Source organism: Lynx rufus, unplaced genomic scaffold (assembly GCF_022079265.1).
Source record: "Lynx rufus isolate CCGP_SWC_20201006 ecotype Redwood Valley unplaced genomic scaffold, mLynRuf1.p SCAF_8, whole genome shotgun sequence".
In the NCBI taxonomy this organism is placed as follows: domain Eukaryota; kingdom Metazoa; phylum Chordata; class Mammalia; order Carnivora; family Felidae; genus Lynx; species Lynx rufus.
In genome coordinates, this window is record NW_025814896.1 from 119,534,555 (window position 1) to 119,675,683 (window position 141,129).

At 51.8% G+C, this 141,129-nt stretch overlaps 3 protein-coding genes across 3 annotated transcripts; all 3 read right to left on the reverse strand.

The window, feature by feature from the left end:
- Positions 1 to 22,072: 22,072 nt before the first annotated feature.
- Positions 22,073 to 30,762, reverse strand: CENPA (centromere protein A). Its single transcript, XM_047069717.1, has 4 exons — positions 30,517 to 30,762; positions 25,104 to 25,213; positions 24,506 to 24,583; positions 22,073 to 24,188 (listed from the first exon to the last, which is right to left on the reverse strand). The coding sequence occupies exons 1-4, from the start codon at positions 30,608 to 30,610 to the stop codon at positions 24,054 to 24,056; spliced, it is 417 nt and encodes a 138-aa protein (XP_046925673.1). The 5' UTR covers positions 30,611 to 30,762; the 3' UTR covers positions 22,073 to 24,053.
- A 4,073-nt stretch (positions 30,763 to 34,835) lies between these two features.
- SLC35F6 (solute carrier family 35 member F6) lies at positions 34,836 to 49,099 on the reverse strand. Its single transcript, XM_047069368.1, has 6 exons — positions 48,926 to 49,099; positions 40,300 to 40,372; positions 39,371 to 39,542; positions 38,900 to 39,112; positions 37,980 to 38,090; positions 34,836 to 36,418 (listed from the first exon to the last, which is right to left on the reverse strand). Exons 1-6 carry the CDS (start codon positions 49,000 to 49,002, stop codon positions 35,949 to 35,951), a joined length of 1,116 nt encoding a protein of 371 aa, XP_046925324.1. The 5' UTR covers positions 49,003 to 49,099; the 3' UTR covers positions 34,836 to 35,948.
- Positions 49,100 to 75,737: 26,638 nt separating this feature from the next.
- KCNK3 (potassium two pore domain channel subfamily K member 3) lies at positions 75,738 to 110,935 on the reverse strand. The gene is made up of 2 exons (XM_047067705.1): positions 110,653 to 110,935; positions 75,738 to 76,672 (listed from the first exon to the last, which is right to left on the reverse strand). Exons 1-2 carry the CDS (start codon positions 110,933 to 110,935, stop codon positions 75,738 to 75,740), a joined length of 1,218 nt encoding a protein of 405 aa, XP_046923661.1.
- Positions 110,936 to 141,129: the final 30,194 nt, after the last annotated feature.

Here is a 141,129-nt window from a genome sequence, read left to right on the forward strand (position 1 = left end):
ACAGTGTTTCTTCCTTCTTTTTTATTTTTATTTTTGATTCTTTGTTAGAGTTTCCATCTTTCTGCTTGAAGTCCCCATCTATTCATGCATGTTGTCTACTTTTTCCATCAGAGTCTTAACATAATAATCATTGTTATTTTAAATTCCCTATCTCATCATTCCAAGTCTATGTCATAGCTGACGGTGGTTCTGATGCTTGCTTTGTCTCCTCAGATGGTATTCTTTTGTGCTTTTTTTAAAATCAAGTTTTATTTATTTAAGTAATCTCAACATCGAATGGGGCTCAAACTCATGACCCTAAAATCAAGAGTTGCATGCTCCACCAACTGAGCCAGCCAGGCGCCTCTCTTTTGTGCTTTTTTCTTTAATGTTTATTTATTTATTTTGAGAGAGAGAGAGAGAGAGAGAGAGAACGCATACATGAGCAGAGGAGGGACAGAGAGAGAGAGGGAGAGAGAGAATCCCAAGCTGGTTCCTCAAGACTCGAACACACACACACTGTGAGATCATGACCTGAGTCGAAATCAAGAGTCAGATGCTTAACCAATGGAGCCACCCAAGTGCCCCTCTTTCATGCTTTTTTTAACATGCCTTGTAAGTTTTTGTTGAAAGTTAGACATGACAAACTGGGTAAGAGAAACTGAGGTAAGTAGGTTTTTAGTGTAATGCTTTGTGTTATTCTAGGCAGGAGCTGGGCTGTGTTTAAGAATTGCTGTGGCTCTGAGTGCCACAGGCTTGTTTCCTCTAATTTCCTTGTTTTTTCTTCCTCTGTAATTTTTGGGTTTCCCTAAGAACTCCTTCTTAGATAGACTCTGTGATATGCAGCTTTCCCAGTTAATCCACTGTTAGTATCCTGAAGCCTGTTGATGTAGTATAAAGATGTTGGAAAGAGAAGTGTTCCATAATCTTATGATTAAATCTCATTGTTTTTAGCAGGCCTGAGTCCCTGGGCTCTGACCTTCAGAAGCATTTCTCAGCCTTTTTTCTCCCTTCTCTTACATGAGACAGGGAGGCTAGACATGGTCATAGCTGGCTAATTGTTCTTCCTTCAGGTAAGAGAAGGTTCTGGTAAGGTTTCCCTTGGAGGTCCCTATTAGGGAGAACCTTCTGGGTTTATTTCAAAATGGTTACCATGCCAGAAACATTAAGGGGATCTTCTCTACTCTTTATCATGAGAAACTGGTGGGGTTCTTGGAGGTAAAACCCATGAAAGTGTGAGGGCCCCTCTACGACTGGGCTCTGTTACAGGCTGAATGTTTGTGTTTCCCCCAAATGCATATATTGAAATCGTAATGCCCAATATGATGGTATTAGGAAGTATGGCCTTTGGGAGATGATTAGGTCATAAGGTCAGAGCTTTCATGAATGAGATTAATGTCTTATAAAAGGGGCCCAGGAGAGCTGGAAGAGGGTCCTTACCAGACCATGTGCCCTGTTGACACACTGATCTTGGACTTTCAACTTCCAGAACTGTGAGAAATAGAAGTGTTTAGATTTAATCAAATTAAGATGAAGTCATTAGGGTGGGCCTTAATCCAATACGACTGCTGTTCTCATAAGAAGGGAGAAATTTAGGGGTACCTGGGTGACTCAGTCGGTTAAGTGTCTGACTTTGGCTCAGATCATGATCACATGGTTTGTGAGTTCGAACCCCTCATCAGGCTTTCTGCTGTCAGTGCAGAGCATGCTTCAGATCCTCTGTTTCCTTCTCTGCCCTCCCCAGCTAGTGCTCATGATCTTTCTCTCTCTCCCTCAAAAGTAAATAAACATTTAAAAAAAAAACAGAAGGGAGAAATTTAGACACAGATACACAGGGAAAATGCCATGTAACAATGGAGGCTGAGTGATGTCTACAAGCCAAGGACCACCAAGGATTGCCAGGAACCACAAGTAGCTGGAAGAGGCAAGGAAGGATTCTTTCCTAGCCCCTTTGGAGAGAGCATAGCCCTGTAGACAACTTGATCCTGGACTGCTAGTTTCCCAAGCTGGGAAAATATACATTTCCATTGTTCTATAATACCCATTTAGGGTTGTGGTACTCAACCCTAGGAAATTAATAGAGTTTCCTTTCTTTTTTATTTATTTATTTTTTTTAAATTTTTTTTTTCAGCGTTTATTTATTTTTGGGACAGAGAGAGACAGAGCATGAACGGGGGAGGGGCAGAGAGAGAGGGAGACACAGAATCTGAAACAGGCTCCAGGCTCTGAGCCATGAGCCCAGAGCCCGACACAGGGCTCGAACTCACGGACCGCGAGATCGTGACCTGGCTGAAGTCGGACCGCGAGATCGTGACCTGGCTGAAGTCGGACGCTTAACCGACTGCGCCACCCAGGCGCCCCAATAGAGTTTCCTTTCTATGGAAGGCCAGGCTTGGACTTTTCTGGGCTCACCCAATTCTATCATGTCTGTGCCTTTCATCTTCGATCATTCTGTAACTCTCTAGAATAAAATGTAATGTAAAGAATTGATGGTAGTTGTAAATGATTCCTATTTACAGACATGTACATACATTTTCTCCAGTAAAGATGCAATCAATTTCATCCAGTGAAAGAGAACAGTCTTGCCTCTATTATTAGCAAATTCATATCAGCAGCCTGTCTATAGATGTCTCTGTTATTTGGATTCTCCTTGTTAATAATTGTTATAGCTTGCTGATAAGCTCAGTAATTCTCTCAGTAATAAGGGAGTTAAAAAAAATTTGAACATATCTTCATTTTATATTTGTTTGTGTCATGATTTTACCTCTTTTTTTAATCATATTTTCATTACTTAGATTATTTTTGTTTTTAAATTTTATTTATTTTAAATATTTTGTTTTAATATTTATTTACTTAAATTAATTAATTAACTAATTAGTTTTAAAGACCCAATGTGGGCCTTAAACTTACAACCCCAAGATCAAGAGTCTCATGCTTTACCAACTGAGCCAGTCAGGCATCCCTGATTTTACCTTTCTGAAAAAGAGATCAGTAAGTACAGAGTGTGAAGGGGGACTGTTTTGAAATGTCTACTGAGGGATATTTCTACATATTTCCTTGGTTCTTTCTCCATTCAGTCAGCTAGGGGACTCAACATTCACTGCTTCAGGAAAAGCAGAAAGCATAAAAAAGGAGTTAATTCCTGCCTTTAGTGTTTCCAAAGCCTAGCCCTCAGGCTAGGAAGGAACTGAGGCATCATCAATAGATTTTGAAGAATATAGGAGTATGAGTAAGTCTTTTTTTTTTAATTTTTTTAAAGTTTATTTATTTTTGAGAGAGAGAGAGAGAGCAGAAGAGGGGCAGAGAGAGAGGGAGACACAGAATCCGAAGCAGGCTCCAGGCTCTGAGCTGTCAGCACAGAGCCTGACGTGGGGCTCCAGCTCACAAACTGTGAGATTATGACCTGAGCTGAAGTCAGATGCTTAACTGACTGAGCCACCCAGGAGCCCCAGAAGTCTGAATAAGTCTTATTCATGCTCTGGAGGTTGGATTAATATTTCCAGACTTGGGCTGAGTAGAGCGACAGAGAAGGTGACAAGGGCTGAGCACAGCCTCTGTGGACACCAAAGAGAGGGTGCCTATTCCCTGTACCCCGCGCCACTGGGGGGGATGGGAGATTGTCCAAATGACACGGAGAATCTAGAGCAGAGGGTGTTTGCTGTTACTCTGTGTAAGCCTCCAGAATTTAAACACACTCCACAGGAGAGGAGCCATAAATTCTCTGAGATTAATTTACTATTGCTTCTCTCACCCCCACCGAATGGGCACTTGTGATAAGAATCAAGTTCAGCTAGGAAACTAAAGTTTGTAGATTTAGATTGAGCCCCCTCACCATAGTATCCCACTTCTTCTATTCAGGCATCATCATTTATTTTACCCGTTTCCTAATCTGCTGCACATGTGTCAATCTTTTTGGTCTCTCAGCATCCAAATTCCCTTCCAGCGTGAGGAGAAACAGAGCCAGACTACCTCTATAGAAACCAAAAGTCCCAAACTGGTTCCCAGGCTCCCTTGCCAGTGGGGCACAAGCATGGGATCCAGATTCTGCCCATCAGGCACATCCACCCCATGGTTGAACTAGGAACTGGTGGCATAAAAGCAGAGAGGCCCTGGAGGAACTCTTCAGCAAGACGGCGCGTTGCTTGGGCAGCCCACAGCAGTGGCTGGTGGTAATGACTAGAACTTGGCACCGCTCTGGTTGGAAACGTAGTGGTAAGCCCACTGTGCCAGTTCTGCCCATGACCCAGGTACCCACTGATGCCGTTTGAAGCGTTGGGATTCGGAGCCAATGGCCAAGAAAGAATTCTTGAGCAGCCTTCAGTGCAAAAAGGTGGTTTACCAAAGCATGGGAACAGGACCCATGGGCGGAAAGAGCTGCACTTGGGTTGTGAATGGTGACTGATTATATAGCTTCAAGATGGGAGGGGGTTAGGGAGTTAGGGAGAGCATAAGTTTCTAAGGAATTTTGGAAGCAAGGTATCCAGGACCTTGAGGGGGTTAGTTATTGTTAGGAAAAGGTCACTTATCACTGTCTGGTAAAACCGTAGCCATGAGACCCTTCAGCTGTATATGTATATCTAAGCATATGGGCCATATGCTTAGAGTATGGTTGCCAATGTATATCTTGGGGGGGTAGAGATAAAGAAAGTTTCCAAAGGGATTTTTATATGTTAAAGTAGACTTACAGGATCCTGAGGGGTCAGGGGAATGTTAAGCTAGGATTCCTTTTTGTTTGTCCTTAGCAAAGTGTCATCATCGAGGCAGCTGAGCCCCTAGAGGAAGGTCACTCTGGCTGTCTCAAGGATGTGTCAACGGGCTGTAGGCAGTAAGGAAATTTCATTTTTCATTTGCCTTTGCTTTCCCACATCATCGACCACTCCTGGCTACATACCTAGAGCTATGTGATATCCTTTTAATAAATCCCTTTTCCACCCAGATCAGCCAGAAATGGTTTCTTTTGCTTGCAATTAGGAACTCTACCTATAGACTAGACTATTTTTGGACTAGGTTGTTGCATTTTTTTACTATTATAAACAGCCCAGAACAAACATTTGTGAACAGCTATCTGGGTATCCTTGTCTAATTGTTTCCATTTTTTAAAAAATGTTTATTTATTTTTGAGAGAGAGAGAGAGAGAGAGAGAGAGAGAGAGAGAGAGAGAGCATGAGCAGGGGAAGGGCAGAGAGAGAGGGAGACACAGAATCTGAAGCAGGCTCCAGGCTCTGAGCTGTCAGCACAGAGCCCAATGCGGGGCTCCAACCCGCAAACTGTGAGATCATGACCTGAGCCGAAGTTGGATGCTTAATTGACTGAGCCACCCAGGCGCCCCTCTTGTCTAATTTCATTAAGGAAAACCAAATGGCAGGATTGTTGGGGATTCATACTTCTAAGAGGTTTTTTTTTAGCTTTATTATTTTTTTTAAGAATGGCTTTCCAGCCCTTTTCCCCCCTAAGTTTATTTATTCATCGAGAGAGAGAGAGAGAGAGAGAGAGAGAGCGAGAGAGAGAGACCCAAGCAGACTCTGCACTGACAGCACGGAGCCTTACTTGGGAAATTCTCTCTCCCTCTCTGCCCCTTCCTCGTGCATGCTCTTTCCCTCTCTCTCTCTCAAAATAAACTTAAAAAAAAAAAAAAAAGAATAAAGCTTTTTTTTTTTTTTGAAGAGTTTTGATATAGAAAATATTAAGGGGGTGCTTGGGTGGCTCAGTGAGTTAAGCACTCAACTCTTGATTTCAGCTCAGGTCATGATCTTGCAGTTTGTGAGTTCAAGCCCGGCATCAGGCTCTGCTCTGACAGTGCAGAGTCTGCTTGGGATTCTCTCTCTCTCCCTCTCTCTGCCCCTGGCCCCTCTCAAAATAAATAAACGTAAACAAAATAATCAAGGTGTTTTCTGTCACATGCTCTCCCCTTGCTGATGACTCCTGAGGAGCCATGTCTGCCCTTCCTGCACTGGGGGAAGTCTCCAAGGCTGAGGCATAGAGTGTAGAAGCGGGGAGCGGGGGTGCGGCTGGGGTATATCTTGGTCTCCAGTAAAGACAGAGGCCACTGCTTCCTGAGTGAGGTGCCAGGAAGTATGCTTTATACATATTACTCGGTTTAAGTTTAATCCTTTCAACAACTCGATTAAATTTTCAGATGAGAGAATTGAAGCTCAGAGAAGTTAAGTTACCAACTTACTGGTCATACAGCAAGTGGGTGGGGCAGGTAGGTTTCAGGCTGAGGTCTGCCTGACTTTGAATCCTGTGCCTCCCTGGAGAAGTCAGTTCAGGAAGGGGTTTAAATTCTATAACACTGTCAGAGTGTTTGGATTTGGGAGAAGGTTAAAGTCTGAGCAGGTGTGAGGCCAACATTTTGCCTTTTTTTTTTTTTTTTAACATTTATCTGGGGGGCCTGGGTGACTCAGTAGGTTAAGCAACTGACTTCAGCTCAGGTCATGATCTCACAGTTTGTGAGTTTGAGCCCCACATTGGGCTCTGTGCTGACAGCTCAGTGCCTGGAGCCTGCTTCGGATTCTGTGCCTCCCTCTCTCTGCCCCTACCCAGCTTGCACTCTGCCTCTCTCTAAGAATAAAAAAAAAATTTTTTTAATTAAAAAAAATAAATGATGAGTCTTAAAAAAAAAAAAAAGATGTTTACTTATTTATTTTTGACAGAGAGAGAATCCCAAGCAGACTCCACGTTCAGTGCAGAGCCCAATGTGGGACTCCATCCCACCACTGTGAGATCGTGACCTGAGCTGAAGTCAAGAGTCAGAAGCTTAACCGAGTAAGCCACCCAGGTGCCCCCAACATTTTGCTTTTTAGCTTGTGCTGGGAGATGTGGAGCTCCTGAGACACCACAGCTTCTGGGTTTTCCCTGGCCCTTTCCTGGGTTGACCTCGTTATGTATACTAGAATGATTTTAAAAAACCAGGGCATGTGCAGGAGACTCGGGGGGCCCAGGGCTGGGGGTCTCCCAGGCGTAGGCAAGGCCAGTGGGAAGGTGACCATAGATCAGCTGTAAGCAAGTGAAGTGAATAAAGAAGCCGTGGTTTGAGGAGCTACAGGGAGAAGGAATATGTGACTGGCCAGGCCTGTGGAAAGGCCCGGCTTGTACAAAAGCCCCAAATGACTGAGAATTCCAGCATCCCTGGCAGAAGTGGAGAAGTTGCAAGGTGGAGACGGCTTTGAGGGGAAGAGGAGGAGTCTAGGTTTGGAGACCTTATATTGCACGATCTCAGGAAGTTGAGCAGCCAAGGAGCTGTAACCTCAAGGATTTGGAACTAGGAGGTGCCGGGAGGCCAACGGAGCATTCAGAGGCCATCTGCAGAGAGCCCTCAGCTGAAGCCTGGGAGAGTGTAGGAGAGTGTAGGAGTGAGTGCAGAGGGACAAAGGAGGAACGTTGGGACACTTGCAGCAGGCCAGGTAGGCAGGAGACAGGAAGCTGCTGAGGGTGGGGTGTGAGAAGGGAGATGATTCATTCTCAGAAATACCAAATCAAAGCTGTGCTAATTAACAATAGGTTTACAACCTATTGGAAATGTGTACACTCCCCACCCCCCACAATGGTGTCCCAAAGCCTTAGACACTGCACTTCCTGATTCCGTTTCCCCTCTCTGGTTAGTGGGCTTATTTTCACAGGCTTTGCAATGAGCATGTGCCAAAGAACAAAGGGAAGAGGGACTGAAAGTCTCATTCCTCAGGGAATGTACATTTGTTCCGATCAGACTACTTTTTGCCTTACATGGGCATAGGCCACATCTGGGTGAGGCTGTAACCTCTGTAACACTCAGCCAATGAGGAACCAGGGGAGGGACTTGCATGCTAGGAGATAAATTGTCTGCTGTAACTGCCCAGGACAGTGCCTGTCCGTCACCTGCTCTTCCGAGAATGTTGATTAAAGCCTCTCTTCACTGTGCTCCCAGTCTCCGCATCCCTCCTTTGATTGGGTCAGTGGGCTTTTTTTCTAACATGGGGGAGGCCTCCCCTGGGCCAAGCACACACACGGCCCAACCAGTGGGGCTGTGGCGGAGCAGGGAGCCACAGTGGTTGTGAGTTCCAGCCCTGAGCTGAGTGAGCCTGTGCTGCCTCGCCTGGACCCTTCTCTCAAGGTCAGTTTCAGGGTGGCTGGCACAGCACCCGCAGTGGGAGACCCCCTAGTAGAAGGCCGTCGTGACGGTGTGAGGTGAGCAGTCGCAGTACAGGGAGAGGGTGGAGGTCCCTCGAAGGCTCAGGGGTAGGTGGGGAGACAATGGATGCAAGCACTGTCTCGGGGCCAGGGGAAAGTTGGCAGGGAGAGGAAATGGCCTTGGTGGTGTAGACAGCAGCTGAGGCGAGGGCCAGCAGGGTCGGGGAAGGTTCTTTCCAGCTTCAGGATGTGGCCCTGGCCAAGTCCACAGACCAGGAGAAATGTCCCGTGAAGAGCAAGAAACGAAAAGCAGAGGGGAGATGGAGGGGTAGGATTGGAGAAGGTGAGTCCTGCGGGGAGGGGAGAGAGGGCCGGGTTGACAACATGGGAGGGATTTGGGGGCACCCTGGGAAGGAGAAAATAGCAAACATGGCCATGCCTGGAAGATACCTCCCAGTGTGGGACTGGCTGGGGTCCCAGGGTCCTGCAGCCAGGATGGCTCTGGCCCTCCACCCCCATCAGGCACTGCAGATGGCTGCTTCCACTCTATCCAGCACTGGCTTCTCGGGATTCGGAGAGTGGGTGCTTCCGGCACTGTTCCCAGCTGCTAGATTCAAAGGCTAGATTCTCCAGGAACCGCGCCCTGCTTGGGATCTGCGTGGAACTCAATACCAACGTGCTGCCCTCACTTTGGAGATGCGCTCAAGCTCCCTGGGCTCCCAGTTACCCACCTGTAAAGTGGAGTCAATCTCACCCATCTGTCTACCTCCCAGAGTGCCACTGGGGATTGTATACAAAGGCATTTTGTAAATCATGAAGCATTATAAAACTTCAGAGACTATGACTGATGTCAAGCACAGCTCATAGGTGAAATGGTTTTTTTCCCACTGGCTTCTTTCTCAGAGAAGTTTAGCGGAAATTATTTTGAAGTACTTTGATCTCCTTGGCAGAAAAGCACTGAATAAATTCAAGATGTCATGGCAGATTAGTCTCTTTGCTGTGGAGCTGAGGGTGACCAATTTTACTCAATAGCTGGTGACAACCTTTCAGAATTGCTTAAAACCCCTGAGCCCCACCGAGTCCTAGCCTCTGAGACTGCTCTCCTCTGAGCCAGCCTTGCATAGCCATCCTGAAATAGGGTCCGGGGCTACCCTTGAAGGACTTTCAAAGGCCAGCACCCCCGTTTGTGTGGCTGTGCTCCTTGCTTGGTGATGTGGAGAACAAAGCCAAAAGGAAATGTAGATAAAATTAAATTTTCTTCCAGCCTGCAGCCCATTGACAAATACTTGAGGCCACTAGTGTATGACATTCCTCCAGACTCCCAAGTGTCTTCATGTTAATGCTTCGCTAGAGGCAAAAAAAAAAAAAAACAACCCTTAGCTTGACAACAGCCAGGCCTCCAGGATCTCGTAAGTCTTCTTTAACATATGAAAATCCTCTGGGGATTTGGAAACTTCCTTCAGTCTCTACCCACCCCTCCCCCCACTTTACAAGTATATCCTTCACAATCCCAATGCAGCTCTTTCTGCCCAGGGGTCCCATCCCTGTGCTTTAATAACATCACTTCCCCCCCCCCCCCCCCACCCAACTGAAAACATCTCAAGAATTCGTTCTTGGTCATTCACTCCCGGACCTCACATCATACCACTAGGTACCAGGGGGTCTGCTCCTGGTGGTCGTTCCTGGGACTTGGGTCTGCCGGCTGTTCCAGCCCCACTCCTGCCGCGGCCCCTCAGCCTCGCGAAACGCGTCCGTGTGGGATTGCGGTATGGCAGAATCCCAAGAATAGTAGCAGCTACCCTTTTTTGGGGGCAGACGCTTCCCCCACATCAATGTGTTCAACCCTCACAGTACCCCAGCGAGAAGGATCTCTCATCCCCGTGGCTTAAGAGGGAATGAGCTACTTGCCTGGGTCACGGAGCTGCGGCCAGAGTCGGGGTCCAAACCTGGGGCTGTCCCGTGCCAGGCTTCGGTTCCCTTCTCCTGGTCATTTACTACCTTGGATGGAAGACGGAGATCCCGACGCTCACCTCTCAGGCCTGTCAGGAGGAATGGGTGCATATCCGCTCACGTGAAAGCCCTCGGAACATAGAAAGTTCTTTATCGATGTGGTCTGCCTCTCCTTTTTATAGTCACTTTCTAATTTCAATGTCTGCACAGGTGTCGCCAGTGGGATGGTCTAATGAGGCTTATTTTCCTTCAGATTTCCCCCTGGACCTGTGGTCTGCTGCTCTTGCCACCAGAGAAGGTGCACCTGAGCTGAGGGGTGGCAGGCTTCTCTTCCTACCATGAGCTCTACAGTTCTTCCTACTCAAGGTTCTCTGCCTGCGGGTTCCGGTGGAAAAGGCCCCAGACGAGTCTGGGACTCCCTCCCAAGCACGCAGGGACCCATTCCTTCCACTCAGGACACGCTCTTCTGTGCACCCCCACTTTGCTGCCCTCAACAGCCCACGCCACATGTCTGCCATGGTGACGTTTCACCTTCTCACCCCACAGCCTCCAACCTCCGTTCTCTGTAGTGAGCCCAGGGTCCCTTCCTGTTGTCACACCTGGATTGTCTTCTTGTGGATGCCCCTAGAACAGTGAGATCCGGGCGGCAGATGAGGGCTGTTTTCATTTGCCAGGGCTGACTGACTTACAACGTACCACAGACTCGGCGGCGCCTGCCTGGCTGGCTCAGTCGGTGGAGCGTTGTGAGTTCAAGCCCCATGTTGGGTGTAGAGATTGATGAAGTTTTGGGGTGACGGTGGGGGTCCAGAGCCAAGAAAGAATTCTTGAAGACCTCTTTGGTGCAAAAAAAGGTGATTTTGTTCAAGCACGGGGACAAGACTGGTGGGCAGAAAATGGTGCCCGGGGGTTGTGAAGAGTGATTGGTTATAGACTATGGAATTGGGAGGTAAAGACAAAAGGGAGGCCTCCAGAGGGACTTTGATATGCTAAAGAGGATCCTTTAAGATACCTGAGGCCTTGCTACTTCAAGCTGAGGTTGTTTTTCCTCTTAGTAAGACATTAACATTGTGAAGGCAGGGGGTTCCTGGAGAAATGTTATATACTCTGTATTTGCCTCAAGTATTTGTCAATGGGCTGCAGGTTATTAGGAAATTTTTTTTTTTTAAAAAATTTTTTTTTTCAATGTTTATTTATTTTTGGGACAGAGAGAGACAGAGCATGAACGGGGGAGGGACAGAGAGAGAGGGAGACACAGAATCGGAAACAGGCTCCAGGCTCTGAGCCATCAGCCCAGAGCCCGACGCGGGGCTCGAACTCACGGAGCGCGAGATCGTGACCTGGCTGAAGTCGGACGCTTAACCGACTGCGCCACCCAGGCGCCCCTAGGAAATTTAACTTTACCGTGCCATTTCCTTCTTGCCTATGGAGGGGTGATGTTGGGGCTCCAGGAAATTGAGTCTATACGTTTCTGGAGATGAGGTTATTGATAAGATTGCTTTTTTCTTGTAATTTACTAAGATATTTGTAAACTGATGGAGACTCCTGTCCTGCATGACTGTGATTTCTATCAGTTACTCATTTGTTTCCTTTCCTCCCCTTTGTTTTTGGGCAGCCAGGAGTGCCTGAGGAATATCGCCCATATCCCACTTGGGCGGGGGGTGGTGGTGGTGGGGTTTTAGCCTGTACTTTGCCCTCAGCTTGCCTTATGGTCCCTCATCAGAGATGGCTTAAAATTTTTTTACTTAAAACCACAACAAAAAGTACCACAGATTGGGGGTACAACAGAAACATATTCTCTCGCAGTTTGGAGGTGGAAAGTCCAAGATCAAGGTGCCAACATGGCTGTTTCTTCTGTGGCCTCTCTCTTTGGCTTGCGGATGGCCGCCTTCTCCCTGTACCTCCGCCTGATCTTTCTTCTATACCCATCTGTGTCCATTTGTCCTCTTCTTACAAGGAGACCAATCACATTGCCTTGGGGCCCATTCTAATGACCTCATTTTATCTTAATGACCTCTAAAGACCCTGTCTCCCAGGTACCGGGGTTAGGACTTGAAAAAATGAACTGGGGGGATGACACATAATTCAGTCCATAGCAAGGGCCAAAGGGATATTTTAGAGGGATCTCCGAAGTCAGAATCTTGCACAAGTGAGGACAAGTGAGCAGGGAGGGGACTGGGAAGGTCCCCTGACTCCTGCCTTGTTCTGCAGTACCTGGTGGTTGCTACGGCTTCAGCTCTTTCTCTCCTCACAGAGGGGCAGGGGCTGGAGTGCTCCCTGGGGCCCCAGGAGGGTTGGACTCTGTTTTTGGTGGGAGTCGGCTTGGGGAACACAAGATCCCCTAGGATCTTGGCGGGGTGATTGGGGGCTGACTCATGTCATAGTCTAACGCTGTCTTTCTTTTCTGTCACTTCTCTCCCCTCCCTGTCTCCCTGGTGGGTCGTCCCCATTGCTGCAGTAGGACTGAGAATCCCTCCCTTGTCCCACCTCATGCCTGCAAAGTCCCCTTGACCTCAGGCAGGAGAAACTCTTTGCCCAAGAATTCACTTACCCTCCCTGGGCTTCTGTTTCCTTGGCTGTGGAATGGGGAGGCTGGGAGAGGCCCCAGGCCTATGTGACCCCTGGAAATCTCTTGTGGGTTCTTGCAGGACTGGCTTCTCCCCGTCGGTCTAGGTTCTGGGAGAGAGAATGAGGCGCACTGGTTACCGCTAACGGCCCCTGGGGCTGGGCACACTGGTTACCGCTAACGGCCCCTGGGGCTGGGTGTGCCGACCCATCCATCTAGCTGCTCCTTCTTCCCCAGTAAGCATTCTGGGGTTGGTGACCTTGGGTTTGGTGTGTCATAATCCTGGTCCAGCAGTTAGCATGGGGGTCACCCACGTACGGCCTGCTCATCAGCACACCAAATTACCAGGCCATCTCTTCACTGTCGTACGTATTACTAAAATGCCTGGGACACCTCTGTGTAAGTTTTACTTGGATTGTGCTTCTTTTTTCTTTTTAATTTGAGAGAGAGGGAGAGAGAGAGCCCAGGAGCGGGGGAGCGGGGCAGAGAGAGGGGAGAGAGAGAGAGAGAGAATCTTAAACGGGCTCCACACTCAGCAAGCAAGTGCATACACACACACACAGGGTGTGCCCCGTGTGCATATACTTGTACACTGAGGAAACTGAGGAAGCTTGAAAGATTGAAGAGGCTTGGAGAGACACTTGTTACATGCAGGGATGGTTTCATCTTACAGTGGATTGAATTACAGTTCTCTCTCCACAGCCTTGGCTGGCATCTCAGCACATGGCCCTTTGCCTTCTGCTCTGATGAGCCCTGCCTCCACGCAAGCTGACGGTAAGACTAGAGAGGGTGTCCACGTGGGCCTCTGGGTCTGGAGTGGTGCGGGGTCTGTCTAGAACTTAGTGAATGTACAGTGAGAGCCATCTTGTGAGTTCTCTTCAGCTCAGCTGGGGACTCTGAAAGTTTCTTGTTTCTCTGCTGGATTGAACTGCATTTGGTTCTTTCTGGATGCCTCTAGAGGCTGGGCATTTGGAACCAGTTGTACATTCTCATCAGTTTAGCCAATAAGAACAACAGCTGTTATCAGCAGGGATTCAAACATATAAACATTGAGGCCCGAGTCTTTTTTTTTTTTCTCCCATTGGAAAGATGTAATAGTACAAAATTTGGAAAGCTATTTTATTGAATGTTTAAAATGACAAAACTAACATTCTCTGTGCAAAATATTCAACAATACAGAGGTGTATAAAGGAAAGTTAACTATCCCCTCTTCCTTTCCTGATCCCAACCCCATATGGACAGCTTGGGGTGGATCTTCCTACGTTTTCTCTATACCCTTGCAAACATGCACAAACACAAATTTAAAGTTATTAAGGAGGGGTGCCTGGGTGGCTCACCTGGTTGTGTCCAACTCTTGATTTTGGCTCAGGTCATGATCCCAGGGCTGTGGGATTGAGCCCCAAGCCCCTGCTTGGGATTCTCTCTCTTTTTCCCTCTGCCCCTCTACCTCGTCTGTGCACTCTATCTCTCTCTCTAAAAAAAATAAAATAAAAAAAAAATAAACTTATTAAAGAAAATAGCAGCTTTGGGACGCCTGGGTGGCTCAGTCAGTTGGGCGTCTGACTTCGGCTCAGGTCATGTTCTCACGGTTCCTGGTTCGAGCCCCACATCGGGCTCTGTGCTGACAGCTCAGAGCCTGGAGCCTGCTTCGGATTCTGTGTCTCCCTCTCTCTGGCCCTCCCCCACTCATGCTCTGTCTCACTCTCTCAAAAATAAATAAACATTAAAAAAAAAAAGAAAACAGCTTTATTGAGATATAATCCACATGCTGTGCAATTCGCCCTTTTAAAGTGCAGAATTCTATGGTTTTTAGTACATTCACAGAGTTGTATACCCACACACGATAGTTTTATTACCTCTTAAAATAAATACCATGTTTCACATGTCTATCCATAATACTTAGTAATTTTCCTTTTTTACTTTTTATTATATCACGAAAGTCCCTCCTGACCAATAGATATAGGTTTTATTTATTACTTTTAATAGCTACATAGGTAATATGTATATGGGTATATGGGCATACCATATTTCATTGTATGGATATACGATGGTCTATTTAAACATTCAGGTAATTTCCCATTTTTCGTTACAACTAACAGAAGAATAAAGAGTGAGCAGAAATAAATGGAAGTATCTTTGGGAGCTTAATATATAGTAAAGGAGGCCTTTTCATCCTATAGAGGAAAATTCAATAGGCACTTTACTTAATAAATCATGCAGGCATATTTTGCTGGCCATCTGGAAGAAGATAAAATTAGACACCTATCTCATACCATGTATACACAAATAAATTCTTCCCAGAAGTCAAAAAATATTTGCAATGTATTTGATTTAGTAAGGGTTAGTATCTCTAATATATATGTTTCTATAAACTGATAAAGGAAAGTAGGAAAAGAATATGTAGGGTTTATAAGGAGGGAACGTAAATGGCCAATAAACCTGCGTTCAGCTTTTCTGCTGGTTAGGAAAATATGAATAACAGACAATAAAATACCACTTTTTTCATACTTGCATCTATGGCTCAGGTGTCTTCCCCTCCCGATTGGGAACCTGAGGGTTTACCACTCAGGGCCACAGAGCCACAGTCTACAGGGGACTCTTCACAAGCTGGTTTATGGCCCAGCCAGGCAGCAACGGTGGCTAATTGGACTCTTGGAGGTAGGTCATGAATGAAGGGTACCTGAGTGAGAGGAGAATACTAATGTGATGAAGATGATGACAGCTCTCGTACTACCCAAAGAACAGTAGCAAAGTAGATCTGTAAGTCCCGGCAAACTCATGGAATTGCGTGGGATGCACCTGGGGGTGGTGTGGAGACGGGTGGTGATGGAGAAACTTCATGGAGGCAGTGAGTGGGAAGTGAGTGGGGAGAGGAAGAACAGGGGCTGTGGGCTTCCCTTTGGATATCCAGTCTACTTTCTCTATGGATTGCTGTTGTTCCCAACAGGGGACAGTCAACACTATTTCTTTTTTCCACGCGATCATCTGGCACCCTCTGCTTATGGGTCTTCTGTAACGGATAACTTGCTTGACCATAGAAGCAAGTACGTATTGTTGTCCACACCCACCTCTTCAGTCCTCTCTTGGTTACTTTGGGTTCCAGACATCATAATTTTCATAATTTAGAAACAAATCTGCCTAGTTTATTTTTTAATATATATATTTCGTAATGTCATTCATTTTGAGAGAGAGAGAGAGAGAGAGAGAGAGAGAGAGCAAAAGCTGGGGAGCAGACAGAGGGAGAGAGAGAATCCTAAGCAGGTGCTACACTGCCAGTGAAGAGCCCAACTCGGGGCACAAACTGTGAGATCATGACCTGAGCCGAAATCCAGAGTCAGAGGCTTAACTGACTGAGCCACTTAGATGCCCCTGCCTAGTTTATTTTTATTCTTCTAAAGATTTTTTTTTTAATTTTTTTCAACGTTTTTTATTTATTTTTGGGACAGACAGAGACAGAGCATGAACGGGGGAGGGGCAGAGAGAGAGGGAGACACAGAATCGGAAACAGGCTCCAGGCTCCGAGCCATCAGCCCAGAGCCTGACGCGGGGCTCGAACTCACGGACCGTGAGATCGTGACCTGGCTGAAGTCGGACGCTTAACCGACTGCGCCACCCAGGCGCCCCAAGATTTTGTTTTTTAAAATTTTTTTTTTTCAACGTTTATTTATTTTTGGGACAGAGAGAGACACAGCATGAACGGGGGAGGGGCAGAGAGAGAGGGAGACACAGAATCGGAAACAGGCTCCAGGCTCTGAGCCATCAGCCCAGAGCCTGACGCAGGGCTCGAACTCACGGACCGTGAGATCGTGACCTGGCTGAAGTCGGACGCTTAACCGACTGCGCCACCCAGGCGCCCCAAGATTTTGTTTTTTAATGTAATCACTACATCCGACATTGCACTCGAACCCACAACCCTGAGATCAAGAGTTGTATGCTCTACCAACTGAGCCAGCCAGGCACCCAAAAATCTGCCTCATTTAGACCTCTTGGACTTTGGAGAAATTTCCAGAGGCTGATAGATGCCCAGACAGGTAGTCTCAAAATCTCTAACATCTGTAATATAATATGGGTTCTAGCCACAACTCATTCCTTCACCCACTCCCTCACTCATTTGTTGGCTCAGTAAGTAGTTATTCTAAGCTGAGAACCGGGCTAAGAAGTGGGGACACGGAGACAGGGATGACAGAGATTCTGTTTTCCAGGAGCTCAGAGGCCAGCAGGGCTGCTCACCAGCCAGCTCTGTGAGTGAAGAAAAGCTAAGAAAAGCTCTTTCCTCTCTCTGTGGCTCAGTTTCTAATTTTTTAAAAATGTATTTATTTATTCTGAGAGAGAGAGAGAAGAGTGCAAGTGTTCATGTGCACGAGTCAGGGAGGGGCAGAGAGAGAGAGAGAGAGAGAGAGAGAGAGAGAATCCCAAGCAGGCCCCATGCTACCAGTGCAGAGCCCAATGTGGGGCTTGATCTCAAGAAACCAGGAGATCGTGACCTGAGCCGAAATCAACAGTTGGATGCCCAACCCACTGAGCCACCCAGGTGCCTCTCAGCTTCTAATTTTTATTTATTTATTTTTGGGAAAGTGCAATGGGGGAGGGGCAGAAAGAGGGGAACAGAGGATCCCAGTGGGCTCCACACTGACAGGCTGACAGCAGTAAGCCCCATGTGGGACTCGAACTCATGAACCGTGAGATCGTGACCTGGATCGAAGTTGGATGCTCAACCAACCGACTGAGCCACCCAGGCGCCCATCAGTTTCTGATTTATAATAGAGAGGCTGTGCAGGATGGCTTCTAAGCTCCGATTATGAAGACTCTAAAATTCTGCATTTACTGAATGCAGAATGCATTTAAGGCTTCCCAGGGCACAGGTGTTACCCAACTCTTTTGGTGAAGAGAGTGGCAAATATGGTCTCTTTGTCACATAACTGTGACTGTCTCCATCTTAGGACCATGGAAAAGGGGTGGTGTTCCGCTGGCATCCGGAGCCATTATTCCACCGCTGCAGACAGCTGACAATGGGTGTTTGCCCAGTGGAACCACAGACGCACCCTATCTGCCAGCAGCAGGCAGGTTCCATTGTTAGGTCTCTTCAGGTGCCTGGCGCCTTCTGCTGGATGGAGGCTCAATTTATGCTTACAATATAAACTGGCTCATGGATACTATTTAAAAAACCTTTTTTTAAATTGTGGTATAATATGCATAACATAAAAGTTAACCATTTTTAGGTGTACATTTGGATTGTTGTGCAATTATCACCACCATCCATCTCCAGAACTCTTTCCATCTTACAAAATTTAAACTCTGTACCCATTAAGTACTAACTCCCCTTTCCCTCCCCCCCACCCCCAAGCCCTAGCCTCTGCCAATCACCATTTGACTTTTGTTCCTATGATTTTGAGTGTTCTAGTACCTCATATAAGTGGAGTCATACAGTATGTCTCATTGTGACTGGCTTATTTCATGTAGCATGGTATCCTCAAGATTCACCCACATTGTAGTGTCGGAACTTCCTTCCCCTTTAAGGCCGAATGATATAACATTGTACGTGTATATCACATTTTACTTATCCATTCGTCTGTTGATGGACACAAGTTGCTTCCACGTTGTAGCTACTATGGATAGGACTGCACTGAACATGGGTATACAAATCTTTGAGATCTTGCTTTCAATTCTTTTGGGTATTGCTGGATCATATGGTCAGTCTATTTTAAACTTTTTTTTAGGAGCCTCTATACTTACTGTTTTCCATGGCAGTTGTATCATTTTGCATTCCCACCAGAGGTGCATAAGACTTCCAATTTCTCCACGTCCAACCAACACTTGTTATTTTGTTTTTGTTTTGTTTTACTAGTAGCCATCCTAATGGACATGAGGTGGTAAATTGTGGTTTTTGTTGGTATTTCTCTAACGGTTAGTGATACAGAGCGTCTTTTCATGGGCTTATTGGCCATTAATAATATTGCTGTTGGAGAAATGTCTATTCAAGTCTTTTGCCCATTTTTGAATCAAGGTATTTTTTTTTTTGTTTGTGTTTGAGTTTTGGTTCCCTGTATGTTCTATTAGTCCATTAGCCCATTATCAGATATGATTTGCAAATATTTTCTCTTTCTGGGGGTTGCCTTCTAACCCTGTTGATAGTGCCCTTTGATGCACAAAATTCTGAATTTTCATGAAGCCCAATTTGTCTATTTTTCTTTTCTGTTGCCTGTGCCTTTGGTGTCATATGCAAGAAATCACAAATCCAATGTCATGAAGATTTTATCCTACATTTTCTTCTAAGAATTTTATAATTGTTGCTCTTACTGTTAGGTCTTTGGTCCGTTTTGATTTTTCTAGATGGTGTTAGGTGAGGGTCCACCTTCATTCATTTGCAGGGGAATATCCAGTTTTCCCGGCAACATTTGTTGAAGAGACTGTCTTTTCCCCACTGTTGGAAATCATTTGGCCATATATGGAAGGGTTTATTCTGGGCTATCTATTGTATCTTATTTCATTGGTTTGTCTGTCTTTATGCCAGTGGTCATTTGAACCACTCTCCTACTGAAGATAACTGAAAAAAAAAAAAAATGGACAAATGTATTTTTTTCTTAAAAGCATTAAACTGCTAACAAGAGAGCGATTGTTAGTCATTACTGATCCAAGATCAAAGAGAGGTTGGAAATCTAGAGATGAGCTTAACAGCAGCTTTGGCCTAACTGTTTCTCGTGGGGATGTTTGCCAGTCCTAAAAGAAGTAGCCAAGAAATGAGCCATGCTTTTGACAGCCTTGGGGGTTAGGGAGGCAAAAGGTGAAGTACAAGCTTACCAAGGTAAGCAGGATAAGCGGACTGGTTGTACCTTGGGAATAAGGTGAATGAGAAGAAATTCAGATGTGAGATAGACCTTGGCTTTGAATCATCTGGGTGCTTCAGAAAATCTCAAGCTCTGAAATGGAATTATGTTGGTTCTAAATGTTTAGTGCCTCTTGGCACCTGGTGGGAAACAAAACAAAACAAAAAACAAATGCTCTCTAGAGAAAGATCTCCTTCTAAGTTTCAGATTATTTCCTCATATAGATGTGTCAGTCATACTATCAAATGTAATCAAGCACCAAAGAGAAAAAAGCAATGAGTGAGCATCAACAGAAAACACAAATAGAAACAGATCCACAGGGACCCGTTATCAGACACAGTCTGCAAGGCACTGTGCTTACTATGCTAAAAGATATAAAAACCAAGCTCGACATTTTCAGCAGGGAACCGGGAACCATTATGAAAAGTGACATGACAGCCTGGCTGGCTCAGCTGGTAGGGCATGTGATTCTTGACCTTGGGGTTGGAGTTTGAGCCCCATGTTGGGTGTGGAGACTACTTAAAAATAAAATACAATGTGACATCACAATTTTAAAAACAGCCAAATAGAAATTCTAGAACAGAAAAATACAGTAACTGAAATTAAGATATCGGTCAGCTTTAAAAGTGGATTAGACATAACTGAAAGGAAATCAATTAATTCCAAGTTAGGGCAGAAGGAACAATGAGGTGTGCAGCACTGATAGACAAAAGGACGAAACGCAGAGGCGGGAAGGAAACTTGGAGGATGTGGTGATAAAGTCTGGCAGGCAGAAAACCTGTGACCCAGAAAGTGAAGACAGAGAATGGTGAGAGAGGCATTATTTGGAGAGTAACGGTTGAGAATTTTCCAACATTGATGAAAAGACATCATTCCCTATCCAGGAAGCCCAATGAATGCCAAGCTAGATAAATAAAAGGAAGTCCACACAGAAGACAGGTCATAATGACATCGCAGAATACCAAAAGCGCAGAAAAATCTTTTAAGGAAAGATAAGTCAGAAAAATAACACTGGCTTCAAAGGGGCAACCGTCGGACTGACGGCTGACTTCTCAACAGCAGAAACAGAACCCAGAAAACAGCGGAATCGGCTTTCTCATGCGAAGAGAGAAAATAGGTGTCGACCTACAATTCTCTACAGTCAGAACCTCAACATGAACTCAAGGGATGGGGAGATGAGGAGAGAGGAAAACTAACACAATCCTAAAAGCCAGAAGGCAGATGGACAACAGAAATTGCCCCCACAAGCCCACGAGAGCGGGATCCCCAAGCCAGCGGTGGGGAAAGTCAGGACCATCACAACCCACACAGCAGAATCTTAAGGCTCGACAACCGGGGGCACCGGGTCCCTCTGCGTCGCGGTGTGCACGGGGTGGGCTAGCAGAGAGGACTGGTTGCACTGTTCAGGAGGCAGCTCCCCTGGTGCTCCTCTCCTAGCACTGTCACTGGGTGACTCTCTCCCCCCATCCCAGCACCAGCCTGGAGACTCATTCTCAAGAGAAGAAAGAAATGAGGGTCTCTGGACCCCAGGGGAATGGGAGGCAAGGCCAGGGAGAATAAGGAAGTGTATGCAGAGCGGATTTTAAATATGGATGTTCTCACCTCTTGCAGCCAGCAGCTAGACCCAGCTAGGCCTGCCTCCTCCCCGCAGGCTGGAGGACGCTCCCGGGGGCTGCTGGTGAGCTTGAGAGAACAGGGCTGCTCAAAAAGGGCCCGGGCGACCGCCCCCCTGCCGCACGGCTGCCGGGCCGGTCTGTCTGCACACTCAGACTCCCCAGTAGCTTCCTCGTGTGCCATTCTTCATTGCAAGGGTTGTTAAACATTAAAAGGAAAACCTCGCGTGAGAGACGAGAACAAAGAGGAGGGGAAAAAAAAAATCAACTTGAAAGAATCAGAGACCATGTGGCAAAACAAAAACCAGTAACAAAAATATTGCATCTTGAACGTGGGCATTACACCCACAAAACCAGACTGGGACGTTGTGCAGATGAGGTCTCTGTAGGCTCCAAGCTTCCTTCTTGCCCTTTTGAGTTCTCTGAACCACAGAGGGGTTAGGAGGCGGCCAGTTGTATTCCCAGGCTCTCCTGCAGCTGCTTCTGGTTGCCAGTGGAAGATGCTGGTGGGGGCTGGAAGGTGGGAGGAAAAAGGGGAGGTTTTTCTTCTGCGGTTTGGCGGGGCCTGGGGCAGAAGCAGCAGAGGAGAAGGGCATCCTTGGGGTCAGTGGTGGCTCCAGCAGCACCGGATGGAGCAGGGGCTCCCCGAGTTTCTGGTCGGTAGGCAGCAGGTGCGGCTTCCACGGCGCTGGTGGGGGTGCTTCCGGCAGAGCACCCGCGGTGGGGGCTGTGGATGCCAACAGCTTCCTGACCTTTGGGTAGTATCCTCTCTTCCCGGCTGCTCTTCCAGCCCTCCTGGTATTATTTATCCAGTCCTTTCCACTAAGTTCTTCTTTGTTGGAAATATCCAGGTTGGTTTCTGGGTTTTTTTGTTTTGTTTTTTGAGGGAACACCGATTGGGATGCTACAATAAAGAAATATTTACAAAACTAGGAGTACTTAGACATTAAAAATGTGAAAGCAGAAATCGAATCGGAAGGTTCGAACGGAAAGGTTAAAGATGGTGATGGAATCACCCAGAAAAACAAACGCAGAACTCCAACAATGTTAAGTACTGTTTATAGTAAACTGTAACATTATTATATAACATTATCATGATTTAAATTACTTATTCTGGTGTTACCCTGTAAATACTACTTGGTGGGTCCTGCCTGGCGTGTGACCAGTGTTGCATGTGTGTCCTGGGTAGTACATTTTATTTATTTATTTAAAAAAAAATTTTTTTTTTGGAAAAACGGTTCCATGCCTGACCTGGGCTTGAACTCACAAACCCCAAAATCAAGAGTTGCATGCGTTGCTGACTGAGCCAGTCAGGCAACCCTGCTAAGTACAATTTAAGAGAGGAGACAGTCTTCTAATTAATAATACTCTGACAAGCATTTTAAATATATTCATTGACAGATAAGCGTTATTCAGATGTCTGCATAAATAGGAATTGATGTTGAACAGGAAGAAGTTTTTCCAAAGGGCTAAAGTTTATTCAGTGATAGAACTTGGTCCTTCCCTTCAGCAGTCTTGGAATTTGGTTGCCAGGCATATCCGTGTCAGAAGTCCACCCTCGCTAATCATTTCCATCACACGCAAAATCTTAAAAGCCTACTGGTGGCGCTTTCCATTTCTCTGCAAACTTCTTACACTGCTTTCAGTTATGACAACGGAAGGGCAACGTCTTTACCTGCTCATACATACTCTACTCCACGGGAGGCAAAAACACACCCCTCAATTCTCTTGTTTAAGGAGTGGCTACTTGCAAAACAGCGAACGAATGAAGAACTGAACATTCACACATACGACACGTAGTATCTCTATACGCTGTAACTGAAACTTTGCTTTACATTTTTGCCATTAAAGAATTAGTCTAATTTTTATTCTCTCTCCGCAAAGTAGTTATAAGAAACACTTGTAAAAACTTTGAAAAGGCGCTTTACAATCCTGGAACGACAAATTCTAAAGTATAAAAATGAAGACACGTCTTCTATGATTCACAAAGAAGGATAAAATAAAACCTGCAAAGCTAGAATTTCTCAATGTCTTTGATAGGAATTTGCTAAAAGGAACCAGAACGTCAGAACTTAAAGATTTCCTATTTTAACCTGAATTGGGTTTTTAAAAAGCTACACACTTGTGGACAGGTGAAGCTCACACGAGAACTGGCCGCCCCCGCTAATGATGACAGTAACCGAGGGACAGGGACGTAAGCGCTAGGCGTGCCCGGCTCTTCCTGCAACCGATGGAAGCGGTTGGCTTTTATTTTTTTCCCTTATGTTTTAAAGAAAAGTAAATACACATCGGGCAAAAAATTTAAACGGTACAGGAAGATCTAAAACCATAAGGAAATATCCTTTTTTCCCATAACCCAGAAAATCTGAGGTCTTCAAAATCATTCAGCAGTCATGTGAATAATTTGCAAACCGAAGTGAACCTTGGAGTCTCATTAGCTAAAAAGAACTGAGTCATTTGGAATGATGTTGATTTTCTCACAGATCACCTCTGTTACAGAGGAAAGCCACGTAGCCTTCTCCTTCTTAAAACAACCAGTTACAAAAGCAACATGTACCCCTCTCCGAAACAAGTCCAGGCATCTCCTTGCACTTCGTGGATCGGTTCTTGGCTTCAGACAGAGTCCCTGGTATCATCCCTGAAATTCAGGCATCACATTTGACACCAAACAAGACATTTTCAAAAGTTAAGAAAACCTCTTCTTAATCAAAACGAGTCATCTGGTCCTTGTGAGATAGAGGCTGAACTCTGACAGATTCATGTCGCCTGGTGATTACTAAATAGATAAAGATCTTTATTCAACGTTGTACAAAAGCGCATGAGCCATAGAATCCCAAGCGCTCAAGCTAAAACCAAGTCAAACCTTTCTTAGAGAACAAAGGGAAGGTGAGACAGCAAGGGACCAAGGATGGAAACTCCTTCAGAGCAACTCCCATCCCGGCGATGCTGGGTGCTTCCTCCCCAGAGAGCGCTCTCTCTGGCAAGCAGGAAAGGCTTACAGAGACAGGTGGCGGGAGCTCAGCCAAGCCCTTCCTGAATGCCTCGGATCCTCCTGGCCAGCTGCACATCCTTCGGGAAGAGAGTAACGCGGCCGGCATGTAAGGAGAGAAGATAGGCGTCCTCAAAGAGATGAACCAGAAATGCTTCTGCAGCCTGGGGGCAGAAAGACAAGTCCAAAGACTGCCACATGGGAGGGAGGGGGCATGTGCTGCTGTTCTCTTGGAGCCCTGCTGCACCTTGTCTCCGAGGGCTCACGGGACTGTGTGAAAGACCGTCACAGAACGAGGGGGAACCCTGCCTGGGAATCCTGCTACCAGCAAATGAGGATCTGGCCTCCAAACCCAGGCGTTCCGTGATGCTCTCTCTCAGGAGGCAAGAGTCAGCGCGTGACATTCCTCGGGCAGCCCCGTGGATTTCCAGAGTGCCTTTCTCCCATCGTCACCCAGCTGTACCTCGGCCCCCCTTCTTACCTCTTGTAGGGCCAACAGGGCCTGGGCTTGCCAGTAGAAGTCCACACCACGAGTGAATTTAACACATATCTCTCTTGCCTGTGAAGGAGTGGGGATGGTTGGGGGGGGGGGGTAAGGGAGAAGGGGAGTGTGGGGAGGAGTGAAGAGTTAAAGAAGAGAGATTCAAGCGAAGACGGACTCTCTCCATGAGTTTCCATGAATCTTCACTTCTATTACACCTTCCTGCCCCTTAATCTTAGAACCTAAGCAGTAGCCGGTGTCAACTCCTGGGAGCTTAGGAACTGGTATGTCTCCTATCGGTGGTGGGGAGAGGGGGAAGCAATCTCCCAGGGCAGGAAGAGGGATCAAAGCGGGGATGGATGAGAGGGCTCCAATTTATATAATCCAAGAACACGGTTTCAGAGGTGGTAGGGTTAGAAATTGATTCCATGAAGAACCATAAGGAGCCCTTGGCGGATTCATGCTTTCAAAAGGTGAAGAGTCCTCTGCCAGGTTGGAGGGGAGGACCCCTAGCCATTCAGACAAGAGATGATGAGGTCCCCAATACCTGGGGGATTTAAAGAAAGAAGAAGGCAGCACGGGGGTTGGTGGAGCTCACCAGGCGGCCAAAGGGGCTCTTCCTTAACAACAGGTCTGTGCTTTTCTGAAGCTTTCGGATCTCCTTCAGAACCCGACTTCTCCGGGGACCACGCTGACGGGAGGAAGCGCCTGAGCAAAAAAGTTCGGTCATAGAGTGTAGTGGTCAGTAGGTGGGGCCTCGCAGCCTGCCTGAGATAGGCAAACTGTCAAATCACTAGTCTGTAATACGCTCCACAGAAGCGGGCATTCTGGTCCATTATTTCCTGCCATTACCTTCAGCAACTAGAAATAGTAGTCAGATGCCAAACAAATATTTGTTCAATGAACGCGTGATCCTTTGAGGGTATTCTCTTAAACGCCAACTCTTACATGAAGCCTCTCCTGATTCCCAGTCCCTTCCAAAATGATAGGTTACCTCCCTCCTCTGAGCCCCCTGGTACTTTGGGCATCTCTTCTACCTTTGCCATCTAGGTTGGAAACTCAGTGATTTTGTGTTCAGGTCTATTTTTAGAGCTGGAAGGAATTGGAGAGGTTATCTAGCACAACTCTCTGTCTCGGTTACCCTGAGGCGGAGAGGTGAAGACAATTAGCTAGAGCTTATGTGTGGCCAAGGAGGGACCTCAGATTTGGCATAACTCAGTGCCAGTGCTGGGTCACTGGGCTAATGGAGCCAGAGCCTTTGGCCTGGTTCCAACCACAACAAAAAAGAAAAAAGATCTTAAAATATTCCCCAAAGTAGAGGTCAAAAAGCCAAACTCTCTGATCTGAAATTAAAAACACAAGAAAAAAAAAATCTTCTAACTCAAGGAAACTTAATTGAAATTAGACTATTTATTTATTTATTTTAATGTTTATTTATTTATGACAGACAGAGAGACAGAGAGACAGAGCGCGAGCAGGGGAGGGGCAGAGAGAGAGGGAGACACAGATTCCGAAGCAGGCTCCAGGCTTCGAGCTCCGAGCTGTCAGCACAGAGCCCGACGCGGGGCTCGAACTCATGAACCATGAGGTCATGACCTGAGCCAAAGTCGGATGCTCAACGGACTGAGCCACCCAGGCGCCCCTGAAATTAGACTATTTAGAAATGAATCAAAAGTCTACATCTCAAAACTTATGAGATGCAGCTAAATAGTACTAGAAGAAAATGTACAGTCTCCAGATTGATTCTCTATTAGAAAACAAGGATGTTAAAAGACAGCTAAGTGTTCAACTCAAGTGTTAACAACAGAATTATTAAAATAAACCAAAAGAAGACAACCAAATATTCAAGATAATAAAATAAATTAATGAAAAAAAAATAAAAAACAATACTGTTGCTAGGTCAATAAAAACAAGGACCAACAAAAATGAATGAACCTCTCATAAGCTGAACAAAGAATAAAAAAAAAAAGAAACAAAACCATGAAAATGAACATTTTGAAGGATAAAATTGTTTCAGAAATGTTATTCAAGGGGCATCTGGGTGGCTCAGTCGGTTGAGTGTCCGACTTCGGCTCAGGTCATGATCTCGCAGCTTGTGAGTTCGAGCCCCACGTCCGGCTTGTGCTGACAGGGTGGAGCCTGGAGCCTGCTTCAGATTCTGTGTCTCCTTCTCTCTCTGCCCCTCCCCACCTCGTGCTCAGTCTCTTTCTCTCAAAAAATAAACATTAAAAAAAAAAAGAAACGTTATTCAAGGTCCAGTCAAGGAGAGAGAAGCAAACCAAGTAGTTCTGTGGAAGGGATTTCATAGTGAACTAATTACAAAGTGTTAGAAGAGCTGCATGAGCAGATGGGGCCAGTGAGACAATCCAGAGACGCCTGTGCCACACAGCTGGCCCTGGAGACTTTATCTCTGGTGGTGGGGAATGTGGGTCAGAGAAACAGGGGCAGTGTCCAGGGGACTGGGGACATTTAGGAGAAAGAGGGAGGCCTCAACTTCAGGAGTCAAGCTGCTGGCATCTGCCTCTCCCGACCACTGGTCCACAATCCACGGTCATCTGGAGGCAGCCTTTAACAGACTGGCGCAGCAGTCGCAGAGAATGGAAAGATTAGCACAACTAGGTATCACCCGTGCAAGAAGGACAACACCGCGGGAGGAACCGAGCTCAACAAATAACCAATGCTGGAGGAATCTGACTGAATAGAGAAAAAAGACTTTGAGAGCCATATATGTAATAACCTCAGAGGGGTAAGAGAAGGCATGTAATCTATGACCCAGAACAAGCGGTTATGAAAACGATCATGGGAAAGATCCCATGATCTTTAAGCGGTTAAAGATCATGGGAAAGAACTGGGATTAAATATTCAGTAGTTGGGGGGCACCTGGCTGGCTCCGGCTGTAGAGCATCTCGATCTCATGGTTGTGAATTTGAGCCCCTTGTTGGGTGTGGAGCCTACTTTTTTTTTTTTTAAACATTTATTTATTGTTGAGAGACAGAGAGAGACAGAGCATGAGCAGGGGAGGGGCAGAGAGAGAGGGAGACACAGAATCCGAAGCAGGTTCCAGGCTCTGAGCTGTCAGCACAGAGCCCGACGGGGGTTCAAACCCATGAACCGCGAGATCATGACCCCAGCCGAAGTCAGATGCTTAACTGACTGAACCACCCAGGTGCCTTCGTGGAGCCTACTTTCAAAAAAAAAAAAAAAAAAAAAAAAAAAAAAAAAAAAAAATTCAACAGTTGGGTCTGGCAATGCCAACATAAGGAGTTGGGATTTTTTTTTTTTTTAATTTTTTTTTTTTCAACGTTTTTTAATTTATTTTTGGGACAGAGAGAGACAGAGCATGAACGGGGGAGGGGCAGAGAGAGAGGGAGACACAGAATCGGAAACAGGCTCCAGGCTCTGAGCCATCAGCCCAGAGCCCGACGCGGGGCTCGAACTCACGGACCGCGAGATCGTGACCTGGCTGAAGTTGGACGCTTAACCGACTGCGCCACCCAGGCGCCCCAAGGAGTTGGGATTTGATCCTAAATAACAGGGAGCTGAGGGAGTCGGAGAGGTGATCTCCTTACATTTTAAAGAGGAGTCCACCTGCAGTGTAAGGAAAGAACTGAAAAGAGACAAGAGTGGAAGTGGAGTGCAGTCAGGTTAGGGTGCTGGTGGCTGGGACTCGCTGGTGGGAGCAGAGATGACAAGTGGTGCGATTAAGGATGTGATTTGGAGGTAGAATTGCTGGAGCTTACTTGTATACGGGGACAAGAGAAAAGAACGTCTCCCAGGGTTCTGGCTTGAACAGCTGCGGGTGGGGAACGTGCCTGTGCCATTTGCCGAAATGGGGAAAACCAGGGATGCAGCGGTTGGAAGGGAGTAATCAAAAGTTCGGCTTCAGATAGGCTGCGCCAGACGTAACCACGAGCTCTCAGGCAGAAAGGCAGCTGGACACAGGGATGTGGAGTCAGAGGAGAGATCTGGGCTGGACACGTAAATGTGAGCGCCGTCTGTAGGGGTGGTATGCAGAGCCACAGGATGGGATGAGACCACATGGGGGGCCGGGGGGGGGGTGGGGAGAAAGGAACAGGACAGCAAGGAAGTCCAACATCAAGTTGTTAAAGAGGTGACACAGACAGTAAAATACACCAAGCAGGAACTGCAGGGTGTGTGGGTCACGGATGCCAAGGGGATAGAGTGTTTCCAGGAGAAAATGGCCCGCTGTGTCCAATGCTTCTCGGAGCAAGGAAAGGACACAGGCATGTCTATTGGATTTAGCAACACTAAAGTAGCTGGTGACCCTGACAAGAGGACTTCAAGTGCACTAGAAGGGAGGGAAGTAGTTGTGGGGGGGTCAGACTGGAATGGGTTCAAGGGTGTCTGGGAAGAGGGGAGACACACGTGTGTGTACTCTTACATCTGGCTATTTCTAAAAAAGGTAGCTATGAAAGGCAGTAGAGAAAAATGGGGAGTATGCGAGAGGCAGGGAAGGTAGGGGCAGGAAACACCCCTGCCCTTTTTCTTTAGACAGAGCATTTGTGGAATGCCAATGTGGGGAGTAAGAATGTAATTCTAAATGCAGGTGGAGAGGATAAGAGAAAGCCCAGGGACGGAGAGAGAAAAATATGACCAAAAGCCCAGGTAGGAGGAGTGGTTTTTACTAGGAAGGGGATACGTGGGTTCTCTGCTGTGAGAAGACAAGGGAATCCAGTCTGGAGGCTTCTTATTTCCTCAGTGAGGCAAGCATGAGACCAGGTCATCATCAGCTGAGCGTGAGTGGGGCGGGGGGGGGGGGGGGCGGCTGGAGTTGTAGGAATTTGAAGAAGAAAAACAAAGGTGTGGAATAGTCACTGGGGAGAATGGAAGAGCCGGACTGCCAGACAGGTGCAGGGGGACTGCCAGGAAGCGTGGAGATAAACCAGGCATAGCAGGATGCTTCCGTATCACAAAGCAACAGCAAACACACTTAACAGCACCCTGTTAAAATCAGGAACGGGACAAGGATGGTCAAAACGCTGCTCGTATTTCAATACTAATCTCAGGGCCTCCTTAGTACAATACACTACGAAATAAAACGTGTAAAAATGAAAAAGGAGACTCAGCCTTCTCTGCAGGTGATATAATAGCCTACTTAAACATTTCAGTTGAAGTAACTGAACGCTAGTTAGAACTAACGAGAGAAGTCAGCAAGTTGCCTGGATGCAAAGGTTATTAACGTTCAGGAAAGAAAATAACCCAGAATATATTTTTTTCACCCTGCTCTTAACTGTGTGGCAGAAGACAAGTAAAGCAGTTGTTGCCACAAAGGCACAGCCCTCGCCCCGTGGGTCTGCCACCCACCAGACCTCAGTACAGAAACAGGACCACAGACCAGTCTTCGGTCCCAGCCCATGATCTCAAGAAGAGAACAAGGCGAGAGCACTCTACTTAAGGTCCAACACAGCCCTCAATGAAGAAAAAACAAAAATACATACAATACCTGGAAGGGCACCTTCTAAAAGTACAATAGTTCTTTGAAATGGTCACAAAAAGCGGACAAGAACTTTGCAATTTAAAAAAGCACAAACACTTATTTTTTTAAACTCCTGTCTGCTGGCGCAAGCCGTGTGTGACCTTGTTCAAGTTACCCGGCCTGCCCGCGCGTCAGTTTTCTCGTCTGTAAAATGGGCACACTATAAAGTTGAGGTAATTCACGTAAAGAGTTGAACACAAGGTCTAGTTGGTGGTAGGTACTCCATAAATGCTAGTAGTAAGAATTAATATTAGGAGCCAGGCCGCCTGGGCCAGCCCTTTCTCCCCCTCGGAACTGCTTTCCCCTGTTCCTCGCTGGGCCTGGACTGGGCCGGCCCGAGCAGATGCTCGCCGGCCGCGCGGCTGTGCCCGCCCGCAGAGGAGCGCCAGCCGGAGACTCGCACCCCGGACTCCGCCCGCGAGCTCGGTGTTCTGCTCCGTGAAATGGGCACGCGGATGCGCCGTGCCCACCCCTCACCCCGGCTGCTCGGGGGCGAGGGGCCGCGGCCGGTTACCTAAGGAGGGGGCCCGCCGGGGGGGGCTGGGGGTCGGGCTCACGGTGCGCCTCTTCGGGACTTCGGGCTTGCGGCTCCGGCGGCGCGGGCCCATGGCGGGCGCGGAGGGTGGCTGCCCCGCGGCTCCTTCTCGGCCTTCGGGGTCCGGGGACAGAGGCTGGCGTCCGGGAGAAGCCCGGGAGCGTCCTGGCCGCGTGCCCCGACGGGGTGCGTGCTCGGCCGCTCCCGGCGCCTCCGCGGTTCCAAGTTCCCGCACCACCGATTCACTGGCGGCGTTTTTTAAAACCCGAATTCAGCAACTCTCAGTGGCTGCCTCTGGAACGCCCCTAGCGCAGAGCGACTGCGGAGAGGACCAATCAGAGCACAGGACGGAAGGCTAGCGGCGCGCGCGGTGATAAGAGGAGAGCGCGGGGCTGTGGCGGTTCGACGGTAGGAATCAGCCAATGGGAACTTGGAGAAATGAAAGGAGGCGGGAACTTCTCCCGCCCTCTGCTTGCTTGTAGTGGTGCTCATTTTTGAGTGCCCAATGGTCCAAAAAGGAAAGCTCTATTCTGAAGATGGAGACGGTGAGTTAGTAGAACACGTTTCTCTAGAAAAATCACTTTGCTCAGACATTTTATGTTTTGCCCTATCACCCCTGAGGTGGCTTTTAAACAAGAGGCAGATTCACACGAGAATGTGACAACCACATGTCGCCCCTGTGACCCTCCCAGGAACACCCCACGAAAATGGTTCAGAAGCCAGTTTAACTGCATGGACGTTATTGATGACTGGGGTCGCGGGGCAGCCAGGATCCGGGCTCTGGATCACACTCTCCAGCGCTGCAATGGAATCCTCCTAGAGAAACGACCCCTTTCCCTTCCCTTTACTATGGAGGATAGTACGCATTCAGGTCAAATGTACATCTGGGTAGTTAGAATAAAGGGAATTTTTATTTTACACACGTTTTCTTGCATTTCCTCAACGTTCTACAGTTAACATGTAATCAGGGGAAAATGTCATTATAAAATCAGTGATTTCATGGAACCCTTGTTCACTGGTGGGAATGTAAAATGCTGCAGCCATAGTGGAAAACAGTATGTTGACTGGCCAAAAAAACTAAATGTGCAATTACCATATGATCCAGCAATTCCACTTCGGGGTATACACTCAAAAGCAGGGACTTGAACAGGTATTGGTACACTAATGCTCACAGCAAGGTTACCCACAACAGCCCCCAATGTCCAAATAGATGAATAGATAAGCGAAATGTGGTACACACATACAATGGGATATTATACAGCCTTAAAAAGGAAATGACACGTTACAGCACGAATGAACCTTGAAGGCATTATGTTAAGCAAAGTAAAACAGACACAAAAGGAGAAATACTGTATAGTTCCACTTACATGAGTCCACTTTCACGAAATTCATAGAAAGTAGGATGGTGGTTGCCAGGGGCCAGGGGAAAGGAGGAATGGGGAGTTAGTGTTTGATGGGTATGGAGTTTCAGTTTGGGAAGATGAGGAAGTCTGGAGATGGTGTGATACTGCACAACAATGTGCACGGACTCAGTGCCATTGAACACTTAATAACGCTCAAAATGGTCAGTTTTAGGTTGTGTGTATTTTACCACAATTTTTAAAAGGAGGGACAAAAGGGGGCACCTGATTGGTTCAGTCAGGAGAGCGTGCGACTCTTGATCTTAGGATTGTGAGTTCAGGCCCCACATTGGGCATGGAGCCTACTTAATTAAAAAAAAAAAGGGTGGGGGGAGGAAAAGGAGCAAAGTAAGGAAGGGAAGAAAAGGGAAGGAGCTGTACCTGGGGATATTCAGTGGGTCCACTGGTGGTGGGGGGAATGGGGTGAACAGCCTGGTCTAGAAGACCCACTCTTTGGTGGTGCGACAGAAGATCCGAGAGCCAAGGGCTCTATAATGTGAGCCTACTCTTTGGCTCTTGTATTCATCCTCTCCACCGTTTCTCTAGTTCAGACTCTAATTATAATCAAATGTTGTTTTACTTGTCTCTACCTTTAGTGATCTTTCCAAACAGCAATTTGGATCATGTCACTGCCTTGCCTAAACTCCCCATGGTACTCTATGGTCTACAGATTGAGTTCCGATCCCTCAGCAAAGTCTAAAATGTACAGCACCATCTGGGCGCCTGCCCACCTCTCTGACCTTGACTCTGGCCACTTTTAGTGTTGCGTGCTTATTGCCAGGCATACTGGTCTCCTTACCTACAGTTCTTGAATACATCACTTGCATGTTTCTATGCTTTTTACAAGCTTCTCCTTTCTCCAGGAATACCCGCTCCCTCCAACCCCACCGGCCTGGGAGACTCCCTGCTCGTTCTGTAACACCCAGCTCAAGTGGTACTGCCTCCTCTGTATCTCAAAGGCCTCTTATGCACGTCATGCTGTGCTGGAATTCTTTCCTTCCACATTCATCTCCTGTTTTCTTTCATGGGCCCACAGTCCTTGGAGCACATCAGTTCTCAACACAGTTCAGTAAATTCTGGGATAGTAATCCTTTACTAAAGACTCTTGGACAAGTGTTCCTAATGAAGAAGGGTGATTTATGAACTTTTATAGCTAGGGGAAACTCCTTGCTGACTTTTACGTTTTGAAAGGATGTAGTTAACATAAGGCCTGAAGGGTTCTGAACCAAGGCAACTATGAAACGAGGTCAATCTGTAAAGCAGGTCAGGCAGGTGTACATATTTGGCAATGCTGAGAACCTCTCCTTTTTATAGGTAGCTAAGGTCTTGAGAGGGTGTCCAAGGTCACCCAGCCAACATAGAGGTGGGGCTGAGACACAGCTCTCTGACTTTGGATTCTGCTTCTTTCCTCTATACGAGGTGGCCCTTCGCTCCACTCCTCCTCCTGTCCTCAGCAGGGGTCAGAGCTTCTGACCTCTTTGAATGCTGTTTGCTTGTTAAGGTGGCAGAGACCTTTGGACAAAGTGAAGACAAAACAGAACCACTTGGCTTGGTCCTAAATCTCTGCCTTGTGGGCAGCTTCCTGGAGGAGAGGAGCCTGAGAGCTACTGCAGGTCCTGGATGGCAGTCCTGCAGGAAGCCCCTGCCCCCCCCCCCCCCCCGGCTCTCCCAGGACCACCCTGCGAGGGGGATGGACTGAGCAGTCCACCACAATGCAGACGCTTAAATTGAACGTCAGTTTGAACCGATGTTTACAGAAGTCTGTTATCAGTCAATTCTGATTTGGGGGTTCAGAACCTTCACACCAAACTTCCACCATTCAGGACCACCTTACTCCACTGAAAATATTCCCCACAACCCTCCAGCTTCAGTGAGAGTGGTGGTCCTTACCCTCCCACCCACATGACCAACAAGGCCTCGGGAACTCCCCCTCCAAAGCATCCTTGACAACAGGAGAGAGTGAACCTACTGTCACCGTAAAATGTTCTTGAGGCATCTTGTTGTCTTAAAATAGATGGAGATTTTACACTGGCCTCCATGATGGTGAATTTTAATAAAACCTTTCTTCCCCTCTGAGCAAGACCGATGCTCTGTGCTGGGCCTCTGCTGGGACTTCCGTGCCCCTGGCGGACCACCCTGGTGGGCAGCGCAGCCTTACAGGACACTCCACTGTGTGTTGACACTTTCAGGCACCTTCAATTTATTATCTTATGTAATTTTCATGCTCATGCTGCAAGATGGAGGCTGGTTTTCCTATTTGGGAGATGTGAAGACCCAAGCTCCAGAGGTAAAGTGATTCGCCCCGGTCAGTGGCAGGCCTGATGTTTAACCCTTGAGCTCCTTCCCTCTCATTAAAAAAAAAAAAAAAAAAAAAAGATAAAAAAAGAGCTTACACTGCTCATTTCCCTTTTGTTTTTAAAAATAAAGCCTAAAACATTCTAAGGCCCCAGTTTTTTTGGACAGGGCAGCTGGAGTCCCAGCACACTCACTCTCTGATTACACACTGTTCCCCGCAGAAGCTCGGGGGCCCCTGGGACTTGGAGCTGCTGATAGGGAGAGTCCCTCCTCACCCAAGAAACCGTAATAACCTGCTGATTCCCACACTGCCTGAAGGCTTTGCTTGTCAAATATCTCTTCCCCCAGAATCTATTTTAAGGAAGGCATTTGGTGTTTTCTTTTATGATGGAGCTGCCCAGAAAAAATGGTCTGAGGCTCCAGAAACTGCCACGGAGTGAGGAACTCAGCAGTGAAGGGCTGCTCAGCTCCCTGGGGTCCCCACTGCCAGTCCCCTCCCTTTGTGGTGGGGTTACAGGGAGGACAACAGCACATGAAGCTTCTAACCCAGCCATGGGAAAATTGCCCAGAGAAACCAGTAAGGTGGGTGGGGCTGTAGGTTTGGAATCAGGCAAACCTAGCTTTGGAAAGCTGGCTCTGTGAGGAAGTCACTTAACCCTCTCTGGGCCAGCGGTTTCCTCATCTGCATCCACCTGTCAGGCTGTTACGCAAAAGTTAAGCCTTTAACACATGCCTAGGTTACCAGAGTTACTTTAAATGGTGGAGTCCCGGTAAATTCATCGCCCTGGAGGGTAATCGGTGGAGTCAGGTTGCTGGGGGTGGGGCTGAGGTCCATGTGCTCCGGATCCCAGCCTGCTGCCAGATCAGATCACGTGGCTGCACGGCTAGAGTCCACAGCCAGAGAGCCCTTTGCCAAACAACTCACATCTCTGGGCCTCAGTTTTCTCATCTTTAAAAGGGAAGGTGAAGAGATCATAAAAGCTGCTATTAAGGGCTGCCTGGAACTCCCCTCATGATCTCTGCCAGGCAGGGAGGCCTTGAGTGTGTGAGCAAGGACAGCAGGACTGGCATGGGGAGGAGGCGCCATGGGCAGAGGGACAATTCCCAAGAAGGGGCGGCTATTACTCCTTTCCCACAGAATGGGCCCAGCTGAGTCTGGAAAGCACCGAAGCCACAGCGTCTACACCCGCTGCTTTCTACAGGAGGACGCCGAGGCCCAGAGCAACTAGGTGACGGGCTGAGGGAACTTTCGCTGAGTTTATGGGACAGCCCAGCTAAAACTTAGGTCTCCAGACAGGGTTAGGGAATACCCTACACGTTTTAGAAAATATGGTGCTTAGTTCTGGTTTGAATTTGCTCACTGACCTCTCTTCTTTGGAGAACCACGTTTAGCTTATGGTTCAGGAGGAAATCTTAGGGTTGTTAGCTCCTGCGATCCCACTTCATGATTTAGTGCTAGGGCTGCAGGGGGGGTGGTGGTGCTGGGGGGAGCCTGCCAGGAGTGGGTCACTGCACCCAGGCCTGTGCGGGATGCAGGGGGTGGTGACAGAGGAGGACTTGGGTGTCTGGTGGTCTTCTGTGGCAGCAGCTGCCCCGGGGGTCTGTGGGGAGGGGCAGGGTGAGGCCTTAGGGAAGGGGCGCTGGAGGTTCCCCAGCCCGTGTGGCCTCAGCCTCAGGGTGGACAAGGCGCATCCAGGCAGAGAACCCACAAGAGGCTCAGCTGGCATCGTTGATGGGAGTCCGAGAGCCGCCGAGCAGTCTCTCGTGCTCGCCCTCCTCTGCGGGGGGCCGGCCCCTGGACAGGCGGGCCAGCAGCGGCCGGTGCAGCCCGTTGTAGAGGGCGGTGCCCATCAAGAGGATGAGGAAGCCCAGGATCTGCAGCGGGTGGAAGGCCTCCCAGCCCAGCGCCAGGCTCAGGGCCCAGATGACGATGGTGCGCAGGCTGTCCAGCACCATGCGGGTGGTGGCGCTCAGTTCTTTGGTGACGCTGATGCCCGCGAAGTTGAAGAAGGCAATGCTGCTGATGTTGCCCAGCAGTGCCAGGGCGATGAGTGGTTGTCGGCCCACCTGGCAGAAGGCGTCCAGCGTGTCCTCCAGCGTCCCTCGCGGGTTTCCGCTGAAGGAGCCGGCGGGGATGTAGTACATGGGCACCAGCAGCAGGGAGAGGATCACGAAGCCGAAGAGGCCTGTGGGAGTGGAAGAAGTATGCGGCACTCTCTGCCCACCCCGAGATCCCCAGCTTAGCCCGCCCAGCAGGGGCTCCCCTGGTGTCCCTCCCGCCACCCCTCCCAGCTCCTCCCTCACACCTGCGCCTCCCTGCAGGGCCTGGGGCTGCCTGCTCATCTGGAATTCACAGCGGCCTGCTGAGGGGGCTCTAGCTGCCCTCTTCCGCTTTAACCGTGTTTTCTGTCTGGACCCAGAGTAAGACACGCGCTATATCGTTACCAGTATATGTGTGCACAGGCACGGATACGCTTGTGTGCGCACTTTCACAAACCAACAGGCACCCTCGCAATGTTCTCTGGCTCTTTTAAATTCTGTTATTCATTTAAAAAAGAATGGCCGCTGCCGCCACTGCACTGCTCTCCCAAGTGTGGAAAAACACCGTTCTCTAATTCAGTGCCATTGGTCTGTGACCAGGAGCTGGATCTGAACGTAAATCCATGCGCTGCTCCATTCAGAAAGTCTTGCAAGGGAGAAAAAAAATGAGTGGATCCAAACAAACTCCTTGATGATGCGGTTGACTAACTAGTCGATGATCCAGCTGATTAACGCTGTGCCAGAAGCCCTCGGCGCCCTGTGGGCCAGGCGCACACAGCTCCCTGACTGGCCCGCAGGCCACGCTTGGCCAGGACTGCTCTAATCTGCCCTGCTGGTTTCATACCTTTAAAGCTTATCCGCTTTGGGAGTTACTTTCCTGCTCAAACACCCGTCGTGCTTCCAGGTGGCCTAGATGGCTTAGTCAGTGAAGTGTCCGACTCTTGATCTCGGCTCAGAACATCTCATGGTTCGTGAGATGGAGCCCCGCATCGGGCTCTGTGCTGGAAGCACGGAGCCTCCTTGGGATTCTCTCTCTCCCTCTCTCTCTGCCCCTCCCCCACTGGCATGTGCATATGCACACTATGTCTAATAAATAAATAAAACATGAAAAAATAAAAACCTTTGGTGGTTCCTCCCTGCCCATCACGGAAAGTCTAATCAACTTCCCAGACGTTCAAGGTTCTCCGGGATGAGACCCTGACCCATTCACTTCCTGATCACTGTCCCAACATCAAACCCATACCTCACCCAACTACTCCTCACTGGTTTCCACATTCATGGCCAGCTCCCCACGCCTTCACTTTGTCTGGAGTTCCCTCCTTCCCACTCCTGTTGCAGCTCACGTGCCACCTTCCCTGTCCTAAAGACACTCAGATGTGCTTGGCAAGTGACACATCGTTTGAGCACAAGTGGCCTGAGCCCAAATGCGCTGTCTGGTCCTTTCTTGCTGGCCAACTCCTCTACAGTGGGGCATGTATCCCCTTCATCCTCCACCTCGGCCCCCCTAGCTCCTGGCTCTGTGCATGGCAGGCGTCAGAGTATCTGTCAACACACACGTGGTGAAGGGAGGGAGGAATGGGGGGATCACCCCCTCCCCGTGGACCCTGGCACCTTGCCCCGTGCTCCTGCTTGTGTGTCCCCTCCACGTGCTGCCCTCCGGGGTGTCCCGGCAGCAGCGCCCTGCTCCCAGCCCCCGTGCTCACATACCCTCAGTGCCAACTGCCCGCAGTGGGTGCACATTGTGCCTGTAGACGAACTTCTCCTCTAGCACCATCTGGATGGAGACGATGATCTGGGCCATGATGATCAACAGGTCCCCTGTGGGGGAAGTGAGCCAGGGTGAGACTGGGCTGCATGGGGCGGGGGGCAGGGATGGAGGATGGCTGTGGAGCCAGAGGCAGGGTGGCAGGCCCAGTGCAGGGTTAGACGGCTCCCACAGGGACACAACCACCCCCACAGCCCCTGCCTTTTGCAGGGCACCATATAGTTTATGACGCAATCATGACAGTCCTATGCCTGGTTTCCTAGTCCCTGAGGGGTGGGGTAGCCCCGCAGGGCAGGCACTGTCACCACTCTGGGCCGAGGCTCCAGAAGGCCCAGAGGCCTGCCTGGGACTGCGAGTGGCACAACGGGGTGATAAGCAGGTCTTTTGAGAAGCACAAGCCTTTGTGATAGACATTTCTGGTTTAGTCCGTCCTCGGAGGACCAGAGGGGTCCCATCATCATAGAAGAGGCTGCAAGGCCTCCTTTCCGGAACGTGGGGATTACTATGATGATGACCTTCAGCACTCACGCCGGGCTGGGTACTTAGTAAATGCTCAAGAGACATCCGTTCCCTTCCTCTCGCAGACCCAGTAGGTTGTGTGTTTATCATGGCACAGACCCTCTCCCTCCTGACCTCCCCTCCTTAGCCACCCCTCTCTCATGCTGCTTGTGCCTCTGTGCACTCTATCCGCCACCTCGAGAGCAGGTGCGTGCCCAAGTCGGCCTGTAGGTCCCCCATGTGCCCTCACCAAGGGCCTGGCATACAGAAGAGCTTGCAAAAGTCTGTTGACGGACTCTGTGCTTGGCTCCCAGGGAGGACAGGACAGGATGGGCAGCCCCTGGGTCCCTGGCCCTTGTCGTACCTGTGATCACTTCGCTGAGCTTATGCTGATCATCATGCTTGCTCAGAAGGTCAGCCAGGCCGACGACCACCAGCCCCGCGATGGTGGCAAGGATGCCCAGCCACTGGCTCAGCGCCAGCCTCCGCCCCAGGAAGGCCACCGAGAACAGGCCTGTGAATATAATCACTGCTCCCCGCAGCATCTGGAAGCTGGATGCACTGGTCATGTTCAAGGCTAGAAGAGGAGAGACACACAATGTTAGCTCCCAAGGGCTGAGGCTATCTTTTCACTGAGGTGTCCTCAGGGCTGAAGACACACCTTGCACATAGCATGTACTCAGTAAATCTTGTGTGTGTGTGTGCGTGCGTGCGTGTGTGTGTGTGTGTGTGTGTGTAAGTCTGGGAGTGGGGCAGGAGTGAGATGAACTGGGGTGGGGGTGGCTGTTTCACCAGTGGCCCCCCGGGCTCTTCTCAGCCTGGCCCAGCTACTCACCCACATACATGATGCTGGTACCCGTCATGTCGCAGAGGGCTGGGGGCAGGAAAAGAAGGGGATTGAAGGGCTGCTGGGGATCCATGCTGCCCTCTGGGTGCCTCGCAGCTCTGCACCGGAGCAAGTAGAAGGCAGCCAGGCAGGAGAACTCTCCCAGGAACATGCCCACTGCCTGCAGGGGACAGAACCCTAGAAGTTTAGAGCTGGAAGGAGAATCACCTTTGACAAAATTTTAACACAGCCTTTCTTCAAACAAAAGCTCATCTATAACTTGATGTGTCCAACAGACCAAAGCAGAGCTACTGTGTGTGAAAGGCTAGACACCACCTCCTAGGTCTAAGCCCTCAGCTCTAGAAACATCCTGATGGGAACCTTAAGGCTGTGTACAGCTGGTCTGAAAACCATCAGGGTAGGCCAACCTCTGGTCAAGCTCCAGATTGAGAAACAGAGGCTCAGAGAGGGTTAAGAACTTACTTAAGGTCACAGAGCAAGTCTGCTGGCAGAGCTGGGGCTGAAATACTAGCCTCCCGCTTCCCAGCCTAGCGATAAGGTGCTTTCCATTTATGGTGTCTGCTCTATCCCAGAGGAGTCCGGGCTGCCCGTGGGTGCAGAGCGGGCTTTGCTCCTGGGGTTGACGTTTTCCAAATGTGTCCTGACTTGGACATGGGAGGGCTGGCCTTACAGCGTCCGGGGCAGGACTGCTCACCAGGACTTACGCAGGCCTTCCAGAGAGGGCTGTGCCCTCTGCCTTCTTCCACGGGCACTCACACCCTGGCGTCTGTTCTGGGGAGGGAGGGAGGGAAGGAGATGGTTCTCCCGGGAGCAGGGGAAGGCACCACCCTGGGTCAGGAAGCAGCAGGGCCTGGTGGGCACACATGACCTGAGGCCTGGGTGGTCAGAGGTGGGGAGGCAGGGACGGGGCTAGATACCTGAAGGAAGGGATGCTGGAAGCTGTGTTCCTTGCTCCCTCCGCAGCCCGGGGCCACGAAGTTGTCTGCCCACCTGCAGCGGAGAGAGAGAGAAGGTCAAATCCTTGGGCGCGTGCGGGCTCTGCAAGCCTGGCTCTGGGGCCTACGGACAAGCTGGCTCCTCTCAGAGCCAAGAGGCCAGACTTAGGGGACTTGGCCCAGCGTGAGACTCCCGCTCGAAGGGGCCGGATTCCACAGCACGAAGCCTTCATCTGGGACCATGGACAGGAAGCGGGGGCCTAGAAACTTTTAGCCAAAACACAGCATTTCCTCAAACTGGGAACGTAGCCCCGCAGTACCTGTGACTTTGTCACGCGCACAAGTCACAGTTACTCTCACCAGCCCATCGGAGTCCTTGCGGATACTGTGAAGTGCCAATTACATCCATCGCTACTACAAAATTACGGCAATTAGACCTACTGCTTATCATTTTGTGTTAAGAAGCATATACACACATATCACTCTATCACAAATAGGATTTTTCAATGTTCTGATAACTTTACTTCAACATAAGTGGCTTTTTCTGTAATCCTATCCTTTATCTGCATATTTTAAAACAACATTCCAGGCTTTACCAGACTGTCAAAGGGGCCCATGGCACGAAAAGTACCAGGCGCCTGTGGTCTACGAGGGCATCTGGGCCCTGGGAAATGACTGTCTGGCAGAGAGCAGCCGGTCACCTTCATATCACCTGAAGGGTCTGGAGGGTCTTTCTAGCACTGACTGTAAAGCAGGTGGCAAGTGCGTGGCTCTAGCAGAGGGGACGCCCAGCCGGCACCCTGGCAGATGGCATAACCGAGTGTGGCGTGCTTCCCCAGCAACCCCAGACACGAGCCCAGGACCCCTCACGGCCCTGTGCCCTGGCAGCTACCGCCAATCATTCTGCACCGTCTGCCGTCCGTGCACTACAGCTCCTGCCCCTGAACTTCGTTTTTGCTGGGCTTTGTCGTGTCCCTGAGGTCTAGTCTAACCTCTTCCATTTGAAAGTCCTTTAGCTATTTGGGAGACTTTTCCACCTTCTTTTGAATCTTCTCATCTCCTGCCTAAAGAGCCACAGCTCCTCCTAACCTTTTAGTCCCCTGGCTGCTGACTTCTGGAAGCATGCAGGTGGGCCCGGGCCCGGAGCTGGGTGATCTGGCTTGGACTGAGCCTGGCAGGAGGGCACCCCCACCCCCCTCATGTTGCATATCCTGCCGTTCGTCGACATGGCTTCAACCGCGTCTGTCATATCACAAGCTGACTCAAGCCAACGCAGACCCAGGGCAATGTCCTGCGGGCCATGGACCTGCTCCTTGTGTAGCACCCCACGCATAGGTGGAGGCTGTCTGTAAACCGCAAGACCCAGGACTTTCTTTTTCTTAAATGTCCTTCCTCGCAATGTCTGTCAAGAGCAACCACACGGTAGTACCTAGCCCTGCTCTGCTGGCTCATTTCTGCAACAAGGCCAAGGTCCCAAAAGGTAAGGGGAGGCTTTTGTTTCCTGTGCCCTCCACAGTGCTACAAGTATGGGCCACTAGTTAGGGCCTGGGTTTGACAAAGATCCTGGCCAGCCCTGGCTTCTCTCTGCCCTGAGTTTGAGGAGGGGACCAGGGAGCTCTTTCCCACAGCCCGGGGCAAGGGCATAAGGCCCGGATGCTGGCAGCATGAAGGGCAGGTAGAGCTCCTGGGCAGCCATGAGGGCGAGACCACATCCATTCACTGATCTGACCACACCCCAGGGCCAGTGAACAAAACAGGGCCGTGGCAAACTTATCTCGCAGTGAATGAGCGGGAGACCCCGGCACTCCAGAGATGCCAACAGGGGCAGGTAGGAGGGCCTGTGGTTCTTGGGAATGGTGAGGGTCAGAGGAGAGCTGAAGGGTGGGAGTTCTGACAGGACTGGTTGGAAATGTAGGGAGAAATCTGGGTCAGGGGACCAGGCTGTGAGCAGTCCCAGTACCAATGTGGCAAAGAAAGCCCCCACTACAGAAACCACCGGCTCTCTGAGGTCTCACTTCTGTCCGATTCGCGGCAAGTTCGGGCTCTTGGATCCCCGGGCAGGAAGGACTACTCTCACTCTGGGAGGCCCTGGGGGTGAGGCACCCAAGTGTAACAGAGGAGATGCGAGGAGGAGTAAAGAGGTTAGGCTTTACCAAGGTGTATAGCCAACTGCCCCAGGTCAAGTCAGAGATGGAAATTCCTGGAGCTGGAGCCAGGGCTCTGCCAGGAGGAATGAGGGAGGTCCTGCCAAGTCCGTGAAGGTGAGCCAGAAGCTCAGGGCGAGGGCATGCGTGCAAACCCCTTCCCCATCATGGTACTACACCCAGCATACATGGTAGGCTCGTGAAGTGCCCCCCCCCCCCCACCCCCGCCTCGATCTAGGGGTAGAGCCATCTCCCGGGACTCCCCCGGGGTGACTGCCTATGCAGCTTATAGCAACGACAACTCACATGTCTCACCGTGTGTTCCAGAGTCACTATCACTTAAGAGAGTGGAAGCTCAGCATCCAGCAACTTCTCCACCTCTGGACCCCCAGCTCCTGGCACATTACTATACAGAAGCTCCAACATTTTGTGGTCGGATAAATGGGACTGCCAGACTCCACCTAGCAAACAGGCAGGTACTACAGTCCAGAGGCAACGTCCTCTGGGTCCTAATTGCCCACTTGGGTGAGGTGCCACCTGCTGGTGGGGCCGGCTGGGCTTGTCCCCAGGGGTGGGCAGCGAGTGCAGAGCCGGCTGTAAGGCAGATGCTGAGCTCCCCCTCCTGCCCCGAAGACCTTCTTTGCTTTCCCCAAGGGGTGGGTCTGCCTCAACAAGTTGGGGCTGGCAGTGTTCCCAGCTTGGGAAATGGAGTCCTCTTGTATCTGAAGGCTCAGAGCAGGCTTGCAGCCCAAGGGATTGGGTGTCAGGACCGGCGGCCCTGCCCAGCCTCTCTGCAGGCAGGGAAGAGTTCGGACCTGCAGGCACTTAGGGCTGGAGTCAGGCTTCCTGTCCTGGTCCTGAGACAGGCTTCAGCTCACTGTGTCGGCACAGGTGGACCCCAGACAGCACAGAACAAGAGACCAAAACCAGCTCCAGTTCATGGGGGGATGACAGCAATGGCCCCTAGGGTGGGGTTGTTGTTTGCAAAACGCTTCACTACATGTTTTTAGGAAGGAACAAGTCACTGAGCACCGACTTCGTGCCAGGCCTGTGCTGAGCACTTCACGTACTTCATTTTCCAGGCGGGGACTTGCAGGCTTGGGGTGGAGGGGTGGAGGGGTGGAGGGAGCCGGGCTCAGACTCACACAGTTAACAAAAGGCCGGGTCTAGCGCCAAACCCAACTGCTCACATGCTTTCCGAAGAGGCGGCAGGATATGTGGAAAGCTCACGACTTTTGAGCCTCATAGGTAGGACAAGTGAATAGGTTTCTCATTTATAAAATAGGGATGATGATGCCAATACTGATGAACTGTCAGAAGCAATAAATAATAGGAGATATGTAAGAGGTGGCCCATGGCGGGTAGTCAATGAAAGTCCTTTTCTGCCCCTTCTCCCTCTTTCCCCTCTACTGAGCAGGAGTCTCACCCCTCGTGTTGGGTCAACATTGCCTGCTCTGCTCCAGCCCTAAAGCTGGAGCATTCTCTGTGACCCACCCTGCTGGCTGAAGCAGGGGCGGCTGGAGGGGCCACAGGGCCAACAAGTGCCGATACAGGAGAAGAAACGCAACCATCATCTCAGGAAGCACCTTATTTGACAAAGAACCCGGGGACCAGAGAGGGCTGGCTTGAGGGACACGGGGCTCCTCGGGTGCAGAGGAAAGGCCAGCACCCAGGGGCCTCCTCCTCCAGTTCTGTGCTCCTTCCTCAGCACCTGAATTTCTCCCATCACCTTCTTATTCCAGATTCTTCCCACTCCCCTCGCTGAAGTGGAGAGAGGTCAGCTCTGCAGATGGGCCCTCTCTTCTCTCTAGATACTGTACCCTAAGGGAAAGCCATGGTCTCATGGGCAGGAGGCCTGTGGGACCCCGCAAGGGTCTGGCTCACGCTACATGAGTAGATGCCTTCTGTTGGCGGAGACTGGCTTCTTTTAGATGGGGTCTCGGCAGGCCGGTGGAGGGGGCGGTGTGGGCTCCCCGTGCTGGGGGTGAATCACTCTGGCATGGCCAAACTCAAAGCTCAGCACTCTGAGAAGCGTGCACAACCACGTGAGGGCAGGGGGTGCGGACAGACTGAGGATGTGGCTGATGGAGCTCCCTCGGACCGACCGGTTGTGCGTCCCACCCCCCTCACAATCTCTGCCACTTCCTCTGGCGCCCCCGGCTTGTCAAGCCTGGTGAGTCAGCTTCTTTCTCCTGCCTGGGATCTTTGGAAGGACCACAGAGCTTCTCCACTCTCTGGGTGTCACAGCGGTTGGTAATAAACAGTCACGAGCCCTCTCATCTAAGTATTGCAAAATCTTCCTCAGTGGATCCCTTGTTTCTGGGTGGAAGGTGGGGAAATGACGCCCATTTTACAGATGAACCTGAGGCTTGGGGAGGCCCCATGACTCACCTAATCCCATAGCTTCCAAGCCTTGCAACTCTTTCCACTCTACATACGGCCCTCCTGAGGCTGGCAAAGGAACCCTCTGAAGCAATTATCCAATGCCAGCTCGTGGGATTTAAGGGTAGGGACAGCCACCAAGGCAACAGTTAGAGCTGGCACAGAAAGGCCATATACAAGTCCTTCCCTAATAGAGGCCCGGTGGTTCCAGGCCTCCTGCCACCTTCCTGGCAGGGTTCCTGCACCAAGGGCCTGACTTTGGAGGGGAAGTCACCCCCCCCCTCCGCCCCCCACCGGCCCCTCCCGGGCCGGGTGAGCTTCCCAGTCTGCAGCGGTTTAGGTGGCGATCTGAGCCTTACTTAGTGTCTACTTGACACTGGCTCTTTCCATGCAGTCCCCCAGCGGGATTCAGGAAAAGGGGTCTCTGAAAGGGACAGGACCCCACAGGCAGGCTCTGGTTCAGGCAGACAGCCCTAAGCAGTGCTGAGCGGGGGAAACGTTTGGTCTGGAGACACATCAGCAGAAGGTCCCGGTGACGGGGGGGGGGGGGGGGGGCGAGGGCAGCCAAGAAAGGAGAAGCAGCTACTTCACCGGGAGGGGCCCTCTGCCAAGGCCCGGGGACAGGGCCACGGGGCCAACCTGATGGGCGGCTTTCCCTCCTGTGGGTATGTGCCCCCTGCTCCGGCCCCAGCCAGGGCAGGCCTGTCTCCTGCAGCCTCCCCAAACCTGCCGAGCGGGCAGTGGCCCCCTCCAGGGGAGAGCTGCCCTGTGGTCCCAGGACAGCAGGTGGCATGTGCTCAGCCACTTCCGTCTCTACTATGTTTAGTCTCCCCTGGACGCTGGGGACAGAAACGTGCTCCTTTTAACAGGCCAAGGAACTGAAAGAGGCTACTGGAGATGCAACGTGGGAACCGAGAGCAGCCCCTGGCTCCGGGGGGGGGGGGGGGGCGGGGAATAAGCAGGGTAACAGCAGGATCCCCTGGGCTGGGACGCAGGCCTGCTGCCCAGTCCCGGAGGTCGGGCACTCTGGTGGCAGGGAGGGGAGCTGCCACTTGCGGGATCACAACTCCCAAGGGTCACGCTTGGCTGCTCTTGCCTGCGGAGATACGAGAGGAGATCCCCAAGGAAGAGCGGCTTTGGGGTTCTGTAGCTGTGGAAGGACTGGGCTAAAATGCGGAGACCCAGGATGGGGCGCCTGGGTGGCTCAGTCGGTTAAGCAGCCGACTTCGGCTCAGGTCATGATCTCGCGGTCCGTGGGTTCAAGCCCCGCGTCGGGCTCTGTGCTGACAGCTCAAAGCCTTAAGCCTGTTTCAGATTCTGTGTCTCCCTCTTTCTCTGACCCTCCCCTGTTCATGCTCTCTCTCTCTCTGTCTCAAAAATAAATAAAAAAAAATGTTAAAAAAAAATGCGGAGACCCAGGTTCTGGTGCCCACTCTGACACCAGTCAGCTGGGCCACAAAAAGAAACTTCTCATGGGACCCTGACCACAGATCGTGGGGATGAGAATGGGTGATTTCTAGGTTTCTAACAACTTGAAATGCCCTGAAAAATGAATAGAGAAGTCTCTAGCCTCATCCCATATTGACGATGAAGAGCCCGGATTCTTGAGCCAGATCACTTTGGTTCAATTATCAACTCTGCCATTTGACAGCTGACTTGAACTTAGGCAAGCAATTCCACCTTTCCATACCTCAGGATCCTCATCCGGGGACAACGAGCGTATCTCCTTCACAGGCTGGTTACAAGAATTCATTAAACTAACACGTGAAAGGTGGCCGCAGGAGGACCGGGCACGGGATGCTCTCTGGACAGCAGTTGCTTAGTTAGCACTGGCTGTGGTCACATTCTAGCCAGTCTGTCCCTGTCAGAAACTGCAGGTCAGAGTGTGAGTTCAAATTGCTAATTCCCATCAGGATGTACATAGCTGCTCTCTCACATTTTCTCTCTGAGGGTGTCCTTCTCACAGTCTGGCCTTAGAACAATGTTTGGGGCCCAATTCTGGTGGTCCATCTGAGGTAGGGAGGCTCCTGAGAGACCCCACATCAGGTGACAGGATCAAAGGCTGGGTCCTCACATGGGAGTCTCTTTCCTGTCTCTGAGGCAGCCTCCAAGGGCAAGGCCTCCTGGGGCCAAGGATTCCCCTGGCCTCCTACCTGACCAGGAAGGAGCTGAGTTAGCACAGTTTACCCCAGTAGTAACTGGCAGTCTCAACTCTCCTTGGGGACAGAAGCCCTGGCAGACCCACGGCCACTCTGGAAGCACTTGGCTAAGGCCTTAGCTAGTACGACAGATGGGCAGACAGACAACTTGGCCGCTGTGTTCAGATCCTGAGAATGGGAGCTCTCATGTTGAGTCACCTTTACAGTTAAGGGCTCAGCAAAAGCAGGGACCTTCAGGAGGCCACAGGGCCCAGGAGACCAGCTCAAGGCACAGACACAGCCGGCCATAACCCAACCAGAGACAGTGGGGTTCACACAGAGCTTTACTTCCTTTGGAGAAGGGAGGACACAGTGGTTGCCAGGCTGTATATTCTAACCCCTTCACCTCTGATTCTAACCATCTCAAGCTTTCTTTTGGTTGCTTCAGCCTCCTTCCCTGAGTCCAGACAGTGCCTTACACCCTGTAGGTACCTTATGCATGTCTGATCAACTGAACAGGATGCCTCTCTTCCAAACTCTCCTCTGGAACATGTCTCATATCACTGATGGAGTGTGCTAGGAACAAACACCTCAAAAATGGATAGGAGATGACTGCCCCCCTCCCCCAGCCCTCAGGGGGCCTGGAACACAGCCCAGAGGGTGACTGGCATGCCTCCCCCTTGCTGTGGAGACTGACAGGGCCCAGCTGGAAGTGAGGTCTGGCTGGGAGAGGGCCACTGTCCACTGTTCTCCACGTGCACCTTGGAATCGGTTCAGAGAGAGGCCAGGATCTGGGTACTGGGGGCTCTGAGATGGTAAACAGAGGGGGCAGGAGAGCCCTGTCTTGAGGCGGGGGCAGAGCAAGAGACAAAGCACTGCCCAGACAAGGGGCTGCCTCCAGGGTCTCCTGTGCACTACAGAGAGGAGGCCGTGCTCAACCCCTCAGTCTCATGACAGCCCTGGGTCCTCAAGCCCTAACCTCCTCGGGACTATTACCTCTGTCCCACAAGCACCTCACCCTCATGCATCAGAGCTGAACTGCCCACCTGCCTTCCCTGTCTGGGTTAATGACACTTGTATTCTCGCAGGCAGAAACCCTGGACTGGTCATTGTCTCTCCATTCCGTGGGTCAGGGTTTATGGCTTCATTCTGTACCTGGTCTCTCCCACCTGTCCCTTCCTTTCCTACCTCCCTCATCTGTTATGTAGCAGGCTTGGAGTGGTATTCCCTGCACCAAACTACTCTTCATCTTGACCATCAGGTTCATCGTACCATTTGTAACCTGTCACTTTCTGCTCAAAAGCCCTTCTTTGATTGTGGGATTAAGATGCGGCCTGGGCATTTGGGGCTGGTTATAACACTCTTCGATGTGACCTTGCTCTTGCCTGCCTCGACGTCCAGCCACATGTAGATATCCCACCGAAATTTCAAGGCCCAGCTGTAACCTCTCCTCCGTGAGAAGCCCACGGGGCACCCCTTCTCTGTCGCCTCCACGCTCACGGGTTACTCGGGCTGCATGGGTTCTACCGCAGCCCGTGTGCACAAGTGTGGGAGTGCCCCTTCACCCCACCTCTGCCTACAGCTCTTGGAGAGCCTGCCTCCGACCCCAGCGTTGGGCTCCAACCCTCCCGTTTAAAGACGAGGAAACTGAGGCACGGAGACGGAAGGTGACTCGCCGGGATCAAACACTCAGCGATCAAATGAGCCGGGGCTTGGGTCCTCCAGCTGGCGACCCGGCCTCTGTCCATATTTCCCCGGGCCTCGCGCCCCTTAGGGGCCCCCAAATCGCTTGAACCGACCGGAGAAACTAGGCGAGCCGGTGAAGCCGGGAAAGGAGAGCCAAGGAAGGGGAGAGCGAGGAAGGTGCGCGGGGTCGCTGGCGCCCTCGCTGGCCGCGGCAGGTCCGGCTGAGCCCCCTCCCCTTCCAGCCAGGCCCGGACTCACTTGGCCGAGAGCGTGTTGATGGAGCCGGTGACGAGCATGAGCCCGGCCAGGAACAGCTGGTATTTGGTCCAGGCCATGGCGGCGAATACAGGGAGCGAGAAACTGCAGGGACCCCCGGGACCTCCGCGCCCGCTCCAGGTAGCAGCTCCCGACCCCGTCACCAGGGGGTCTCGGGAGCGAGCGCTTCCGGGCCGGGCGTCACGTGACCCGTCCAGGTCCCGCCCCGCGCCGTGGCCCCGCCCCGCCAAGGAGCGCGCCGGGCAGCCGTGCGGAGGCGGTGCGGAGCCGCCCGGGGCGCGCCGGTCCCCACGGCGTGACCGTGGCAAGTTACGGACCCAGGTCTCCCCATTTGTAAAAGCGGTGAGAATGCATTGTTGATGTCGGAGCGTTTTGTAAACCGTTTAAAGAGATTGAGCTGAGCGCTGTCAGAGACGAACCACAAAGTGGAAACGGCCTCTTGGGAGTCTCGTCTGAACAGGGAAGCGCCCGGGAGGCCTGGAACGTGTCCCTAAGATGTGTTGTTCACATCTTCCAGAAAAGTGGCGTAGTCCACTTTTGGTCCCCGGGAGACCATGTTATAGCTGAGGAAACCAAATCAAAGCAAGTCAAGTGATTTGCGTCATTACGATCATGCTAGTGAGTGATGGAGTGGGGGGTTTGCACGGGGGTTCTTCAGTCTCCTTCAGATCCCTACCTCTGACACAGCCCCTCCACCAGGGCTCCCAACGTGCATTCCCAGGATGCTGCTCTGAGGCATCCGCGGCAGAAAGACCTAGGTTTGGTTGCTGAGGATTTCCGGCTTTTAAGATCCTAGTCCTAGTTCTCAGCGCCCCCCACCCCCCATGTCCTCTGTTCTCTTCTCCGGGCCTCTAGTCTGCACCTCATGCCTGTCACATCACATGCTGGAGTGCAAAGCCTTGGGGAAACTGCTTAAGACCCAGGGGACACATTTTCCCCATTACTGCAGATCTTGTTACTGTTTGCCAGCTCCTCCTTCTTGCCCTAACACTGCATTGAACTTGTGAAAATGGCCAGGGTTGAATCAGAAAAACTCTGAAGGGACTGCACCAGACCTCTTTATTGCAGGAAGATCTGAAAGAGAAGGTGCACGAGTGGGGTCCTGGACAAAATGTAGGAGGTTACTGGGAAAAGGGCTTTCCTGGAGGAGGGAATGCCAGTGGGATGGCACGGAGGCTCGAGTGGGCGTGGAGTGTGTCTGGGTCCCACAGACCTGCCAGGAACTTTTCTGCTTCCGTCACTGGAGCCTGCTCTCTTCTGTCAGCGGGAGACGTGCAGATACAGAGGAGGGTTCTTCCCAGCTTCTTGTCCTCAGTAATGCAACTAGTTTCATGTGACTTATATATTTTATTTATTTATTTGTTTGCATGATTATTTTCGTTTTTTAAAAATGTTTATTAATTTTTGAGTGAGAGAGCACGAGCAGGGGAGGGACAGAGAGAGAGGCGGGGACAGAAGATCCAAAGCGAGGTCTGGGCTAACAGTAGTGAGCCCGATGTGGGGCTTGAGCTCATGAACCGTGAGTTCATGGAGATGATGACCTGAGCTGGAGTCAGGCGCTCAACTGACTGAGGCACCCAGGCAGCCCCATTTTACTTTATTTTGCGAGTTTGTTTATCTAAGTAATCTCTACACCCAACGTGGGTTTTGAACTCACGACCCCAAGTCAAGAGTCGCATGTTCTTCTGACTGAGCCAGCCAGGTGCCGCATCATGTGATATTAAAAGGAATCCATGCAGTTATCAAAATATATTCACCGAGACGCTGAGGCCTGTAGAGGTGCATGAAGGCAGACAGGCAGACCACACCAGCTGGATCGCCCCATCCCTATTGGAGACAGTTCCTACAGGCTATAGTGACACACTGGATGGGACTCTGGACCATTTTCCCGACAAGCCAAGGGCTCTGTCCTGAAGTAAACATTCCTAATGACCAGTGGTGTCACCAGCCCGACATGATGTCACTAACAGCACAGTCTTTGTCTGTGTCCACAGCCACATCATACAATGAATTTTAACTTATCACAGTGTTCTGACCATTCATCAAGCTGCTGTCCCTGGAGCCCAGGAGACAGGAGGATTTTGGGGGCAAATATACATGGAACCCCCTAAGTGTCAGGCCCTGAGTCAGGTGTGGGGCCCCAAAGACAAGCAAGACAAGACCCCTGCCCTCCAGGAGTTCAGGACTTTATGGAGGATAGGGGTGAGCACACGAGTAACCACATAGTAGTGTGAGTAAGAGGCAGAGGAAGTTGGGAAGGGGATGGTTTCCCTAAGAGGGGCAGGAGCGAGGGCATGACAGTGACAGTCAGTGCTGTCCTGGACCAGGTGCCCCTGTCTGTGCCCATCTGTGCTTGACCTTAGTCCTCACAGCAGCCCCATGAAGCTGGAATTCTAGGGATATTTGAGCAGGGACTTGAAGGAGAAGCAGGATTGTTCCAGGTGGAGACGGGGGCATTCCAGGCAGAGGCCACCATGTGGACACAGTGGAGGTGGCCAGCCAGCCTTCACACTGACAGCCTAGCCTGGCTAGGCAGTTTACAGGTGAAAACTAGGGTTGACATTAGTGACCATAGGTGGCAGTGAGCCCAGGACAAAGGCACTGGAGTCACAGGAGATAGATTCCGAGAAAAGTAGGGAGGAATCTGGGTGGGTATGTTTGCAAAATCCTCTGGATTCTTATTTGATGAAATTCAGGGATAGAGCTTAATCCGTATGTTGGGTACAAATTTGCCTCGTAATTTTGGAAGCCCTGGTTTCCTGGGTTAAGCAACATGTCCACAAAGCAAACCTTAAAACTTTCTGAGCCTGTAGGAAGTCAAAGGTGGGTCAGTCTTCTCTGTGTGGTGATCTTGGCCATCAGAGGAACAGCTGTCATAATTGCTCAGATTTGATTGTCTTGATTAAAGACAGCAGCTTCTGTGAAGATTGGAGTTACATGAAAGGGAGGAAATTTAGCAAATTTTTAGCAAAGGGAGGAAATTTACTAAGCGTTAGGGGTGCTCCTTCCACAGAATCCTGTGTGTGGATAGGCTGGTAGGCGGACAGACATACGACGTTCTTCATGATCCTCTAAAGGTTGCAGAACCTAGAGGAATGGAGTAACATCTGTGCAAGCTGTCCTAGACTAGGGAAGAGAGAGAGGGTGGCCTCCAGCGGGCTCTGTCCCTTAGAGTAAATTGACCATGGGTTAGTCGCTTAATCACTCAGCGCCCTACTTACCTGTCTGTAAAGTGGAAACAATAGCATTCAGAGCTTGTGTGCAAAGGGAAGGAGGACAGACGCAGAAGTGCAGTTGGAGGCCCCATGGGGAGGATCAGTGTCGCTGCTGTGAGGTCAGGGCTGGTCCAGCAGAGAGGTACACAGAAGGATCTGAGGCAGTGCATTAAAAAGCACTTCGCATGATTTGCCTAAGTGCATGACCCAGGCTTCTGGCCGGGGACATTTTGAATCAATTTGCATTACCTCCAAAGCACCTCTAATTTCCGGAGTCAAATACAAAATGTGTCACTGCAAACTCCTGCATTTGTATGCAGAGCTTACTGCCTGCCCATGTCTTGTCTGAAAGATTGAACATTGTCCTGATCAATTTAATCACATTTTGGATGAGGAGAGTTACTTTACCCAGGAAGGGACAGAGAGATACGTGGACAGGGAGTCCAGGACGGGCCTGTTTTGTTCTGAACAGGCTTTTGCTGTATGTCCTTGGGCCATTTCCCTCCTGGGTACTGTTCCCCTGCTAGAATGTGACCTCCCTGTGGGCAGGTGACAAAGACTTCTTTTGCTCAACCAGACTTTAGTCCTGAATCTTCTCCTAGGCTCATATGGGCACTTCCATATAAAATCCAGTTTTGGTAAGAGCCCTGCTAAGTTAGTGTAACCAGAACCCTGTATTCTCCATATCTCTGATCGACTTCCATATCTTACCGGATTCTTCATCCCCCACCATCTCCCAGGTGTCTGATCACCTGGGCCTGTCTTTAGCACGAATCCGGTTAGGTTGGTTTAGCCAGAATCCCCGTTTATCGCTGAGGCTTCTTCTTAGTCGTTTTCCATCCGCCGACCCCCTGCCCCCACTCCTTGGTTATAAATTCCCACTTGCCCCTGCTGTATTTGGAATGGAGCCCGATTCTACACCAAGGTCTCTTGTCCTCTAGCGCAATAGTCCTGAATAAAATCTGTTTTTATTGCTTTAACTACTCTCTGGCCCTGGTTTTTCTCTGACACAGGGTTAGGTGTTCAGGTGCCATCACTCACAACAGGGTGGGTGCTTTGGGGCAGCCATCTGAGGCTGGGAGGAAGAGGGCAGGGTCAGGTCCCAGCTGTTTCCTGGGAGAGCAACTGAGACAGTAGATCCCGTCCGACCAGACCTCACCTAGGAAGGGAATGTGAACGATCTATACTGGTGGAGAGGAGGTGGGTGTTGGGGTTCACCAGCTCTTTCCGGCTGACTTTAGTGGTTTCTATGGTGACTGGAGATGATTAGATTAGGAGTCACCTGCTCCTTCCAGCTTCAGACTCTCATGAGGTCATTCTCAAACCTCTCTGCCTTTCTTCCTTAGAGTCTTTTTTTGGAGCCCCTTCCATCTGTCCTTTAGAGCCGGTCACTAGATCCTGGAAGCTGGTGTTTGCCTTGGTCCTCTGGGAGCATGATCAAGTTGGATCCCGATAAAGCACAGACTTCCAGTTAAATTTGATTCAGATCAGCCATGAATCATTTTTCAGTGTAAGCATATCTCCAAGGTTGTGTGGGAGGGTACATGTATACTAAAAGTGATTCATTATTTATTTGAAATTCAAATTTAACTGGGCATCCCGAATTTCATCTGCTCACACTGGCACCCAGCTCAGTCCCCTCACTCACAGAGAATGAGCCATGATGGTGGCTGCACTGAATTGGTGTGTCTTAGGTAAACATCGTCCTTTGAATGTGCTGCTGAGTAAGCCCATGATGTTTTCTTTTTCTGACTCTGTTAAGTCTCTAAATTTACATCAACCTCTAGGAAATGAGCCTCACACAGGGAACCCCCCAGGCTCCTGTGTTTAACACCCTTCTGGCTAGGGGTGAGGGCATCTGTAGGGGATTTTTTTTTTTTTTTAACGTTTATTTATTTTTGAGACAGAGGGAGACAGAGCATGAGCGGGGGAGGGGCAGAGAGAGAGGGAGACACAGAATCTGAAACAGGCTCCAGGCTCTGAGCCGGCAGCACAGAGCCCGACGCGGGGCTCGAACTCACGGACCGCGAGATCGTGACCTGAGCTGAAGTCTGACCGACTGAGCCACCCAGGCGCCCCTGTAGGGGATTTTTAAGACACAGACGGGGTTGAGCACTCTCCCGCTTTTGCATACGGTTTCCCAGGTCCCGTGCAGCCCAGACCCGGAGCCCGCATAGGGAACACCTCATCTAGCCTAATGTTCTTGCTTTTCAGGTTAGGAAGCCCAGGCCCAGAATGCAGGCGACTTGCCCAGGTCAGTAGTGACTTTGTGAGCTGTGTTTATTTATTACGTATTTATTTATTTGGATTCAGTTTTTATTAATTTAGTTTAAACCAGATTGTAATAAAACAACTCACCGGCCCTGTATATGCTTAATTTACATTTAAAACAATACAACCTGTGGGGGCACCTGGGTGGCTCAGTCGGTTGAGCATCTGAATCTTGATTTCAGCTCAGGTCATGATCCCAGGATCGTGGGACCAAGCCCTGCGTCGGGCTCCTGGCTGAGTGTGGAGCCGGCTTGGGATTCTCTCTCTCTCTCTCTCTCTCTCTCTGCCCCTCTTCCCCCTCAAGTTCTCCCTCTCTGTCTCTCAAATATATATATTTATTATATTTATATATAAATATATTTATTTTATCAAAATTTATTTTTATATATTTATATATTTTTAAATATAAATATAAATAAATTATATATATATATATAATATATATATATATTATATATATATATATACACAACCTGTGAACAGGCTAACTGAAAAAAGATTTGAAACATTTGGGAAAAATTGAACATGGGCTGGACAATGAGTTATTTCTAATTTTATTGGTTATATTAGTTTCTAATTGCTGCTGTAACCAATGACCATAATCATAGTGGTTTAAAACAATACAAATTTATCGTCTTACTGTTCTGGAAGTCAGAAGTCTGAAATTTAGTCACTGGACCAAAATCAAGAACTGTGTTCCTTCTGGAGGCTCTAAGGGAGAATCTGTTTCCTTGTCATTTCTAGCTCCTAGAGCCTGCCTGCTTTCCTTAGATCCTGGCCCTACGTCACTCTGACTTGTTTCTGTAATCACATCTCCTTCTCTGACCCTGACCCTCTTGCCTGAATGATCTAGGACACCCTCCCCACCACCATCTCAAAAGCCTTAATTTATTTTTTAAAATTTTTACTTATTTATTTTTTAAAGTAAGTTCTAGGCCCAACGCAGGGCTTGAACTCATGACCCCAAGATCGAGAATCACATGCTCCACCAACTGAGCCAGCCAGGTGCCCCTCAAAAGCCTTAATTCAATCACATCTGCAAAGTCCCTTTTGTCACATGAGAGAACATATTCACAGGTTTGGGCAGTTACGACATGAGCATCTTTAGGGGTCCATTTTTCTTCCTACCACATTTATGATAGAGGTGTCTGAATTACATTTCTGAAAAAAGTTCTTAGCAATTAGAGACCGGGTAGTCCCAGGTGAAATGATTTGCTTTAAAATGCTCTTGTTAGGGACTGAGTATTTATTCCTGCACCCCCAACCTTTCCATTCATTTGCTGAAGCCTTAATCCCCAATGTGATGGTATTTGGAGATGGGGCCTTTGGGAGATAATTAGGGTGATATTAGGTTAGAGGGTAGAGGCCTCATGATGGGTTAGTGGCCTCATAAGAAGACATTTCTCCTCATGCACACACCAAGGAGAGGCTATGTGAGGACACAGGGAGAGGGTGGCCATCTGCAAGCCAGAAAGAAAGTTCTTACGACGAAACAAACTGGCCAGCTCCTTGACTTTGGACTTCCCAGCCTCCAGAACTGTGTGAAATCGATTTCTGTTGTTTAAACTCCCCAGTCTACGGTATTTTGTTATGGCAGCCGGAGAAGACTGAGACAACTCTAGAACAAGGAGAAAAGAAAAAAAAAATCCCCCAAACCAAACAGGAAACAAGAATGGCAGAAATTGCTGGTTGTTGAAGCTAAGTTTTGGAGACGTGGGGCTCTTGTACTATTTGAAAGATTTTCTGCGCGTTTGAAATTTTCCACAGTAAAACAAATATGCAAGTTTTAAAAGAAATTTTAGAAGTTTTAATTGAAGTAGAGCTGACATATACTATTGTGTTAGTTTCAGGTGTACACCATAATCATTCAGTGATTACATACGTCACAAAACGCTCACCTCGGTAACTATAGTAACCACCCGTCACCATACCAAGTTATTACAGTATTATTGACTGTATTCTTTGCGCTGTACTTTTTATCTCTGTGACTTCATTACTTTACAACTGGAAGTTCATACCTCTGAATCTTCTTCACCTATGTTTTTTTAAAACTTTAAAAAATTTTATTTATTTTGAGAGAGAGAGAGTGCTAGTGGGGAAGGGGCAGAGAGAGGGGGAGAGAGAATCCCAAGCAGGCTCCATGCTCAGTGCAGAGCCTGACTTGGGGCTTGATCCCATGACCGTGAGATCACAACCTGAGCTGATATCAAGAGTCGGACACTTGGGGCATCTGGGTGGCTCAGTTGGCTAAGCGGCCGACTTCGGCTCAGGTCACGATCTCACAATTCGTGGGTTCAAGCCCCACGTTGGGCTCTGTGCTGACAGCTCAGAGCCTGGAGCCTGCTTCGGATTCTGTTTCTCCCTCTCTCTGCCCCACCCCTGCTCTTGCTCTGTCTCTCTCTCCTTCAAAAATAAATAAACATTAAAAAAAAAAAAGGGACACGTAACCAATTGAGCCACCCAGGGGGTCCTTAATCCTCTCCCCTCTGGCAACCACCAGTTTGTTCTCTGTATTTATGAGTCTTAAACATGTAATCTTTATGAAACTAAAACACAAATAGATACGTAAGTCAATGGAAAAGAATAGAATGTCCAGAAATACACCCAAATATTTGTAGGAATCTAGTAAATAAAAGTGTGGCATTTCAAATCAGTAGGGATATCTAAAAAGTATTGGGACAGTTGGTTAGATATGTGGGAAAAAATCTGGGTTCTTAACTCTTGCCTTATACCAAAATTAATTCTAATTTGATAAAAGATTTGATTAACTAGAAAAAAATTAAACCATAAGTTTGCTAGAAGTAAACATGTGAAGCCATTTAAAAAATTGTAACGGTGTTGGCGGGGAAAGGGCCTTTCTAAGTATGATACAAAACCTTGCCTGGAGGTAAAAAAAGCATAAATAAAATGAAAGATCGATGCCTCTGAAAAATATTTGCAACTCATGTCACAAAGGGCTAATTTCCTCGGCATGTAAAGAGGTCTCAGCAATCAGTGTGATAGGCATTTCTTCAAAGACAGTCTATAGATGGCTAATAAGAACAGGAAAAGGTGCTCAGCCATGCTTAGCCATTAAGGAAATGCAAATCAAAACCACAGTGAGGGCGCCTGGGTGGCTCAGTCGGTTAAGCGGTTAAACGGCTGACTCTTGGTTTTGGCTCAGGTCGTGACCTCACAGTTGAGGGATTGAGCCCCGCGGCAGCCTCTGTGCTGGGCTCCCTGCTGGATATGGAACCTGCTGAAGATTCTCTGTCTCTCCCTCTCCATCTGCCCCTCCCCCCCCACTCTAAAAAAAAAAAAAAGAGTGGAGCAGGGAGGGGAGATAACAAGTCCTGGAGAGGACTTGGAGAAACTGGGACCCTCATACATTGCTGGTGGGAATGTAAAATGGTACATCTGTTTTGGAAAACAGTTTGACTGTTCCTCAAAATGGTGAACATAAACATAGAGTTACCTTAAGACTAAGCAGTCCACTCTGAGGTATTTTTTAGGGGCGCCTGTGTGGCTCAGTAGGTTGGGCGGCCGACTTTGGCTCAGGTCATGATCTCTCGGTCCGTGAGTTCGAGCCCCGCGTCGGGCTCTGTGCTGACAGCTCAGAGCCTGGAGCCTGTTTCAGAATCTGTGTCTCCTTCTTGCTGACCCTCCCCTGTTCATGCTCTGTCTCTCTCTGTCTCAAAAATAAATAAAACGTTAAAAAATTTTTTTTTCAAAGAGAAATTAAAAGATACATCCACCTAGGGTGCCTGGGTGACTCAGTTAGTCTGGCAATCGACTGTTGATTTCAGCTCAGGTCATGATCCCAGGGTCGGGGGATCGAACCCCATATCGGGCTTGCACGGAGCATGGAGCCTCCTTGGGATTTTCTCTCTCTCTCTCTCTCTCTCTCTTTCTTTCTCCCGCCCTCTGCCCCTCTCCCATGCTTGCTCGATCTCTCTCTCTCCATTACCTCTTTCTCTCCCTAAGCAAACATATGTCCACTCCAAAACTGTTACAATAATGTTCATTATTTATAATAGTCACAAAGTGGAAACAACCCAAATGTTCATCAACCAAAGAAAGAGGAATACCAACTGAGGTGTATCCCTGCAATGGAATATCATTCAACAATAAAAGGGAATGAGTTTCTGACATCTGCTGCAACATGGGTGAACTTTGAAAACAATATGCTAAGTGAAAGAAGTCAGCCATATGATTCTATACGTGTGAACTAAACATCCAGCATAGGCAAAACTATGTCGAGAATAGATTAGTGGTTGCTTCAGTCCGGCAGGGGTGGTGAGGACTGGAGTTGGGGGGCAGGGACTAATAATGGGTACCCTGAGTTTCTTATTGTGAGGGAGACGAAATGTTCTAAAATCCAACGGTGGTGATGATTGCACAGCCTGCGAAGAGACTAAAACCCCTGAACTGTACAACTTTATATGTAGGTGAGCTTTGTGGGATGTGAATTGTTTCTTAATTAAGATGTCAACCAAAATTTAATACAAACAAGACCAGAAACAAAAAGGAAAATGGACGTGAACATAAGCAGACAATCCATGGAAAGGGAAGTGCCTCTTAGACCCATGAAAAGAGGTTCAACTTCACTCATAAGAAGAGAAATATAAATTAAAATGATAATGAGTACCATTTTCACCTATTTGGGAGACTTTTTTAAAATATTTTTTTAAGTTTATTTTTAATTATTTTGAGAAAGATATGGAGAGTGTGTTGGGGAGGGGCAGAGAGAGGGGGAGAGAGAGAATCCCAAACAGGCTCCACGCTGTAAGGGCAGAGACAGATGCGGGGCTCGAACTCATGAATTGTGAGATCATGACCTGAGCTGAAACCAAGAGCTGGATGCTTAACCGACTGAGCCACCTAAGCACATCTGGGAGAGTTTTTAAAAAAAAATGTTTATTTTTGAGAAAGGGTGCACATGCAGGGGTGGGGCAGAGAGAGAGGGGGACAGAGGATCCGAAGCAGGCTCCTTGCTGACAACAGAGAGCCCGATGTGGGGCTCAAACTCATGAACTGTGAGATCATGACCTGGCTGAAGTCGGGCTTAACTGACTGAGCTACCCAGCCACCCCATGGTTGGGAGATTTTAAGCAAAGTGTGACAATGTGAAATTTATTGGCCAGACTGTAGGGAAACACTTTCACACCAATGATGGAAATAAAGACACAGAACCTCTGAGGAAGGCTATTTGGTGACATCTATTACATTTATATAGGCACACCTGTGCCTGCACGGGACTGCCATGCACCTCTGAAGCCATCTGCCTCTAGGCTTGTCTTACATGAGAGGTCTTCGGTACTAAGCTCCTGTTATGCTGGGTTTTCTGGTGTATGAGACCAAAATGAGTCCTAACTGATAATCCCAGCAATGCTACTTCAAGGAACTTATTCTAAAAGTTGTCCCATATGTGTGTTATAGGAGCGGAGTGGAACCACCTCAATGTCCATCAAAAGGAAAGTAGTGGGATGCCTGGGTGGCTCAGTCAGTTAAGCGTCCGACTTCGGCTCAGGTCATGATCTCACAGTTCGTGAGTTCAAGCCCCGCATCGGGCTCTGTGCTGACAGCTCAGAGCCTGGAGCCTGCTTCTGAATCTGTGTCTCGTTTTCTCTCTGCCCCTCCCCCGCCCACACTCTGTCTCTGTCTCTCTCAAAAATAAATACACATGAAAACGTTTAAAAAGTTAATTAAGAAAGTAGTTAAATGAGTGGTGGCACCTTCGTACACCCTCCCCCAGAATGCAGCGTGGCTTTACGCGGGAACGAGGATGCTCTTTATGTGCCAGTGTTCGATGACCTCCAAGATGCCTTGTTAAGTGCTCTGTGTCGGAAGTGCGACCGTTTGTGTAAAGAGTGTTAAGAAATACAACCCTGTAAAAGATACAGGACAATTTGTGGACTGATGTGTAGAAACTGATAACACGGGATGCCCCTGTGGCTGGGGGGCTGGGGTAAAAGACTCACTTGTCACGACACACCCTTTTGGTACCTTTTGGATTTTATACCATGTACCTTTACCTATTCAAAAGTGGTAAGCAGAACAAAGGACGCAGCACCAGGAAGATGGTACACCCCGGGGATGGGACCGTTCCTTCACACTCGAAACTTCCAGGGGTGTCGGCTGCTTCCACGCCCACGGCTTCCCCAGAATACCAGGGGAGTTGGGAAGCACAGTCTTGCTGCCCGAGAGACTGGCTTCTAACTTGCTGTGTGCCTTTAGGCCGGTCACTTCCCCTCTCTGAACTTCAGCCGGACTACCTGACAGCTTACGGGCCTCCCAGATCCCGGGCTCCGCACTTGCCGGAGGGCCAATGTGAGGGTCACTGCACTGCCGCTAGATGGCGCGCTGCCCCTGCCGCTGAAAGAGATGCTGTGGCTGAGGCCCACCCAGCTTTTAAAACCAATTGAGTCACCTGAGGGACTTTTTACGTCAAAAAGCAACCTCCCCGTCTTGAGCATCGTGGGGTGAGTGATTCAGAGGGGTGCCGAATGACAAAACAGAGCGGCTGAAGGCTGAGGTGGAGAATACAGTCAAGTGGCCTCAACGTGACTGTATCCTCAGTCAAGGGGGGCAGGGGGGCCTGGCTTGAGAAGGTGGCGGGACCCCAGGGCTGGCTCAAGGTTTCAGGCTCCCTGTCAGTTCAGGGATGCCTTGGCCGGGGGGCAGGGAGCCTTGAAGGGCATGCGCTGTGGAATCAGGGGTGGGCGGTCTCCTGACCTTTCCGAGCCTGTGTTTCTCATCTGTGAAATGAGTGTAATAATCACAGCTACCCTACAGGGTTGATCTGACAAAGTGCTACGTGTGGTTCTCTTTCGTAGTCTCTACCCTTGACACATCAGAAGGGTCAGTAGGTATAGCTGTCATGTGGATAAAGAGTGGAGAGGCCGCTTTTACAGAGGACACCTTCTCCTGGGGATTGACATCCCCAGCCCCGAGCCCAGATGGGGCTCCTCAGAGAAAGGAGCTTCCCGGGTTTGAGGCAGCAGTCTTTCCGCACTATTTTGCAGAAGTTGCTAATCGTTGCTGGGCTCGGAAGGCATTCCCTAGCCATCTGATGTCGACGTTTCCCAGATTTTACTTTTTATGGGGACATGAGAGGAAAGTACTGCATATCTTCGCTTAAAAGCAGTTCTGTTTAAATGTTACAAAATGTAAACGCTATGGAATAAGAAGGGAGGATGGCCTTTTTAAGAAGTTTTTGGCCAAAGCCAGCATTTGAAACTGCTGGAAATCAGTAGGGCCGTTAATGTGTACTTTTTAGCGGCTCCGGGGGAAAAATGACCTTTTCTTTGCAGCAGAGATAGGCTTTAGCAGGGAGGGGGCAGGCAGAAAACGTGTCAGGGGATGACAGTCTTCTCCTGGCTGAAAAAGTGACCGTGTGGGAGGGGCGTTGGCAGTGCTGGCTCCCTGGCCCAGCGGAGCATCCCCCTGTGCGATGTGCCTGGAGGAAGGGACATCTTTTTTGCCGCACAAAGGGGCTCTTTGCTCAGCCCATGAGGTTGTCCCTCCCAGGAGGGGCTCCTTTTCAGTTCTACCAAAGGCGCATCCCTGCTTGCTTTAGCCTTCAGAGGGTAGAGTGGAAACTGGTTTTCCTTTCCCCAATGGAGAGAGGCCCAAAGAGCAGCAGATCTCAGACTTTTTTTCACTTTGTTTCTTCAAAACAGTGCTTCCAGAATGTTCCTGTTAGAATGTGGATACCCAGGTCGACTACCTGGAGAGTCTCAAGGGGTGGGTCTGGTGAGTTGGTCCTGGCAGGCCTTGGGCTGCCTTAGCCCTGTGTGATGATGGGAATCTTGCGCGAGCAAGTGGGCAGGGGCCAGGGGCCAGGGGACGGCACGGAATGATCCCAGAAGCAGGGGCTGGGGAGAGCCAGCTGAAGGGCCACAGAGGCCCAATCTCAGGGATGCTGGCTGAGCAGATGAAGTGGACCATTCCATCCCAAAGCGAAGAGCCACCCAGGAGCCCAGGCTGGGGGGAATGAGGGGCAGGGGAACACTGTATTTTCAGTCTGCGCTCTGCTCCTTCCCACCCTGTGACCGCGGGCAAGTTATTCAACCTCCCTGAGCCTTGGCGTCACCTGTAAAAGGGGGAGAGTGATTGCTGGCATCTGGTGGGTATTCAACAGTGACAGCTGTTCTCTTCCCTGTAATAGGTCCTTTTAACTTGGCCCATGGGTCCCTGGGGGCAGGCTCGTGTCTGCCTGTGCTGTGGGCACAGGGGATGGGGGGGGCAAGCCTGTGCTCCTCAAAACTCTGCCCATACCCACCCTTCCCCTTGCCAAGGCTCCCCTGGGCCAGCATGGCTGGCCTTCTCTGACTCTTAGTCTCTCAGTTCAGAGCAGCTGAAGGTGCAGACTCCCATGACCACCTCCTTGGTTAGTGCCTCAGTTTCCTGATGAGTGAAATGAGACAGGTTGAGGTGCCTTTGGGGTTCCTTCCAACTCTGGCCAAATTTGTACAATGATTAGTTCTGTGCTATGCTGAGGCAGGGAAAGGGGAGATCCACGCGGATACTTGACGACCCTGCTGTAGATGTGACCTGGGGCCCGCACTGACTCCTGACAGCCCTTAGTGCATCCTTGGTACGACGGGGCATTGTCTGGATACAGGGGTTAGATTTTTGGCCCTGGACTGACAGGAAGGAAGGGGACAAGGACTCTCCACGGTTGTGAAAGCCAGAGATGTCTTTCGGCTCGAGCCTGGCTCTGCCTCTTCCCTTGTATGACTTTGGACACGTTATTTCGGCTTCTTACATCGAGTCTCCCGATTCGCAAACGGAGGGGCAGAGTCAGGTGCTCCCTTGTCTGGCCTTTCCGTAATGGCAGACCCGCAAGGTTGGGACGGGTTGGTCCTAACCTGAATTGTCTGTAAGTTTCCCCATGAAGGTCCATCCAGCCCTCATTGTTTCCGGGCTTGGATGTGAAAGCTTCCTCTTCCTAGGTGTTCTAGCTGTGGGATTTTGGGCAAGTCCCCCGGACTAGCTGAAGTGTGGAGACTTCATCTGCAAGGTGGGCATGACTTCAGCCGCTTCATAGGTTGAGGGGGGGCAGATGAGGGGCTAAGTGTAAAGTGGGGGGGCCGGGGATAATGGATTACAAGGCCCATCTGAACACCTCAGAGCAGGATGGAGTGAAAGCGGCTGCTGGTCACTTGTCGATGCTGGAAGTGGGAATAGTAGGACAGCAGTGTGGTCCAGGCACACAGCCGGCCCCGGCCTCTTGGGAACCCGTTCAATTGCCCACCCCGACCCCTCGCTCGAAGCTGGCCCTGAGGGAGGTGTGTTCAGGGGAACTTGGCTTTCCTGAGTGTCTTCAGCTGTTGGGGGGTGGAGGAGCCAGGTGGACTTCGGGCACCTGCTCCTCGGGTCCTCAGCTCACTCCTGCAGGCCTCTGCCCCTCCTCCCTGCCCTGGAGGCAATGGCTGCCTCTGCCGCCGCCAGGGGTCTGATTTGTGGGCTGGAAGCTCCTGTGAAACGTGAGGCCAGGGAGAGCCAGCGAGGTTCCATCACAGGGTTTTAAAAATCTTCTCCCTTCCGGACTCTGCCGCGGGCCCTCCTTGGCCTCCCTGGCAGGGGGAGTAGCTCGTTCTTGGCTCTAGAAGCAGCAGCTGGGCATCCCAGGCCCTGCCAGCTCTTGGATCGCTGCGTGCTCCCCGCCGCTCCTCTGTCTAGGCTGTGTGGAGTGGGAGCCCCCCTCCTGGGGAGCTGGTGTTTCCATCAGCCTGCACTTTGCTGCCGGGCTCGTTTTCTGGAAACTCTAAATCATACGCATTGTTGCCCTGTTCTGAAGCTTCCCCTGGCTCCCCGTTGCCTGTGGGCTAAGATACCCACTCCCGGCTGGGTGGAGGCCTCCAAGATCTTTCTTCCATTCTCCTCCCCCTCCTGTCCTTCTTCCTTCCCTCCCTCTCACGCTTGCACACCATCGTTTGATGCCTGTGAGGCCCCAGCGACATAGCCACGGAGGCGACGGATACAGAGCTGGTCTTCTCAGCTCCACTCCCTTCCCTTCCCAAGGCAGCCTTCCCATTGTTCCAGATCCTTCCGAGAACATTCCTTTGCCTGAGCCCAGCTCAAGTTCCTATCGCTGAAACCACAGCAGAGTGAAGACAGCAAATGTACCCATCACCCCAGGCCTTCCCTGGGCTCCCTTTTTAATGCCCCTCCTGGTGCTACCCTCTCTCATAACCATTGATCTGCTCTCTGTCCCTCTGGATTAGTTTGCACTTTCCAGACCTTTATATGAGTGCAGTCGTACGATGTGGGCTCTTTCTGTCTGGTGATTTGTGACCCGTCCGTGCTGCACGTAGCGCTGGCCATCGCTCTGCGTTTCTGAGTAACGAGTTGTGCTCGGCCTGGGTATCGCGGTTGGTTTATCCAGTTACCCGCTGGTGGATGTTGGGGTTGTTTCCGGTGTTTGGCTATTACAAATGCAGCCCTGAGGGGTGTGTTGATGTGGAAGGAGCACTAGTCAGGGAGGCTGCAGGCCCCAGCTCTATCCCCCCACTCGCTGCCTGCACATCCCCTCTCCTGTCTGAGTTTCAGTAATGGCTTCTGCCACATAAAGAGGACGTGTGGTTCCTAAGGTCCCACCAACGCTGATAGTTGGCTGTCTTTACGTTTCTGCATTGTTGGAGCACTCCGTGGCCCCCCGCACACTGCTGGGCTCACGGCCAGTGAGGGCCTGGTCAGGACCTGGATGCTGCGGGCGCCTCGCCGCCTGGGCCTCACCTGGAGCCCCGAGGGGGGAACGTCCTGTTGCTCGGCAGCTCCAGGGGCTTAGGCTAAGGACTTTGGAGTTTGAGAGGACCCCTGACGCGTGCACGAGTCCCCTGCACTGCTGGCCCAGGCTCTGCTCGGGTACTCCCAGGGACAGGAGTGTCTGCCTCACGTGGCCGCCCCACCCACTGCCCCGCCCTCTGATCCCACCGGCTCCTGGGGACAGGTGGACGGGGTGGGGTGGAGCTGGGTCTGTCCCTGCTCTCTCTCCCCCTGGCTCGCTGGCCTCCCTCCCTGCTCCCAGCAGCCTCAGCAGCGCCCTACTTAGACCCCAGGGAGGGGTCTGCCCATCTGTTCACTGTGACGGGCTGGAGGGGGTGGGGTGGCAGCAGGCTTGTGTCGCGTGTGTGGTGCCAAATCTGGAAGATTAATCCCAAATCGCTCAGGACTCGGGAACAATGCAATGGTTTCCCTGCAGCCTGATGTCCCCCCGCAACTTGCTGCTCCCCCCCACTCCAGTGGGTCGGGAAGCGCTGTGCTCGGGCTCACCCTGCCTTCCAGAGGCTGCCGAAGCAGCACCTGGGTCCCCTGGGAGGGGAACCTGGGAAGGTGAAAAGACAAAGCGGCACAACCAGCCACGGGCTGTGGCGGCTGGGCGTGGAAGGTGGAGCCACACAATCTTGGGCTCAGACCCTGGTTCTGCCACTTACTGGTTGGTCGGGTGACCTTAGGCAAGTGATGTGAGAGCCCTGGCCTCCTCTCCTCACCCAGGTGGTGGAGACAATTGTGCCTACTTCCCCTGGGTTGTGATGAGGCTCTGCTAACACCTAGCCCAGCTCCTGACACACGCTTAATAAATATTCTTGGTCCCACCCACCTCAGCCCCGACTGACCTAAGGGCCTGGGATATCCGGCAGTTTCCTGTGGCAGATCTCAACTCTTGGGGCCACCTGATTGCTCTAGCGACTGCCCTCCCCTCAGGGACAGGCCAGGTGGCTGAGAGAGGGGCTGGGTCTGAGCTGGGAAGCGGGCAGGAAGGGCCGCGCTCCGCTCCGGAGCTGGGGCTCAGGTGTGGAGAAGGGGGTGAAAGCTGAGCCAGGCGAGGACGCGCTTGCTATTTTCAGCAAATTCAAATCCCCGGCCCAGGTCAATGACATCCGGGAACTCAGGAACGGAGCTGATGGGACTGGAGCCCAGCCACCTGTGAGCTTTGATTAAGCAGACAATTTTAGAGCATAGATAAAAGGAAGGGGGTAAGTAGATGGAGGCAATAACAGTTCACCGAGAACATGCGGGAATAAATGTCACCGTGAATTAAGGGCCCTCTGTTTTGTCCTGTCCTCGTTGATATTTTCATCAAAGGTTTGAATAATGGCACCGAAGACTGGATTATCAAATCTGTGGGTGATATGGAGCTGGGAGAGAGTGGGTATAGATTTAATAGTGGAACCTGGCTTCAACACCTGGAACGCCATCAAAAGCCTGGAACAAACCAGATAAGATCTAGCAGTGCTAAGTGGGTGAGATTGTGCACTGACATTAAAAAGAGCAACCACCGGGCTTCACGCAGGAGAGGCCTGGCTCGCCATGTACCTAACAGGCACTGACTTTTTCTCTGATTTGCTACCAGAATGCCCAGTCAAGGACAGAGTGATGTCCTCGGTCCTCCCTGGCTTGGATCAATAAGCAGGAAAGCAGGGAGAGGAGGGAGGATCACTTTAGCTGTGAGTTGTCAGCTTGGGGGAAGAATGCTGTGGTCCCCCTCCCCCAACCTGGCCAAGTGCGGCAGTGGGCTCCAGGGAGTTACTCATACAAATTACGCTACAGGGGGAGATGGCCTCTTCTTCCCAGGTTGGGCGTCTACGGCCGAAGTGAACTGCTGCTCTACCCTCTGCCTGTTTGAACAAGGGAGAGAATTCTGGGGAGTGGTGGCAAGGCTCACTGGGGGCCGTCTCACTATCTGGCATGGTTAGGATGTGTGACTATCCCTGTGGGTCACATAGACCCTGCGAGGTGGTGCGGTCACCTTGGGATTTTTACAGCGTTCCACAAGAGTGCTGGCTGTGGGGCCAGAGGTAGCTGGGAGGGGACCCCCCACCCCCCCAGCAAGGGCTGGAGCTGTGGGGACATTGGGTTGCCCCTCTGAGGAACAGAACGGTGAAGGGACTCGTCTATGCCTTCTGAAAATCCCACACAGGGCCCTGGAGGGCCAGCACTTAGAGCCGGGTCACAGGGCAGGCTTCCCTTGTCATTCAGCCCCCTTTGGCAGCCCGACTGTGGAACCGCCAGAAATAGAGGGTGGCAGTTGGGGGAGAAGAACGTGCCTCCTCCCCTTTCGAAGTCCTTCTGGAGCCGGGAGAATATTAGCATTAAAATGGATTTGAGATTAAGGTTGTTAACTGAGCTACACTGGACTGGACTTCCTTATACCCAAGAGTGACCACAAAGCTTTGGGATTGGCCCTGGCTGTTATTTAAGAGACAGGAACAGGGGAACTCAACCTAGTGTTGCTAAGGGCCACGAAGGGAGGGAAGACAAAGCCATTTCTTCCCCGTGGCCTGCCTGGTTCACACTGTGCAATAATCCTGTTGCAGGAGCCTGGGGGCCACGGGGCTTTCAGCTGCGCCAAGAAGGCGAAAATCCTATCCCCGCAGCACCCCTTCCCGCCTTCGGTGACACGAGTTACTGCTGTCGGCGGTTCCAGGGATCGCTCAACGTCACAGTGACAAGTAAGCTCTCCGTCTCCTCCTTCTGCCATCCTCACTGTGTCCGCGATGTCTTCTCTCCTGGTCACAAGGTGCCTGCCACTGTTCCGGGCATCGCACGTAGACCTGGCGAGGTCCGGTCCAAGTAGTGGTGTTTCCTCCACCGCGATTCCTTTTAGGAGGAGAAACGCCTTTCTACCCCCACAGACTTCCCCCAAAGAGACCCTTAACCAGACTTGAGCACACTCATAACTGATCCGATCTTCGGAAAGAATGCTGGAGGTCACCGTGATTGATTTAGTCTCTAGAACTGAGGTTGGGAAAGGGTGAGCACCTGAAGAGTGTCAGTCCTCTGCCATCGAGGCAGAAGGGCGCAGGGATGATTTTCGATTAGGTGACCGGTAGCACCTGCCACGGTGGCCCACACGACAAACTCCGGGGAAGGTTGGGTGGGCTGCAAGCTCTGTGTGAGCCTATGAGTCAGATGGACTCCTAGGCTGCTTTAATAAGAGAGTAGCATCCGGAGCAAGAGAGAGAGAGCGGTCATTGTGTCTCTGTGCTGGCTGGGCCACACACGGTGTGTCAAGTCCTAGGGGAAGAAGCAAGCAGAAGCTCTTACAGAGAAGGGAGTGGGATGGGTGGGTGTCTAGCACACCGTCATGGGAAGTAGGGCTGAAAGAACAGGGCGTTGAACCGGGAGAACACTGGGAGACACCTTTCCATATGGGGAGCCATCCTGAATCCTAGAGAGATGCCCACAACAGAGGGGATCACTTCATGTGGTTCTGGAGGGCACAGCCAGACCCGGAAGCAGTTCTTATCTCAATAGAAGGAAGACATTTATGGTCACTAGAGCTGCTGCTCAGTGAACGAAGGGGCTGCCTCAGAGGGTGAGGGTCCTGTAAATGGAGGCTCTATGACCTGCTGGGAAGCCACTGAGGCAGTTCTTGCTTTGGTAGGGAAGTTGGATTAGAGGCCTTCCAGGCATGGAGGTGCAGTGGAAAGGGCCTGAGCTTAGGAGTCAGAGGGTCCTGGATGGGCTTTGCCGCCTACTAGCTGTGTGACTTTGGGTAAATCACTTAACCTCTCTGAGTCTCACCTTTCTCATCTACCAAACTGAGGGCAACAGTACCTGCCTCACAGGGTGGTTGTAAGTTCTGTAAAGTCTGTGGCACATAGTAGATACTCAAGGATGAACGGACCCTTAATTCTTTGGGGTCTCCTTTACCTTTGGAGAGAAGCTGGCAAGGACACCCGCTGTACCATACCAAAAGTGTCCTTAGAGCTTTTTCTGCCCTGGATGAGGCAGATGGAGAGGGTTTTTTTTTTTTTTTTTTTAATGTTTATTTATTTTTGAGAGAGACAGAGACAGAATGTGAGTGGGTTAGGGGCAGAGAGAGAGAGGGAGACACAGAATCCGAAGCAGGCTCCAGGCTCTGAGCCGTCAGCACAGAGCCCGACGTGGGGCTCGAACTCACGAGCTGTGAGATCATGACCTGAGCCGAAGTCGGACACTGAACCGACTGAACCACCCAGGCGCCCCCGGAGAGTTTTTACTATGGAGGTGAGGACGGAGCACAGCAAAGCCCAGGTCAGGCTCCCGGCCCCAGCAGCCCCTGTGGTCTCCCCAGTTGGACCCGTGCACGCTGGAAGGCTAGGGCCTCTCCAACCCCGAGGATAATTCCAAAGCAGGCTCAGGGATGTGGGCTTTCTTCCTGCCACTCTGATCCGGTCGTCAGACCAGAATATTCTGTAACTGGGGACGACCTGGTTACATGCTCCCTCTTTAGGGAACCAGAACTGTGGAAGAGTGTTGTTTTGGGGAGTTGGTCTGGGTCGGAGGCATGACCTTTTCCCCAGAAACCTTTGGCCCTTTCATCTGAAGGGCAGGGGTTGTTGGCTGGATATTCTGCTTCCCTCGGTCCAAAGTCTAGGGCCGTGGGCAGTATCTGCCCAGGAAGTGGGTAAAGTGTTCGTGACCCCTTGTCTCCTTGTGCTAATGGGTTCCACGAACCATGTCCACCTGGGGGCTCCCCGACCCATGGAACAGCAACTGCGTGGGACGCTCTGGGGCTGAGCAGTAGCCCCTGCCCAGCACACCTGCTGCCAAGGAGATGCCCCAGTGGTCAGCTTGGCTCTCAGATACAGAGGTCAATGTGAAACAGTCCCAGCTTTCAGGACCTTGGGTCTTTCTGAGCTTTCGTTCTGACATCTGTAAAACGAGGATGTTAATCCTCACCTAAATCGCAGAGTCTTCCAATGATAGATGAAGAACGGAGTGAGAGAGCCTCGTAAATGGAAAATGCCAGAATGTGAATTCTTGGGAGTTCACGGCCAGAGGAGATCACTGAGGTCAGTTCCATCACAGCCCCTGGCCCAAGGGCTTGGCACCACACACACAGTCCTCCCCTGCAGCTGGGAGACGAAGGGGCAGGGGGGTGTCCTGGTGTCTCTCCAGATGTACATGTGGGAAATTTCCAGCATCAGAATGACTCAACCTCAGAGATTAGCGGCTTTCATCTGGGCCCTTACTCTGGGTGCGCGAGGAGGGGAAAGGAAAGTGAGCCCATTTGGATACTAATCCTGGCGACGTCATTATCTTGCTTCACGACCTTGAGCGTCTCACTTCCTCTCTGTGAGCCAAAATCTCATCCTCTGAAAAAGAGGAGCTGGGCCAGGGATCTAGGGGAGTGTGTGGGGGTGTGGGTGTGTTTCTTTGCAATCTTCCTAGGCAGTGCCTAAGGCTGTTGTTCCAGCATCGCTGCTACCCGGGCAAGAGGAGGGGACTGTATCCACTGTTCACTGTTTGTTTGGGGGTCTCTCGGGAAATGGAGTCTTTCAGCCTTCAAACCTGAACCCAGCTCTGAGAGTCAGAGATCCCCCCCCCGCCCCCCACCCCCCCGCCACTTTATGCTTCTCAGTGGAGACGGTGAGGTGTCCATTGGGTGGGGAGGCGGGGGCATGGCCAACATGGGTAGTTGGTCTTTCCTCTGGCAGCATGTCTGTCCTACAGAAGTCCTCCCCCAGCCCTGGCTTCCTGAGATAAGTTGTGGAGATGCCGGTGGGCTTGGCGGACGGGGCCATGCTGAGCCTGCAGAAAAGACTAGTCTTTGGTGGCCGAGTCTTTAGTGGGAGGTCCTCAGGGAGGACCCTCAGCTCCACCGGAATCTGCCGTCTTTGGAGGGTGACGTTTTTAGCTTCGTAGTATCCCCTCTCACCAAGGTTCTGAATTAGAAACGTGTCCCGAACAGCTCTGTGACTTCTGCCAAACCTTCACCGAAGCCGTGGACCACCCTGGGGAAAGGGCGCCGTGAGTGGGTGAGAGCACACGCTTGTGGACCGTGGGGCCTGGGCCCAGATCCCTGCTCTGCCACTCGTCCACTGCTCGATCTTGGCAAGTGAGTTGCTCACAAGCCTTGGTTTGAGCGGACGCATGATTGGGAATAACCTATGTATTTTGCAAAGGTCACGGCCTCACGCTGTAGAAGGGCTTATAAGCCAAACTCCTCTTGCAATTTATTGAGGAGGAAGGACCAGCCTCTCTCTTTAGGAGGCAGAGATGTCGCTAGGCCCGCATATCCCAAAACGTGCTCCGTGGAACACAGGGGGTGCGGAGATGTCGTGCAGAGGTTCTGGTGCCACCAACGAGTTTGGGCCGTGCTGGGTTAAGCCCAGGTAAACGGCTGTGTTTGCCGCAGGGCTTTTCCTAACCTTTACTAAGCCAAGGGGGCTCAGAAAGCTCCATGAGCGAGTGATGTGTGAGCGTTTCCTCAGATCCATTCGCCCACGGAACCCTTTTCCCACAAGGCACACCGTGGGACACGTTTGGGGAAGAGTTGTCATTGCCTGCCTCTTTCTGGGCTCCCAGGAAGATTCTGTCTCTATCTGAAGCTTACACTGAGTAACCACATCAGCGGAGCTCTTGGCATATTTATACCCCACATCCACTCTGCGGTGCTGGTTTTCTATTTTTGTTTTGCTGTACATATATTTTTTAGTGCAGGATGCCTCAGATGCGGTGGGAAGTGAGGAGGGTGGGGACGGCGTCCTGTGGAGATAGAGAGCCCACACTAGTTCCCCAGACAATTCTGGACCTTTAGGAGCTGGGGGCCGGGGCTGGGGTGTAGCTCATCACTACCATCATTCTGATCACCCCTCGAAAGACGGGGGTGCCTGCAGCCCCTTGGGGACTCCTTTGCGTTCTGATGATTTTGCCCCGGGCGAGGAAGGAAGGAGAGAAGGTATCAGCACGTATATGTCCTACAAGAACTGCTTCGGAAAGTAAGAGCAACCTCGTAGTGCTCACTGCTGACCTCAGAAATGACATCATTTCTGTTGTTGCATTGAGCTTTGCTAAGAAAGACAGAGACAGGTGGGCCATGGGCAGGAAGCCCTGGGTTTTGATGAGGTGGTCTTAGGTATGGGTGAGCCAACAGGAACTAAAGTCCAGTTCTGCCGTGGCCACCCTCAGAGCCGTGGGCCAGTGAGGGGCGTGTCCCAGGAGGCTGCCTGCAGCTGTGAGGAACAGCCAGGGGCACTGTCACGTGAAGACTGGCTGTGTCCTGCCTCCTGGGAGAGGGTGCAGGGATCACCACTTCTCTGAACTCTGAGCCCCCAATAAATGGGTCTCTCCCTGTATATTTCAAGCGACCCAAGTGGGTAGAGATGGGGGACTTGGAGAAGATGCCCCTAGCAACCCCCTCCCCCTTTATTTCCCTGGAGCATTTCAACGTGCAGGGAGAAAACCATTAGTGGGCAGAGAAATCAATCTAGTGGGTTGTGACCAGCATTTTATAACATGAGCTAGGAGAGGAAGTATTAGAATGCCTTGGCTACGGTCGGGGTTAAGTATTATCTCATGAAAGAGACATAGGCAGGGAGGAATGCAGATAGAAATGGGGTTGTGGTGGGCAAGGTTACTGTAGGTTGTACTCGGTGACGTCTGGAAGCCTCTGGCACCAGCTGGGAGCGTGCATCTGGGGCCCAGTCCCAGGATGAGTTGCCCCTCCACACCCAGAGAGAAATAATACCCTGAAGACGGGGGCTTGTGATGTGTCCCCTTCTGGTAAAGACAGTTTTGTGTCCATCAGACCACTGAGGCCAGGATCCCCACTGGGGAAGGGAACCCCCACTCTGGCAGACAGGGAGGTGTCACCATCAGCTGGGGTGTGTCCGGCTGGACTCTGCAGGCTGTGTGAGGAGGGGGAACGGGACTCGGTGTTCCCGGTTCCGGTTCTGATCTTGGGTCTGCCACTCGCTGTTGTGTGACTCGGGGCAAGCGGCCTGCCCTCTCTGGGCTTCGGTGTACTCACGTACGAGGGGAGCACTGGACCAGGTGATTTCTCTTCTAAAGTCTTATCTTGCTCTCATAGTCATTCCAGGATGACACCGAGACAATCTGGAGACCTTGGAGGAAATTACAAAAGGGACACCAGTGTTGCCCCCAGGCTTCTTCCTAAGACCCCGGACACAAAGGGTTCAGTCAGCTTGAGGTGCATCAGCTGGGTGTGTCTGTAGACCTCGGCGGGGAAACGGTTGTTCCCTGGCACGCCAAGGGTATACGATACAGAGGCGGCTGAGCCTGAGCCTGGTCTCCATGGACAGCATTTATTAGGCGCCATTCTCATTGTGAAGACAGATAGGCAGGAGGGGCTGAAGGGAGGCCGTGGCAGCTGCAGCCTTTAGGGTCCAGGGGCTGCCCGGGGTGGGGGTGTGGGCGCGGGGGCACCCACATGTATTGCATATTCTGTGGCAGTGTGCCCAGGCATAAGGCATTGGGGAAGCAGAAAGGCTGCCTGCAGTGGGGGAGCGGGTGAGGGGGGAAGCCACTCTGGCCTTCTAGTTCCCTGGGAAAGGCCCGCTGGAGGCCGAGCAGCCTGCCATGCTCTGCTCGAGACCATTTGGCCTCCTTCCTCGCCATCTCCCTGCAACTTTGGTTGTGGCTCCCTCGGGACTGACGGGACAGGACCCCTCGAGGGCAGGGTCACACGTGGGACAGAGGCAGCCAGCACTGTCCCCCAGCCCCACACATAAACACAGAGGTCACCCCTGGGTCCTGGGCCCTCTTCTTGGCACCTGGGCGGCGAGCTCCTCCATGCTGAGACAGGACTCACACACAGGCCAGACTTCTTCTCTCTTAGGGGTTCCCAGAGGCTGGGGCGCGGCTGAGGCTGACCACCCTGTGGGACCCCCACTCCAGCATCCCTGAATACCAGGGCTGGCCTTGCTCAGCAGGGTTAGGGAGCCGCCATGGCAACGACATAGGAGGGCAGTTCTGAGTGGGGAGACGCCCCTCACCCACCTCTGATGCTGTCCTGAGACACGGTACCAGCTCCAGCTGTGGAGTCTAGGGCGTCACCTCGGTCTGCTTGCTCTGCACCTGGGTTTCTGGGTTGCAGGTGGGGTAGGTAGTGGGCACACCAGGTCCAAACTCCCTACCTGAGAGGGGCGCTCCTTGCTGCAGCCTTAATTTGTCTCTAGCTACTTGGGACACAGGCACCAACACTGGCTGTGAGCCAGGGATAAGGTCCCAATTGGATATGCCCGACAGTTCTCTAGTTCATTCTGCCCGATTCCCAAACCCCTGGAGCCCTTGGCTCCTGCTCTTTTTTCCATGAGCCTCAGCCCTGCTTCCCTGTTTGTCCCCGGCCCTGCTTCCCTGTTTGTAAGCGGGCAGTCCGGACACTGAGGGGGTCCTACTCGGCCTCAGGGGTCCATTCAGAGCCCCTGCCTCCTGGCCAAGTGGAGTCGAGGCTGAGTCCCAGTGCTGGCTCACGCAGTGCCTGGGTGCACCGGGCAGGAGCTCTGCTTTCAACAGTGGGCAGGGTGGTCAGGAGGAAAGGGCACCAAAACTCAGAAGCAGCAGCCTGGGTTCTTGTTCGCCTGTGCCTTTTGCTGTCTGTGCCACCTTGGGCAAGTCACTTCACCTGTCTGGGCCTCAGTGTCCCCTGTAAAGTGAGGATGAGAACTCCTGCCTTGCTGACCTAACCGAGTACTGTGAGAATCAGATGAATGGGTAGTCAGGGCAGGGTTTCAGAGGCTGAAACTCATTCCACAGATGTAAGAGTTGGTCATTGTCAGCAGCAGCTGGGGACGGCAGGTACGAAGTTTTCTGTTTGATTCTAAGGGCAGTGTCGGAGGCTGGAGGCCAGTTAACTCTCACCTCCCCGTGGGCTGCCCTGCAGACCAGAGGGCCACAATCTCCCCCTCCCTCCTCTGTCCCTCCTGCAGCCTGCCTGTCCTTGCTTCAGTCTGCCTGCCTTCTGGGGACTAGCTTTAGGGACTGCTGGGTTTCCACTTTCTTCATAACTGCAAAGCCATGCAAAACAACACAAAAGGTAGTGGGAGGCTGGGAGACACAGCTGGGGATGAGGAAGGGGAGTGGGGCTGAGTGGGGGTGACCTGAACAAAGACACCCTGGCTTTTGGAGCCTGGGGAAGGTGGGAGACCTGGCAGGACAGAGGTATAAATAGAGATGCAAACTTACACAGAACACGAAGTTTCCTCCGGATGGAGGAGGGGGGGTGGGGGGTGGTCTGGGTACCAGCAGGGCCTCTGAGAACGGAGGGAGCTCCTTAGATTTCCAGAGGGATGGGAGGCTCCCAGCTTCTGCCTTCCCTCCCCCACCCCCCACCCCCCACATTTCACATTTCTCGGAATTTGCAGGGCGCGGATGTCCTGAAACATCCTCAGAGCCCGGGCTCCTGCCGGCTGGTGCGAGCAGGCACAGTCGGGAGATGGGGGGCGGGGGGAGGGGCGCGGCCGGAGGAGGGTGGTGAGGGGTGTGGGGAGGGTCCCATGGGGCCTCCTCACCCACCCCGGCTGCTCCTCCCGGCAGGAGCCCCTCCCTCCCCCGGCCCCGCAACCCCAGGCGCTCCAGGCCCCGCAGGGCGTTCACACGGAGCTCCTGCGCTTCATGAGGCCGCGGAAGGTGGACAGGCTGTGCAGGCCCGTGGACACCGAGCTGATGGCGGAGCGCTGCGCCCCGCTGCACAGGCAGCGGTGCGAGGGCGTGTCGCTGTAGCGGCCGCCCCCTCCCGGCGACGAGTGGCTCTGCTCGACGCACGTGTCGGACGTGGAGAGGTCCCGCGGGATGATCATGGGGATGGAGTACTGCAGCTTCTCGCGGCTCTTGTACCAGAGGCACGAGCACATGGACTGGAAGTGCAGCACCTCGGCGTAGACGTTGCGGAAGCCGCCGCCGCCCGCCGCCGCCGTGGACGAGGCGGTGTCCGTGGTGTGCGCGCTGCCGCCCGCGCCCCCGCCGCCCCCGCCGCCGCCGCCGCCGCCGCCGCCCCCGCCCGCCTGCCCGTTGCGCGTGAGCAGCGCGCGGTGCTCGGCGTCGCGCTTCTCGTCCTCGGCGTTCATGGTCATGAAGCGCAGCACCACGAGGTTGAGGAAGGCGCCGATGACCGTGAGGCCCGTGAGGATGTACACGAAGCTGAAGGCCACGTACTGCGGCTGCGTCTGCAGCGCCTGGTCCTTCTGCAGCGCCACGTAGTCGCCGAAGCCGATGGTGGTGAGCGTGATGAAGCAGTAGTAGTAAGCCTGGAAGAAGGTCCAGTGCTCGTAGTAGGAGAAGGCGGCGGCGCCGATGCACAGCGTGCTGATGCACGAGAAGAAGCCGATGAGCACCATGTTGGCCATGGACACGTCGGCGCGCCGCATGCCCAGCCCCCTCTTGGCGCGGTGCAGCAGGTACTTCACGAAGGTGTTGATGCGCTCGCCCAGGCTCTGGAACATGACGAGCGTGAGCGGGATGCCCAGCAGCGCGTAGAACATGCAGAACACCTTGCCGCCATCCGTGCTGGGTGCCGCGTGGCCATAGCCTGGGGGAAAGCCGGGGAAGAGGAGAGAAGGCACGCGCTGTGGGGCTGGACTTCCGGAAACCCTGACCCCTTTCCCCGAGATCTCTGCCCTCCACCTCCTCAACCTTGCCGATTCGGGCCTCTCCTTCCAACCGGAGAGAAGACAGCGCACGATTATGGGCACATCCTTGACCCCCGCACGCCATGCTAGTTCCTTGCTGATGCCCCTGGTTGACACCATAGGGTAGGGAGGAAGGAGGAAACAGGGAGGATTAAGCGCCTTTTCTGAGGTCACACCGTTTGGAAGTAGAGCAACCTTGCGTTTGAACCAGAGTCTGTTTGACTTCAAAGACCTAACCGTTTTCTAAACCTAAAGAAGGAGCTGATTCATAGTGCTGTGGGAACTTCGTCCAGAGGCAGCAGGGATAGTGTGAAGGGTACTGGTAGGTCATTTGGGAGACCTGGTTTCTAGTTCAGTGTCTGTCGGCTTTGGACCTGTTCCTTGTCCTCTCTGGGCCTCAGTTTCCTTGCCTGTAAGGGGTGGAGCTTGGCTAGCCTGTGATTCAGTGTGGAGGGAGGGACGCTGAGGCATGGTGGCTCCTTGATAACTTCCTTGCTGCCAGCCGAAGCTTATGAGGGGTAGTTGGCAACTGGGGCCATCCAATGTCCCTGAGGCAGCTGGCCTACCAGTGTCAGGGAGAAAGGGGACGGTGCCTGTCTGCCAGCTGGATGCATGGTGCTCCAGGGTCTCCATTAGCCCCCAGTCTGGTGCCCCGGCGTCATCCTCTGTGCCCAAAGTAGGGTCTGTCCTCATGGGGGGGGGGGAGTGGCATTGCCCTTGTTGAAGCAGGGCCCCTGCCTGTCCTTCCGTTGTTACTATCACCAGCCAGACAACCCCAACCCCCGTCTCCTCCACACAATGCCTGGCCCTCACAGAGCCAGGCGCCGGGAGCCGGGAAGAGGCAAAGTTTCCCTCTGAGCCAACCATCAAGTGGCCTTAAGTCAGGAGTTGTGTCTGAAGACCTGGAGAGGAAAGGACCCTGGATGGGAGTTCAGAAGCCCTAGGCACAAGTTCCGGCCCTGTCACTTGTGGCTATGTGACCTTAGGCAAATTACACCCCCTCTCTGAGCTGGTTTTCCTCATTTGTAAAATGAGGCCTGCCGGTCCTGGCCCTGCTTGTTTTCACTGGGCTGTTAAGATATTTATTACTTTTATTAATAGGATTATTATAATAAAATATTGCTGGCTGGCAGGATTTCCAGTTGTTCCTCCTTTCTAAGCCTTATCAAAACGTAACCCGATGCTGCTTCCTAACCGACTGAGCCATCCAGGTGCCCCAACCCAGTGCTGCTTCTTCCGTGCAGCTGTCCTGGGTTCCGCACTGGAAGTGACCTTCTGTGTTTTGAGTGACACTGAGAATGTTCAGCTTTGGACTCCAGGGCCACTATTACCACCCCTCCTGCCCTATCCCCCAGCGCCCCATACATACAGCTAAACGCTGGCTTGGGGTGGCAGGGTGGGCCCTGGCTGGACCTTGTCATGTTTCTCTCAAGCTTTCCCCTCCACATTGCCTGCCATGCCCAGGAAGTATGCTCAGAATATGTGCATGGCCAGGTAGGATACCATGTGCTTTGGTATCTGATATGAATTCAGATCTTCATACTCTTCCAAGGACTGCCTTTTTTTTTTTTTTTAAACCTCTGTGGGCCTTGGTTTCCACATGTGTAAAATGGGGCTGATAAGTAGAACCTGCCTCCCAGGGCTTTTCGGGAGAAATAAATGAGATAATGTGTATAATGCACTTAACCTAGAGTCTGGTACGTATCAAATGTTCAATAATGGCTCGCTATGATTACTAATGAGCGAGGTGCCAGATTTCCCTCACATTTCCAGGCCGGGGGGCAGCTCAGTTCCAGTAAAGCTGGCATCTCTGTTAGCCCAAGGCCATTTGAATCTTAAAGCTCAGGGAGATCTGGGGACAGCCGCTTGGAGTGTGTGGGGCTGTGGACTGCCCTTAGAATGGGCTCCCCTTCCCCTCCCCCCCGCCCCCTCCCCCCCAACCAAGACACCTAGCTGGTTGACTGTGTCACTCTGTGCCAGGGGCCTGGATAGCTGAGCTGTTGAGCTGCCATGCCCGGCCTGTCTGCGTCCCAGCAGGGTGAGAACAGATTGTGCCCGCCAGCTCGGCCACGGCAGCCAGACCACAACTCACCTCGACAGCTGGGCAGGCCCTGAGCCAGAACTGCTTCTTATCCTGTCCTTCCCTGTCCCCCAGGCCAGCGCCGCACTGGGCGTGGGGGAGGGCATGGCACCGCGGGTGGGGCTGGGCAGGGGTTAGGTAGCGTGGGCCCGGCCCCAGCCTGACGGCACGCTGGCTGTGTGACCTTGGGCACAGGCATTCCCCTCTCTGGACCTCTTTTGCCCTGTCTGCACTCTAGGGGTTTGAGCTACAGCTATTAATACCCAGCCTGGTTGCCCGACGCACCATGTTAGCTAGACACGTAAGTACTTCAGAACCTGTGGGGTTCGTGAAGGAGCAGGGGGGACGGGACCTCACAGGGAAAAGGCCGCCTGAGAGCGTGGTCCGGGGTGGGGGGGCAACCTGTGTGGGCTCAGCGAGAAGGACCCCCTGTCACTGCCACTGCCACCTCTCCCTGTGCTCGCTCAGAGGCTCTGACTTCAGGAAAACCCAGTGTCCACCGTAGCTGCGCACAAAGTCCCCTAGCTGCAGAGAGGCCCTCCCTGGTCTCAGTACAGCCCACGTGCCAGCAGACATGTGGCCGGCCACCTTCTTCCCCTGGGCCTGTCCGCACAGGGCATCCGCCCTGCCCCTGCCGACTCAGATCTATCTTGAGTGTGCTCGTGCTTCTCCAGCTCCCGGCCGGAAGTGACAACTCCATTCCCTGCCTTCCCCCTGTTGGTGCTACGCGGTGGCACAGCCAGGCTTACCCGAAGGCTCTTCTCCAGCCAGAGCCTCATGCCCCACTCGACCCACTGTCCTGTCCAGGGTGTCCCCAGCCTGGATGTACCTCACCCTTGGGGTCAGACACCCCCCCGGGGCTCGTCGTCCCTCCCTGCCACAGGCTGAGGCTTGAGGTCTTATCCTCCGGACACATTTTGAACCTTAATCCTGAAAAACTTCCACAAGGCCATTTTTCTGATGATCTCTGTTTTATAGCTGAAAAGGGCTGGAGAGGCCTTGTGAGTTGGCCAAGGCCTCGAGGACTTTCTGACTCATCGCTCATTCCGATGCCTCAGAGCCGATTCATCACCCAGGAAGGGTGACCGGGATGGGAAACTGAGGCCCCGAGAGGGGAGCGTTCCACTAGGGGTTGCATCCTCGGGCACTGCTCCGAGACAGACGTGGCCCAGTGGCAACAGGAGTGTGACGCCGGGGGAGCCAGATGCTTCTCCAAGTACCTGGCCCAGGGTCAGCACGGCCCCGTCCCTTCATCTGTTTCCCTGTCATTGGGTGAAAGGGCAAGGGAGCTGTGAGGACCTGCTGACGTGGGTGCCCAGCTGGAAGCGGTGCCAGCTGGGGTGGAGCCACTCCCGGGGGGCCCTGGAACTTCTGGGAAGTAATTGGGAGTTTGGCAAGGCCTGTCTGCCTGCCAGCAGGCCCGCTGCCTGCCTGGTCCTTGCCCACATCAGGCGTGGGTTTTGAGAGAGGGGGCAAAAGATAATCCCAGTCTTCTCCCTGCTGTCCAGCTCTGTGACTCACTGGGCGAGGGGCTCCGTCTGTCCTTGTGTGTCACTGACACACACAGAAGCTGCGCCCCGCGCCTGATCCCCTGAGGACCCTCCCTCGTAGGACCTGGTGGACTGACCAGCCAGAACTCATCCCCCGATCATGAGACTCTAGCCGCTGCCTGTCAGAGCACTGACCGGGGCTGTCACTGCCCTCCTCTCCCAGCCACCTCTTCCTGAATCCACTAGACTTCTAGGTTCTCAGAGCCAGAAAATCCCTCAGTGATCATATGACCCAGTCCTTATGATGTAGAGATGAGGAAATAGAGGCCCAGAGAAGGAGAGTGATCTGTTCCAGGGCACACAGCCAGCGAATGGCAGAGCCAGGCCCAACGCAGTGCTCTGTCCTCTGCCCTCTGGCTCAGTGTGACCAAGGTTGACTTGTTCATTCAACAAGGGCCCAGCAGCCCCTGCTTGGGAGCAACTAGGCTAAGAGGTGGCCCTGAAACCTGGCTGGAGGCATAGAATCCACCTGAGGAAGCCAGGTGGCTGGACATAAAATTAACTATGTGGTTAGACATAAATATTAATTTTGGCTATCTGGGGCAGCAGGAAAAATGAGAGGTGGGACAGGAAGCCCTAGGCCTCAGTTTCTTTGTTTTCCTCCTGGTATCACCAAGGACCTCAGAAACTGGCCAAAGCTGTCTCCCAGGGAGATGCAGGGGGTTAGGGCCTCTCCCTGTAGCCTATTTCCTTCCAGTTAAAGCACAGATAGCCAGTCTGAATCCTTCGTGGTGGCCTTGGCCAGACCGGGCTCAGCTGCTGTTCCCCACTGATACCGTGTGCCCGTCAGTCTGAGTGCTTGACCTCCTGCCCCTGGCCTAGCTCGCTACAAAGCCAGAACTCTGGCCACAGCCTTGGATGGAGGAAAAAAGCATGGGGCTAAGGAGGTGGGAGATCCAGGGGTCTGACCTGGCCCTGGCCAGAACTAGTTCTGTGTCTCGAGTTAGTCCTTTCCCCTCCCTGGTCCTTGACTTTCCTCCTTTGTGACATGCAGGATAGGGCAAGATAAAAGGTGTCCGTCAACTCCCCCCCCCCTTTTATTATTTTTTGTATTAACCCACCCATTTGTAGATTCTAAATTTTGAAAGCCTTTATTTATGAAGCGCCACGTGTCAATCAGTCTCCTACAGAGACCGGGCACTGAATAGATCATTGTGAAAGGAATAATTAATTCTTTCCCCACCAAAATTAATTAAGAACCCACCTGCCAATCAGAACTTCTGAATTAGCAGGGGCTAACTGATTCTAGAGACTGAATTAACTTATTGTTATGCTTTTGAAATACTAAAAACAGATATTTCTACTCTCTGCAGGGGATCTCGGCAGCTTAGTGGCATAGATGACGGCAGAGTGCCTGGAGCCAGACATATTTCGACTTGGGCCAAGTAACGGAAGCTTCTAAGTGCCTCAGTCTCCGCATCTGTAAGATGGGAATAATGATTATACTTACCTCATAGAGTTGCTGTGGGGACTTTGAGGCCTTGGCAGGCTTTGGATGCTTAGGACATTGGGATCGATGAATATTAATTATGAGTGTGAATATTTTGGGAAACATCAAGATTAGATGGTCTTTAAAGTTCCTTTTAGCACCAGCAGCCCATGATTAGTGTTTCCCAAAAGTTAATTTCCTGGAACAGCAGTTCCATGGACTGTTCATAACTGTTGGATGAGGAGAGGGTTGCTTGGTTCAATTGGACTGGAGGAATGCTGAATTTCACAGGGTTTGTTGTCACTGGATTTAAGTGTAGGCTTTATCAGAGCCGTACATGTGCAAGGTCGGTCAAAGTTGGGGGAATGGCCTAAGTTTTTCCACTTATTTGTCCTTCGAGGGCTTTCCTCACCGTGCGTGTTGCTGGAAGTTTGGAAAATGCTCCGCTATAGCGTCTAGAACTTTAAGGTCTTCCTTCTAGGTCTCTGACTTTGAGATTCTCGGATGTCCGGTCCCTTCTGTAGATGAGAAACACACAGCCCTTGGCAATGCCTGGCTGCATCCCGTTTCCTGGTTCCCCGTAGCCCTAGTTATCTAATGTAAATAAGGGCACCAGTGAGGCTAATGTTTGCCCTGAGGGAAGATGGATCTGACCTGTGGCCTCAGGCGCCCAAAGGGGGTGAACTCTGGGCTAAGCTGGGCTGGTGCAGAGCTGGACATGGGGAGGGGGTCTGACCTTGGAGCTGCTGCCTGGGCCTGGTGGGGCAGCCAGAGGGAAGTGGGGGCTCGAGGGAAACACCGGCAGCCAGCGGACTAGCTGCAGGACAGGGGTGCCCCCCGAGGGAGGCCGGGCTCTCCTGCGGGGTCCGCAGGGGGGCAGTCAGGCCTGAACCCGTGGGTCCCCTCAGAGAGGCCCACTGAACACCCTGCCTCCCCAGGGGCCTGAGGCGCAGACAGGGAGCCGCCCCCTTGGTCTAGAGATGCTGTGGAGCCAGGAAGTGGGATAGGAGGCTCCGCAGGAGTCTAATTGGTGTGTTAAAGGAGATGAGGCGGAAGGAAGCTGGCAGGAGTGCCCAGGCTCTGGGGAGGAGGGAGGAGGCTGCCTGGTGGAGACAGGGAAGAGAATGCCCGCCTTCTCCTCTAGCCTTAGGGTCCAGCTCAGACAACGCCTTTTCCAGAACTTTCCTGGATCCCTCACTGGAGCTGGAGGTTCCGCTCCCCTTGCCTGGCTGCAGTGCTCACCTTTCTGCCCTCAGCTCTGCAGGGCTCTGAGCTCCCAGGGGGCCAGCAAGTCCCCTCAGTGTCCGGTGCAAGGCCTGGTAGGAGCCGCTGCTCAGAAAATGCTGTTCAGGGGCGTCTGGGTGGCTCGGTCAGTTAAGCGTCTGACTTCTGATTTCGGCTCAGGTCATGATCTCAGGGTTTCATGGGTTTGGCCCCTTATTCGGCTCTGAGTGGGCAGCGCAGAGCCTGCTTGGGATTCTCTCTCTCCCTCTCTCTGCTCCTTCCCCACTCATGCTGTCTCTCTCAAGATAAATAAATAAAACTTAAAAAAAAAAAAGAAAAGAAAATGCTGTTCAACCCAGGAAGCTGCTAAGTCTGGGGTGCAGATGAGAGGAACCTCCCCTCAGGGGGGAGGGGAGGTGGCCTTGGCAGGAAGGCCTTTAGTGACTCATACCTCCTGTCCTTCCAGTGGCCCCGGGCCCCTGCAAAATGAGGTCAGCTTCAGGGGCCCAGGAGGAATCCCCCCTACCCTGGGCCTGGCCAGGCCCTGACTGAGGCCTGGGAAACCACCGGGGCCTCATGGACCTGGGTTGGGGGGAGGGACCAGTGTGCAGAGCTGGGTCTGGAGTTTGTCCCCTCCAGGCTAGAGCTCTCAGGAAGGACAGCTGTGAAGCACAGCACCCTCCCTCCCTCCATCCTGCCCCTTTCCAAGGCCTCTTTCCCATCTCCCCAGCCCCTCTTTCGGCTCTTCTCCCCATTCTGCACTGGCAGGTGCTCTTTTTACTCCTGCTTTCCCACCAGACTTTCCACCTGTAGGACCACTGCTCTCTCCTCTCTCTCTTTTAGCTGTACCCCATCCACAGGTGCCCCATTGCTGTGATTCAGGGTCCTCTGGTATAGGACAGCCCCCACCACTCCCAGCCCCCACCCTCCCCAGGCCCACGTGGGATTAGGGGGAGCTGGGGGGGGGAGGGTGCTGGTGTCATGGAAAATCCCTGCGGCAGCCAAGGTCAGTGTTTGCAGACACAGCCTGGCCTGGAGCCAGGCCTGCCTACCCGGCCAGCTCCCTCCGGCCTATCCCAGAGGCTGGCTTTGCACAGGGGCCCTCAGAGGCACCCCAGGGCTGCTCTGGGTACCTGGGGCTGCAGCGGCAATCAGTCCGGGAGGGTGAGAGACTATGTAGTTCAACACACTCATTTTATAGATGAGTAGACTGAGGCCCAGAGAGGGACGGAGACTGGCCCTAAGACCTAGTGAGTCCCTCACAGAGTGAGGACTGGAATCCAGGGCCCCCTGTTCCAGTCAGTCCTTGCTGCAGAGGGGAACATCCCAAACTCTGTTCTGGTAGGCCAAGGAATAGGGAAGGCTGTTGTAAAACTCCATTAAATCAGGATCTAGCTTGAGGTTGGGCTAGACTTGAGGTTGGTGATGGGGCCAGAGTAAGTAGACTCTGATGATGAAACCATGGTCCTTGACCTCAAAACACATTCTATCTGAAGTGAATCAGATGAAGCATCTCAGTGGAACCACTTCAATGTACCTTACAAAGAAGAGGCTATTATTACACACATTATTAAAATGCGTGGCAATGGTGGGAATTATCTTAGGAAGAACTTAAGACAGGGGCCGAGGGAAGGCTAGAGGTGGAGAACTTTAGTTAGCGTATCAGGAGGGGCTTCATGGAGGAGGTGGTCTTTGCCCTGAGCTCTGAAGGATGGATGGGAAATGCAGGGTTCTGACCGAGGGGAGCTGCTGAAGCAAAGACACAATGCAAAGAGACACAGGGCACATAGGAGGCAGAGAAAATATACCTGTCCGAGGCTAGTGGGTATTCTCACAAAGGGAGAGGGGAGGGGGACCAACAGACTTTCAGGAAGGCAGCTTCATGATACACATCAAGAACCTTTAGAAACGTGTCTGCCCAGTGACCCTGGAGTGCCACTTCTAAGAATCTCTGCTGGGAAAATAACCAGAGATCGGAACAAAGATTTATGAACAAGGATGTTTATAGCAGCATTTTCATTGTGAAAAATTGTAAACAGTCCAAATGTTCACCAATAGGGTTTGGTTAAACATATTAAGGTGTGTTTATGTGGTGGGATATTGTGCAGCGATTAAATATACTCCTCAGCAGTCTCTTAATTACATAGAAAACCACCATAGAATGTTAAATAAAAATGGCAGGATACAACACTTTATGTATAATGGGATCCCACGCTAAATATATAAATATAAAAAAATGTATCTACACACACCTGGAAAGAAATACACGAAAAAGCTCGGAGAGCTTATCTTTGAATCATGGGGCTCATGATTAATTTTAATTTGCTTTTATGTCTTGTGTATTTTCTAAAAACTATTACTTTTATAAGTAGCTAGCAATGAATATTGTAAATCTAACAGCAACAAAAACTCTGGATTTCTTGGAGCAGGAAGTTCACCTGAGCCGCATAGATTGGTGAGGAGAGCAAGATAGGTGAAGGGTAGGGGCAGGAGTTCAAATCTCAACTTGGAGGCAATGAGGACCTGTTGATAGCTCCCGAGTAGGGGAGGGACATACCAAAGAGGTGTCTGTTTCCGGGGCGGGGGCAGGGGATGGTTGGCAGTAGGAGATGGGGGGGGGGGAGGGTGGGCAGGGCAGAAGGTTTAATTAGGAGGCCTCTGCACGGTTCCATTGTCAAGTGCTCAGGCCTAAACTGAGTTCAGTAGAACCCTAAATGAGAGTTCTACCCTTGTAGAGACATAGTGTGTGAGATGCTCTTGCATTTCTGGGTTTAAACTGTAAGCTCCATGTGGGCAGGGATTTTTGTCTCTTTTGTTACGACTATTTTCCCCACGTTCAGAAGAATGCTTGGCACATAGCTGGCACTTAATTAATCTCTGTTGAATGAGTAAATTAGGGAAGGCTCAACACTGAGCCTGAGAGGCGAACGGGGTAGAGACAGGGAGGATGAACAGAGCGTGAGGTCCGCAGCGGGCTCTGTCACACAATAGGGCAGTGACTCCGGTTGTCCTTGGAAGCACACTGACCTGGGGCTTATGGGGTCTGTTATAGGCCAGTCACTGTACCAGGTGGCTGTGGCCCAGGCCCGTGGCCTATCTGCATCCTTATGACCGATTGGACAGGACATGTGTGAACTCAGAACTTCTAACAGATTGGATTTGGTGGGGTTTTAATTAAACGAATTCACCACGGACAGTCTGGCACCGAGAAAGTAATTCTACAGCACAATTTAAAGCGGACTTGGCCACCTCAGCAGATGGCTGGAGATGCCAGTCCTCCTCTGTGGGCTTCTTGAAAGGCTGTGTCTATAACTTTGGCATCTGGCTGGCCTGAGTCCTACACGTAACACTCTCTGGCTCTTTCCGCTTTGCCCATGGAGGAGAAGCAGGCACATGTTGGCATTTCCGTGTCAGACTCCCCCCAAAGGGGTTGAACTGCCTCCAGCAAGAAGCCCTATTTTGTCATGAGGGTAACAGTGGCCCGCCCAGGTGTTCCCTGTTGGCTACACCATGCGTCCTGGAGTTGAGCCTGTGCAGAGCCTGGCTGCCTGAAAGCTCACGCTTCAGGCAGTGTTACAGGGGACAGCATGGGCCCAGAGGGGCAAGGGTGCATGGAATTAAAAAGCACCCAACCAGGAGTCAGAGGCCTGGCTCCCATCCCAGCTCTTGCCACTACCTTGCTGTAGGACAGGAGTTGGCAAACTTTCTTCTTTAAAGGGCCAGATAGTAAATATTTTAGGTCTCATAGTCTGTATGGCCTCTTGCAACTACTCAGCTCTGCCATTATATCGAGACGAAAGCCATAGACAATATGTAAATGAAGGGGTGTGGCCATGTTCCAACAAAACTTGATTTATAAAAATAGGTGGTGGGCCAAATTTGGTTTATGGGCCCTAGTTTGCGGAGTCTGCCGTAGGGCCTTTGTTAAGGCACATTGGCTTCCTGAGCCTCAGTTTTCATATCTGTCAAATGGGATGTTAGATCGGAAGGTTATTTCTTCTCTGACCATGTTATAGTTGAAGATTTAATAAATTGCTAGCTCCCCTTGTTCCGTGTACCATGCATAGGCCCGGGGGCGAGGGGTGAGTTTCGAGCAGAGTCTGGAGCTCAAACCTGCATGTAAAATTGGGATCCGCGGCTCCTTGGAGGCCCCACATGCTTTTTTTCTTCCTGATGGGTTTCTACTCTTCCATCCAAGCCCATCTCAAAAGTCACCCCCTCGGTGAAGCCTCCCTGATCCTACCCACCTGAACAAATCAGTCCTCAGAGCCCTTTATTCATCACTCAACACGCCTCAAACCTTCATCCCCTCAACCAGCAGACTTTTTGAGTCCTTAACACGTGCAAGTGCTCCAAGTTCTAAAATAGTAATATGTTCTGTGTTTTACTTGTGCAGAGCTTTGTCATTTACAAAGCAGTTTCTTTACCTCTTATCGTTTGAGCTTGCACAGCAACCCTTAGGCGTTCTTCTTCTTTTCCTTCCTATTTTACGGATGTGAAAACTAAGGCTCAGAGAAGTAAAGGGTTTTATCTCTGGCCATGGATGCTACAACCAAACTTGAAATTCGAAGGCAGTTCTCTTTCCACTGCCCCAGGCTGCCCCAGGACTCTTCCACAGGAGTGAAAGTCAGAAGACCTGGCTGGGGTCTGGTTTGAGTTGTTTCACTGTGTAATCACAGGCAAGACCTTGCCCTTTTCTTGGCCTGGAGGCCCTCCTGTGGGAAATGAAGAAGCTAGAGATGTTCTTGAGGCCCTGTGACATTCTAGGATTCTGGACCTCGAGAGGGGCCGTGCATCCTGCCCCACAAACAGTGGAGAAAGCACTGTCGGGTCCCCCAAACAATGGCACTGGGCCTCTGGTTGCACATCAGACGCACAGTCGCTGGGGCCCGCATGTCCGCAGAGCTGTTCCAGCCCGTGCTGAGCGGATGCCGTGGGTCGCCTGAGAACCCTTTGCATTTTCCTGCAAGGGGGCCGGAGCTAGGCTGGCCTGGCCGGCAGTGCTCTGAATACGGCCCACAGCTGAGGCAGACTGAAGTCTGCGACCCCACCCCCATGCAGCCTCCTAGCGCAGGAGGCCACATGGAGTCAGGGAGGAGATGACCACGTCTCCCTGTCTAGGTCTCCTGGGGCTAACATGGGCCAAGGCGTCAGGGAGTATTGTTGGTCCCCAGGCTCCCCCTACTGACTGCTGAGCCCCCAGGGGTCCCCAGTGGACCCCCATCTAGCCCTGGAGTCCAGCCTCCTGGGCCCTGGAATCTTTGCTTCTTTTTACTTTTTTAGCTTCTTCTTTGCCTTTTCTTCCTTCTCTCTCTCTTTTTCCTCCTTCTTTCCTCCCCCTCTTCCTTTAAATTCTTTTTTTTTTTTTTTTAACATTTATTCATTTTTGAGAGACAGGGACAGAGCACAAGCAGGGGAGGGGCAGAGAGAGAGGAAGACACAGAATCGGAAGTGGGCTCCAGGCTCTGAGCTGTCAGCACAGAGCCCGACGCGGGCTTGGACCCAGGAACCGTGAGATCATGACCTGAGCCAAAGTCAGACGCTTAACCGACTGAGCCACCTAGGCGCTGTGCGCCCCCTCCCCCCACCCGCCTCCTCCTTTTCTCATTTTGTTTTCCCAGTCTCCCTCTGGACTCTGAGGGTGAGTGGTAGCTTGTACTTCTAGGTCCGGTGGTAGTACAATGTAGCAGTAGTAATAATAACAGTAGTAATGACCAAGTTCACATCTATTTGAGCATTGCTGTGCCAGGCACCGTACAAAGTGCTTCATGCACATCATTTACTTTCATCTCCACAAACCCTGTATGAGAGAGGTATTATCTCCATTTCACAGGTGAGAAAACGGAGACACAGAAAGTTCCCGTTACTCACTTAAGACCACACAGCCGGTGAGTGGCCGAGTTGGGGCACAGATTCAGGCCTGTCGCCGTGCACAGTCTAGCCAACATTGGCGGATTAGATGCTGCACTCTGGAAGGCAGGTGCCTGGGGTGTTCAGCTGAGGAGACTGAGCCTAGGGGCTGGGTGCCTTGGACCAGGCCACACGGGCACGTGGCAGAGCCAGGCCTTCCCGCTCTTTTTTCCGCGTCTCGGTGGCCTCCCGGGCTTCTGGACTGGGGCCAAAGCAGGTGCCCCCTCCAGCTACCATTCCCCCTTCTTCCCATCCAGGCCCTTCTCCCAGGAGGCTGGGCCTTGCTGTGCCCCAGAAGGTGCCCTCCTGGCCTGAGCCGGATGGCAAGAGGCAGAGGGGAGCTCAGAGCCAGCCCTGGAAGAGGGGGGCGTCGTGCCTACAGAGGCCGAGTGGGCGGCAGGGGACCCAGGAAGGCTGCAGCACCTGGCTGGTCTCAGGAATATCAGTTGGAAAATCAGAGGGGCAAAGATGGCTTCGTTCCTCTTAGCCTGTCTTAATTAATTGAGCAGACATTTCTTAAGCATCCCTTGCTTTGCGCCAGCTACTCTGCTCCGTGCCAGGAGAGGACATGGAGTTGAGGGTGGCTCGGTCTTGCCCTCTGGGAAGAGAAGCAGGCGAGTGGGAGGCTGAGAGGAGACGGTCCCTGAAGTAAAGACTTGCCCCAGGATGTGTGGAGTCTATGCCAGAGGCACCTTCCTGTGACAGGGGGACCCAGACAGGGGGCTCCTGTGGGCACCTGGAAACCGGAGGGGGTTGAAAGGCACAGCAATCCTGCCAGCGCTCCTGTGGCTGGGAACGTGGCACTCATGTTCCCTAAGGCCTCCAAAGGGTGTCCCCGGATACCTGGAAGTCTTGCTCAGGGCTGGCGTGGACACCTGGCTCGTGCACGGAGCTGCCTGGCCCTTGTTGTCGCCAGAAACTGGGCCAAGGTTATTGTCTGAGGCCATACTCTCTCTGTCCCCCTTTCTCCTCCTTGTCCTCCTCCTCCTTCTACCATTTACTCTTCTGTTTAAGTAAATTTTTAGTTTTAGCACAATCCTCGATTTATAGACTTATGGTGAAGACCTTCCTCCCTTTTTCCACACTCACCGCCTCCCTGTGCCGATGCAATGCTGGCTGCTGTCCCCTATCCCCTGCCTTCTCCCTCTTGAGGAGCCTTCTGAGGAACCTTCCTCCTGCTCTGGCCCCAACAGCATCCCGTCCTCTCAGCTCTTCGCACGGCGTCCGTCTCTGCCACTCCCTTGCCTCTCCTGGCGGACCCCGCCTGCCGTATTGACCCAGCTCCTAACGCGCAGTGATGCCTCCGTGAGCAAAGCTTCATTTAGTCAAGTCTGCTTGCACGGAAAGCGGGGAGGGGGCCAGCTGGCCCGGGTGGTGCTGGACACTGGACAACGGTTTTTAAGAGGCGGTCAGGGCCCAGGCTCGGTCCCCTGGTGGAGACTTGCCTCCTGGCCTCCACTGTGTGAGGCTGAGTGTGGGGTGGCAGGTGGGATGGGGAGCGGGGGGAGTGTGTGAGGAAGGAGGGAGAGCAAGGGAGGGCATTCCCAGGCCAGAGGGAAGCCTATGCTTTCTCTGCCCTTAGTGCCCCTACCGCTAACCCAATCCAGCACCCTTACGTTAATTATCTCCAGTCCTCACCGTGACCTTCAAGGTAGGCACTGTTAGCTCCATTTTGATAAGGAAACTGAGGCTCAGGGAAGCTAAGGACTGATAAAAATTGGCAAAGCCAGGATTTGACATAGATCTTTTGGCTTTCGGAGTCCAGACACTCTTGGGTGTCCCTGGGACCATGCACTTGGTTGACAGCTCATGGAAAACGTGTGTAGTGGGCCATCATCCTAAGAGTACTGTAAATGCCTCAGGGCAGGACAGTGGGTGTTCAAACCATGTGAGGAGGGAAATGGTGTCCCTCCAAAGGCTGGTCCTTTCTGTCCCAGGGAGCAGCCCTCCGGAGGTCTCTTTGGAGACTCCTAGGATACTTCAATATGGCCCTGAGCAGGAAGTGGGGAGGCGGAAGCTGGAGGGCAAAGGGACAGGGCCCCAAGGAAGGCTGTCTTCGATGGACATGGCTGGAGTGCCTTCCCCCTTCCTGCAACAACCTTAGTTGAGGGCCTGGCCAGCCCCTTTGCCCCATGTGACCTCGGCCTAGCCTACAGTTGGTTGGACGACTGATGGACACCTGATCCAAGAGGACCCAAACTGTCCGCTGGGCTGAGCCAGTCAGGTTATCTCTTTCAGGGACTGTGATTACAGGCTGACCGGCTGGTCAGCTTTGGGGAGCTGGGCTGCAGGGTTACAAAGAGCTGGGTCCTGGCTAGGACCACTGTGAGCTAAAGTCACACGGGAGTCGGAGTTGCAGGGGCAGAGAAGCCAGGGTGGCTGGGTATAGCAGAGACAGGGGTGGCCCGAGAGAGGGAGGGAAAGGCCTGGGCTTTTGAATACTGACCTTCACACTGGCAAAGCGCTGCTGTTCCCTTTTACTTGCGCTGGCCCAAAGGGGCTGGGCCTTGACTAAGCGCCAGCGGCTACAGATGGAGGGGCTGGGCTCCCAAGCACCAGACAAGGTGTGCCCTACGAGGTGAGCAGCACAGCGGAAGGGCCCTGGCTGAGTTTCAGGAGACCCACGTGGGCACAGCACTCTACAGTGTTTAGGAACATTCCTGTTGATCCTTACAGCAGCCCTGTGTGGCCCTCTGGGCAGGGGTGGTCCACGTTCAACAGCTGGGGACAGTGAAGCCTGGGAAAGTGGGTGTTTCACCCAAGGTTAGAGCCCCAGAGCTGAACCTGAGACCCAGGTCTCCTGATTCCAGACCTGCTGCTTCTCCCACAACTCACACTGCCTCCGTGAGCCCCTCTCTTGCTAGGTAGCTGGGTGGCCTGGGCATTAGAAATACAGTGGGTAAAGTGCCTAGCACAAGGCCTGGCACACGGAGAGTCTCAGGAAGCAGGAGCTGTTATTAGTGTTATTACTTTTTTAAGCACAGCTCTGAGCTGCCACCCACCCCTCGGAAGCCTTCTTTTATTCCCCAGATGTATAAATGCAGTCTGGGGTGTCCACAACTAACCCCCTACCTGGCCTGGCCCAACACTTCTAGTACCTTCTGTTGCGAGGCTTCCCTGCATCCTTCCCACATCCCACCTCTGGGCACTTCCTCATGTTACAGCTGCCTGGAATTGCCTCCTCCATCTCTCCTGCCCTCCAAGGACGGCTCCGGGCCCCCTCTTTGGACACGCTTTCCCCCAGCTGGAAGAATGGCACCTTTTCCTGCCCTCGCCACTCTCTGCCAGGTGTTAGGCTTTTGCACGGAGGTGGGTCTCTCTCCGCTGGCCCACCTTGCCCAGCGTCCACAGCGGATTCCCGGCAGATGCAGGGAGCCAGTCTTAACGGAGGGGTTGGGTTGGGTGGGATGGTCTTGGAGTGAGTGTGGCCCCTGTGGACCCTGTCTCCACCACCTGCTTCCACACTCCCCTTTCTGGTCGTGGCTAGTGGCCCAGACAGCTCTGGGCTGGCAGGGAATTTGGGAACAGATGCCAGGAGATGTGAAGGAGGCTTTTCTTAGGCTCAGCACTCTCCCCAGGGCTCAGGAGCTCAGATGGTGCAGATTGGCATAGTGCCCAGGAGGAGAGGGACTCCAGGCAACAGGGACTTCAGCCTGGAGCCAGCTGCCGGGACCTTCTCTCCCTCTGAGCCGGCCTGCAGATGTGGTGTCCCCACCCCCACTAGTCACACAAGCATGTGCGCACAAGTGCACACACAGACACATGCACATACACACTGGCTCCAGCACCCCACATGTCCCCACAGTAGCCTCTTGGCGTGACTCTGTCCACCATCCAGGGCAGAGAATGCAAGAACCAGATGGGCGGACAGTCTGCACCTCGATACAGGAAGAGCCCCTCACAGGACCTGGCCTCTGGGCCCTGCTGTCCCTTCAAGTTGTTTAGGATTTAAAGAAGTCCCCAGATCCAGCCCCTCCCCCACAAAGACAGACTCCGCTCAGAGGCTAAGATTCCCTCACTCTCCATGGAAACACATTTCACTGCACCCTACGCCCTGTCGGAAATGCTCCTCAGGCAGAATGAGATGACCAAGGCTCGGACCCTTCCCTTTCAGCCTGTTGTCCTCATTGGAGACAGCAAGCAGCTGTCCCCATCCCTGGGGACGCTGCCCTTCTCACAGAGACATGGATGCAGACGCCCGTCCCCCAGCCTGCCTCCCACTGCCTGACTCACCCTGGGCTTGCCACCTCTCTTCTGACCTCTGATTTCCCAGCCTTTTCAATTATCTCTGCCATTCTGCCGCCTTCTAAGCCCTCCACCCTCACCGCTGTTCACAGCCCAGAATCCGGTATAATAGGAGAATGACTTCATGGCTCCTATGGCCTATAGAGGCTCCTATTTATGCATTGGTGCCCTGAACTTGCTTTTTATGGTGCCAAGAGCTCCAAGCTGGGCAGCGTCCCCAGGACCCAGGCTGTCTCCGCGGGACCCAGCTCTCTCCAGCTACTGCTTATAGTTCTGCTGTGCCCCCCCCTCCCCACCCCTCCTCAATGTGGAATCTGGGCAAGCTAGCTTTCTCTGCACTTGACTTTATTCAAATGATTAAATGCCTCTGTCACGGCTCCCTCCTCCCCAATTCAAAACAATACTAGCTGACTTTTATATGGTGCTTACCACGTGCCACATTGCTCTAAGCGAGCTAATACATGCTCCTCTTTTAATCCTCAAACAACCCTATTTGGTAGGTACTATTATTATTACCATTTAAAGATGCAGGAGCTGAGCCACAGGGAGGTTCAGTGACTTGCTCAAGGTCATACATCTAAAACATGGCAGAGTGAGGCCCTCCCCATACTGTTTCTCCTGTTCTCTCTGTGGGCCTTGCTCCCTTCCAGCTTCTCCCATTCAGAGGAGGAGAGACTCCCTTCCCAAGGCCGACCCCCTGACTGCACTCTGCCCCGGTCCTGGGCTCTTCCTCCTGGCGTTGTTTCTGGAGGCCCCCCATTTGGCGGTATTTTCAAACTGTCCTCTCCTAGTGTTTCAGTATTGGCCGCAAGTTTGTCTGTCTGTTTGTTTGTTTTTTTAAAGGGAGGGAGACAGGCCTACCATGCTCTTTCCTTGGTCTTACTTCCCCCAAGAATTGCCTCCCTTCTCACCCCTTTAGCTGCCCGCACTTCACCAAGACCACTCTTGCTGAAAACCTCGGGAATTTCCTGAGTGTCAGACCCCGTGGCACAGGGCTGTCCGTACCTATGTGGCAACTCTAGAATAAATTAGAAAAAAAAAAAAAATGGGCCCCTCTGGCTGGATGTAGCCTCTGGGAGTGCATAGTTTGCTGAGCATGTTGAACTTCAGCTTCCTAACCCATCAGCTGGATTCTTTTGGACAGTGTACAACCTGGACAACCACACACAGGGTCTTGGATGTTGGCATCCTTACTGTCCTTCATATTCTGGCCACACTCATCCCCGATGGCCAGTCTTCCTCTGCCGCCTTTGTGGACACTCCACTCTCCTGCTTCTGCTGGTCCTTTGCAGTCTCACCCGCTGCACCCTGATTGTAAGAGTGGGGCAGGACTTTGCAAGAGCTGCTCTGATGCTGGCTCCCAGAGCGGGCCGCCAAGAACTTGCCTCCAGCTCTACTCCATGCTCTACGTGGTTGAACCGGGACACCCAAGCTTGTTGCGACAACCCGAAAGCACCCTTCTGTCCCACGTTGGCTCTCTCTGTACTGCCCGATTCCTGTTAATGTGCTCATTCCTTAGCCAGACTGAACACCGTCCCTTCCTCTTTTCCCCTGCACACCTTGTCCTAGTCCTCCTAGTCCTGTCCTTTTCTTCTGTTCCTTTAGCCACCAGAGTCATCCAGGCCCTCACCCTTTGCAGTCTGGGCTTGGGCAGTGGTTCCTGACCTCCTTGGCAGCTTTCCAGCCCCTTCCCTAATCTTCGCCACCCCAACTTCCAGATTATGCCCCACTCTGCTCTCTGCGTAAAAACCTGCTTTCGGCTCAAAATGTCACTCCTCCACTCAAAAACCTTCTGTGACTCCCCATTGACTACAGGGAAGGAAGCCCAAACTTTCAACCTGCCTTTCGGTGTCCTCTACCATATGTCATACCTCTCCAGGCTTAGCTATTGCTCTGGAGCTGAGGAGAGTGTTTTGGAGCTCACCCTTGGCAGTGCTTTTCCATAGCTGAGCTCTCTGGAAGGCTGCCAGGGAGGAGGTGGGTGGGGGTGGTGGGGGTGGGGGCTCTGCCCTCTCCACCCCCATCCCAAGCAGAAGCCTTGTAATGGCCACCAGCAGCCTGACAGCTGCCCCTGCACCCCGGGCAGCCTGGATCAGAGCTCGGCCAGACTGCAAATGTGGAAGGCTGGTCTCCGGGCAGGTGGGTAAGAGATGAAGGGAACCGAGGAGCCTCTCACGGAGGAGTCACTCGCCCAGGGGGAGAGGCAGGGCTTCAAGGGAGTTTAGTGGGACAGTGGGGGGCAGCCCGGCTGCATGGAGAGTTCATCCCAGTGCCTTCCTGTATGCTCGAGCCTTGCTTCAGTTTCTCTCTTTCTGAGTGTCTGACAGTCAGGGAGGCAGGTATGGCTATCACTCTCCCAGCTGAGCAGTGAGGAAGCTGAGGCCTGGGCAGGTGAGCTGACCTGGTTGAGGTCATGGAGCGTGTGCATCAGTGGCAGGACAGAGATGTGAGAGTTTTCGGGCCGAGCGGGAGGAGGGGGGGCTCTCCCGCCGCCAGCCCACCTGCTCGCCCCAGGCTGGACCTGGGCTTTCAGAGCAGCAGGAACTTCCCTTGCCATCCAGTGAGGGGCTGGTTAACTCTGGCACCTGGTGGGGGGCCCCAGGGGAGGGACGCATTTTGCCCTGCTCCGTTCCTGGCCCAAATCGGCACGGCACCTGGGAAGGGCAGCTGGCCAGCCGCGTGCCAGTGTTACTTTAAAAATAAACCAGGGAAGAACGAGGCTTAAAAATAACCCCGGGGATGTGTGAGAAGCTAATTACTACCACAGCCCCCTGTCAGGGCTTTGGGGAGTGGCTGGGCCCCGTGGTGCCTGCGTGTCCCCTCTGCTCATCTCTTCCAGTTGGGAGCCGGGTCACAGCACAGCCGGGGGCGGGCAGGGCCTCAGAATCCGAGGGAGGAGCTGAAGGGGGCTCTGGGCCTCCCTTCGTCTGGGTCAGGATGTAGGCAGGGTGGGGAGGAGAGCAGCCAGGCTGGGTGGAGAGTGACGTGGCCCAGGTCCCGGCAGGTTTCCTCTCTACCTTACTTGTCTCTAGGCCTTGCCTCGTGACTTTCCGCTGGAATCATCTGGCTCCAAAACGGACTTTGAGGTCCTGAGTCCCGCTCTTCTCTGGAGGCATGTGGTGGCAGCCAGGTGGCTCGTTTTGTCAGCTATGCCGCCCTATTTGGGACTCCTGACCACCGCTTCCCATGTGTCCCATTCTCTTGAGAAGAACTTTGAGGCCCGTCTTGATCCATCAGGGTAAGAATGCCTGGCCCTTCCAGCTGCCCACTCCTGGCTGCCTCCACGTGCATCTGTGGCCTGTGAGCTCGCATCTCGGGACCCTCAGTGCTAAGTGGGGACTGGACTGCGGCTGGGCCCGGCCTGAAGAGCCCCCAGCAGCAGCTGCGGGGTGGGCAGGAACCACACTCCCATCCCACATACCCGGGCTCCCCCAAGGCCCTTGTGCTTGCAGACCCCCCACCTTTGAGAAGAGGTGTGAGGACATCCTGCATTGACAGGGAGAGGGACACAGGGCCCAGCTGAGGACACAGCTGAAGACGGACTTGCCGGATCAAAGAGAAAAAGCAGAGCTCACCCAGAGGAGGGAGGCAGAGGCCAAGACCGCTGGAAGCCGGCAGAAACGATCAAAGGACAAGGATGGATGGGGAGGTGGGGCCGACGGGGCAGACGGGGGAGGCAGCAGCAAGGAGAGACTGGCAGAACCAGGGGCCGGTTGGGGGGCTGCTGCACGACAAGCAGGGGCTTTGGGGGCAGATGGGCCTGGACTGGATCCCTGGCTGGGAGCCCTGAGCTGATAACTGAGCTGGAACTTGGACCTCGTTTGCATAATGGACATAATGATAACTGCTCACGGGCCTCTGCAGGAGGGTTTGCGAAGCATTTATGAAAAAGGCCTGAAGACGGGGAGCCGTGACGGCCGTGCGTTCTCTCCCTTGCCTCTCTTGAAACCTGGTCCCTCTGTTCCACCTCCGGCTCCACAGATACAGAAGTCGCCCCTACCACCTTCTGCTCCCGGAACAAGCTGTTGAACGTGGCCCTCTGTTTTCATAGTCAGTGTCTCCCATGGCCGCCAGGCTGCCAATTGCACTGGTGGTTTCCCTGCGGTCATCTGACTTGATTTCCCAGCAGCAGCTGGCAGCTGACAGCTCCCTCTCTCCTGAAACACTGCTCTTGGTCTCCAGGTTCCTCTCCAGTGTCTGGCAGGCCCCCTTTCCTGCTCTCCCTCCCTCCCCGTGTTGGGGGCGGTGGTGGTGCTGCTGGCCCTGGGCTTTTCTCCCCTGCTCCCCGCTCCTCCCAGGTGATCTCATCTAGCCTCGTGACTTTAAATATTATTTCCATCTGATAACTCCCAGATTTGTATTTCAGCCTTGACCTCTCCCTTGCGCTGCAGACTTGTCTATCTAACTGCCCACAGGGGCTGGTAATAAGCATCTGCAAATTAACTTGTATGTCTGAAAACAGAAGTTCTCGAATCTCATCTCTTTAGCAAACCTGTTACTCTCCGGGTTTTGCGTTCCGTCTCAGACAATGCTCACCCTCCATCCGGTTGCTTAGGTCAGAGGCCACCCCTGACTATCCTCTTTCCTTGATGCGTACAGTCCTCTCCCACCCTCCTCTTCCCCAACACAGGCATCAGGTCCGGCCACTCTGCTCCAACACATGCCCTCAATTCATGCCTGCTCACCACGTCCGCAGTCTTCACCTGGGTCCAACCTACCCTCATTCTCTCAGGCCACCGGAAGCCTGGCAGGTCTCCCTGCTTTTCCCTCTTGAATTACAACCACCTGACCTCCCCTGACCCCTACCACAGGGATCTGGTAAAAACTTTAGTCATATCACACAACACAGCGCTTAAAATCTTCCAGTGACTTCCGTCACACCTTGAGCAAAATCCGAGCTCTTGACCGTGGCCTCCATGGCCCTGCAAGACCCAACCCTTCCACGCTTCCTCCCCCTGGCTCAGTATGCTGTAGCTCACTGCCCTTCCTGCGCTCTTCCTCAAACATGCCCAACTGTGGCCCACGGGCAACTTCGCATTTGCTGTCCCTCCCTCTTCTGCCCCCCAGAGGCTTTTCCTGATTTTTGCATCGTGTAGAACCCTCTGCCCATCCCTGTCTCTGCCACATCCTCTTGTTTTGCTGTCTCTTGGCACTTGTTACCAGTGAGATGACATTGTTTACCTGTGACCACATAGCCCTGGGTACACCTACCTACTTCCTCTCAACTGTAGACACTGTAAGGAGCTGAGTCTTTGGGGCCTAGAGTGGTGCCTGACACATGGAAAATGCTCAGAGAACCAGAGGGAGTGGAGGGATGACTGTGCGGGCATACTGAGGGAGTGGAAAGGGCCGGGAGGCTGGGTCTGAGGACTGGCTCTGTGAACTTGTGGTTCACTCTCCAGCTCCCTCCGCCCCCGCCCTGCATCTCCGTCTCCTCATCTGGAAGAGAGAAGTGTTGCACTGAATCAGTGATTCTCAAAGAATCCCGAGGACCCCAGGGCTCGCTGTGATGCCATCCACTGCCAAGCTGAGCCCTTGTTCTGCACAAGTATGCCAGCGTCAGCGCCCTGAGCTCACCCTGCAGCCTCTCTCCTGGCCACCCCCTGTCAGACGGCGCTGGCTGGGGTCAGCCTGCTCCCAGCACCGTGACTGCCTCCCACACCCCACCCACGGACTACTGTGGGAGCTCCAGCCGGGGTGCCGCCCTTTCCGGTGGGAGGCTCCTGCATTCCAGCTGTCCCAGGGGCTGGGACAGCAGACTTGCTCTGCTGATAAGCGCGGCCTCGGCCACAGTCAGAAATGCTCTCTTTCCGAAAGGGGTGACTTGGAGGTCCTGTACAGAGCTCTATTCTTGGGACTGACACAGAGGAAGTTCCTCCAGGGCTCAGCCAGCATGGGGTGAAGTGGGGACAAGCGTGTCACCCTGTGTGCTTCTTAGGAAGGGCTGGAGGTAGAGGCCAGGAGCAGGTCCAACACAGACGGTCAGAGCTGTACGGGGGGCTCGGACACACCAGTCCGGTCCCTCATGGATAAGGCTGGGGGGATGTGACCTGCTGTGGGTCTCCCAGCCAGAGAACTGAGAAACACGGAGGGGATCGTGTGTCCCACTTTCCTTACTCAACTGCAGTAAGCTGTCGTTAGCCACAGCTCTGAGAAAGGACCCATAGCCCACCTCCATGAACCCAGTGGCTGACTCTGAGGGGCAGGCAGGGGACCTCAGGGCCTCTTTGGTCCCACGGAAGACGAGTGTTTCCAACTCTGGGGCACTGAGCTGGGCGTGGCACGCTAGGGAAGGAGGCCTGCCACTGAATTTGGGTCCAGGTTTCTCTCTCTCTCTGGCCCCACCTAGAGGTGGATCAAGGACCAAGGGCGGCCCCAGAGGGTCTTACCATGTTTAACCCTCACTGTTGGAAAACCCATGATGCAAGGTCATATTGAAGAGGGAGTCACGTGGCTCAGCTGGACCAAAGCCCCCCGATTTGTTCGCAGGTGAGTGGTGCTCACATGGCTGACGGGCCTCGCTGGGGCTGATTCCCTTCCCTGGGGTTAAGAGCAGCCTGAGAGCTAAAGCCGTGAAGGTGGAGCCTGTCCCTAGGACCCCACTAAGACTCCCAGTCCCCTTTACCTGGAGGGGGGTGCCGCCTTCTCCTGGGGCCACCCACCGACTCCTGCCGTCTCCGCCACCTGGCTCGCCCCAGGAGCTTTGGCTCGCAAACTCCAAAGGTTCTTCTTTAGCCATCCCTTGAATGTTTCTTAAGTACCAAGGAAACCCGGAAAGAAAATGCTAGAGGCTGGCTGGCAAGTGGCCCAGCCTCCAAAGTACAGAATGCTGATTCTAATAACTTCTCCTCTCTCCTGTGCTTCCCAAACCCGGCTGCAGACCCTTCGCTGGGGGACTCTAAAACTTCCAGGCTCCTGGGCTTAGCTCAGGCCTAATGAATTAAGTCAGGCCCTGACACCCATCACTCTGGCTCCAAACAACAGCTGTTACTGGGGACAAGTGTCCTACTCGGCACGCAGGGGCCATCTCACCTGTCCCTACACACTGGGAAGCAGGTGACTTGCCCAAGTGGCCCCTGGCAAAGCCCCCTCTCTCACTCACTGGCCACTCCTAAGAACCGTCACTCTGTTCTCATTTCTAGTCTTGGGCTCCCATCCTGTTCAGAAAGATGGCTTTGGCAAATGTGTGAAACTAAGGCCACCCAGTGACAACTGTCCCCCCCCCCCAATATTTCCCTTTCTGCCCTCCATAGGCTGGCATCTGCAATGTCCCCACATCCATGTCATGGGAATAACCTACCTTTAGCCACTGTGTAGGAGGCGAGGGCACTTGTGTTCTGGGGGAGAGGGCGGTTTAGGTTTGGGGAGGGGTCCTGATTTGGCTCCCACATCACTGGCTTAGGATTGTAGGAAGTGACCTTATGCTCTCTAGTCTGGTTTATTCATTGGCAAAGTGGGAGTAATGATACCCGTGATTCTGGGTCCACAGGACCCTCAGAAGAGATACTATATGAACAAGTGCTTTATACGCCAAGGGCTGTGCGTGCTTTACACATCCCTGTTCTGCCACTTGCCAGCAGTGTGCGTTTGCACGCCTTCCCTAACTCCTCCGAGCCTCAGGGTCCTGGTCTGTAGAATGGGGATTGTAACAGTGCCACTGGCTGTGAGGATCGCATGAGGTGATCGTGTCACAGGCTCAGCCCAGAGAAACCTCCCAGCTAATGGCAGCTTTGGTTCCTAACCGTGGAAACTGAGGCAGGCTCTGTGGGGAGTGGGTGCTTCTCATCAGGTCTAAGATCAGGACGGAACGGCCCAGGGCAGACCCCCCTGGTGCATCAATCGGAGGCTTCCTCCTGCCTGCGACTGCCTGCACCCCCGCTTGCCCCCAAGGTCCCAGGGAGCCCTTCTACACTAGGAGGAGGACTGGATCCATCCCAGAGGAGAGAGCTGCTTCCTGTGTGGGAGTCTGGCATCTCTCTCTCTCTCTCTCTCTCTCTCTCTCTCTTGGCTGCTCCACTGGGGCCTGACAGTTGGGTCACTGGAGAGAGCCCCCCAGATGGTCCTGTGGCTGGAGGGCTGGAATGTGCCTCTCCGGATGTTTCTGAGATGGTTATTTCTGCACTGGGGCTGTGGTCGGGAGAGGCCCTACACATTCCTGAAGAGGGACACTGAGTCCATGCCAAGCTGTGAAGTCTCAAGGAGAGTGAAGGGGTCTGAGAGCTGGGGTCTGGGGCTGTCCATGCAGAAGATGTCCACACAGTGTTGTGTGACAGTATCATCTCCTTCAGTTCAGTGCTGCCCTGGGGCTCCTGCATACCATCCATAAAACTGGATTTGGTCTGGGCTCCCGAGTGGCCCTGTGGCCCAGAAAAGGAAGTGTGGTGACAGGAGGGAAGGACTTCCCTGGGGGCTGAGGTCTGCTGGGTGACCAGGGCGAGGGTGAAGGGAGACAGTCGGGATTCAGGTTCATCACCCTGTGGTTCAACTGGAATCCTGGGGGCACCCACTTGTTCAGCTGTGTTTTGGGGCACCCTCGGGTTCAACCAAGGTCAAGGAGGTACCTACTATTCAATTAAGGTGATCCACTGGTTCATCCAGGGTCATGGGGCACCCAGTGGTTTAATCAAGTCCACCCACCAGAGTCCAGAAGTTACCCCTCTAGGATCTGTCCTTGCCACTTTCCTTGGGTACATTCATGCCCCTCAGACTGATGCTATTCCCTCATCCAGAAAGTTCTCACTGCCCATCGTCACCTACTAGAGTCCTCACTCCTCATTCAAGCTCCCTCAAGTGCTACCTGCTCCAGGAAGCCTTCTCAGATCCCTATTTTGAGTCACTTTACTAGGATTTAGCATGGGTAATATTCAACTTGTGGTTTCAGGATGCCACTGGACCAGAGGCTCCTTGGGGCAGGAGCTGGGTCTTAGTTTTCTATTCTTTTGGTGGCAAGTACCGTGCCTAGCACTCAGGAGACCTCAGTGATTTTTGGTAAACTGAACTGAAATGAAGGCTAAAGACAGTTCCATTTGGAAGGTGATCCGGAGGCCCTGGGGGCCCCCAGGACACGGCTGAGTCCACTTTGGGTACTTGGGCTCTCCAGGCTGCCCCCTTACAGATCAAGAAATCAGAGCATCTCAAGGTCGGGAAGAATTTTAAAAGCCATTTATTTTAGTCCCCAGTGATCTTTTTAATGTATCTACTTGCCTTAGGTATTAATCAAACACTAATCTAGGGTTGCTGCTGGAAAGACTTCCAGCTTGTCTGTCCTGATGGTCTACTCTAGCCACAACCGTCATGTAAGCCAATTCCCTGTAATATATCTCTTCTACTGGTTCTGATTGAACCCTGACTGATACAGGCATCCTCTGCAGCTTGCTCATCCAGTGTCTTCTTGTATGCTTCCTGTGATGGGGAGCTCACCGCCTCTCGAGGCAGCACAGTCCATCTTTGGTCAGCTGCAACTTTAGCAAGTTCTTCTTAGATTGGACTTAAGTCTTTCTATGGATTCTACCCCCTGGTGCTGGTTCAACCCCTTGGGCCCAAGCAGCCTGAGGTCGGGTCTTTAATCTTGCAATAGCCCAGCAAATATTTGAAGGCTGCATGCATGCTTTCCACGCCTGTCCCCATCAAGTGTACCTCATTTGACATGCTCTTCCCTTGCTCTGACTGTTTCCTAGGTTGTTGATGTCTCTCTTAAAAGTTTGGCCTTCACCTGCCAGCTGCATTCCACACTGTCGCTTACGGCAGAGTCAGTGTATCTAGTAGCCAGAGGACCTTGGGCCTGGGGACCTCCGTGGGCCCTAGCTGTCTGGATCCCAGCCCACAGGAAGCTGGGGTTCTTAAAAGAAGAAATGCTCCCAAACCTCGTCTTCTAATGGGGACTGGAGGCTGTACTGCCCCTTGGGACTATGGGTAGTCTCCATGAGGGAGAAGCCAGTTTCCCACTTGGTCATTTAATCTCCAGGGCACCCATTGTCCATGGATCTAAGGAGCTTCCCAGGTGGATGAGCTGAGGACAGCAGACACCTGTTTTCAGGCTTTCCCAGGGGGGACAAGCCCTTCTTCACTCCCCTCCTCACTTTCCCCCACCTGCGTGACCGCACAGCTCGGGGCCCCACCTAGGCTCCACGGAGGGCTCCTGTCCTGCAGGGCAAGCCGCAGCCCCGCTCCGGCCTCAGAGCAGGGATCCACCGGCTCTGAGGCCGTTGGCTCTGATGCTCCACAACCAGATATCTAGGGATTTTTCCAGTTCTACACACTCTCGTCCTTAAAACCACAGTCTACACCTCATGTCTATTCCCAGGTCTCCAGGTTGTTTAGATCCTTGCTGCTCAAAGTGCGGACAATGAATTAACAGCATCAGTGTCCCCTGGGGGTTTCTGCATTTCTAAATGCAGAATCTCAGGCCCCCCCGCTCCAGACCTACTGGTTCAGAATCTGCGTTTAAATAAGATCAACCAGGTCTTTCCCTACACAGCGGTGTTTGCAAACCATTAGTGGCTCCACATTGCTGAGCAGGGCTTCTTTAGTTCCCCTGCAGAACATCTCTTCTGTAGAGATGGGGAGACTGAGGCACACCAGGGAAGTGTCTGCTCCTCCTGTGAGTTCAGGGGCAGCAGAAGCGAGAGAGAGCTGGAAGGATTTGTCTAAGGAGAGAGAAAGAACCCCGTTTCTAGCTCCCAGGCCTGGCTCCTGCTTTGAATTGCCAGCAGCCGTGCGTCCCCTCACTAAGGAGTCCTTGTGTGTCACTGGGAATCAGGGATAGTGAGGAGGCAGTTTTTGTGGGGGTGGAGGGTGGGAGGTGGGCCCCCGCCTGACAGGGATCCCAGGAGGCCACAGGACCAGGAGGACTGGAGCTGTTTGTTCTAGATGGCAGCGGAACAAGGGGAAGGGGAAGGTGTGACTTGTGGCAGTAGCCTGGGGTGGGGTGGCTCCAGGTGAGGGTGCGGGATGCGTCTCCGGGAGCTGCCTGGGACCTCAGTTTCGGGACAACGCAGTTGTCCACAACGAGGAATTGTGGACAAGTGGGGAGGCAGCGGCATCACTGGGACCCTTGACTGCTCTCCCCACGGCGACAACAGCCTAGAAAGGCATTTGTCATGTGGCTGTCTGATGGCCAGAGGCTAACAGGCGGGTCAGGAGGAGACCCAGGGCAAGCAGAGCGGGCTGGCTGGCAGCTTGCTCTTTTATTTAAGAGCCTACGGGGGGGGGGGTTGGGAGGGGGGCAAGAACACCAAGGGAGGCTCCAAGGCCAGCTCTGACAATAACTGCAGCCTTGACCATGCCCCTTCTCCCATCTGAATTTTAGTTTCCACTCTGTAAAATAAGAGGGTTGGAGCTAAAATTCTGATTTCTCTCCGGGCTAAATACTCTTGAGGGCTAGAGATCCTGAAGCTGAGGCCACAGCTGGACCCTGGCACGCATCCTACATCATTTGTGACGTGTCTACAGAAGGGGCAGCAGACGTTCCAGGGGCGGGGGTGCTGGGGGGCGGGGAGCTGCATGGCTCTGTGAAAAGATACTCCCTACGGCCCTGGGAGTGAGCCCTGGCACTACCGTTTTATATTTGTAGCGTCCCGGGCCAATTTTGGAACCTCTCTGAGCTTCCCTTTCCTTGCCGGGAACAGAATGATAACGCCTGCCCTCTCAGGGCGGCAGTGGGAATGCAGGCTGTGACAAGTGCCCCAGACACTGCCTGACGTGTTATGGACACACATCAGTTCCCTGCATCCAGGGCAGGGATGGGGGGGTGAGGGAGTGCCCATCTGGGTCTCTGATAATGATCTCCGTCAGAACCTGGGTCTTTTCCCTTGCTGCTGGCTGGCTGGCTGCAGGGAAATCATTTTACGTTTTTTTTTTTATTACAAAATTGACTCGCAGATTCACCGTTTGTGCTGCCAGCTGAAAGCTGTTTATGGTGGTGATTTGCACTACACTCATCTGTGCTTGTTTATGTTTTCTTTGAAAATAGTTATTGTGTTTGTCCTGTCCCCACTGTGGCCAGGCGTGTGTCTTCTATTTCCGTCCTATTCTTGCCCCCACTCCCTCCGTGTCTCCAGTCCCCCAACCGTGATGGGTGGGAATGGGACACTTAGGTAGGAGGCATGACAGTCAGAAGGACCTCTGATCAAATACACCCTCTTTGTAGATGAGGAAACTGATGGTCACAGAGGATCGGCAGCTGGGCTAAGTGGAGCTGAACTTCTGCTTCCTCGCTCCAGTCCAGGGCAGGTTCTCCTACTACTGTGTGCCTCACTGTCCTTAGCTGGTTTTCTGCAGGGTCTGCCTGCTCAAAGGAGGGAGCATTGCCTCTGAGCCTGGATGTCAGGTGGACTCCAGTTGTGGGTGAGGATCTGGAAAGTCTGGGCTGGGAGAGTGGGATCAGGAGAATAAAGGGAAGGATGTGGCAGCCTCTGGTCCCCAACCCCCTGTCCCCTACCTGTTAGGAGGGAGCAGAGGTGGCTGTGGTCTTGGTAATCCTTGGGAAACCAAGCAGTTCCCTTCTGTGTGGGGAGTATTAGTAATCATACATGAAAAATAATGTTAATTGCACTAATCATTGCAGATATTGCTTATTAAGTACCTGCTCTGTACCAGGCATTCCTTTATATTATCCTTTTAATCCCGGGAGGCAGATATTCTTCTCCCCATTTGTAAATGACAAAACAGGCTCCGAGAGACTAAGTAACTTGCTCAAGATCGCATAACTAGTGGTGGGGGGTGGGGAGGTGAGTGGAGAGGTGGGTCGAGAAACGAACCCAGGCGCTCTGGCCCACCTTCCTACACCGCCACAGAAAAGGCAGAGGGGGGGCCTGTGGGCAGGGAGGAGGGAATTGCTGATTGAAAGTGGGTGGTAGGACCAGTCCAGGCTGGGCTGCCCCTCCACCCCACCCCGGCAAGCCAACAGAGGCCTGGGAACAGTGGAGTGATAAGCAACCAGAGGTCTCCGTGCTAAGAGAGATGGTGGGTCGTGAGGGGAATAGGCTGGGGTGATGGAGGGAACTCCAGTGGGGGGCTCCCAAAGACCTCGATTCTAATCAGGGTTGTACCTGCACCTCTCTGGGTGTTTGGATGACTGCTGATGTCTCCTTTCACTCTTTTATCGGAGGACTCTGGGATGTAGAGGGTGGCAGGTCACTTCTGTACTTTCCTCCTTCTTGGAAAGATGTAAAAAGTACAGGTTCCTTCATGAGCTGCCTGCTTGAGCTCACAATCTAAGGACTCCCAGGCCACGTGGTGGGTGATGGGAGCCTGTGCTCAGCTGAGACCAGGCCGGAAGCTGAGGAGAGAGCAGAACAGAAGGTTTTCTGCCCCAGCTCCATCAGCTAATCAATCACCTGGCCTCTCGTTGCCTTAGAGCCCCGAGGATTACGGGGGCCCACATGGGAGCACAGCACCTGTGAGCCCGCGGCAGTCTCAGCTGGGGCCCGGTGCCGGGCACCGCTCTGCCACGTGGTCTGGGTTGGTCAGCGGCCGGGGTGCAGGGAGCAGCAGGCTGGCTGCGGGGCGCTGGAGTGAGAGGCACTCGCCTGGGAAGGGATTTGCCAGGGGAGAAGACAAGCCTTGTCGCCTCGGTGCCCTCAAGATCTAAGGGTCTGGACTGGGTTCTCGAAGTTGAGAAAGAACTGGCGGAAAACCCAGGGCCTGGGAGTCAAAGAGGCCCAGCTGAATCTGGGCAGGTGCCATACTTTCAAGTCACAAGGCCATGGGTGAGTCATCTACACACAGAGCCCTGGGTTCCTCTGCTGAAAAGTGGGGGTCATATAATGCTCCTCTGGAGGGATTGGTGAGAGGATCCAACGAGAGGGTATAGAGCCCGACAAAGAGTAGACAAGAAATCGTGGCCGCTATTATTATTGTTGCTGTTACCGCTCCTAGTCATAATAATAAGTAAAGAGTCATCCTGAACAAGCGGAAGGAGCAGAGACCGGGGAGTCAGGTTTTGCTAACTTCTGGCTGTGTGACTCCTGTCACCTCTCTGGTTCCTTATCTGTAAGAGGAGGGGGTGGCACGAGCTGATCTTGAGTCCCCTTCCAGCTCTGACAGCCTCTGGGCTATGAATAGATGGGGCTGGGGCCCCGGAGGAGTTTAATGACTCAACAGCTAGAGAGGTTAAGCTTTCCCAGAAAAGAGTTTCCATTTGCGTTTGATGAACTTAGGGCACAACAAAGGAAGGGTTTCCTGGCTGGGAGGCCAGGGACGAGGGAGCTGGAGGAATCCTTGCAGCTCATGGAGACTGTGACTAACCAGGTGAATGACTAACTCAGACCCTGCCGACCCTCGACCAATCAGGGCTGCCCAGGAGCGCCCCGCAAGCTGGCATCACTGAGCACGTCTTGGCCATGCCAATTTCAGCTGGCTCCGGGCTTCACAGCATATGGAAGCAGAAGAAGCAGCCAAGAGACCGGCAGGGAAAGAGCACTGGGCTTGGAGTCAGAAGACCTAGCTTCTTGCTCTAACTCTGCTGCTCACCAGCTGCGTGGCTTTGGGGGAGTCCCTTCCCCTACTTTCCCTTCCATGTCTTCATCTATGCCACGGAGCTAACGATGCCTGCCCTGGCAACTTTCCTGAGTGGTGAAGGCTGAGATTCAAGAGGTGAGATGGGAGTGCAGTGCGATCACTAAGTGGCAGGTTCTGTCATTTTTCTATCCCAGTGTGAGTCCTGGTGCCTTGAGAGACCTATGTGGGTCTCCAGAGGGATCAGGTGGACAGAGGCTGTTGCCTTTGAGTTTTGGGTCAAGATCAGCTTAATATAGGGCCCATTCCAGCCATCTGATCACAGCCCAGACAGGCTTTTCTTAGAGCAGAGCCCCTGTGGACTGTTTCCAGCCAGATGGCGTAGCCAGAGAGAGAGGTGACAAAAAGCCAGGGATGGCTGGGTGGGGCAGGAAGTGGGCAGTGCCTTTCTGGGGCCCCCACAGAACTAGGGTGGTGCTTTGATGCTGTCTTTCCTCTTGCCCAGCACTATATCAACAAATATCACCAGAACTGCACTCTGTCTGCCTCTACCCCCAGCTTTTAGCATCTCTCTTGGTAAGGACTACAGGCACTTTGGGAAATGGCAGGGATAGAGGGGAAGGAGGACACTCTTTCATTTCTGCACACCTTAAGCCCATGGATAGCATTCTCTGAGTGCTCACGCGTGGGGCAGGGTACTGTGCCGGCACTGGGAGAACAGAGATGGGAACCACAGGGCCCTGCCCACGTGGAGGTCAATTCAGTATGTGGTCAAAGAGACAAAACACATCCCCTAAAATGTAAATAACCATGCCCACACGGGGCAAGAGAGCCCACACTGTGTCACCCAGGTTGTCGTGACAGTAAGTCCTGTAGCCGTCTAGAGTGGTGGCCTGAGATGGTCTGGAAGACTTCAAGGAGGAAGTGGGATCTGAGCTTGACTTGCAAGATTAGCTTGGACAAGGTAAATAGAAGACCGAGAGAAAGGTGTGCCAGACAGGCACGCTTAAGGTGTTCTCGGGAGACAGACCGCATGGCTGCAGTGGAGGGATCATGCCAATAAGAAGTGAGAAATGAAGTCGGACATACAGTTGGCGCCAGGTATGAAGGTCCTTAAAATTTGGGATAAAGAGCATGGGCCAGATTCCACGGGCAGCTGGAAGTCACTGAGGGCTCTGAGAGGGTATTGGTATGGTCAGAGCTGCACTTTGGGGAGACTCTTTCTGGCGGCATTGTCCAGGGGCGCTCGCTCCATGGGAGAACGAAGGTGCAGGCAAAGTCAGTTGGGAAGTTACTTGTGGACCTAGGGACCACAGGACTAAGAAAGGGGACACATAATCAGAGGTACCACATGGGGGAAGAGATGGGGGGAAGGCCTAACTTGCTTGTTCACTGCTCCTGAAATCTTGGCAGGTAGCAGGGAAGTGGGGAGGGGAGGCTTCTTTTGGGGCAGGTCTGAGTCCGACGATTCTGCCCTGTCAGCAGGACTCAGAGGTACCCCTATCCACTCCAGGGGCCCTTTTCTTTCTCTTCCAAGAGGGGAATGCAGAGACTATATAGCAGAGTTCCCCATGGAGCCCAGAGAGGAGTGGAGCCTTGGGACACAGTCCCAAGTGGATAGACTGCAGGAATAATGTCCAGTCCTGCCTTTTACTCCCTCAACTTCTGTGGACTCCCAGGAAAACACTGCCATCTTGTCATGGGCTATGCCATGTGGCAATGAGCCCCTGGGAGCTCAGCCAAGGCAAGGAGGGGGACCAGAGAGAGGAGAAGGAATGGGAAGGATGGAGGTCTGGAGGCATCCCAATGGGCTTTGGGGGAAGGTGGGCTGAGAGCATGCCAGGACTAGGAGCGATGCTTGAGATCATTTCGGCTAACCCCTGATTGTGTGGGCGTGAGCCTGAAACCCAGACAGGAGAAGGGACTTGCCCAAGGTCATATAGTGGGAAAAGTGATGGAGCTGGGCTGGAATCACAGAGTCCTGGGCAGCGAGTAAGGTGTTTACTCCTATCTGGACACTTTTTGAATAGCACGTCAAGGGCCTCTCTGGAGATCCCTTTCCTGGGTATCCATTCGTGTGCTTTGTGTGTACGTGTGCCTGTGTGTGTCTTGTGTGTGCTTGTGTGTGCACCTGTGTGTACATGTGCCCGTGTCTATGTTGTGAGAGAGTCTGGGTGTGTGTGTGTGTGTGTGTGTGTGGCCTGCTGCACCGCTGTTTGGAGAAGAGAACTGAGGCCATTCCTGCGAGGTGACTGTTTTCCTGGGACAGCAGAGAAGGCAGACAGCTGGATCTGGCTTCCAGCATCAGATTTGCTGCCCTAAGAAAATTAAACGCACTGGCTGGCTTTGCCCAAACTCTGGGATCTGGACACACACACACACACACACACACACACACACACGCACACACACACACACACAGACACACACACACATACACACACTCCAAGCGGCACTCACTGAAGCAGTTACGGGTTGTTTCAGGCACCGGGAGTAGGCGGGAGTGCCGCGGAGTGCCGGAGTACCTGCATCCACACGTCTCCCTGGAGCCCTAGCCTGTGTAGACACGCCAAGGTGCGGAAGCCCATCTGCCAGGGACACGGAGGAGTCGCGCGCTCCCCGCCGCTCTACACTCAGCTCTCTGCTCCAGGGCCTGGCCCGGCCACACCCCTCCTCCCCAGCCTCCGCCGGTCGTTCCTGCCCCTCTCACACACTTCAGAGTCCCTTGAGGCCCTCGCGCAGCCTGGCAGGGACAAGTTAGGGCTGGCCCGGCCAGAGAGTCAGGTCCGGAGCCAGGAATCGACGCCTCCCCCGAGTCCTGTCCCCGCGGAGCAGACAAGCCAGGCTGAACTCGGGTTTCTGGCAGCGCGGGGTTCGGCGCCTAGACCCTCTCCGGGGGATCCCCCCAGCCCTGGCCGGCTCGGGACTACCCCGGGACACGGCGCCCAGCCCCCGGGTCCCCGCCCTCCGTCGGCGAGTAGTTACCGATGGTGGTGATGACGGTGATGGCGAAGTAGAAGGAGCCGGCGAAGCGCCACTGCACGCCGGCCTTGTGCGGCTTGAGGCGCAGCACGACGCGCTCGAGCTCCTCGTAGCCGCCCTGGCTGAGGTTGTAGCGCGCCCGCAGCTCCTGCTGCCGCAGCTCCAGCCGCTGCCGCTCGATCATCTCGGGCTCCGACTCGAGCGCGTCGAAGACCGCGGCGCCCACCAGCAGGTAGGTGAAGGTGCACACGATGAGCGCCAGCGTGCGCACGTTCTGCCGCTTCATCGTCCCGCCCGAGCCGCCGCCGGCCCCCCGGCGCCCCCGGCCCGCGCCCCGGCCCCGGCCGCCGCTACTGCTGCCCCGGAGGCGGCCTGGGGCATGGCTGCGCTCGCCTCTCCCCGCGCCGGGCACCCGCTCCGCGCCCCGGGGCCGCCGCCGCCAACGCCGCCGCCGCTGCCGCCGCGGAGCTGTCCCTTCAGCACCACCCACCGCCCTCCTCCGCCCGGCCCCGCTCCCGCCCCCCGCCCCCCGCCCGCAGGCCGCCTCCTCCCGCCAGCCCTCCCGCCCAGCCAAATAAGGACTGGGGAGACGCGCCGAGGGAGGGAGGAGGGGGGCTGGCGGAGGGGGAGGGGTGGGGGAGCGAACGGGAGAGCCGCGGAGAGACCGGGCAGGACCGAGGGAGAGAGACCCAGGGAAAGAGATAACTAGACACAGAGAGAAACGGCTCTAACTACAGAGAAAGAGAGGAAAAAGAGGCAGAGGGGGGTGTGACAGATAGGGAGATAAAACCAGAGGTAGACTCACAGACACAGTAAAAGAAGCGGTAGGCAGAAAAATACAGAGCGAGAGAGGCAGAGAGCGAAAGATGGAAACAGAAAGAGCGACAGAGACAGGGAGACCTGGGTAGCTGGAGATAAATTGATGACGGAAAAAGAAGAGCAAGGAAGGGAAAAGGAACGGGCAGAGCGACCCCCACCCCCCCAACCTCCACCGAAATCACAGCATGCTTTAACTGGAAGGGACCTTGGGCCTCGCTGTCCTGCCCTTTATTATGTCGGTGAGGAAACTGAGGCGCAGAGAGGTCGAGTGACAAGCAAGGGCACACAGTGAATTAGTGCCAGCACTGGGACTCAGCCAAGCTTCCCTCCGCCCAGGCCACACCCCCCACCCTGCGCCGGGCCACCGCTGTCTTAGAAACAGCAGGGCGCAGCTGTGGACCTGGGCACGGTGGGCCAACACCCAAGGGAAAGCCCTGCTCTCATGAAATGTGACCCTTCCCAGGTCAGCATGGCTCCTGGAACTGGCTGAGAAAGCACAGGCTGGGAGGCTAGGCCAGTAGCGCTCAATCCCAGGCTCTCCTCCTCTGCTCCGCTCCCCCCCCCCCCCCCCGCGGTTATCCGGCTGTCCAGACATCCATAGCCCCTGTCCTGCACCAGTGGGCCAGCCTGGGCTTGGGATGGGCTGCCAGAGAGAGCACTGGACATCAACATCAGGCATCCCAACCGAACAGAATAGGGCAGCTAGAGCCCAGACCAGGCTTGCTGAAGACCAGGAGGCCTCCCTATGCCTCAGTTTCTTCTTCTGTCAACATGGTGGCAGTGGTGGTGAGGAGGCGCAGGCTGTGGGACCTCAGATGAGGCGTCACTGCCCCTCTCAGAGTCTCACTTCCTTATCTCCTCGATGAGGTGCCGTGGCAGATGATCCCGCAGGCCTCACTTAGCTTCAAACAACTCCAGACTTGGATGGGCTGAGTGAGCAGAATGATCGGAATGCAAATCCCGTTGCCAAGGAGGGTCAGAGAGTCTTTCGCGGGACCCTGGCACGGGCCACGAGGAGAGACAGGATGGAAGAGGCCCCAGGCCCCTGACTGAGGGTGGGTTGAGGAGGCAGCCATCCAGAAGCAGGAGCGCCATCTGCCCACATCCGGGCCTGACCTGTCACTGTTGAGCCTTTTAATGCTTCTCTGAGGGAGACCACCAACCCACTGCTTCTTTCAGCCATTCATCCAAAGAGTGTGTATCAAGCATCTGCTGTGTGTCAGGCTAGGCACGTTACATTTATTAGCTCTAGTCTTACCACCATCCTGAAAGGTGGGTATGGTTGTGTCCATTTTATAGATAGAGAAACTGAGGCAAAAGGCAGTGCAGAGAATTGTCCAAGGTTGTTCGGCAGGAAGGGACTTCAGTCTGCCTTCCAAACCCATTCTCTTCTCCATAATGACTCCTGGACCCTCAGGTTTTTTTCACCTGTGAGTGGGATAGGTAATTATACCAGAGTCATTGATCTGACACAAACTTCCTGGGCCCACACCCTTGGTCGTGTACTCAGCCCATTTCAGGCCTTCCCCCTTGGCATCTTCTGGCTCCCTAGAAGACAAGAGCTGCTTCTCCTGGCTTCCTAGGGGTGAGGGTACAAGCTAGGTTCCATCCTCCTGGCCACACTACCCCAGAAGCCAACTCCCCCAAAGCCAGTCTAGATGAGCAAGGCTCAAGAGGCCCGGTTTTCAGTGTGAAAGACTGTGTGTCCAGGGTCTGCTTGCTTCTGGCTGCCAGTGATATTATGAGTGAAAGAGCTTTGGAAAAGGGAAAAAGCTCTCTTTAGGGGCAGGGCATTTATTATTAATTATGATGAAGCTTGTTCTCACAGCACTTCGAACGGGAAGGACCTTTAAAGATCAGCTAACCTGATCCTCTCATGTTACAGATGAGGAAACCGAGGCCCAGAAAATAGGAAGGGGGTTGCTCAGGGTCACACAGGGAGTGAAAGGGGGCCAAGACTTATGTCCCATGGCTGGGGTCTCTCCTGTAGCCCCCATATATATGGGATCAGGACACCTGCTGCCAGGGGAACACAACACATCCACGGCGTGCCTGGAGCCCAGGAGGGCAGCTCGGTTCTCACTCCCCTGCCCCTTTTCCCTTTCTACTCTTCAGGAGGGGAGACTGGTTGGTGGGGAGCGATGCTGGTGCCGGTCTAGATTTCTGAGAAGGCCCTGGGTCCTGCAGACAGGCGTTCCATCAGCTCACCCTTGACCTAGGTGGGATAGTGCCAAAGATCTAGAAGCCTATACCTCTCCCTCTGTCCAGGACTCCTGTGGCCTGCCTGTACGTCCCCACCCCTGATGGGGCTGCCTCACCTTCTGCCCAGGGCCAAGTGTCAGAAAGCATCTCTATCAATCCTGTCTTTTATAAATGACAAAATCTGCTCAGCGATGGCTTCTCCATGCTCTATTTTTTCCCACTCCATTGGTGACTCCAGTGGAGGAAGCCTTGGGCTGGTTAGAAAGAGATATTTTACATCCCTCCAATCATTATACTGGTCAGCCTCATGTGTGATTGTTTTCTGGAATCTGATGCAGCGTAGAGAACATGGGGCAGAGAGTTGGGGGGCCTGGGCTGGGGTCCCGTCTCTTCTACCTGCTTCCCGTGGGACTCAGGGCCAGTCACTCTTTTTCCCTGGGCCTTGGTTTGCATGTCCATAAATGGAGTGGTTTGGACCAGGACATGTCTCTGCTCCCTTCATTTATAACATCCCATGACCTTCCTGGCCCACTTCTGCTTCGCTAGTTATTCCAAGAATCAGGTGAAAAGATTTAGTCACTGCTTTTAGGACTTTAGTTTGTGAGGAAAAGGGCGCAATCAGAGGTAGGATAAATGGTACGGAATTTAACTATCATTCGTTGCTGCGTATTATTATGCACTCAACATTATACACATATTATTTTCCAGCTTTATCTTCCACACCATTCCTCTCTAAGCTCTAGACACATCTAAGTACTTTCATGCTTTACTTCTGACTCATGTGGCTCCCATAAGCTGGGATGTTGGTACTTCCTCGACTCCTCCATTTTTTATCTATTGAACTCCTGTTCAGGCTTCAAGACCCAACTCAAGGGCCACTCTCTCTGTGAAGCACTCCCCAGTTACCTCCAGTCAGAACCCCCAGCACCTTTGGGCTTCCATAGCACGTTGCCGAAGCTTCAATTCAGCAGACGTTCCTCTTACCTAGTAGATCGATCAGTTCTTTATTTTTTAAAGTTTTTTTTTTCTTTCAACGTTTATTTATTTTTGGGACAGAGAGAGACAGAGCATGAACGGGGGAGGGGCAGAGAGAGAGGGAGACACAGAATCGGAAACAGGCTCCAGCCTCTGAGCCATCAGCCCAGAGCCCGACGCGGGGCTCGAACTCACGGAGCGCGAGATCGAGACCTGGCTGAAGTCGGACGTTTAACCGACTGCGCCACCCAGGCGCCCCGATCGATCAGTTCTTTAATAGCTGTCTTCCCCACTGGCTCATTATCTTCTCCAGGGTGGAGTCCCTTCTTGTGCCACGCCTCGCCGCAGTGGGGAGCTCGGTGCTTTGCACATCAGAGTTGCTCTTACGTTTGTCGTGTATTCAGTACACGGTGAAGTCCTTAAAGCCTCCTACACCTGCGGGGTTAGAGATCGGTGTCAGCGGGGACAGGAGCACGGACAGCAGAGTCTGGAGGGAGAAAAATCCACGCAATTTGCTTCTGTGACTCTTTGCCAACAGACACTTCTAAAGTTGGAGCAAGCCCTACCTGGCTTAAGGAGAGAAGGCAAGACCCATGTGAGTGTCCTAAGGCCCGAGGAAGCATGTGGAGAGGGCACTGAAGAGGAGTCTAGACACCTGGAGTTTGGTCCCAGCTACAACCAACTACCAACTAGCTGGTGGACTTGAGAGACTCACATCGCCTCTCTGTGCCCCAGTTTCCTTTTCTGTAGAATGAAAGAGTTGCTTATCTCAAAGAGTCCCCTCCCTCTGACATTTTGTGATGTTAATGACAGACTTGGCCCGATGATTAACAACTGCTCATCCTGCAATGGCCAAGAATGTGGTGTGAGGGATGAGGGGCCCAGGCCCTCTCTGTCCATTGTTTTCCAGAACCAGGCCCCCATCCTTGGCCAGTTTGGCTGGAGGATGGGGGAAAGGGGTGAGGTAGGGAGTAAAAAAGCTGACCCTGACTCAGACAAGCTCAGGTTCAAATCCTGACCCTATTCATTACTAGCTGGAACGGAGCCTCCCATGGTATTCCGGTCTATCTTGTCTAGACCAGACCATAGGCTCCTGCAGAGCAGGGATAAGGCCTTGGGATAGGGTCCCTGGTTTGCTGTAGGAAGGAGTATCCAGAACCATCTCAAGATCCAGCTAGATGGAGGCCTGAGAACGGGGAGGGGCCTGGTGGGCCCAGGAGCTGCAGCACAGACAGGGACACGGTTGGTGGAGAGCGGCACCAGGAATCGTGGCCTCTGATGGCCGGGGGCCGGTTGATCGGATTCGGGGCGCTTCGGGTACGACTGAGGTGTTTCTCGGTGTATCCCTGAGGGAGAGACACAGAGGATTAGTCTGGATTTACAGAGCGTAACCAGTCCCAGTGCAGCCGGCTTGCATTTGTCAAGAGACACTATTTATTTAACATCTCAAGCCCAAACCAAACACAAAAGGCAGCTGTTCACAAAGGAGAGGCTGTGGGAGCCGTTGGGGAGAGAGCGCTGTGCTAGGGGGTGGATACCTGGCTCTGTCTTAGTCCTGCCCCAGATGAGCTGGGTGAGCAGCTCTGCGTACAGACTTGCCTGTCCTATTAGTGAGAGTGGGAACCAACCGGTCTTCCCGGAGTGGCTGTGGGGGGTCAGGCTTGCTTCGTTCATTCGCAGAAAACCTGCTCCAAAGTCTACAGTCTCCACGTTTGGCGAATCCCTTCCCCTAGAGAGGGCTTCCTTGGTGGTCTCCATCTCTGGTCCTGGATACCACACTGAGATGAGCCTCCTGGCACGTGTGTCCTTGAGGACCTGTGGAGAAATTGCATTGGGACGCATACCCACAAGTGTCCCTAAGCACGGCCAGGCTGTCCTCAGTGCATCTGTCTTGGTGTTTACTCTCCCCGGCAACGCACAGGTTTGCCTACTTGGCCCTCACTTCCCTTTTTTAAAAAAAATTTTTAAAGTTTATTTATTCATTTTGAGAGAGAGAGAGAGAGAGAGAGAGAGAGCGAGCGCATGAGCTTTAGTGGGGGTCGGGGAGGGGAGAGAAAGAATCCCAAGCAGTCTCTGTGTTGTCAGCTTGGAGCCCTATGTGGGGCTAGAACTCATGGACCGTGAGATCATGACCTGAGCCGAAATCAAGAGTTGGACACATAACCAACTGAATCACCCAGGCACTCCTGATTCACTTTTGTTTTTGCCATTTGTATGCCTCCCTATTTTCTACTAATTTCCCACTTCTCTCCCTTTCCCTTCTCCCTTTAACACCTTCCTCTCTTCCACACTTGGGTCAGGGGCAGTGAGCAAAGCCCCCAATACTGGGGGTCTTGGACAGGCCAGCAGGTGATGAGAGAGGTCTGGGAGAAAACCAGCCACTGCTCTCCAGCCCGGGGCGTGTGTGTGTGTGTGTGTGTGTGTGTGTGTGTGGTGAGTATAAGACTTGTGTGTGTGTGTGGTGAGTATAAGACTTTTGGCTTTGGTCCTAGTCTTCCCTTCTTCCATCTTCCGGTCCTTCTTTTCCCCTCCACTCACATCCTCTCTGTGTTTGGCCATGGCTCCAGAATAGTTCAAGCTAGAGGAAACCTTAGACCACGCAGTCTGATAAGGAAACAGGCCCAGCGCGGGGAGAGAGCACCTCCAAGCCTCACAGCCTGTGGGCCAGAGCTGGGACTCAAGCCCCACTCTCCTGACCTCCCAGCCTTCGGCTGCAGGGTAAGTCCCTAGACTTGCTTCCTTCCCATAGCAAGAATTAAGTCCCTGAGAGCCTGTCCCCTACAGAGATTCTGGACTGGCCATGGCCTGTATTTCCCGACAAACATGTTGCTGCTAAGGAAAAAAGAGAGTCTGAAGATCTAGTCAACATCCTCACAAATCTTGAAATCCTTCTTTGCAGGTTTATAGCTTCTGAGAAACAAGCAGAGGCAGCCTTGTCTCAGGACCAAACGCAAAAATTATAATAGCACTTGCAATGATTAATCAGCCAGTGAATATTGAGTGGCGCCCGTGAGCGTGCACAGCAGTGTGTGTGCGCATGTGTGTGTCCAGGTCGGGGTGGGGGGGGGGAGGGGGAGAGCAAGAGAGGTGACTTTACTTCCAGTGAGCAGGCTTTGGGTGTCTTTCCCTCAGTGGAGGGGCTGGGTCACCACCGCGGCACTCCTTGGGTAGTGTCCTGTTCTGGCTGGGGCTGTAGTTCTTTCTGTTGGGAGAGGACTCCTGCCCCCTGTGGTGCCTGTTGCTGGGCTCCTGGTCATGCTGGGAGACAGGAATCGACCCACAGAAGCAGGGTTCAGACCCATCAATGATTACTGAGATTACCGAGGGACCTCACCAGCATGACGTACCTGGCACTTGGGACCTTCGGCCTGGGGCAAAGATGTAGGGGACATGTGAGCCGTCCCGTGGAGGAGGGATTAGCCTCACTCTGGGTAGCCTAGGAGGGACCAGTGAGCGGTGGGAGATGGCACAGTGGAAGACCTTTCAGCTCAAAACTGGTCAAACTTTCTCTACGGCTCTGAAGAAGGAATGGGCTGCCCGTGAGGTAATGAGTTCCTGGGCAGTGGAGGTATGCAAGCATAGCCGGATTGGTCCTTTGGGTTGAGGTTGTTTTAGAAGGATCCAAGGAGCTAGTACAGCGCCTGCCACATAGTAGGTCTGCAAGAAATGCCTTTCGACTTGGTTGCTGAATGTACTGGGTTTGGGGCTGGACGACCTGCCCCTTGAGGTTCAGTCGGACTCTGGTCAACATGTAAGGAGCGGTCCCTCTGTGCCAGGCACTTTGCCCCTCCGACCTTGAAAGGCTGCAACTCCCTAGCCCCAGGGAAGGCCGCACCCAGAGTCCTCGCTAAGCCTCCACAGCTCTGCTTTCTCCCAGCCACCCCAACCCGACCAAAGGCCCGCCGACTTATATCCCAAATGTGCCTGCAGAGGCCCGATGCTCACAGGTTGCAGTAAGGGCCTGGAAGCCCTAGGACTCCAGCAAGGGAAATGGGCCTTTGGCAGGCTAATTACTGGGAGCTGATTCTATTAAGCAGATAGCTCGCTCTAGGCAAAGCAATTACATCTAATCAGCCCCTTGCAGCAGTCCAAAGGGACAGCCATTTGAGCCAGACATGTGTGTGAGTAGGAACATCAAAGCAGCGTGAGGCTCAGGTCTAGGCGGGCTGGTCTGGGGCTAGGGGCTGCTCAGGAAGTGGTCCCCTGGTCCCTTCCCCAGGTTGCCAGATCTCAGGCCACAGTGGGGCTGCAGCATATGGAGGTGGCCTTGAATGAGGACTCAAAGATCTAGGTCGAGATCTGGCACTTCCGCTAAAGAGCCAAATTTCACTGGGGAGAGCACTTCTCTGACCTGAGCCTCAGTTTCCCGGTCTGTCAAGCGAATAAGATAACCTGAAAAGGATTCATTCTGAGTTTAAAACTGTAGTCCATCTCAATATTGTACTGTATACTTAAAAATTCCCCAGGAGGGAAGATCTTTTGTTAAGTGTTCTTGTGACAAATAACAATCATAGTAAGTGAGGAGAGCAGAAGGAAATTTTTCAAGGTGATGGTTATGTTTATGGCATAGATTGCGGTGATAGCTTCACAGATGTATACTTATCTCTGAACTCAGCAAGTTGTATACGTTAAATATATATAGCTTTTTGTATGTCAATCATATCTCAACAAAGTGGCTTAATCAAAACAAAACAAAACAAGACAAAACAAAACAAAACAAAACAGAAACGTGGTCCATCTAGTCCGTATTTGGATTCTAGTCCAGGATGGAAATATATGCTGCAGGGTCTAATTACTCAGACTATGTTTTTAAAAATAACTGAAAAGATGTCTCCCTCTCTCTCTACCCCTCCCCCGTCCATGCTCTGTCTCTCTCTGTCTCAAAAATAAATAAACATTAAAAAAAAATTAAAAAAAAATAACTGAAAAGATATATTTAAAAATTTTTTTTAATGTTTATTTATTTTTAAGAGAGAGAGAGAGACACAGAGTGTGAACAGGGGAGGAGCAGAGAGAGAGGGAGACACAGAATCCGAAGCAGGCTCCAGGCTCTGAGCCGTCAGCACAGAGCCTGATGTGGGGCTTGAACCCATGAACTGTGAGATCATGACCTGAGCCGAAGTCGGACGCCCAACCAACCGAGCCACCCAGGTGCCCCTGAAATGATATATTTTTAAAAATGATGGATGCCCTCCTCTAGAAATTGAATGAAATGTGTGTTTCTGAAAAACTAGCCATGATTTTTTTTTTTTTTTTTAACCACAATTCAGTGGCTTCTGAGTCCCAGATTCTTGAAGGAAGTTAGGTGATGCTAGAGACGGAGAAAATGGCAGAGGAGGTCCCTGGAGATGAGATGAGCAAGACGGAGACAGGTGACATCCGGGCCATGGCAGGGCCCCTTCTATCTGTGCTTGCTCCCTTCCCAGAGGAAGAACTCTGTGAAAGATCTCCGGATACTGGTAGGACGTGGAGGAGAGATTTTAAACATCAGCCCCTTCCAGCCCTGAAATTCTGGGTCGGGACCAAGCAACTGGTGTGTGACCCAAACTCATCCGAGGAGTAGGCTCATGGAGGAAACAGAAGGCAGTGACCAGCTGTGGGACCTGGGCCAGTCATGGCCCCCCTGTGAGCCTCGGTTTCCTCCTTAAATGGTGGAGCGGTCTCCACATTGCCTCCCTCACATGGTGGTTGGGGGACTCCAAGATGATGAATGTAAAACTAAGACTAATTAATTTGATTATGAGGTGAGACTATGCACTAAAAAGCTCCTGCATAGTGAAGGAAATCATCCATAAAATGAAAGGGCAGCCTATGGAATGGGAGAAAATATTTGCAAATCATTTATCTGATAAGGGTTCAGATCCAAGATATGTAAAGAACTCATACAACTTAGTAGAAAAAAACCCCAAACGATCCAGTTAAAAAATGGACGGGGCGCCTGAGTGACTCAGTCCATTTAAGCGTCCGACTTTGGCTCAGGTCATGGTCTCACGGTTCATGAGTTCGAGCCCCGCATGGGGCTCTGTGCTGACAGCTCGGAGCCTGGAGCCAGCTTCGGATTCTGTGTCTCCCTCTCTCTCTGCCCCTCCCTTGCTCACGCTCTGTCTGTCTGTCTGCCTCAAAAATAAATAAACATTAAAAAATTTTAAAAATGGACAGGTATCTGAATAGACATTTTCCCAAAGAAGACATAAATGGCCAATGGGTACATGAAAAAGTGCTCAACATCACTAATCACCTGGGAAAGGCAAATCAAAACCACAATGAGATTGTTGTGCCCCACCCCTGTTAGAATGGTTATTACCAAAAAGACAAGAAATAACAAGTGTTGGTGAGGAGAAAAGGGAACCCTCACGCGCTGTTGGTGGGAACGTAAGTTGAGGCAGCCATTAGGGAGACTGTATGGAGGTTCTCCAAAAACATTAAAAATAGAACGACTGTATGATCCAGCAATTCCATTTCTGGGTATGTGAAGGAAATAAAGTCACTACCTTGAGAAGATACCTACACCCCCATGTTCATTGCAGTATTGTTTACAAAACCAAGACATGGAAACAACCTAAGTGTCCGTTGATGATGGGTGGATAAAGAAAATATATACACAATGGCATATTATTCAGGCATAAAAAAGAAAGAAATCCTGCCATTGGCGACAGCATGGATGGAACTTGAGGGCATTGCACTGAGCTAAATGAGCCAGAGAAAGACAAACACCCGTGATCTCATTTATATGTGAAATCTGAAAAAAAAACAACCCCAAAAAACAACAAACTGAACTCGGAAAACAGAGTGATGGTCGCCAGAGGGTGAGGTGTGGGCAAAATGGGTAAAAGTGGTCAAAAGGTACGGACTTCCAGTTATAAGATAAAGAAAGCCTCCTGGGATGTAACATACAACACGGTGGCTGCAATTAACAATGCCGTGTGGTGTATTTGAAAGTTGTTAAGAGAGTAGACCTTCAAAATTCTCATAATAGGAACAAAACTTGTAACTATGTGTGGAGATGGGTGCCAACTAAATTTATTGTGGCCATCGTTTCATAGCGTACACAGATGTTAAGTCATTATGTTGTGCACTAAACTAATACAATGGCGTATGTCAGTTATATCTCAATTAAAAAAAAGAAAAAAAACATGAGAATGTTCTTGTTAACAGCCGGGACCCAGATCTCCCTCTCCGGCCCTTCTCTCTGTTTCAGTTTTCATGATTGTAGCTTTGAGAGCAGGATGGCCTTGGGGGAGCGGACCGTGAGAGCCACCTGACTTCCAGCTTTCCCTGGCCTTGGTGATCTCAGATAGCTGGTGTAATTAGACCAAAGCTTTGGTCTGTCCTCAAAGAGGAGCCCTCGTGCTGACTGGCATCCAGTGGCCTTACTCGGCCATGCACAGCCTTTGGGCATTTGTTGCGGGGAGAAGAAGCAACCTTGATTGAGACGCTGGGGTTGAGGAGAGCTGAGTCTCCTGGATTAGGCTGGCAGGGAGGAGGACGGGGGTAGGATATGCAGGGAGGTGGAGGCACCAGGAAAGCTTGGATTGCCCTGCTCCTCAGCACCCCACACGAATCATTTTCCAGGAGAGAGGCCAAAAGGAAGAAGCCACTCTCTCCCCCATGTTATTCCAGGAGTGGTGGGAGGGAAGCCTGGACCCAGAGCTTGTTGGAAAGCCTGGAGCACCAGCCTGAGAATCTGCAGCGCTACTTGGAGGCAGCAGAGGGGCCTGAAAGGTGTGTGGGCAGAGCTATTCCAGCACGAGGTCGTGGCCCTCCGAGCCAAGCCTGCATTCCTCGGTGTGGCCTCCACAATCTGCCCTTCCGACCTCTCTGGCCTCATCCCCTCTGGTCCACTTAGGGCTCTTGTCACCAGCCATCCTGTATCCTTCACGATCCTTCCAAATGCTCCAGGCTCTTTCTTGCCTTTCTGCCAGAAATGCACATCTTCCCAGGTACGTATGTAATTGCACTTAGTGCTCCCCAAAGCCCTTGGAATGGCAGCATTCCCATTTTGCAGATGATGAAACTGAGGCTCATCGTGAAGCACTTTGTCTAAGTGCTTATAGGTAAATGCACGACAGATACAGCATTCAAGCTGAGATCAGTTTGACTCCAAAGTCTATGCTTTGACTTTTCTGCCACATTGCCTCTCTAGAAAATGATTGAGGGCAGAACAAGGTAGCAATAGGGGGGGAAGAACAGAAGGTGCTATCAATACAGGACCTGGCACGTAGAGCTTAAAAAATACTAGCTGTGTTGGGGTGCCTGGGTAGCTCAGTTGGTTAAGTGTCTGACTCTTGATTTCGGCCCAGGCCATGATCTCATGGTTCGTGAGTTCGAGCCCCGCATCAGGCTCTACACTGATAGTGTCTAGCCTGCTTCGGATTCTTGCTCTCCCTCTCTCTCTGCCCCTCTCTGGCCCTCTCTCAAAAGTAAATAAACACACATTAAAAAAAAAATACTAGCTGTGGGGCGTCTGGGTGGCTTAGTTGGTTAAGTGTCTGACTTTGGCTCAGGTCATGTTCTCACAGTTCCTGGGTCCGAGCCCTGTGTCAGGCTCTGTGATGATAGCTCAGAGCCTGGAGCCTGCTTGGATTCTGTGTCTCCCTCTCTCTCTGCCCCTCCCCTGCTCACGCTATGTCTCTCTCTTTCTCTCAAAACTAAATAAACATTGGGGCGCCTGGGTGGCGCAGTCGGTTAGGCGTCCGACTTCAGCCAGGTCACGATCTTGCGGTCCGTGAGTTCGAGCCCCGCGTCGGGCTCTGGGCTGATGGCTCAGAGCCTGGAGCCTGTTTCCGATTCTGTGTCTCCCTCTCTCTCTGCCCCTCCCCCGTTCATGCTCTGTCTCTCTCTGTCCCAAAAATAAATAAACGTTGAAAAAAAAAAAAAAACTAAATAAACATTAAAAAAAATACTAGCTGTGTGAATGAATAGGCAGCTCAGAGAGGATGGCCATAGAAAGGTCCAGGACCCAGCACCCGGGTTTGCTCCAAGAGGGACAGACGCTTGACTCTGAGTAGGAAACAGGGCAGAACTGAGGGGGAGGCCAGCTTGCCAAGGGGCTGGGAGATAGGACTGTCGTGAACAATCGGGACTCAGTGACCAATCCGAGGTGACGGAGGAGGCCAAGCTGCCCATGGCCCAGCCCTAGCACAGTGCTCAGCACCTGGCCCAGACAGGGACTCTGAAGGGTCTCTAGACTGTGCACAAATTGGAGGATGGATTTGAGGCTTTGAGTTGGGTGCCTGGGAGAAGGGCAGTGTTTTCAGTGCATCAAGGGATATGACAGGGAAGAACCATTCAACCACCTGGTTGAGGGCGGGTCTTGGTGTTGGGTCATCCTGGGAGGCACAGGTCGGTACCTGGTCTTTGCACTGTGCAGATCTCAGATGGTCCAGAGACGGTGCATGGAATCCATAGCACGACGGGGAGATGGAGATCAGCTGGGAGGCGGCACTCAGGCGGAAGGGCACCACGCTGTCAGGGAGATGGAAAAAATGATGTCGTTAAGGAACAATGTGGCCAAAGGAATGAGCTGTAACTTGTTGGATCCAAGAGGACAAATGGGAAAACGGCTGCCAGAGGCACAGGGGTGTCTGATGATGGCCTGACACTGCCCTGGGGGAGGGACTGAGCCCCAGCCCAGAGGCCAGAATAGAATTACCCTATAGGCTTCGCGGACCCTTTCTGTCCCTTAATACCTTGGCAAACAAACCTTCTGGTCTATTAATAAAGGCTTGATGAATTGAGTCAGGATAGACCTGCTGGCCAGAGAACTCTGCCCTGTTTCAACGGAGTAGATCTAGGGAGGCAGCTGTGAGGCAGAGGAAAAAGGCCAGGTTCTGGGCTTGGCATCCCTGGGCGGGTCTTACTCCTGCCCGGCTGTGAGCCTTCCTTCTTTTTTAAAAATATTTATTTATTTTTGGAAGAGCGCAAGCCAGGGAGGGGCAGAGAGAAGGGGACAGAGGATCGAAGTGGGATCTGCACTGACAGGCTGACAGCCGTGAGCCCGATGTGGGGCTCGAACTCACGAACTGCGAGATCATGACCTGAGCCGAAGTCAGATGCTCAACAGACTGAAACACTCAGGTGACCCTGAACCTGCCTACCTTCTTAAGATGGGTTGGAAGGATTGGGTGAGATACTGGACCACTAGTCCTTAAATCGGGACTGGCATGCCGAGAGGACTTCCTTCCCTTCCTTCTGTTCCCTCTTTCCTGGATAAGGGCTGGGGAAAACCAACCCCGAGGCACAGCCCAGGGAGGAATCCCCAGTGGGCTGAGGCGATCTGGCCGAGGGAAGGGGCTTGCTGGGTCTGACTGGGGTGGGTGGGCCATGGAAAGACTGAGCTGGTTAGAGGCAGGCGAGACACTCAGCAGAGACCCAGTGGAGATTTAGAATCTCGAGATAAGCGCCAAAGGGAACTTACATGCGTGTGTAAGTGGGTTGGTGGGTGTGGGGGGTTCAACTGGCCTAAGTTGCCACTTAAGAGGTGAGAAAACAGGCCCAGAGAGGGGAAGGGTCAAGGGAATGCAACATGATGACAGCGCCTGGATCTTGATTGAGTCGGAACCCCATTGCTGAGTTTCTGCCTAGCGCAGAAGGTGATGGGCCTCCAGGCAATGGCCAGGGCACCAGACTTGAGAGGAGGTAGTTGTGTTGACCTTCGGAATCTGGAGAAACTGGAACCTACTTTTTTACTGTAGTCAAATTGTTGAGAATCCAGTTAGCCCTGTGTGGGGCTCCAGCTCACCTCCCGCTGCCCTGGTGGGGCGGGGCGGGGGGGCCCAGCCTTCTTCAGAGGGGGGTCTTCTTCTGGGAATTTTGGGCTAGGAAGCTTTAGGGTCTGGTAGGCAGGGACTCCAAAAGGTGGCTGACCTCCAGGGGCTTGGCTGGGGGATACAAATGGCCACACTAAGGGGCGCCTGTGTGGCTTAGTTGGTTAAGCATCTGACTTCAGCTCAGGTCATGAGCTTGCGGTCTGTGAGTTTGAGCCCCGTGTCGGGCTCGGTGCTGACAGCTCAGAGCCTGGCACCTGCTTCAGATTCTGTGTCTCCCTCTCTCTCTGCCCCTGCCTTGCTCATGATCTCTCTCTCTCAAAAATAAATAAACATTAAAAAAAAGTTAAAAATTAGGGAAAAACAAATGGCCACACTAAGGCCTCTGTCCACCTGCCAGTGATGACCCCAGAAATAATTCTCCTATTTTCCCCCAAACTCAGTTGTAAGAGCACATATCCTGTGCACGTATGGTCGCACTGTCACATCCATTTTCCCAAGGCGGGAGGAAGTCTCCACAGTCCACCAGGACAGTAAATGGTGGATGTAGGACTCCTGGGTTGTTCCCCACAACACCCTGTGGTCTTTGCATCTTCCTCCTCCCTCTGCATACGCCTCTAGAGTCTTCCTTGTGGCCTGTGGTTCCCTTCAGCTGGTAGACCAGGTCCCCTGAACTCCTTTAACTGAGTCCCACTTCTTAGCTCCTGTGTCTGAGCCTTTTTGCTTTCTGGCTGGACCAACTTTCTCCCCAAGAATGGAGAGAGGGACTCAGGAAGGGAAAGCTCCATGCCTCTGTACACAGAGGGAAACTGAGGCACAGAACTGGCCTGCACCAAGGCCAGGAGCCAACGTCCCTGTCCCCAGGTCCAGCAAGAGAGGCCTAGAGCTGCAAGAAATATAGCAGACAGAGAAACACTGTTCTGTTTTCTTAAGCTCCCAGCTGGGACTCAGAACACCAAATCCTCTTTGAAAAAACAGGAAGAGGACTTATAAAAAAGCAAGATATTGACCTTATGAAACTGGACACCCCCATATAGAGATTAACTTCTTTCTTAAGCATTTTTTTTTTCATTTCCATAAGCATCTTAATTCATGCCAACATCATGGCCAGCCTGGATTGTGGATGGTTGGAGAGAAGGATGGCCTTGTCTTAGCCACATATTTACATATGTTCTCTCTCTCTCTCTCTCTCTCTCTCTTTCTCACACACACACACACACACACACACACACACACCTGGGGCAGTAGAAAGAACATTGGAAAAAGAGCCAAAAACCTGAGCTTTATTTCCAGCTCTGTCACTGAACCTTGAACCTCAGTTTCCTCATCTGTAAAGGGGGTGGTTGGACCAACCAGTTCTCTAAGATTCCTTCCCAGCCTGCCCTCTGGAAGCTGCTTGCTCGAGCACTGTGGGTTGCCCGCTCCCTTATTTCCCACTCTTTCTCCTCCCCCCAACTTCTCAAGGGCCCTGCCTGTGTCTTCCAGAACTTCTCTGACAGCCTTCAGGCCTGGTCAGGCAAACCCTGGGAGGGAGGGGATGGAGAGGCATGCCTTCTGGATCTGTGCTGGGCCAAGATGACTTTTATGGTACTTCCAGCTCTGCTGTAAGGTGCAAAGTCACATGGAAAGCACTCAGCATGAGGTAGGTGCTTCCCAAAGCCCACTTTCCCCCTCCTGCTCCCTCTTTTTAGTTCACCTGGATGCCTATCCACATCTGGGGCCACGTTCCCTTTCATCTGCCTCACCCACGGAAGAAGCCACATCGTTTTTTCTAGTTTAAGTTCTCCTCAGCCTGTGTCGTGTGGGTCCAGTCTGAACCCACTGGTGGTTCTCTGTGCGTTCAGGTTGAAGACCTGGACCTCACTGTGGCCTGTGGGCTCTTAGGGATCCTCTCCCCCGACCTCCCCAGCCTGGCTGTGAGGTCCACTTGCCCTGGCCTTCTGGGCTTTGCGAGGCTTCTGTCAGGTCCCCAAACTCACCATGTTCCTTCCATCTCAGTGTGAACCCTACCTCTGCCTGGGCTCACCCTGTCTCCACCCGGCACACACCTGCTCTTCTGATGGTCCCTTCTCCAGGGAAATCCTCCTTGGCCCCAGAGAGGTCAGGTCCCTCATGCTGTGGTCCTCTGGCTCCCCTCTCCTCCCTGACGATGAACCACCATCCCAACGAAAAGACCAGTTGCACCTCAAACACTGGATGTCTGTCTCTCCCACTGCACCGTAAGTTCCAGGAAGGCAGAGACAGGTCGGTGCGTCTGTTTGGTTCAACACTGTCTCCCCAGCACCTGCACGTCTGATGCTTAACATGTACTTTTGAGTACACGAATGACTGGCGTCCAAAATTGCTCTCTTTAAACACACCTGAAACACGGCTCCGCACCTTCCATGAAATCGGGGCACAGAGTTCCCTGAAATAGCTTTACTCTTCTCTGGGTAGAGAGCTGGCCTTTCCTAAAGCTTCCTCCTTTTCCCTCAAGTTTCTTTTTAAACGTTTCTCTGACCTGCCAACATTATCAGCCGGCGCAAGCAACAGAGTTCACATCCACGTTTCGGTTCCTTGCATCTTCCAACAAGCCCGATCGTTTTCACCCTTTGATTTTGTTCCGCTGTTAGGACTGGAGCCAACAGTGGTTATTCTGGGCCCTGGGGTGGAGGGCGGCTGTGGGCTAGCCCTGACTCCGCGAGGACCAGGAGAGAGGTGCGGGGTATCCTCAGTGGCCTTGGGGAGAGGTAGATCATGACGGTGGTCTGGTTCTGGCTGGAGCAGAGGTTATAGGAACCCCCTTTGTCATTCTGGTCAGCATCCCTCAAGGTAGGCTCATGGAACAAAGGCTCCTTGAGATGTTCTCCAGAAGAAAGGATCCTGTGTCCAAATGTGTTTAGGGGAACTGAGCATCCCTCAGAGTTCGTTCTTGTTTGCAAGCATCAGAAGCCAATTCTGCTAACTTAAGTTTAAAAGGGGTTTATTCTAAGGATCTTGGGTAGCTCACAGAATCTCCTGTAGAGCCAGAAAACCAAGGTCAGAGGCAAAGCAGCCAGGAACAAGGCCCAAAGGACTGGCCCCACGCTGCCACCACTGGGCACATACATTAGCTTGTGCCACCAGCTCTACCAACACTGAGTGCTGCCTCTAGAACTGTCACGAGTGTAGGCTCTGGAGGTAGAAGGTAGCCTCCGTCCTCTCCAGAGTGGCTTCTGCATAGTTCCCGCCACTTTGCATCACGAGTTTGGGGTTCAAAGCCTGGGGAGATGCATCCTGTCGGTTGGGTGAGGTCATGCGCCTGCACCCTACCTCACGAGAGGCTGGAACAGTGTGAATTGGCCCCTTTCAGCTTCTGTACTGGGCGGCAGCCGCTGCTTCACAGCAGAGAGGAGAGCCTCACATACGGCAGGGGAGAGCAGACCCTGAGTGTCCCCTAAGCATCACAACCGTTCTCTTCACTGTGGACCCTGGACACTTCCCTTGGGAGTTTGCAAAGCTCCAGGCCAGGGTTTCTGGATCTCAGCCCTGTTTGACGTTTTGGACTAGATGGTTCCGTGCGGTGGGGCCGTCCTGTGCACTGCAGGATGTCCAGCGGCATCCAGCTCCCTACTCACTGGATGCCACCAGCACTCCTCCAGTCGTGACAACGCAAAATGTCTAAATATATTGCCAAATGTTCCCCAGGGATGGATTTGCCCCTGGCTGAGAACCGCTGCTTCAGGAGATCTGTGGGAAATCTGTAATATGTTTGAGGAACCAGGATTGGTTTAACCTTACTGACCACGGAAAATTTTTTCCTGTAGCACCCTTTGATTTTATCTCACAGAACTTATTTTGGAGAAATGCTGGGCTGGTAACTGGGGACGTCATTCTAGGAATTTCATGGGGCTTGAAAGTTGCATGGACCAAATGGCCCCAGGGGCAAAAAGGTCTCCCTGCCATCGCCTCCCCCACTTTTACCTCCCTGAACAGAGTTCCAGAGTTCCAGCTTTGTGAAGACCCCCACTCTGGGGTGTTAGTTATGACTCTGGGGAACATTCCCAGGGTCCAAGGGAGGAGCCCGCAGAAGGCCATCCAACTTGTAAGTCAGTTTTTTCCCCTTGGCTGTGAACCTGGTCTGCAGGCATAGGTATTGCCCTAACCACCAGGGACCCTGCCTTGGGGACAAACCTCCTGCCTATGGCAGCCTTCTGCAGCCCCCTGCACAGTTTGACAAAGATCCCACAAGAATCAAGCTCCAATATGTGGGCCCGGCCTCTCTATCTGCATTTCGCGCATGTCCACCAGGTCAAGGCCCTTATTACTGCCCAAGGAATGCCCTGGAAACAGGGTCAAGTTCACCCCAACCCAGGAAACCTCCCCACCGCTGTGATGCAGGATGAGAGGGTCACGGGCCCACGAGGGGGACAGCAACCCCTCCCTGGCCTTGCCTTTGAGAAGGAGCTACTGAAGCTGTCGCTAGGCCAAGAGAAGGGGTGACGGGAGGCGCGTGTCCTTGGCGACTCAGTTGTCCGTTCTGGGGTCTTCTCCTGAGATCTGGCAGTTTCCCCACATGGGTGGCTCAGCTCCTGCTTACAGCTTCATCTTTGAGACTCCCTCCCGTGGCTTATGGTGTCTCTAGGTGACCTTGGAAAGTAGTGTCAGGGTTAGACAAACCTGTGTTTGATCGTGGTGGCACCACTCACTGGTGCAGTGAATTCGGACATAATGTCACCTTTCTCTCTGAGCTTCAAGTGCACGGTGGAGAATTTTTAAAAGCTCTTTTCTGGCTCCTACATTCTAGAATCCTATATTTTAGTACTAACCGGTGGCTCCGGGGTGGTGGAAGGTGGGGGTCCCTGAAGCCTCCCTGTGAATTTAGGAACCCATGCTCTGGACCCCAGAGTGCAGCTTCATAGGGCAGGGGAGACACCTGGGGGGTGGAGAAAAAAGGCTAAAGAATGCCTTGGATCCCAACCAGCCAAAGGATGTGCGAATGGAAAATTCCTGCTGTGTGTCAGAGGCCCACCTGGCCCGGGTGACAGCCAGCCGAGCCAGACGCGCAGGCCCCACTGTGTGTTTAGACAGCACTTTCCTGCCCTGGCCAGAGTTCGCCCTGGCCTTTACCAACACTCATCCTGGGAGAGTGAGTAGAGGTGTGGGTACGTACCTAGGCTCAGGAAAGCTGTGCCTCCATGTCTGAGCAGGGGCTCAGGAGCGGTAGGGTGAACTGCACGAGAAAGAGGAGCCCAAGGTTCAGCCCAGGGCTGCCCGGAACCCATTTCTGTGACCGGGGAGTAGCCGTGTCCCTGCTCTGGGTCTCAGGGTCCTTGTCTGTGTCGTGTGTGGTATGGACAGGGAGGTCTATCAAGCCTTCTTGGCCAGCCCTGGCATTCTGTGGGTGGAGGCCTACATTTTCTCAGGGATTCCACATCTGCCTTGGGAGAGCCCAAGGCCCCTTTCGTGGGCAGGACCTGGGGCAACTCTCAGAAGCCGCCCTCAAGAGACTTACGCTCACCCTCTGAAGAAGTCAGCCAACGGTTATCTGTAGCTGTAGGACAATGACTTTGACAGCTTTCAGCACCCGCTGAGTTTTCCTGGGCGGCAGGCTCAGGGTGAGTGTAATGAAATGGACTCACTCCACTCAAAGACTAGGGGCAGAGGCTCAGGGGTGATGGACCTGGGAGAGGCAAAGAAGAGACCTGGGCCACAGGGCGCAATGCTTGTTTAACACCATGCAGGGGCAAGTCCTTGAATCTAGAACACTCCAGGAATCAGGCCTCATGTTCTGATGTGGGCTGAGAAGGTCATCGTGTTTCACCATAGCCAGGAAGGAGTGGCCCTCAGACTTTGCCCGGATCCCACACTCGCAGCCTCAGCTGTCCAGGGGGGTCCAGTGGCAGGCTGGGGGCAGCCTGGGTGGGGGCTGTGGGTATTCAGAGCCCCCATTAGAGTTGAGTGCGCCGGCCAAGGCCGGTCTACAGATTCCCAACTTTGGGCAGTTCGATTGGCAAGTCAGCTCCATGGATTGGATCAGTCCTGAGACCCTGGCAAGGTCTGGTCTGGAAGAATGGTCAATTCACCAGGGCGATGCCGCATGGTCATCTGGTCCCCTGGTCATGCTGCCTGGCTTATTGGATCCTCCTCTCATCGTTAATCACCTCTTCTTGGCTCAGGTTCCCACAGAGAGAATGTTTCTTAGTGCCTTTTACCTCGCCCTTTGATGCGGAGGAGATGTGACAAACCTTGACCCCAGGCCACCACTGCTTCTGAACTCTGCTTGTCCCCAGCCTGCCTCTGCTCACACCACCCCTCAGGCGCATACTTAAAGGAAAGCACTGGAATGGCCCTGCACACAAGCCAGGGCAAGGACAACCTTGGCCCCTGTGATTCACTCCGGCTGGTTGCTTACACCAGCCCAGTGGGGAGAGGTTTCCAGACCTTGCTGTGGGCCAGCCTTCCTCCATCCTCTAAGGCTAGAGCACTTTCTCTGAGCTCCCCGTCAAATCAGAAAACTCGGTCCCTCTCTCAGACCCAAGTCGTCCCCTGGGTGCCAGGCCGAACCTGCCTTCTGGAAGGCCCCAGCTGCTGGTGCTACCAGTTAGCTGCAGGGCAGGAGGCCCTCCTGTCAGTTCCAGGAGCCCTACCACTCAGGAAATTTCTCCTCCTATTTCTTGTTTGCTCTGTTTCCAGCCCATGCTCTCCCCTACTCTGCTTCCCTATGTGCTCCGCGGGGATTCAGGTCACCCGGAAATAGCTTTTGCTTCTTCTGAGGCCTGGAGTCAACATCACAATGTGCAGCTCTGAAATCCGGGGAGGCTCAGATCAGTATAAAGGTATAGATGGGAGTGTGTGCGTGCGTGCGTGCGTGTGTGTGTGAATTCGCCTGATTTGAGGACGTACTTGGTCCCCAGAGAGCACAGTCTCCCTTTTACAAGGGTCCTCAAAGACCTTCTGCCTCCCTCCTTCCAAGTCAGCTGGGTTGAGTGAGTGTGGGGTCTGAAGGGATGTTGGGTGTCGAGGGAGGGGGGTTTGAGCCCAGATATCCTTATGGGGGGTGGTGGAAGATGGTTTAATTCAGGTGATGGGTCTGAGCTCTGGGGTGTGGGATGGCATTTGGAAATGATCATCAAAGGATTCTCTCCCTTTTCCAGAGCACTCTTTTGGTCTCACCGCTCAGGACGCATCCTGATTTATGGGGCACAGGATTCCAGCCGCTCTGGGAAGGGTTCTGGTTTTCGCTGGGCTTGAGCTCCTGGGGAAGGGCAGAAGGGAGGGGCCTGCGCTGGAATGTTCGGAGTTAGGAGGTTGAGGGACGGAGCCTGTGGTGGGCCTGAAGCAGGCGCCAAAGGATGCTTCCTCCTGCCTTAGTGACAGACCCCCACACAGAAGGAGGCAGGACAGGAGCCCCAAGGGCGGCGGGGAAGCAGTGTCCTCAGAGCAGAGAGGCTCCTCGGGGAGCAGTTCCTCACCCTCATCCCACTGGGGGGGGGGCGCTGCTTTCGTTTCAAGACTGAGCCCACAGAGAAACCATGTAGGTTGATCACACACTCCCATTTAACAGATGAGGAGCCTGAGGCCTTAGGTTCGGAGAAGCCGAGTGGTGCCACTCGGCCTCACAGCTAGAAAGTGGTAACGCCAGGCTCCAAACCTACGTCTCCTGATTTTAAATTCTGACTCTGTCTGTGAACACAGTCCCCCTCGGCCTCAGCAGAGAGGGTTTGTGTGGTGCGGGGGGGAAGGGGTAGCGAGCTTGCAGGCAGTCAGGCCTGGGTCTGAGTCCCGTCCCCTGCTGGTATTGATTGTGTGAACTGGGGTAAGTTTCTGAATCTCCGCGTTCTCTTACATAAAGTGGACGCCGTCAGTGATGCCCTGGAGCCGGCTCGTTGTGGCTCCTGAAGGCCAGCTGTGCATATCCTTTGCGGTTCCGCATCCAGTAACACAGAGGTTGGTTTGCCTGCTCTGGACCACGGTAGACGTATTTATACCACAGAAATGAACAAACTTGACAAGTCCTTGCTTTCTTCCATTGAACAAGCATGCGCGGATCGCCAGTCTTCTGTCGGGCCCCAGCGTGGTGCTAGGGAAGCAAAGATGAGTAAGCTAAAGTCTTATCCTAAAAGATTTCATAGGCGAGAAGGAGGAAACAAACGTGAGAAAGAGCCAGAATCTGTCCGGGAACCGGGGGGGGGGGGGGGCTCACAGGGCACTGAAGTAGTCAACTGGGGGTGGCGTAAGGAGGAAGGAGGATACTTCTTTGCCAAAGAAGCAGTTTAGATTATTGCACGCTAGAATGTTCTGGAAATTGCAAACACGGGCTTGGGTTTGAAGGCCTAAGCTTTGGTTTGGAGCTTTGGTTTGGAGTCACAGTGGTGCGGGACGCTCCCTGTGTCATCCTGGCCAAGTTATTAAACTTCTTTGAAACCGTTTCCTCGTTTGTAAAATGGGCTGATCATTTTTACCTCGCAGGGTCAGTGTGAGAATTAATCGAGATCATTTAGTCAGCAAAATACCTTTTGGGTACCTACTCTGTGCCAGCTGCCATTCCGGGCACGAGAAGGCACAAGTGAGTGAGTCCTCGTGGCGCTTATGTTCTAGTGGAAAGGGACAGACAGTGAACGAATAAAGCACAGCCCAAGTAGCCGTAAGTGGTTGAAGACAATAGAGCAGGGGTTTGGGGTGGGCTCCCCAGGAGCAGTCGCTGAGATGTGCATTTGTTAGGGAAGTGCTCCCAAGGAGAGGAGTAGGGGAAAGAGAAGCAGGGCAGGACCGAGGAGCCCAAGCTAGGGCAGAGGAAGTCCCTCAGAAGGCAGCTCCCGCCGGATCCCTCAGGGGCTCTGGAGGGTAAGTTGTGCTCCGGAGGCCCAGCCCCGAGGCAAGAGAAGGATTCCCTGAGTTAGCATGCGTTTAGGATTGTGCCTTTCATACACGCTGGCCATCACACGAATGTCTCTTCAGCCTAGCCGGTCCCAGTCTCTGCGCCACGCCCCCTCCCTGCCTCTGTGTGATTCAGTGATCCAGAACATCTTGTGGTTTCTGTCAACACTCTGCGTCCTCTCATGCTGGGTATCTCTGCCCATGTTGCTCCCTTCCTGGAATACCACTGCTTTCTCTGGAAAATTCTTAGTCATTCTTCAAGTCTCAGCTCAAATGCCGCCTCTATGTCTGTGAAGACTCTCACAGGTCACCCTGGGGGCTTTCTTCAGTGTAATCTCTGGATTGGTACAGATCACCACCAGGGAAATAATATTTCTTTAGAACTGCGTGTTCTTGACCGACACTATGCTTGGGAGCTCCCTGATGACTCCTCAGGTCTTTCAGCTCTGGGCCCACAGTCAGCCCTCCGGAAACATTGAATGAATGAATCAATGGCTCAATCACTGGGTAGTTTTGTGCCCTTTGGCAAGCCAAATCATCTCTTTGAGCCTCAGTTTCCTCCTCAGTAATTATAGCTTCACCTAAATCTTAGTGTTTTTAGGAGATGAAATGAGGTAATGAATCTAAACTCTGAAATGCTATCCGGATGTTTTATTATACAAAGGTAGAGAAGAAAAGATCCAGTCCAGAAGTCAGCAGTGGCTGTGGGGACCCAAATGTCTCCAGACATCTTGGCTCAGTCCAGAAAACCTATGGAGAGCATTTCCAGTATGAAAGCTCTAAGCAGGTACCCGGGTAGCTCCCTGCCTTCTCTGACACTTCCTCTGCCACCAACCAGAGCTTAAAGCTCTGACTCTGGGAAGGAGATACAACCCCCCATGGACCCTCATTCCCCACTTGCGATGAGTCACCAATAACAAAAATACCCAAGCCAGTGGTATTGAGAACTGAAGTTCTTCCCGCAGAGGAAGGACTGTTTAAGGAAACTTTGCCAAAGGGTATCTTTGCCCAGATAATGGACATGAGACTACTCTGTGGTCACTGTTGTAGGTGAATCTTGCATAGGGATGGTATGACTTTATAAATCTTCTTCCAGCCCACATCCAGTCTCTTTCAAGACTAGTCCCTCTTTTCCCGACTCTCCAAAAGTCTGTCTTCCCTTCCCAGTCTCACTTCAGTCTCCCATAGCGTCTGCCAAGCTGTCTCTCGGTTACCTTGGTCTTCAGGGAACCAGAACCTGATCTTTTCCTCCATTCCTCCCTAGCTCCAAGTTCTCTGGAGGCTTCAGTGTTTTGTTTTTTCTCCAACCCATCTTGATGATACCTAGAATTTGGGAGCCTTTTTGGTTACATCAAAGAGATAGTTCTCACGGAAGAGTTCATGACTCCAGAGTCCCTTCTTCAGGCATGGTGTATGGCTTAAAGTTCTTCCTTTCTATGTAAGATGGTTATTTCCCTTCAATATATTGTCATCAAACCACTTCTTAACTCCAGGTGGTCTGGTTTGCATTTTCACCATTTTGGAAAACTTCTCTCACTCTTTCTAAGACGCCAATAATCTACTTTTTGCCAAGTTCATTAGGCTGGTATAGCCCAGTGCCTTCAAGCTTCAGGCCCACTCCCAAGCCATTTAGCTAGTACCTAACATAAATGGGCACTGGTGAAGATCCAATATTGTAGAGTCGCAAGTTCTTAAGTTAATCGATAAATTCAGTGAAATACCAATAAAAACTTAATAAGAGTTTTTAAAAATGGAAATTTACAAGCTAATTTTATAAGTCACCAAGAAAAAATTGCACAAGAATAGCCAGGCATATTTTTATACAGTAAGAACAACGGGGAGGAAATAGCTGTTTCACATGTAAAGATTTACTATAAAGTGGTCAATGTGGAGTGATATTGGTGTAAGAACAGATAACACAGACAATGGAACAGAGTAAAGAAAGAGATCCATGGAAATCTACTGTATGCTAACAGAGCATTTTAAATTACTGGGAAAGCATTGACTGTTCAAGAATGGTTTTCGAACAATAGATTATCCACTTGGTAAAACATTTAGATATTATATTGGTGAAGATTTTGCTTCCTGAAAAGAGAATTCATTCTACTTATTTTAATCAGAAAGGAATTTATGGAAGGTATGTATAGATGCCAGAATTGCAGGGAGTGTAGGAGAAAAAGATTTCAGGTTGAATTTATCAGAACAACTTATAAAGCCACAGCACAGAACTGAGCCACTGAAAGATGCTGTTGCTGCTACAATCTGGAAGCTGCCAGATAGCAGAAAGGTTGTTTTTTTTTTTTTTTTTTTTTTTTTTTACCATGATGCTCTTCCAAAACCCTACCACCACTGCCAGAATCGGTGCTAGTAGAACGGAGGCTGTGTTGCCTTTTCCTCATATAACTCAAAGCTTCATGTGAGTTCTATCTGCCTAGGCCTTCTAGGAAGCAGACACCAAGATGAAGTTAGAAAGCAGAAGGTTTGTTGGGAAAATTCCTGTGAATGATAAAGGGGATAGGAAGCAAGAGTAGCAGGCAAAGCCTTCAGACTGTGGTATCAGTCTGACACCTGTGAAAGGAAAGGGAGATGAATAAAGACTGGGTAGAAAAAGGCTCAGACTGTGATGCAGCCTTGAGAAAGTCTTGGCCACCACAAAGATTGCCCATAGAGGAGTCCCTCTATGTGGGTAAGAAATGACCATGCCCTATTTCCTCTCTGTGCTCAGTCATTGGCTCAGGGCTATTGCAGATCCTGAAGACATTTAACTGAGAGATCCATTACATCTGGAATTCTAGTTTCAAGGGAGTCCCTGTAAAACAGTGAGACACACTAGAAAAGGGCTGATATGAATTTTGATCCAGCCAATATATAGTGTTTATCTACCATTGACCCCTACCTCACACCATATACAAAATAAATTTTCGCTGAATTGAAGAGGTGCAGGTAAAGAACAAACTTATACAATTACAATAAGAAAACATAGGAATATATTTCCATCACCTTGGAATAGGGAAGGCGTTTTCTGGAATCTTAAGAATCTTCTTGAGCCTAGGCCACTGTATGATCTATCAGGAACAGGCTATTGACATGTACTTTATTGCCTGAAATCTAGAACTCTGCATAACATGTTATTATTTTGTTGTTTTAAATTTGCTTTTCAAGAAAAACACAAAATCTAAAAAATACAGAGGCATATTTTAAATTAGTTTTGATTTATTTTTATGTTTTAAAAAAGTAATTAACACTAACATAGTTAAGGGTAAGAAACTAGAAGCTTTTCTTCTAAGATTGGGAACAAGAAAGTCCCCTCTCCCCAGTCCTAGTCAACTTGTTCTGAAAGACCTAGCTAATGCAAAAGGACAAGAAAAGGAAATAAAAAATATAAAAAAAGGGAAGGAAGAAATAAAATGATCTTTGTTTCCATTTGCAATGATGTGGAGAGAGCTAGAGTGTATTATGCTAAGCAAAATAATTCAGTCAGAGAGAGACAAACACCATATGATTTCATTCATATGTGGAATTTAAGAAACAAAGCAGATGAACATATGGGAAGGGGGGAAGAGAGAGAGGGAAACAAACCATAAGACAACCTTTTAAAAAAATATTTGTTTATTTATTTTGACATAGAGAGAGAGAGCATGAGCTGGGGAGGGACACAGAGAGAGGAGAGAGAGAGAATCCCAAGCTGGCTCTGCACTGTCAGCACAGAGCCCTACCTGGAGCTTGATCTCATGAACTGTGAGATTTGCCAAAATCAAGAGTTGGAGGCTTAACCGACTGAGCCACCCAGGTGCCCCAAGCTGTAAGAGACTCTGAAAATAGAGAACAAACTGAGGGTTGATGGAAGGAGGTGGGTAAGGTGGGGGATGGGTAAGATGGGTGATGGGTGATGGGTATTAAGGAGGGCACTTGTTATGATGAGCACTAGGTATTGTATATAAGTGATGAATCACTGAACTCTACTCTTGAAACCAAAACATTGCACTGTATGTTAACTAACTAGAATTTAAATGAACATTTGAAAAGAAAAACAAACAAAAAAATGATTTTGTTTGCAGATAATATGATTGTCTGTATAGAAGAATCAACAAAAAACTCCTGGAACTAGTAAGTGATTATGGCAAGGTTGCAGGATACAAGGTTAATATACGAAAGTCAATTGCTTTACTATATACCAGCAATGAATAATTAGAATTTGACATTAATAACACAACACTACTTACATTAGCATGAAAGAAAGAAAGGAAGAAAACCTTACATATAGATCTAACAAAATATGTTCAGAATATATGTGAAGAAAACTACAAAACTCTGATGAAAGAAATCAAAGAAGATATAAATAAGTGAAAAAACACATGTTCATGGATAGGAAGACTCAATAATTGCAAAGATGTCAGTTCTTCCCAACTTGAGCCAAAGATTCAACGTAATCCCAACCAAAATCCCAGCAAATTATTTTGTGGATATTGACAAACTGATTCTAAAGTTTATATAGAAAGGCAAAAGACCCCAAACAGCTACCATGATATTGAAGATGAACTAAGTTGAAGGACTGATATTGCCTGATTTCAAGACTTATTATAAAGTTACAGTGATGAAGACATTGGTGAAAGAATCAATAGACCAATGGAATGACTAAAGGTCCTAAAAATAGGCCCATACAAATGTAGTCAAATAATCTTCAACAAAGGAGCAAAGGCAATACAAAGGACAGTCTTTTCAACAAAGAGTGCTGGAACAATTGGACATACACATGCAAAAACAATCTCGACACAGACTTTACACTCTTCACAAAAGTTAACTCAAAATGAATCACAAAATTTAATCACAAAAATTTTTAATTTCTAAAAGATAGCATGGGAGAAAATGCAGGTGACCTTGGATTTGGCAATGATTTTTTAGACACAAAATCAATCCATGAAAGAAAAAATTGCTAAGTTAGACTTCATGAAAATTAAAACTTTCAGCTCTGTGAAGGACACTTGATAGAATAAAAAGATAAGACACAGGCTGGGAGAAAATCTTTGCAAAAGACATATCTCATAAGGGAATTGCATCCAAAATATACAACAAATTCTTAAAACTCATCAATAAGAAGAAAACCCAATTAAAAAACTAGCAAAAGATCTGAACAGATATCTCAACAAAGACAACAAACAGATGGCAAATAAGCATATGAAAAGATGTTCAACATCATATGTCATTAGGGAACTGCAAATTAAAACAACAATGAGATACTACTACACATCTATTAGAATGGCTAAAATCCAAAACACTGACAACACCAAATGCTGATGAGGATGCAGGGAAACAGGAACAGTCATTTATTGGTGATAGGAATGCAAATGGTATAGCCACTTTGGAAGACAGTTTGGTGGTGTCTTGAAAAACTAAACATAAACTTACCGTACAACCCAGCAATCACACTCTTAAGTACTTACCCAAATGAATTGAAAACTTTGCTTACACAAAACCTTGCACACAAATGTTCATAGCAGCTTCGTTTATAATTGCCAATAGTTGAAAGCAATCATGATATTCTCAATAGGTGAATGAATAAACAACTAATGGTACATCCACGTAATAGAATATTACTCAGCAAAGAAAAAGGAGCTATCAAACCATGAAAAGACATGAAAGAGCCTTAAATACATATAGCTAAGTTAAAGAAGCCAGCCTGAATGGCTCTATATTGTGTGATTCCAACAACATGACATTCTTTCTGGAAAGGGCAAAACAGTAGAGACAGTAAAAATATCAGTGGTTACCAGGGGTTCTGAGGGAGGCAGGGAGGGGTGAAGAGGTGGAAAACAGGGCATTTTTAGAGTGGTGATATTGAATGATGTTGTAATGGTGAATACACGATCGCATGCATTTGTCAAAATCCATAGAATGTGCAATGCAGAGAGTAAACCCTAATGTAAACCATGTACTTTAGTTAATAATAATATAGCCGTTTTGGTTTATCAGTTGTAACAAATGTACCACACTAATGTAAGATGTTAATAATAGGAAAAATTGTGCATGAACAGGTAGAGAGGGAGTAAGGGGAATTTTGTGATGGGGGAAAAAGTATATGGGTAAGTCTTTATATTTTTTGCTCAAATTTTCTGTAAACCTGAAACTGTTCTAAAAATAAAGTCTATTACAAGTTTTACAAGTAATTAATATGCTTAGAGAAAAAAATTGGCAGCAAATATAACAGACACACACTCTAGTTTCCTCAGGAAAGTTCTGGTTTATACCTGTTGTCCTGGTGTCCCATCTGGTTTAGTACTTACCATTCTCTAAGTGCCTTGATTCATTTTCTTTTAAGTTGTTATTTATTTATTTATTTATTTATTTATTTATAGAAAGAGAGAGAGCACAAGGTGGGAGGGGCAGAGAGTGGGAGACAGAGAATCCCAAGCAGGCTCCACACTGTCAGCACAGAGCCCAAGGCAGGGCCTGAACCCACAAACCGCAAGATCATGACCTGAGCCGAAACCAAGAGTTGGACACTTAACCAACTGAGCCACCCTTGTGCCCTAAGTGTCTTGGTTTAAGTGATCAATTATCTGGTCACCCTAGACAAAAGGTTATTATTGGTCATATATGAAGAACTCTTGTAAAGCAATAAAGAAAGATCAACAATCCAGGGGAATAATGGGCAATCTATATGAACAGGTGTATTAGTTTGCTAAAGCTTCCATAGCAAAATACCATAGATTGGGTGGTTTAAACAACAGAAGTTAATTTTCTCACAGTTCTAGAGGCTAGCAGTCCAAGATCAAGGTAGTAGAAGGTTTGGTTTCTTCTGGAGACCTCTAGCAGATGGCTGCTTTCCTACTGTGTCCTCATCTGGTCTTTCTACTGTGCATGCACAAGTCTGTGTCCTAAT

Coding starts and splice junctions, on each gene's coding strand:
- CENPA (XM_047069717.1), bottom strand. CDS start 30,610: ATGGGCCCGCGCCGCCGGAGCCGCAAGCCCGAAGTCCCGAAGAGGCGC. Junction 25,214..30,516: donor CCGGCGGGCCCCCTCCTTAG/GTAACCGGCCGC, acceptor TTTTTTGCTCAG/GCGCTTCCTCCCGTCAGCGT. Junction 24,189..24,505: donor CCCTGTTGGCCCTACAAGAG/GTAAGAAGGGGG, acceptor TTCTGCCCCCAG/GCTGCAGAAGCATTTCTGGT.
- SLC35F6 (XM_047069368.1), bottom strand. CDS start 49,002: ATGGCCTGGACCAAATACCAGCTGTTCCTGGCCGGGCTCATGCTCGTC. Junction 40,373..48,925: donor ATCAACACGCTCTCGGCCAA/GTGAGTCCGGGC, acceptor TCTCCGCTGCAG/GTGGGCAGACAACTTCGTGG. Junction 38,091..38,899: donor GCTCAGCGAAGTGATCACAG/GTACGACAAGGG, acceptor CTTCCCCCACAG/GGGACCTGTTGATCATCATG.
- KCNK3 (XM_047067705.1), bottom strand. CDS start 110,935: ATGAAGCGGCAGAACGTGCGCACGCTGGCGCTCATCGTGTGCACCTTC. Junction 76,673..110,652: donor CACCGTCATCACCACCATCG/GTAACTACTCGC, acceptor GCTTTCCCCCAG/GCTATGGCCACGCGGCACCC.